The sequence below is a fragment of the Nicotiana attenuata genome, unplaced genomic scaffold (assembly GCF_001879085.1).
Source record: "Nicotiana attenuata strain UT unplaced genomic scaffold, NIATTr2, whole genome shotgun sequence".
NCBI lineage: Eukaryota > Viridiplantae > Streptophyta > Magnoliopsida > Solanales > Solanaceae > Nicotiana > Nicotiana attenuata.
In genome coordinates, this window is record NW_017670251.1 from 1,127,314 (window position 1) to 1,271,492 (window position 144,179).

General features: G+C 39.7%; 2 protein-coding genes across 6 annotated transcripts; both read left to right on the plus strand.

The window, feature by feature from the left end:
- Positions 1–32,012: 32,012 nt before the first annotated feature.
- LOC109236697 (cyclin-T1-3-like) lies at positions 32,013–37,839 on the plus strand. Of its 2 annotated transcripts, XR_002069533.1 has the most exons (8): positions 32,013–32,288; positions 33,013–33,646; positions 33,830–33,911; positions 34,023–34,157; positions 34,269–34,444; positions 34,766–36,563; positions 36,839–36,984; positions 37,528–37,839. XR_002069533.1 is itself a non-coding variant. In XM_019402901.1 (7 exons), exons 2-7 carry the CDS (start codon positions 33,018–33,020, stop codon positions 37,557–37,559), a joined length of 1,200 nt encoding a protein of 399 aa, XP_019258446.1. In that variant the 5' UTR covers positions 32,018–32,288; positions 33,013–33,017; the 3' UTR covers positions 37,560–37,839. The 2 variants fall into 2 exon arrangements, 1 of the variants encoding a protein (XP_019258446.1); XM_019402901.1 differs by lacking the exon at positions 34,766–36,563 and having other exon boundaries at positions 32,018–32,288.
- A 34,642-nt stretch (positions 37,840–72,481) lies between these two features.
- On the plus strand, positions 72,482–116,632 carry LOC109236698 (pectin acetylesterase 8-like). 4 transcript variants are annotated; one of them, XM_019402902.1, is made up of 12 exons: positions 72,482–72,822; positions 72,926–73,008; positions 73,380–73,506; positions 73,692–73,771; positions 76,162–76,248; positions 76,370–76,494; positions 76,578–76,638; positions 76,738–76,791; positions 76,885–76,962; positions 77,507–77,588; positions 96,394–96,533; positions 96,643–96,790. In XM_019402902.1, the coding sequence occupies exons 1-12, from the start codon at positions 72,657–72,659 to the stop codon at positions 96,769–96,771; spliced, it is 1,212 nt and encodes a 403-aa protein (XP_019258447.1). In that variant the 5' UTR covers positions 72,482–72,656; the 3' UTR covers positions 96,772–96,790. The 4 variants fall into 4 exon arrangements, with proteins under 4 accessions (XP_019258447.1, XP_019258448.1, XP_019258449.1 ...); XM_019402903.1 differs by lacking the exon at positions 96,643–96,790 and adding an exon at positions 116,318–116,632 and having other exon boundaries at positions 72,484–72,822; XM_019402904.1 differs by lacking the exons at positions 96,394–96,533; positions 96,643–96,790 and adding an exon at positions 78,403–80,027 and having other exon boundaries at positions 72,488–72,822.
- The last annotated feature ends 27,547 nt before the right edge of the window (positions 116,633–144,179 follow it).

The window sequence follows — 144,179 nt, forward strand, 5'->3', positions numbered from 1 at the left end:
TCTTTCCTTATCGTGCAGCATTGATTCGGCTTGAAGCATATCTCTTTGAGTTTCCTTCCACTCACTCATACGCGTATGTGACATTCAGTATCAGCGGTGCATCGATAGCTTGTGATTCTATTGTTGAGGTACGAGATGTGTTTTTTGTGTTCAGTGGTGTCCCTATGAGTGGGACTGGTGGTTCACTGAGTGTTTGGATGGCTATATGATGATTAGGATGTGATAGCGGGATTTGTTCAGATGGTTTGAATGTGACGGGAAAAGTTTGATTGAGGTGTAAAAAGGACTATTGGATGCTCGATTTCTAGGGATGTGTCATAAGTTCTTGAGTTGTGAAGGTTGTTGAGAGATTCGTTCGTGTTTTCCCATTTGTGGAGCGAAGAACATTTTCATGTCTTGTTGATGAGTTTGGACTTAGAAAAATTAAGTGATTGCATAGTAGTTGGGACTGTGAAAGGGTACAGAGAGATGTCAGTTTGAGGCTAAGCATGTGGGTTATCACCTGCGAGGTAATCTATATATGTGTGACCCTTATAATGGTTGTGTGGAGAGTTTCTTACTACTAGTGGGTTATGTGTGTTGCGATTTGTTTTCGATCGTTTGAGGGGGTTGAATTGACTATCACGAAGATGAATACGAGCTTAGTGGATGATTTGAGCTATTTTATGGTTGGTGTTGCTTGAGCTTGTGAAGAATTTAGTTGAATCTCTCCGCGGTATTATGGCAGTTGAGTAAGGATATTGTGAGTTATCGAACATTTTGATCTTTGGCTTTGAGCCAAGTGGGGGAGCCTGGTATCGACAATTTGATTGCATGGTTATGTGTTAAATATTACTTTTGGTCTGAGGCATACTTGTGGATAATTTCTAACTTACAGAGGTTGAGATCGAGGATGACTCGAGTAAGGGAATTTCTATATACAGGTTATATTACACTTTATAGGTGTATGGAAATCGTGGTATGATTTGAGTTGTTATTCATAAAGGATGTAGTGCGCATGGAGTAGGAACTTGCTCGGTCGCGTTATGGCAGGGTTACTTCTTGGGTGTTGTCATGCTAATGGGGTACATGTTGTTTGGCCCATTTTGTCGGTGCAGTTGAGATTTGAGCAGAGTGGGTAACTCTCGAGAAGGTTCTAATGGGTTCAAGATTTATATGTAGGAATTGAGAATTTTCCGAATTTGTATATGGCTAGAATCTGAGATTTGCATCGGATGGTGTCGGGACTAGCGGTATTTACATTTCAGTGTCATAAAGGTGAAAGGAAACAACTTAGATTCACAGAAGATCTTTGTAGAGTGGGTGTCTCGATTGTGGTACTTTTGGGGTGCTAAAAGGGAATACAGCGGCTTAAGGGCCTTAGGGCAGTGTGGTTTGATACTAGGATCTCTTGTGGTGAGATTTAGGTAAAGGTCGTGGTGTTTTGGCAAGGAGAAGTGTCAACTTGAGGGTAATTCGGAAGGAACTCGTAGAAATAGGATGGCTTGGTAGTAGGTTGGATCAGCACGGTAATGGATATGATCGATTCTTTGGATACTTATGATGTGGTGAGTCTCTACAGGTGTTTTGTGGCAATACTCTTGGGTTTGGTGACCTGCGTGGCTTGGTAGAGTTAGAGAGATTCAGTTATGATGGCTTGGGTTTATGTAAATGGGTTTCGAAGAGTTCTCGATGGTTTCTATCACGGTTTGAGATGGATATTTCCTACCGCCATGAGGAGCGTGTTGCGTATTTTGATTTACTCCTGGATAGGATCAAATGGAAGGTTTCTGATTGATCGAGTATGTGTTCCGCTGGTGACTCATAGTCAATTGTGAGATTCTCGTGCTTTTCATGTGATGGCACGATAGATGCGGTGTGTTATGTGGGATTGAGATTTACAGGTACAAGGTCACAGTTCAGTTTTGGAAGGGAAGGTCGTGAATTCTTGATAGCATGGATGGTTTCAGATGACTAGATGAAAGCTATTACTACTTGGCATTGCTTAAGAAGGGTGCACGTTTCAGAAGGCGCACTGAGTTGTGACTTACAGATGCTTCATTGGTATTGTGGTACTCGCCTATTTGATCGACTGCTGATATTCAAATTTTTGCTATGTGAGACGAGGGAATAATAGAAGTATTTCTCAAGGGATAATTTTACATGAGAGATGTGTTAGTCGTTTGAGAGGTGGAGTCAGGATCGACTATAGTGATTCATGTGTTCTTTAGATTTGGAGACTGGGAGTTCTTAGAAGCATATTGTTTCGAGGATGCGGATTGTGAAGACATGGCCAGAGTTAGAAAGATGGTGCTACATATTATGGTTAGGTCGTTGTGGACTTTTGGAGGGCTATTTGTCCATTTAGGGATGACCAGAGTTGATTTGAGGGCCCATTGGTAGGCCCAATGAGGATGTGTATTCTCTACCAGGTCGGATTTGTTGACTCCATACTGCTATTGTTAAGGGATGTGCCTTTCGGTTAGAATTGATTTTATTCGCATCTGATATGTTCTATGTGTTACTCTTCTATGCTACGAGGGGTTGTGATTCGTTGGTTATATGCACACAAGGTGCAGTTCCGTTTGGGCCTTATAGTGAAATTCGAGCGAGATGGTGATTGGGGTGTGGAATGGTTGATTGCGCCTTGGTTATGGTCTTTCTAGGTTGTAGTATATTGTGTTATTTGCTTCTCCATGGTTATGGTCATCCACTCCATGTACTTGATGTCAAATTGCGCGTGGTTGTTGATTTGAGCCTTGTGGCTTGAGGTATTTCATATATGGACCAGTGTTTGTATGGGGTCATGCATTGCAGCTAGGTTATGTTGGGATATGATCCTTTGTGTAAGATTCATGTGTCTTGGTTCTACTATCTATGATGGGTTCGTAGTATTGCATTGTGGTGGTACTTGTTGAGCTTGTGGGACGATTCTCTTATTTGAGTCATTTTCCATGATTAAGTACGTTTGAATTGTTGCTTATTAGTGCACGGATTGTACGGTTTGTGGCTTTAGGTTGTATTGGTGTGGCATGTCAATAGAATAGTTGTGTTTGATGAGATAAGGTCATTGGACCTAGATGGATACTATCGGATTTGATTACGGTATGTTTGGAAGAATAATGTCGGAAGTCGGCTAAGACTTTGGCTTTGGTTCTAGTTGGACGAGTGAGAGAGCTCCATGGCTTGTTGATCTGATGAGTGGTTATAAGTTTCTGTGTGTTTCTTTCATCATCGACAATGTACGAAGGTTTTGAAAAAGGTTTTACTTGATATGACATTTACTATCGGTATTGGGTTTGTTTTAAGCATTTACTGTGATCGGGAATTATTGATACGAGTATGCGATTTGTGTGGTATATCATTTGATTACATCTTGGGATATGGTTATGGCTTGATACAGCCTGTTCAGACTCATACAGAGTGTAGATGCGAGATTCGGGTCTTGTAAGGAATTTTGGATGTTTGGAATTGGGTTCTAAGGCTTACGAACTAAGATTAAAGTAATGATCTTCAGTTATGATGTGTTGTCAGGCTTACATGGATTGGGGTGACGTGGGATCACCCCCCGTATGTGCATGGAAAGGCTACACGGCGATTTGATGGCTTCAAAATGACTCTTGGCATGTTCGAGGACAAACGTATGTTTAAGTGGGGGGAATGTAACGACCTAGCTGGTCGTTTTGAGCATTTGCATTTTGTTAAGCTATTTGAAGTCTTGAGCAGCATCGAATGATGTATTATGATTTGTGTGAATCGTCAGTTTGGTTTTCAGGTTATTCGAAATTGATTGGAAGAATGATTCTCAACTAAGCAGCTTTAAGTTGGAAGAGTTGACAAAGTTTGACTTTCGAGTATTTGACCCAGGATCGCAGTTTTGATGGTTCCATTAGGTCCGTATAGAGATTTCGGACTCGGGCAAATGGCCGGATTTGCATTAAGATATTTCTAGAACGTTTCGGCACTAACTGGCGAAAGTTTAAAATTTGAAGGTTTGGAATATTCATAAGTTTGACCAAGAGTTGACATTAATGATGTCGAATTCAAATTGTGGTTCCGGGAATTGGAATAGCTTTGTTATGTGTATACGGTAGAAATCGATGGCCTGATTTCACGAGCATCACGGCGTCTCGAGGGCTTCCAGTGTTCGACTCCGAGAATCCTCGACAGTCGATTTCGAGATAGTACGACTTCAGGACGTTATGAGTAATGACCGGCCCCGGGACAATGTGAATCACCGGTCTCGGTGATTCAAGGTAGAGTTCCCAAGGCACGTGACTAGAGCTGACAAAGCCTAGTGTACTAGTTTGAAAGCGTATCTGGGCAGTAGGTGGCTATACCTGCCCCATATCTTTGTAATTAATGCTTTTGTACTATGTTCTCCCTCATATATAAAGGGGAAACCTTGTCATTTGTGGAGGATCGGTTGCTCCACACAGAAAATACATAAAAACATTCTCTCTGCTCTCTAACACATTCTCTTGATATTATTGGTTCCATTTATTATCTTCATTATTGTTCATCATTTATTGCTTATTATTGGCCATAAAGAGCCGCCATTGATTTGTTTCTAACTGTTATTACCCGTCGACTACCCTCGATAGCTCCCATCCAAGCTTCAGACTCGACCCCGAGGCCCTTGAATAGGCAAGCTCGAGACCCTAATCGACAGCGATTCGGCTTGATCAACTCCCCGATTGCTAACCTATCGGTTTGGTTATCATCCTTATTTCTAACTCTTATTTCGTTTCTAAATCTCACACATAGCATTAACCGCATAACAACTAGCATAAAAATAGATCAAATTTAATTGTTATTACCATTTTCACGGTAAACATTATGTCATTTTGGATTTGGGCGCAAAATTTGAGTCCATTCCGAGTTGAATTGATATGTTTCAGCATTAGTTTTGGAAGTTGAAAGATTCAAAGTTCATTATATTTGATTTGAGGTGCGATTCATCATTTCAATGTTGTTATGCATGATTCGAGGCCTCGAGTAGGTCCATGTTATGTTATAGGACTTGTTGGTATATTTGGACGGGGTCCCTAGGGGCTCGGGTGAGTTATGGACGTGGTTCGGATCATTTTTATCTCTTGTTACATTGCTGAAGATCTCTAGTGCTGGTGTAGCCGCATCTGCGGAGTCTTGGTTGCAGAAGCAACTTCACAGATGGAGGTTGTTCATCACAGAAGCAGGAAAAGGCTGGGTGAGGAAAGATCGCACAAGTGGAGCTTTGAGCGCATGTGTGGATGCGCAGGTGCAGTTGGCTGGAGCACAGAAGCAAGGTCTTGCGCAGGAGTGGATGATTGTTCGCACCTGCGATATCGCAGAAGCGGACATTTTGTCCACAAATGCAAGGGTCAAGTTTTCAGCTGGATTCGCATAAGCAGATGTATTGTCGTAGATGTATTGTCGCAGACGCGGCTCATTTGTTCGCAAAAGTGAAATGGCTGGTAGAAGCTTTAAATCAGGGGCTTAGACATTTTATTCATATTTGGAGCTATGGAGAGATTGAGACGATTTTTGAAGTGATTTTCACCACATAGATTGGGGTGCGTGTTCTCTGCTCGATTTTGATTGTATTTCATGAATCTATCCTCGTTTTTGGCATTTGTTTGATGATCTCCAAAGAGAAATTGGGGCTTTTTTGTCTAAACTTTCATAAAGTGTTTTCGAGTTTTGAGCATCGATTCAGAGTCAGATTTGAGTGAAACTAGTATGGTTGGACTCATAATTGAATGGGTTGCTGAGTTTTTTGAATTTGTCAGGTTCCGAGATACGATCCCGGGTTTGACTTTTTGGTTGACTTTGGGCTTTTGATTAAAGATTCGACCTTTATCGATTGGGTTTGTTTCCTTTGGCATTATTTGATGTTCTTGAGTTGCTTTTGGCTAGTTTCGAGTTGTTCGGAGGTCGGTACACGCGAGATGGAATTTTTGGAGTACCGTTTTGCTTGCTCGGTATTGGATTCAGCATGTTCGAGGTAAGTAACACTTCTAAATTTGGTGCTGGGGTATGAATCCCTGAATGTACTTGATATGTGTTTGGTGTTGAGGTGACGCACATGCTAGGTGATAGGCGTGTGGGCGCGCACCGTGTGAATTATGACTCGGTTAATTCTGTGGTAATATGTAGTTATCTAATCTTGTCTATATCCATGAAATTTCTACGTGATAGAGTAACTGGGTTGTGATCCATGTTAGAAACCATGTTTAGGCTATATGTTTATTCTGTTGAGCCCCGCTGAGGTCATTTGTGCTATTGTGTTATTTGCTTAAAAAATTGCAGTTACATACTCAGTCATAGTCATTCATTTGCATGTCATATCTCAGTCTTTGTTATCATTTGTTGTCATAACGTGTTATCATTGTTTGGGATAATTGGCATGAGATTTGTGAGCCCAAGAAACTGGAGAGATTGATGACTGAGTTGGGGCCTGTGGGCAGGATTGTGAGTGATATTTATGGGATCGGGTTGCACGCCGTAGCAGGACTTATTGATTCATGATGGGATCGGTTTGCACACCGGAGAAGGTATTATTGATTCATGATGGGATCGCGTTATACGTCGCAGCAGGTATTATTTATTCATGATGGGATCAGGCTGCGCGCAGCATCAGGTATTATTAGCACTTGGGTAGGATCCGCCCCTCTGGAGTCTGACATACCAGCAGTGACCGCATGTTTTATTGATTAATGAAGGGAGCAGGTGCGCGCCGCAGCAGGTACCGTATAGTGCTGAGTGACTGAATGGGCTGAGTGATTGAGTGTGATGAGTAGGAGCGCGAGACAATGAGATTGAGTACTCTGAGAGTATTAGTACATGAGTTCATCACTGTGTTACAACGCATTTGACATGCATACTTAACATAAAGGCATAGAGATGAATTTCCTCATACTACACGGATTTGTGACATTCATGACTTCACATGCACATTGACATGTAGGCATAGAGATGTACTTTTCTCATGCCATCAGAGAATTAAATATCTTATGTGTTGTTGAAAGTTTTAGTGAATAATAACAGTTTTTCTAATTTACTTATATTTTGGTGATTTCGGTGAAAGATATGGGTTTTACTGCTATACTTGAAAAGCATGCCTATTTTTCCGTAACTCTGAACAAGTTGAGCATCATATCCTTGAGTTATATCTTGTGCTACTTTATTACATTGTTATGAGTTGTTGTTGGCTATTGGTGTTGGACTTTGACCATTGTCCAAGCTCGTCACTGCTTTAAACCTAAGGTTAGGTTTGTTACTTATTGAGTACATGGGGTCGGTTGTACTCATACTACACTTCTGTACCTTGCGTGCAGATTTTGGATGTTGATGTTGTTGTGAATGGCAGGAGCTGGCATTGAAGACGTATTTGTGTTCCAGTCATAGCTGCCTCTTGTTCTTGGTAGCTTTAAAATTATTAATTTGTTCATCTATATTTCAAACAGATGATTTATTTATTCATAGCAGCTTTGTAAACTCTTAATCTTAGAAGCTCATGATTTGTACTACCAGTCCTTGGGAATTTTTTATATAAAAATTCAGTTATATTATCATCAATTCTCTTAATGAATATCATTAATATTGGATTGTTTCTAATTGGATTACCTAGCAGGTTCGGGTTAGGTGTCGTCACGACTAGTTGGATTTTCGGTCGTGACAGTATCTTACCTAAACTTAGTTAAGGCACTAGTTGCCTGAGTTATATGTGATTGTTATAGGCTATGGGTGTGCAAATGTGTGGGGATTAAGCCCATGTGCGAGCATATGGGTATTTATTCATGCTTGTTATATTGTTTAGGATATGATATGCCTTGAATTTATTGTTAAGCTTAAAGGTGTGATATGTCCCATATTCAAAACCTTATTGTGAGATATTTGATCCATATTTTAGATTACATAGAGGCTAATTCTCTGAATGAACTTGATAATTGTTATTCCGTGATGAAATTGTTGATATGAGCTATGATAGCACACTTTGCACGTGCCTACACTCTAGCATGTTATTTATGCCAATCCAGGAGCATGAAATCTTATATTCATTCATCATATACATGTATTCTTGTATAATTGCTTCTGTGTGTTGTGATTTGGACTAGATGCATGTGAACATGCTGGGCGGATTGTGTTGTTATGTTTGTGACCACGCCGGGTAGATTGTGTTGTTATGCCTGTGACCACGCCGGGCGCTTTTTGTCGTTATGCTTGTGACCATGCCGGGCGGATTGTATTGTTATGCATATGACCATGCTGTACGGACTATAATATTGAGCCTGTGACCTTGCCAGGCTGATAGCACGTTGAATTGGTTGTGCATGCATGTGGATATGGATCCGTCCCCCTAGTGGCACCCTCTCATGTGCCTTCTTGATGGTGTACACGCGGATTGTGAGAAACCGATGCATTTCTGGCTGATGTGAGCTTTAGGAGAGCTAGTGATTGGTTTTGGTTTGGTTACTGAGATTCTATTGTGAGCCTGAACCATGATGTGATTTCTATTTAGATCGAATTGCATGCCGCAACGGATTGGTTATTGCATTTCATCTTTACTTGCAATTTCCTTGATTGTTTATCTTATTTACTTGCATATCTTCATTATATGCTATACATTGCCTGAGCAGAACACTTTAAAAAGCATTTTGAGCACCAAGGTGGTTTTATTTGTGATTTTCGGATTTGATCATATATCTGTTCCATACTTTTGGGAAATTTATGAAGTTGTACAGGTGATTGGCGAGTATCATTTATAATTCTTGCTTCTATTACCTCGCCGAGGTTAGTTAGGATACTTATTGAGTATACCGGATAAGTTGTACTCATACTTTACTTCTTCACCTTGCATGCAGATCTTAGAGTTGATGATGCTCATTATGGCGGCAGCAGGCATTAATGACGTACCTGATTTTCGGATATAGCTACCACTTGTCCCTGGTAGTTTTAGACTAGTAATATGTTATGTATATTTCGAACACGCGTATTATTTATTTTATACCAACTTTATAAATCTAAGTCTTGGTTGCTCATGACTTGTACTACCAATCCTTGAGAGTTTGTATAGATGTCCAGTTATTCAACTCATTTACTCTTGTTATTCTCAGCTGAGTTGTGTTGAATGTTATTTGGCTTACCTATTGGGTTAAGTTAGGTGCCATCACGACTAGATGGATTTTGAGTCCTGACACGTTGGTATCAGAGCTCTAAGTTCAAAGGCTTTATGAGTCATGAGCAAGTGTCTAGTATATCTTGTGGATCGGTATGATGACGTCCATATCTATCTTCGAGAGGCTATAGGGCGTGTAGGAAAACTTCCCATCTTTCTTTTCTTATCGTGCATCATTGATTCAGCTTGAAGCATATCTCTTTGAATTTCTTCCACTAACTCGTACGTTATGTTGAGCACTCGGAATCAATTGTGCGATGTATGCTTTTGATGTCATGGATGAGGCGTGAGATGTGTCTTCTGTGTTTTGGTAATGGGCCAGTCTGGAGGACTTGAGGTCGTGGTTCAAACCGCTGCTCGAGCTCGGTGGTTTTGGTTGATTGAGTATGTGATTTTGGACTCATATGTCCGGTATTATCCAATGAGTGGAGTGGGATTTATGTTGCAGTTAGTTGTTAGATGGCTATATGATGAGTATGATGTGATTGTGGGATGTGTTCAGATGGCTTGGATGCGACGAGAAAGGTTGCTTGGGATGTGAAAAAGGACTATTGAGTGCTTGATTTATGTCTTGATATGTTGTACGGTCTCGAGTTATGTGCGTGTCGAGGGGTCTTTCATGTTGTTCCTTTGTGGAATGAGGTAGATTCTCATGTCTTGTTGACGAGTTTGGACTCGGGAAGATTAAGTGATTGCATAGTGGTTTTGGTCTTAGTAGGGCATAGAGAGATGCTAGTTTGAGGCTAAGCAGGTCGGTTATCACATGCTGGTTAATCTACGGATGTTTGATCTTTATGATGTTTCTGCGAAGCATTTCTTCCTACCAGTGGATTATTTTTGTTGCAACTTGAGTTTAGATCACTTGGGAAAGTTGGCTTGACTCTCACGAGGGTGTATGTGGGTGTAGAGGATGATTTGATGTATTTTATGGTTTGTGCTACATGAGATTGTGAAAGATTTAGTTGAATTATAGTGTGAGATCATGGCTATGGTGGATTAAAGAAGAATGATGGGGTTTGTTTACTGTTAAAATGGTAATTACAATTAAATTTGATTTTGTGGTTCTAAAAAAATGTGATCTATTTTTATGCTAGTTTTTTAGGCAATAGATGTTAGGTAAGAGATTAGAAAATGAGATAAGAGCTTGAGAACAAGGTGATAACCAAACCAATAGGCTGATAAGCGGGGCCTCGAGCTTGCTTATTCGGGGCCTCGAGGTCGAGCCTCATACTCTATCGTGGGCAGTCGATGGAGAGGCTAACAGTTATAATAGATTCAATGACGGCTCTTTATGGCCAATAATAAGCAATAAATGAAGAACAATAAATGGAACACAATGAATATAAGCAATAAATGGAAGAAATGAGTTCTAGAGAATATGTTAAGTTCGAGAGCAGAGAGAATGTTCATATATTGATATTGAGTAACAGATCCCACTACAAAGTGACAAGGATCTCCCTTATATAGGATAGGGAATCCCAATATAGTACATGTGCATTTATTACAAAGAGACATAGCTGGTACAACTATTTACTAGTCTGTTACAGGCTAGTACTTATCTTGCAAATATTGTCAGCTTTGGTAACGTGTCTTGGGAACTTCCCGCTTATCCATGGTAGCCACCGACTCGCGCCGCCCCGAGGTCGAGCAAAGGGGACCCCCGGGTCGAACTTAGAACTGTAACTCGAGGCCGCTGGAGGCAGGCCGTGGAATGTCATAACGGTCACAAAATCGGGTTCCCCGATTTTAGCCGTATACAGATAGCCCCCGCATTTCTCAGAGTGAAAAATGATAAGAAACGGTCTTGAATCCTTGCCTCTCCGATACTTCTATCACATCATCAGCTTACGCCTTGTCGAGCGATTGATGTGACAAGCACGGTGTCTAAAGGTCGCATCCATACAACCCTTAAACCTTCGCAAATAGTTCCAGAGTAAGAGTTTGCTTGAACTCGGGCGGCCTCGAAAACCTGCTTTGAACTTAAAATGAAGATGGCCATAAGGCGTTTATAGATGGCCCCTGAGCTAAAGTAACTGAGAGAGAGATTAAGTTGATCTGAAGGCGAAGACAGATCTGAGGCTTTATTAATAATTCTCGAGTGAGAAAGTGACTTGAAATCGGGTAGCCCTTGGGCTTAAGAATCGGGTGAATGGCCCGTACTTCAAATAATAGAGGTCCTCGAGATCAGGCACCATCTCGATGCTAGGTTTATGTGGCTTGCTCCTTAGAGCTCACAATTATATTGATAGAGAGCTTCGAGATTGGGCACCATCTCTAGGCTAGGTTGACACGGGGATCCTTGACCCCTCGAACATTGTAAGACAGCGTCATCCGTATGGCACGGTCATGAAGTGATCGGGACGGTCCCGCCGTATGCTTCCCCTTTCGGCTCAAAGCCTTCGCCTAAGTCTTCACCTGCCTTTTCTTGTTTTATCATAGCTATGGCTGCTTCATCCAAATCTGTTCATCAAGGAGAGGGGAGTTCCACCTCTGCTTCATGCCTGGTCGGTGGTACACTACTGGCGTCCGGTGAGCTGACCTCGGGGCGCTCTATCTTGAGGAGGGACCTTTCGTTAGGAAAGGCCTCCCAATGTTCAGGACCATCGGGAGCTCGCATCAAGGTTCATCTCATCAATAGGAGAAGAACACCTCGAGGCAAACAGGAGAGACTGCGGATAGGAAAAAAAGGTAGTACTGCAGGTACCTTCCCCGGATGAGAGCATCATATGTGGCTGATGTAGGGGGTTTTTTGAATGTGTACACGTGCCCCTTTATATTGGGCCCCCTTGATAGAGTCGTGCTCGAGTTTTGCAGAAGATATCGGGTTACCCTGGCATAGGTTCATCCGTTGTTCCGGAGGATAGTATTGATGAGGAGGTTCTTCGCGGAGGGATCCGGGCTTGAGTTCACCCTTAGCCATCTCATCAGATTGTGCCAGCTCTTTCATTACCGAGGCCTAATTACTTTACCATGTCGATCCACGAGGCCCTTTCTTGCCGAAGATGAAGAAGATGGAGACCGAGGATGGATAAATCGCTTTGTCCGAGTGCGGACTGTCAATATTTTCCCCGTGGAATTCCTGTTATTTCCTGAGAAATGGAAATTCGCACGTAAGTGGCACACTTGCATGCTTATTATTTTCGCTCATGGTGGAGGCGGGCTCCGTAAAGATGCTTTCCTTTTCTTTATTACAGCGATCCTATGGATTCCATATGAGGTCCCGGACCTGGCGGATTGGACATGGAAGATGGCAGCTCGCTCGACCTATGATGGGCGTAAGTGGCGAGACCTGTCGAAGGGTAGATGGGAAGCAAAACACCACGGTATGTGACGTGTGGTTTATTTTCTTAGAAAGGTACTTTCCTTTATGCGTATTAATCTCCATCACCGCGGGCATTGGAGAGGTTTCTGAGGTGAGACCGTGTTCTCTCGGAGAGGAAGAAGGGTCGTCGGCTTCGGGGCGGAGGAATGATAATGAACGGAAGGAATCCTCAAAGTACGAGGGCTCTCATTGCGAGGCAAGCCATGCCCGGAGGCTTAAAGAGATGTATCGGCTGAGCCTGCAGCATCCGAGGCTTCTAGCCTTGGAAAAAATGATTTCTTCTTTGCCGCCGTCTTCTTTTCCCGTCGAAGGTACTTTGTGGGATAAAGATTTCCTGCCGCCTTCTTCTTCTCCCGCCGAAGGTACTTCGTGGGGAATTCGAGGCCAGGGGCCGCCTAAATCAAGCGGGCTGTCAAGCGATCGTATTCCCATCGAGAGTGGTTCTATCGGGGCCGATGGGACCAGGCCAGTAGATGTGCGCTCAACTTTCGAGGAGGCTCAGCGGCTTATGTTCTATGGTGAGTTTTGGCCGGCTGTATTGGCCTTTCAGTTTTGCGCTTTCATTTTCTGATTGAGCTTCTTTTTCATAGGCCTTTGACAGGCTCAAGTCCGAGCTGCACTGCCGCGAATCCAGGTTGCGAAAAGCCTTGGAAGGGGAGAAATCCCTTGGGACTTTTTGCAATAAAAGGGCAAAGGAGTCGGTATACCTTTGGTACGAGGCGAGTCGAATCCTGGACTACGAAGGCTACCTCGAGAGACAGGTAACCTTTGTTTTGAGTAGATACATGTTTTCTTCTACTATCCCCGGAGACTAATAATTTGATATTTCAGTTGCAGAGACAGACGGAGGACCTGGAACGCCTTTGGGGGCCAAGTTGGTCAGGCCAAGCATGAGTGTAATGAGCTAAAGGCTCATATAGATGCCCAAGTTGCAGCCAAAAAATGCTTTTGGCCAGGGCTTCTACCTTCGAGGTGCAACTTCAGAATGCTTGTAAAAATAGCTTGGTCCAATCGAGCAGGATTGCAATGCTCGAGTCGGACCTTTTGGATATAAAGGCTTAGGTCCGTGGATGCCGGGGCTGAAGCTGAAGAGATTCAGGCTAGGGCCGATAAGAAAGTGATCGTCTATTTAAAAGACGTCGTCGAAGATCGGGCTGAGCTAAGAGGGACTCCCGATCGAGAGAGCAGAAGCAATGGGTATGCCCGGCGTAGATTTCGGGGGGACATCCTGGAAGAGATTCACGCTAGGGGCTTTGATCTCTCGAAAGAGATAGTTCAGGCTAAGGCGGATGAATACGATGCCAAATTCCTCGTATCTGATGCCGAAAGTAATGGAGAAGAGGTTGACGAGGCCGCAGTCCCCGAGGGGAAATTAGACTAGGTTTTTTCCTTTTTGATTCTTTGTACATTGTTCTTAGAGAACTTTGTAAATGTAGCCTTGCATTGTTTCATACGTGCGTGTATGTAAAGATACCTTTCGGTTCTCTCCTTCCATGAATTTTTGTTTGCTTTCGTATGTCTTTCATTTACACGTTGTTTGATGATTGGCCAAGTGGACAGGACTTCGAGTAATGACCCTCAGGTGTACAATTTGGCTCTGAGGCCCGTTAGGCTGGCCCGTAGGCTTTTGCGCATTTGGTCGACACGACCTCTGATCTAAGCTGGCAACAAGGGCTCTTACACATTTAGGTCGGTACAACCTTTAGCTTAAGCTGGCGACAGTGGCTCTTACGTGTTAGGTCGGTATGACCTTTAGTTTGAGCTGGCAACAGTGGCTCTTATGCTTTCGCCCTTAAGCATATTCAGTTAACTATTTTGTGTTCAATCTCTGAGTCGGGTTTCGACTCGAGCTCATTTGACCCTCAAGTTTTCGAATTTAAAGCTGGCCCTTAGGCTCTTACGCGTTGGGTCGTTACGACCTTTTAATGTAAGCTGGCGTCAGTGGCTCTTGCGCTTTAGGTCGGTACGACCTTTTATATGGGCTGGCGACAGTGGCTCTTACGCATTGGGTCGATGCCACCTCTAATATAGGATTTATTTTTCCCTCGTTAAGGAGTTTTGAAGTTGTGTTTGCCTGACTCTTCGACGGTTTGAGCACCTCAAAGCCTGTAGTTAGGAGCTGACATGGTTGAAGCTCTTTTCCCTATATCGAGAGTAGCCTGTTTAGCTGATTCTTTTCGAAGTATTTTCCAAGTAATTGAAGGCCTGTGATTTTGTAGCAACGTTCGGGTGTCCCCGAGTCACATTAGTTTGGCTGGTACAGCCTTATGACCATAGTCATTGTGTTTGGCCGGAGCCTTTCAGTTCCCGAGTAAAGTAGTTTCGGCATCTATATCGAGGGTATAACTTTTTAAGGGTTTTACAAGTTCGATATATAGCCTTAACTTTAAGATCGGGATTATGCCTTTTGTAAGGGCTTACAAATTTCTGCATGCCTTTGAGGTCTTACATTTTTGGTCACTTAGTACAAGTGTGGTTCATGCCTTGCTTGAGGTCTTACAGATATTGTCACTTGTTACAAGTGTGGTTCATGCCTTGCTTGAGGTCTTACAGATATTGTCACTTGGTACAAGTGTGGTTCATGCCTTGCTTGAGGTCTTACAGATATTGTCACTTGGTACAAGTATAGTTCATGCCTTGCTTGAGGTCTTACAGATATTGATGTTGCCTTTAAAAGGTCTTATATGGTTGATAATGCCTCGTGGAGGTCTTACATTTTCTAGTATTGCCACATGGAGGGCTTTCGGGCTCGAGGTCGCCCGCTTGGGGTCTTACGGCCTTGAGTTCTTGATAGTTTGATGGAGTGATAATTGACAACAGTCCCCAAGACGTCGGAATTTCTTTGGCTCTGGAGCCATTTTTTGTAAATTTGATGTTGCCTCATTGGGGGCTTACGAGTTTGAAGTTTCTGACCCGGAGGTCATATGGCCTCGAGTCTTTGGCATCAGTCCCCGAGTATTCGAAATGATGCCTTTTTGTAAGGTCTTATAAATGGTTACTTGGTACAAGTACGGTTCATGCCTGGCTTGAGGTCTTATAGCACTGGTAACACCTCGTGGAGGTCTTACATTTTCTTGATATTTCCACGTGGAGGGCCTTTGGGCTCGAGTTTGCTCGTATGGGGTCTTACAGCCTCAGGTTCTTGATACCTCGATGGGGTGACCGTCGGCGAAAATCCCCGAGATGTCGAGAGTTTTTGGCTCTAGAGCCGTTCTTTTAGACTTGACGTTGCCTCATTAAAGGCTTACGAATTTGAAGCTTTCGACCTGGGGGTCATATGGTTTCAAGTTTTGACACCAGTCCCCGAGTGTTCGGGACATTTTGGCTCTGAACCGTTTTTGTAAAAAATACAGAACTTCTTTGAAACGCCAAATGCTTTGATGGAGGGGAAAGTATTCTTTGAATACTTGGTACAAGTATACATATTTTTGCCGCTGAGAGTTTGATTGTTCTATGCAGACACGGCTCTTTCGACCGTTTGGCTCGATACATCATTTCCCTATATAGACCCTCTTTCGCTCATTTTGATTTCTCCGCGGAGATGATCTCCCGGGGGGATGCCCCTCAGTATTCGAGGTTTATTAAAGAGGAATCTCGAATACTTGTTGAGTTCTCCTTAGGTAGCATATACATTGTTGCCTTGTTAAAAAACCTTGTCGATCAAACCCTTCTTGGAATAAAATCCGATCGAAGGAAAAGAGTGCAACGTATGCTTTGGGACCTTAAGGTCTTCGATCCAGACAGCGGTTCGACTGTTATGTTCGGACATCTGCACAAAGGTTAGTGTAAGATGTAAGAAAGGAAGATGGTTATACCTTAGTGGCGATGGCGCTTCGAGCCTCGATATGCGTTTAGTGTTTGCTCCGAGAATGCGGCATGGTCCTTTGCTTGTTTTATTCGGGTGAAGCCGAGAATGGGTATCAAACTGTTTACCTCATTGTTTGCTTATCCTTTAGTTCCTCCAATGTTGGAGGCGTAGATGTTGGTGCCACATTGTGTACTGCGAACATCTCTCTCGCTGCATGCTCATGTTTCCTTCGATGACATGGAATTTGACATTTTGGGTTGTGCCGGCCACGTTGACCGGGAGGGTGATTTCCCCTTTCATTGTTTTACTCGCCATGTTGAATCCTTTGAGGACTCAAGAGGCGGGCACGATCTGGTCGAGTAGTCCGAGCTGCTTCACGACCCTTGACCTGATAATATTGGCCGAGCTACCTGGATCCACAAGTATACGTTCAATTTGAAATGTATTTTCAAGAAAGGAAATTACCAATGCGTTGTCATGAGGCTGACACAAGGTCCCGATGTCCTCTTCGCTATACGTGAGAGCGTCCTCGGGTATGTAACCTCCAGTTTGCTTTTCCCTGACGATGGATATTTTTATTCTCTTGATAGTGGGTTACTTTGGGATGATCATGACATGTTGCGGCTCATTTGTTTCATTCTTCCTGTTCGCCTCTTTTTCCTAGAACTGATTCTTGGCCCGATTGCTAAGGATCTTTCAGAGGTGTCCTTTGCTGAGTAACCGGGTTACTTCTTCTTGGAGTTGTCTGCAATCTTCGGTTCTATGACCGTGTGTTCCGTGAAAGTCGCATACTAAGTTGGGGTTCCTTTGCGAAATACCTGGTAGTCGAGGCCTTGGCCACCTGGTGTTTCTGATTTTACTGATGGCAGATAAGATGTCCAAAACGTCAACGTTGAAGTTGTATTCCGACAGGCGGGGTGCCTCCGTCGATCCTGCGTGCCTATTGAATTTGACTCTACTCACAAGTCCCCGAGGATTCTGACCTCGATCCATCCCTCGATCATTTCGGGGTATGCTACGCCTTGGGGCGTTTATTCTATCTTTGGTGTATGGTTGGTATCTTTTCTGGTTCAGTTTCGGCTCCTTTGCCAGGAGCCTGCTAGGATACACTAAGCCCGAGGGGGCTCCCAGTTGGTCATTCTTGATCCTGATTTTCGATTGACATCGGTTGTGAATGTCCGACCAGGTAACGGTGGGGTATTCAACCAGATTCTGTTTTAGCTGTTTCGAAGCCATCGAGCTTCGTTCATTTAGACCTTGAGTGAAGCCCTGCACTGCCCAGTCGTCGGAGACCGATGGTAGTTCCATTCGTTCCATTTGAAAGCGAGATACGAACTCTCGCAGCATCTCATTCTCCCTCTGCTTGATCTTGAAGACGTCAGATTTCCTTGTTGCTACTTTGATGGCACCAGCATGTGCCTTAATGAAAGAATCTGCCAGCATGGCAAATGAATCTATCGAGTTTGGGGCCAGGTTGTGATACCACATCATTGCCCCTTTAGAAAGTGTTTCTCCGAACTTCTTTAGTAGGACAGACTCGATCTCGTCGTCCTTTAGGTCGTTGCCTTTCACTGCACAAGTGTAAGCAGTAACGTGCTCATTATGGTCCGACGTTTCGTTGTGCTTCGGAAGGTTTGGCATTCTGAACTTCTTCAGAATGGGTTTCGGAGCCGCTTCCTGTGAGAACGGCTTCTGTACGAACTTTTTTGAATCCACACCTTTCAGGATCGAGGGTGTGCCCGGAATTTGGTCGACCCTAGAATTGTAGGTCTCGACCTTTTTGTCGTTGGCTTCTATCTTCTTCTCACCCGACTCGATCCTCTTTGTGAGGTCCTCGAGCATCTTTACAATGGCGGGATTGGCTGCCAACTCATTGTTGCTTGATCTCTCTGGTACCTGCTCGGCTAGGGGAGCCGTCCCCAGTGCTACTGTGCTGGGAGTTTTCTGGTGACTTTGCAGTTGAGTGATCGCCAGCTGTTGGGCCTGTAACATTTCAAAAATAACGTGAAGGCTAACCTTTCGTTCTTCCCTAGCTGCGGTTTTCTGAGCTTCTTGTTGGTCTCCTTGGCGCACGCTCCTGTTAGTGTGGGAGCTTATATCGATGTGTTGGGCATCGCATGAGACCGCGTCCACGGGAATTGGTTCTGGTGCATTCTCAAGGTTTTGTGGTGGTACACCAACACCTGGAACATCCACACCATTCTCTCCATGGTCCTCAAGATTGTTGTTTTCACGTGCATTTACTGAGTTAGACATTTTGACCTGAAATCAAAGATCTTGGACAAGAAAAGTGTGAAAGATAACTTGTGTTATGTAGCAAACTAGTAAGAAAATAATCACTATTATTTTTAGCCCCACGGTGGGCGCCAAACTGTTTACCGTGAAAATGGTAATTATAATTAAATTTGATTTTGTGGTTCTAAAAATACGTGATCTATTTTTATGCTAGTTGTTTAGGCAATAAATGTTAAGTAAGAGATTAGAAAATGAGATAAGAGCTTGAGAACAATGTGATAACCAAACCAATAGGCTGATAAGCGGGGCCTCGAGCTTGCTTATTCGGGGCCTCAAGGTCGAGCCTCATACCCTGTCGTGGGCAATCGATGGAGAGGCTAACAGTTATAATAGATTCAATAATGTCGCTTTATGGCCAATTATAAGCAATAAATGAAGAACAATAAATGGAACACAATGAATATAAGCAATAAATGGAAGAAATGAGTTCTAGAGAATATGTTAAGTTCGAGAGCAGAGAGAATGTTCTTGTATTGAATATTGAGTAACAGATCCCACTATAAAGTGACAAGGAACTCCCTTATATAGTATAGGGAATCCCAATATAGTACATGTGCATTTATTACAAAGAGACATAGCTGGTACAGCTATTTACTAGTCTGGTACAGGCTAGTACTTATCTTGCAGATATTGTCAGCTTTGGTAACGTGTCTTGGGAACTTCCCGCTTATCTATGGTAGCCGTCGACTCGCTTCGCCCCGGGGTCGAGCATAGGGGACCCCCAGGGTCGAACTTCGAACTGTACCTCGAGGCCTCTGGAGGCGGGCCATGGAATATCATAACGGTCACAAAATCGGGCTCTTCGATTTTAGCCGTATACATGGTTATCGAATGTGTTCTATGGCTTTGAGCCAAGTGGGGAAGGCCGCTCGACGCTCAGATTGTTTGGTAATCTGTTGTATTGGTTTTAGTCTGAGGCATAATTGAGGATCAATTATGACTTGTAGAGGTTGTCTTTGAGGATGGTTTGAGTAAGAAAAATTCTGGGTACATGATGTATTACGCTTTGCGGATATATAGAAATCTTGGGATGATTCGGGTGTGTTAATCAAGGGGGAGGTAGAGAGCATATAGTAGGGATTCACTCAGTTTCTTAGAGATGTGGGTTACATCTTAAGGTATTTGTATGCTAATAGAGCACAAGTCATTTAGCCGATTTTGATTATATATTAGAGACTTGAGCAAAGTGGATGACTTTGGAGAAAGTTCTAATGAGTCTACGATTCACCTGTGGTATTTGAGGAATTTCAAGAATTATAAAGGGTTAAAACATGGGATTTGCATTGGATGGTTACGGGACTCGCGGTATTTTAGTATCATTATTAGATTCTACATTTCGGTATCGGAGAAGTTAAGGAAAATAACTTCATATTCACATAAGGTCTCTTTTGAGTAGGTATCTTGTGAGGCATTTTTTTTGGGTACTTTCGAGGGAATATAGTGTCTTATGGGCTTTAGGACGATATGGTTTCATGCTAGGATCTCTTATACTAATCTTTGGGTAAGGATCGTAGTGTTCTGGCAAGAGAAGTGTTAACCTGAAGGTAATTCGGAAGAAACTCAGAGAAATAGGTCAGCTTGATAGTGGTTTAGATCGGCATGGTAAAGGAAATAATCGGTTATTTTAGTTCTCCTGGAGTGGTGTGCTTTTACCAGTGTTTTTTGGAAATACTATCGGGTTGAGCAACCTGTGTGACTTAATTGAGTTAAATGGATTTGACCCTAACGGCTTGGTCTTGTGCTAATGGGTTTTATAGAGTTCTCGATGATTTCTACCACGATTTAAGATGGATATTTTCTAACGGCATGGCGAGTATGTTGTGTATTGTGATTTTCTCTTGGATGGGATCAAGTGAAAGGTTTCTGGCTGATTGAGTATTTATCCTGCCAGTGACTCAGAGTTGGTAATGGGATTCTCGTGCTTTCATTTGATGGTATGTTAGAGGCGGTGCGTTATGTGGTATTGAGATTTACATGTGCAAGTTTGCGGTTAAATTTCGATTGGAAGATCATGAGTTTTAGACAGTATGGCAGTTTCAGATGTTTAGAAGAATGCTGGCACTATTTTGATATCACCTGAGAAGAGTATGTACTTCAGAAAGGCGCACTGTTTTTTGACTTGTAGATGCTTGATTGGTACTACGGTAATAGCCTAGTTGATCGATTGTTGATGTTCATATTTTTCTATGTGGAACGAAAGAATTATGGAAGTATTTCTCGTTGGGATGATTGTGCTTGAGAGATGTGTTATGCATTCGAGTGGTGGAGTAGGGATCAGATATGGTGGATTGATGTATCCTAGGGGTTTGGAGACTACGAGAGTTCTTAGAGGCATATTGTTCCTAGGTTGCAGACTGGGAAGGTATGGCTAAAGTTATACAACTAATTATATGTGTTATAGTTAGGTTACTATGTACTTTTGGAGGGTTATTTATCTATTTGTGAATGACCGAAGTTGATTTGGGTCCATAGGTAGGCCTAATAAGGATGTGTATTCTACACCGGGTTGGATTTGTTGACTCAACATTGCTATTGTCGAGGGATGTTTCATTCAGTTAGGGTTGAACTTGCTCGTGTCTTGATATGTGTTACTCTTCTAGGCTGCAATGGGTTGTGATCTGTTGGGTATTTGCACACATGATGCGTTTCGTTGGGGTTTTGGAAATTTGAAGTGAGATAGTTCTTGGGGTATTGAATAGTTCATTGCGCTTTGGTTTTGGTCTTTCCTATTTGTGGCTATTGCGCTGCCCACTTCTCCATGGTTATGGTCATGTACCTGGTGTGTTTGTTGTTGATTTGCGTATGGCTATTGATTTTGAGTAATAAGGTTTGAGGTATTTCATGTCGACCAGTGTTTGAATAGGTCATGCATCGTAGTGGAGTTATGATAGGAAATGATCCTTCGTGTTAAATTCGTGTGTCTTGGTTTTACTATGTGTGATTGGTTCACAACATTGTGCTTGTGGTGGTCTCTGTTGAGCTTGCAGGACGATTCTCACATTTGATTCTCTTTCAATTTTTTGGTACATTTGGGTTATTGCCTATTTGGTGCACAGATTGCACGGTATGTGGCTATAGATGGTATTGGCATGGCATGTCGATTGAGTAGCTTGTACTGGATGAGGTGAAGTTATTGGACCTGAAATGAATGCTATCAGATTTGATTAAGGTATGTTTGGAAGAATAATGTCATTAATCAGCTTAGAATTTGGTTATGGTTCTTGTCGGATAATAGGACTCAATGACTTGTTGATCTGATGGGTGATTATGAGATTCAGTGTGTTTCCTTCGTCATTGGTAGTGTGCGAAAGGTTTAGAACAAGGTTTTATTTGACATAAGGTCGTTACCGCTGTTGGGTTTGTTAATGGGTAACTATTATTGTCGGATGTTATTGCTATGAGTATCCGTGTTATGTGGTGTATCATGTGATTATACCTCGAGTTACTGTTATCGCTTGATACAACTTGTTCAGACTTGCGCAGCGGTCAGATGCGAGAATCGGGTCTTGTAATAGATTCTGGATGTTGGAGACTGTATTCTAAGGCTTATGGACCAAGAAAAGTAAGGGTCTTCCATTAAGTGGTGATGTCAGGCTTATATGGATTGGGGTGATGAGGGATTCACCCATGGTTATATGTATGGTGAGTTTATACAGTGTTTTGACGGCTTTGGAACGACTCTTGGCACGTTCAAGGACGAACGTATGTTTAAGTGGGGGAGAATGTAACGACCCAACCGGTCATTTTGAGCATTTGTACGCAATTTGGTGGCTTGAAGTCATGAGTGTCTTTTTATGATGTATTATGACTCGTGTGTATCGTCGATTTTGATTTTCGGGTGATCCGGAATTTATTTGAAAGAATAATTTTCATTTTAGAAGCTATAAAATGGAAGAGTTGACCAAGCTTGACTTTGGGACGTTTTTTGGATCGGAGTTTTGATGGTCCCATTAGGTCTGGATGGTGATTTAGACTTGAGCGTATGCCTGGAATTACATTTAGATATTTCTATAAGGTTTCGGCTTTATTTGGCGAAAGTTTGCAATTTTAAGGTTTGGAAGGTTCATAGGTTTGGCCGGGAGATGACTTCGATTATCGAGTTTGGATTGTTGTTTCAGGAGTAGGAATAAGTTGGTTGCGCCATTTGAAAATTGTGTGCAAAAATTGAGATAATTCCGAGTTGTTTTGACGTGTTCGGCGTATGTTTGGAATTTTAAAATTCGAAATAGTTCATTAAGCATTATTTGAGGTGTGATTCGTGGTTTTAATGTATGATTTGAGGCCTCGAGTAGGCTCGTGTTATGTTTTGGAACTTCTTGGTAATTCGGAGAGGGATCCGTGGGGCTCAGGTTAGTTCCGTATGGGTTTTGGACCATTTTGGACCATATTGGATGTTGACGGTTTCTACTAATTTCTGGTGTTTTATTTGTTCTTCGCGATCGCGAATGTGAAGCAACGCATAGCGATTATCGGAGTTGGGTAAATTTCTTCATCGCATTCGCGACTGGAAGACCCCATTAGCGTAGCTTTAGGAATTGGTCTTCTTCGTGTTCGCGCCTGCCTCTATGCGTTCGCATAGTGTTATCATATTTTGAGTTAGGCAGCTTGGATTTAGGCAATTTTGGAGATGATTTTCAACACATGGATTGGGGTAAATATTTTTACTCGATTTTGATAATATTCCATGATTCCATCTTTGATTTTGGCATTTGATTGGTGATTCTAAAAGAGAAATTGAGTGTTTTGTCTAAACTTTCCTAAAGTGAACATTTGAGATTTGAGTGAAACTAGTATGGTTGGACTCGTATTTGAATGGGTTGTCAGAATTTATGAGTTTTGTCAGGTCCCGAGGTGCAAGCCCGGTTGACTTTTTGGTTGACTTTGAGTATTTGATTAAAGATTCGACCTTTATCATTAGGGTTTGTTTCCTTTGGCGTTATTTGATGACTTTGAGTTGCCTTTGGCTAGTTTCGAGCCGGTTGGAGGTTGATTCGTGCGGGATGGAGTTTCGAGTGTATTGTTTGGCTTGCTTGAGATAAGTATCTTACCTAAACTTCATTGAGGCACTAGTTTCCTGAGTTATTTGTGATAGCTACGTGTTGTGGATGCACATACCTGTGGGGACTGAGACCATGTGCGAGCACCGGGGTATTTATTCATGCTTGGGGTATTGCATAAGCTATGATATGCCTTAAATTGGTTGTAAAGATCAAAGTTGTGATGCTTCCCCTATTTGAAACCTTGTTGTGAACTATTTGATCCATATCTGAGATTATATAGAGGCTATTTCCCTGAATGAACTTAATAATTGCTATTTCCGTGATAAAATTGTCTATTTGAGCTATGATAGCACACTTTGCACATGCTTACCTCTAGAATGTCATTTATACCAATTCAGGAGCATGAAATATGATATTCATTCATCATATACATATATTCTTGTATAATTGCTTCTGTGTTATGTGATTTGGACTTGATGCCTATGACCACGCCGGGCGGATTGTGTACTTATGTATGTTACCATGCTGGGCGGATTGTATTGTTATACATGTGACCACGCTGGGGGTATAGTATTGTTATGCCTGTGACCATGCCGGGCAGATTTTGTTGTATGCTTGTGACCACATCAGGCAGATTGTGTTGTTATGCATGTGAGCACTCCGGGAGGATAGTGTTGTTAAGCATGTGACCACGCCGGGCGAATTGTGTTGTTATGCCTGTGACTATGCCGGGCAGATTGTATTGTTATGTTTGTGGCCATGCCAGGCGGATTATGTTGTTATGCCTGTGACCATGCTGGGCTGATTGTCTTGGTATGCCTGTGACCACGCCGAGTAGATTGTGTTGTTATGCATGTGACCACACCGGGCGAATTGTATTGTTATGCATGTGACCACGCCGGGCGGATTATGATATTGAGCATATGACCATGCCGGGCTAATAGCACATTGGATTGGCCGTGCATACATGTAAATATGGATCCATCCCCCTAGGGTCACCCTTACATGAGCCTTCTTGATCGTGTACACGCCGATTGTGAGAAAACGATGGGTTTCTGGTTGATGTGAGCTCTAGGAGAGCGGGTTATTGGCTTTGCTTCGGTTATTGAGATTCTGATGTGGGCCTGAAAGCCTTGATGTCATTTCTATTTGGATCGAGTTGTGCGCCGCAGTGGATTGTTAATTGGATATTGCATTTCATCTTTACTTGCAATTTCCTTGACTGTTTATCTGATTTACTACATCTCTTTCTTATATGCTAGACTATTGCCTGAGTAGAACACGTTAAAAAGAATTGTGAGCAACAAGGTGGTTTTATGTGTGTTTTCCTGATTTGATCATATATTTCTTCTATACTTGTAAGAAATTTATGAACTTGTACATGTGATTGGCGAGTATTATATATAATTCTTGCTTCTATTACCTCGCAGAGGTTAGTTAGGATGCTTATTGAGTACATAGGGTTGGTTGTACTTATACTACACTTCTGCACCTTGCATGCAGATCTTGGAGCTGATGCTGCTGATTATGGCGGGAGTCGGCATTGAAGACATACCTGATTTCCATATATAGCTACCACTTGTCCTTGGTAGCTTTATATTGGTAATTCGTTATGTATATTCCAAACATATATTGTATTTATTTTATACCAGCTTTGTCTATTTAAGTCTTAATGGCTCATTACTTGTACTACCAACCCTTGAGAGCTTGTATAGAAGTGTTAGTTATTTTACTCATTTACTCTTGTTATTCTCAGCTGAGTTGTGTTGAATGTTATTTGGCTTACATAGCGGGTTGGGTTAGGTGACATCACGACTGGATGGATTTTGGGTCGTGACACCTCTCCAATGAACCTTCACTTATGCTAATTCTTTGACCTTAACTTTCGAACCTGCCGGTCCTAAATTTCCACCGACTCCTAATCATAAGACAAATCCCCATCCAGTTGCATCGTGCTAGAGTCCAAAACAAATGACAGGTCACCATAATACTTTCAGAGCATAAAAACCTGAAACACTGGGTGAACTCCCGATAGACTATAGGTGGCAAGGCAAGTCTGTAGGCCACCTCTCTAACTCTCTCAAGCACCTCAAAAGGACTAATACACCTAGGGCTCAAATTGCCCTCCTTCCCGAACCTCAACACATCTTTCATGGGCGAAACTCTGAGTAGAACCTTCTCGCCCACCATAATATGCAACATTATGAGCCCTCCTATTAGCATAACTCTTCTGCCTGGACTACGTTGTACAAAGCCGCTCCTGAATCAACTTCACCTTCTCCAAAGCATCACAGACAAAATCACTGCCCAACAACCTAGCCTCCCCAGTTTCAAAGCAACCAACCAGCGAACGATATTGCCTCCCATATAAGGCCTCATAAGGAGCCATCTGGATACTCGACCGAAAGTTATTTTTGTAGGAGAACTTTTCTAACGGAAGAAATTGATCCCATGAACCCCCAAAATCAATGACATAAGCACGTAACATGTCCTCCAAAATCTGAATAGTGCGCTCGGGTTGTCCGTCTGCCTTAGGATGAAATGTTGTACTCAACTCGACCGATGTGCCATCTCTTGATGCATTGCTCTCCATAAATGCGATGTGAACTAAGTGCCTCGATCTAAGATAATAGATACTGGCACACAATGAAGGCGAACAATCTCCCGAATATAGATCCGAGCCAGCTGCTCTAAAGAATAGGTAGTCATAACTAGAATGAAGTGTACAAACTTGGTCAGTCTGTCTACAATGGACCACACTACGTCGAATCTCCACATTGTTCGTGGAAGTCCAGCTACAAAATCCATAGTGATACACTCCCACTTTCACTCCAAAATATCAAGCCTCTGAAGAAAACCACTGGGTCTTTGATGCTCGTAGTTCACATGCAGACAGTTCAAACATCGAGCCTTCAAGTATGAAATCATCCGTTGAGCCTTCAAGTATGAAATCACTCTACTGGGAACATCATCTAGGGAGCCTCTCCACTCCAACCTTGGAAAACTCGGCATAGCCAACATCACAATCTTAGCGTGACAATCAAGAATAGCATGACATGGTGACAACCAATCCATGCCAAAAATAACATCAAAATCGATATTCCGGTAGATCCCCATACATGTTTACTTTTGGAATTACGGGACTGCACCTGGTAGATTCCCCTGTACTGGATATTTACTTTGGGACTACAGAACGATATTCCGGTAGATTCCCCTGCATGTTTACTTTTGGAACTACGGGACTGCACCCGGTAGATTTTCCTGTACTGAATATTTACTTTGGGACTACGGATCGGTATTCTGGTAGATTTCCCTGCACATTTACGTTTAGAACTTCGGGACGACATCCTGGTATATCCCCCTGTTGCTATCACTGTGCTCTGAGATGTTGTTTCCATTGATCCTATCCCGGTGTAAACATTATATGTGTTGTCTGTTATATTCCTTATACTTGCTAACTGGTATGAACCATGTTAGGGCACTTGCACAAGCATACACGTGGCTAAGATTATTGGATAGGAGGCTCTTTGAGATTTCTGAGTATAGACGTACATCCTTGTTATTTGCCTTCCATGTGAGAATGACTCTTTTGGGGCACGTGAGTTGTCAGTATGATTAGGAGGTGTGTCGAGGGCACAGGATGCCAAGTGTTAGGGGTCAGGTATGGAGACCCGTATTGTATGATTATTTTGAAATGTCACAGGGTGACTTAAATTCGATCAATATTTGTTGAAAAGATTATATTCGAAAAGCATTATTTGAAAAGAACTCCTTTGAAAAGAACAATTATTTGAAGGAAGTACATTTCAAACCATTTTTATCACTTGAAGGGTTCGACTATTGGATTGATGCTTACTGGTTAAGACTTAAGGTAAAAACTATCGGGGTTGTTGAGTTATAACTTGTCTTTACTGTATATTGTGATTTCGGATTTGGGTTGTATTCTCGCTTACCCTTCCGTGTTTTTTTCCTTATGGTGTTCCGCTGAGTACTTGTTGTTTCCTTTCCTTATTGCATCTATTATATTGTTAGCCGCATCGCGTAGTCTCTATATAAATATCATGTTCTGTTTATTAGACCAGTAGGTGTCTGGACTGTTCCTCGTCACTACTCCGCCGAGGTTAGTCTTGATACTTACTGGGCACTGCCGTGGTGTGCTCATACTACACTTCTACACATTTTTGTTATGCAGCTCCAGGTATTGTTCGCAAGTAGCTGTGCGAATTCTTGTCGAGGAGACTCAAGGTAGCCCTGCTACTGCGTTCGCAGGCTTCGGAGTCACCTTCCTATTTTATATTTACATTGTTGTACTTATTTCCATACAATTGTGTTTAGAAGTTGTAGCGAAACTCTGTAGAGCTTATGACTTGTACTACTGGGTTTTGAGAAGATGTTCATTGTATAAAGGATTCTTTTCGGAAGAATTTTAGATGTTATCATTTATTGTCGTTATTCCGCAATTATTAGGCTTACCTAGTCCTTAAGACTAGGTGCCATTACGAAACCCAACGGAGGGGAACTTGGGTCATGACAGAACATATGGGAGACCAATTGGATTCCCAATATAGGAAATCTTAGAAATACAGTAGAAGACCCCCTTTTGAATACTGATTATTCCATAAAAATAAAGGACATCTTTGATGGAAAAAATGGAACTTTAATGAAATTTCTCTTAACATCCCTAATGACATTAAGGAGAACATCTCTAAGGTAAGAATTTGTCTAAAGGGACCAACTAGTGACATTCCAATATGGTCTCTAACTACAAAAGGAATATTTATGACCAAAACTTGCTACAATCTGATGGAACCTCCAATGGATACCAAATAGATTTCAAATGGATTTGGAATTTAACCTGTCCTAATAAAATCAAATTCTTTTTATGGCAATGTCTCCATAATAGGATACCATGTAGAAAATACCTGGCAGGAATTGGTTTAAACATTGATCCAAATTGCCCTGTATGCAAATGCAAAGAAGAGGAATCCATAACCCATATTTTCTTTAACTGCAAAGTCACTAAACCGTTTTGGGACAGTATTGGGTGGCAAAATTTCTATAGAGCTCAAGATGAACACTGGCTTCTTCAATTAAAAGCTTTTGACTACCCACTAAAGAACAAATTTAAAAATTGGATTTCTTTCTTTCCATTTTTCATTTGGTACATTTGGATTAATAGAAATAACAACAATCAAAACAATACTGAAAATCCTATAAATGGTGACCGTATTATTCAAAGGGCTACTTAGTTTAAACTTCTCAGTAAAAAAAGTATTAACTCTCCTCAAAAAAACCCCATTAAAGTTAGATGGCACAAACCCCAAAAGGATGATTTAAACTAAATATAGATGCTAGTTTCAATAGTAATAACCAAAAATGTGGCCTAGGAGGTGTATTCAGGAATGCCAATGGAAATTGGGTAGTTGGTTTTGCAAAATCAACTCATGTTAGCGGATCATTACAAGCAAAAATCAAGGCACTCCTTGAGGAACTCAAAACAGCACAAGCATGGGGAATGTTCCCTCTTGAAATAGAGACAGACTCAATGGAGGTAATCCAGTCTATCCAACAAGGCAACATATTATATGATGACATTGTTAATAAATGCAGGTTGTTAATGCACCAGCAGAAGGAGATAACCCTCCAGCACGCATTCAGGCAAGGGAATAATATAGCCCATCAAATGCCAAAGAAGGCTGCTGATCTAACAAAGGGGAAAAGACATTTTGTTGAACCGCCATCTTATGTAAAATGTTTTGTGGAAAGTGAACTAGTAGAACACTATGTTTTTGTGAAGTTTCTATCTTATGATGTTTGCAATACCCTAGCAAGTTTAGGCAATCAAAGTGTCCTTAGTGACACAAAGTATGAAAGTCATGTACTAAACGCTACATAGTTTTTAATATATATATTTTTTGTTTGCTCAAAAAAAAAGGTCATATTTGTCACCTCATTGTTGTGATGTTGTTTCTTCTTTACTAATGACGTTATAACACCATTCATCCTTATGTGGCTAGACAATGTCAAAGCATTCTACAAGCAAACTTTCAAGCATTTAATTTGTTTTTACCATATTTTTTGTTTGATATTTAAAGGAAGAAGCAAAGTTTGGGATCTACGGCAAGGAAGGGTTTGTCTACTAAAGTAAGTAACTTGTTCATGTAATGTTTTCATCTTTTTTTACCTTTTTCTTTATTTGGTGTATAATTTTTGGACTGTATATGTAAAACTTTCTAGGTCTATTTTAATTCGGGTCACTCAAAAATATTGTAGCAATTATGGTACTATAATTATTCATTGAGTGTTACCTGGTATAATTATATATTTTTTTTAAATTTGGTTCTCAATTTCTATGTATGTATTCGTACTGACATTTCAGAATAAAAGCTTAGCGGGTGATATTTCATGTATGGCTATGTGAGTAAGATTTTGCTCTCGATTATTAGTCAAAATTAAATTTTTAATGGAAGTTAGATTCTAGAGGAATATCTTGCTTTATACGGGGCTAAATATTTGAATGTAGTAGGAGCTTCTCTAACAAAAACCAACAAAGAAAGAACAAAAATGAGTTTTAAAAAAATGCATCATTTCATGTCAGAAAATGAACGATATGTGTGCAATTTCTTTCTAAAATAAAATTCATGGTTAAATAATTTCTGAAATATATTTTCTAACATGAATAACTATATACTATAGTATAAAAAGGATATTTTATGTTTTCTGCAAGAGCTATGATAATGACAAAGTAAACCGAGATGATATGATAAAACATATACCAACATTAAATGTTTGTATATCATCAAATAAAACTAATGTAATTATACATAAAATAATTAGTGTTCTAGTGGTAACTTCTCGTAAAATTTAGTTTATAATTCTGTTTCCAACAAAAGCTACTATTTAAAATATACTTGTGATCACAATTATTTCCATACATATTTTGTGAAAATTGATATGGAATACACGTGCAACGCACGTGTCCATAGACTAGTATATAGATAGATATACTGACACACACGCACACTTATGCTCTAGAAATTATGAGAAGATTTAAAAAAAAAAAAAATATAGTTATTATCATTATCGTTAGATTTTGAATTTTTAGGGGCTTAAACTAAGACTAACAGATTTGTCTATCCTACAATATGTAGCAAAGCAACAAATGTCCAAAAGCGGAGATATATACAACATCAACAAGATATTTTAATCATAAACATACACGAAAATTGTTACCTTTAAATAAAAATTTAAACCTTAAGATTTATATTGATTATGTCCTTTAGATGTCTACGTTAATCTTATTTCTAAATAAAAATAGAACCTTGCATTTTAATGGTAGAAACCAGCAAAGTAAAGCCATGTGAGTTGAAACATAGGGGATTAGATTTGCTTATTTAATGTGTTGATACGAGTTTTAAGAAAATCTCTTATATATATGACACATGGTACATTAATTTGGGATTCACAATGAATACAAGATTGAAAAATGTGCTAGCGGATTTAAAATTTATCTTGGTTATAATTTGAATTCACTCAATTGTTTTTAATCAAGAGAACTAATATATTTGGTGAAAATATATGAACATAATGCTAATTGTCCTTTTTAATCAAATATATTATTTTTCGACCTTAAGTTTGGGCCCTGGCTCAGCATGGACTTACTGAGACTTATTTCTTGCTAAACCATAACGTAAAAGGATAAGCTAAGTTCTACAAATAAGACAGCTACATAGAAAAGGAAAAAAAAAAAGTAAAGAAGAATAACTTCATGCTGACTTTCAAACTCCTTTAGTTCAAATTCAAAATGCTCAGGTTGTTTTCAAGTGATTCTTTTTTTTTTCTTACGTAAGGAGACCAAAAAGATTAAAAAAAGGAAATACACACATATCTACAAAAAGTTTTATGTTGTGTCTCACGCAACTGTCATGCATATATCTTACAAATTTGTTGACCTATATATTGTACTTTTGAGTTCACAAAATTCGGATTCATAAAATTGTGAGACAAAAAAGAGACCTCACACAACTAGAGTCAGTTATGTGAAGCATAAAATATTTTTTTTTTTAAATCTATATTCTGAAAGACTCACATTTATATAATTATTACCACAATCGTAATCTTATTGTTTATCGCCGAAGGAAAAAGGAAAGAAGAGCGCAGACCAATTAAGTTAGGTTAGATATTTTTACTTTAAAGATTAGAAGTGAATCAGAACAGGAGTGCAGAAAAGATTTTACCTAACTACTTAGGTATTTATTTAAAGATCAGAAGAAATCAAAGTGGAAGCGCTAGAGAAGATTTTACCTAATAATTCTTTTAATTTTCTTTCTTAAATAGAATGACAAATATCTGTAAAATCAAAATAAAATGATCAACTGCAACTGCAAGCTTGTAGCTAAAATTCAACTAACAAAACCTAACTAGGAAACAGGAAATAATACTTTTACGGCTCATCAAAAATATATATGGACCAAAAAAGTGATGAAAGACAAAAAAGAGTAGTTCAAGATAACACAAATCCACATTAACCGCTTTCCTTTCCGAATAAATAACCCATATATTCTCTCCTCTCTCGTTTTTCATATTCACCAAATCTCCAAACCCTAATCTGAAGCAATCACCGATACCCTTTTCAATTTATTATCTCAAATTTGCTTCTGAAATTCGCCGTTTCTTCCAGTCGGATACGGAGTGTTTCCATCTCTCTTTCGTTGCTATATTCCGGTAATTTTCTTTTTCTTCTTCTTAAAAATATTTCATATCCTATTTTTTTTACGATTTTTGAGGATCTATGTGATCCGTAGCTTTGATGAGGGTTTTTTCTTGCAAAATTGGTGCTTCTTTTAATATTTTTGGTACGTGCGTGAAAATTATTGGTATTACTCAGAGTATTCAGGATTACTTGCTTGGATTAGTTGGTGGATGGTAATATTTGTTTCTTTATATTTTGATGTAGAGTGAAGTGTTATTTTTTCCCTCAAAATAAATACAGATGATGGATCGTTGTCTATTGGGTCGATTTTGAAAATAAAAAAATTCATCGATGCCATGTTTTTCAGTGTTATGAATGTTAAATTTGATGCAAATCTATTGTAGTTCTATTCGAGCCTGGTTTCAGATAGGATGTAAAGATTCAGTAATCGTCCTTTGCAGGCTGATGGACATAGTTTCGGATCAGTTAATGGATTTTGGACTTAGTTTTTTGTTCTGTTTGGTTGTCCTTAAAAGCTATGTAAATTTTAGCATGAAATTTTGTCTTCAAATATTTTTTATGCATTAGGCTTTTAGAGAATAGAGCTTCATGTTAGTTCATTGAGTGTACGAGATTGAATGTCTGTTTATATGTTAAGGGAGATTGATGCAATACCATGTTGTAGTGTTTCTGGAGCTATTCATTTCATTTTGCTGAGTTTTAATTTGTACTGATCTTTATTTTTTAATTGAACAGGGATTATGGCTCTTGCGCAGACTTACTATTCACAAGGTGGCCCTTTTCGTGGAGACTCTAGGTCGTTTTATGGTAGGAACCAGATTAGTGGAACACATTCCTCTGCTAACAACCATTATGATACTGTTGTTAGTCATCTTTTTAGCTCCAATGGTTCCCATGACTTGAGTAGAAATTTTAGCGAGTATAGCTATGGCTATGATAATTTCGTAAAGCCTGAGGCTGAACCTTCTTTGAAGAGGAGGAAGTGTTCAGCTTCTGGTTGGGAAAGCAATGGCAGGTACTCCCAAGCAATCGATGCATGTAAAGATGCTCCTTCAAAGCAGCCAAGCACATGCTATAATGTTCCATTGAGGAATTCCAGAGCGTATGATGATGCATATTCAGCCTGTAACAACAATTCAGCCATTACTACTAGTACTTCCAGACCTCGTTCTGATGCAAGCGTACCCACGAGCTCTAAGCGCGACCGCTCATGGCTTGAGGATACTGAAACTGATAATATCTTTATGTCTAGGGAGCAAATAGATAAGTGCTCCCCATCCAGGAAAGATGGTATTGATGCAATGCATGAAGCACATTTGCGATACTCGTATTGTGCTTTCCTCCAGAACCTCGGAATTCGCCTGGACCTGTAAGCTCCTTTTGGGATTTAATAAATTGTATCTTACTCATTTTTGCACTTTAGCTCAAACAGCCTCTGAAGCTTTTGGGGCTTGCCACTCCTAGTTTTTTCAGGAGGATTGCCTGCATAGGTTGCTTGATCTTACGAATTTGTTATCTGATGGAACTAATAATTATTTGTACCTTCTTGCAGGCCACAGACCACTATTGGAACTGCCATGGTTCTATGTCACCGCTTCTTTGTGAGGCGATCACACGCATGTCATGACAGATTTGTGAGTTCGTTGTTTTATGTACTAAATTTGCTATATTTTTGCTGCTCTAATTTTTCCGCTTCATCATGTCCTATGCCTGGCTAATTATTAGTATTTTAATGCTATTTGCAGTTGGTTGCTACTGCTGCTCTCTTTCTTGCGGCGAAGTCAGAAGAGACTGCACGGCCTCTCAACAATGTTTTGAGGGCCTCATGTGAAATTTTCCACAAGCAGGATCTTGCAGTTTTATCATATTTACTACCTGTGGTTAGCACTTCTGCTTTGTCTTTGTGCATCATTTATCATCGTAATATCCTTCGATTGAAAAATTGTGAATTTTCTTAACATACTTCTAATGCATATGGTGCTTTATGGCAGGACTGGTTTGAGCAGTACCGTGAACGTGTTATTGAAGCTGAGCAGATGATACTGACCACTTTAAATTTTGAACTGAACGTGCAACATCCATATGAACCTCTTACATCCACCCTTGAAAAATTAGGGCTTTCTGAAACAGTATTGGTGAATCTAGCACTGCATCTTGTCAGTGAAGGGTAAGTTGATCAATCTCCATTATGATTGATAATGTGGTTCTGAAATCACAGTTGATTTTTGTTGGAACGTTTTGTTTTATTTTGGCATTATAGTTTCTTTGCTAGAGGTTGTAGATTCCCCTAATAATACTAAATTGTTGATCAACAGGGATTCAAAGTTTCATGGTTATCTGGATGATAAGATTTCGTCTTACTTCTGACTCCTTTTAGATTTACTACTGCTTGTAACTTGTGTAAATATGGTTTTTGCTCTCCCTTGACTGCTCTAGCTACCCATTCTGCCTTGTGATATTGATCTTTTGGATTGCCATATAATTGCAGGGTCTATAGAAGGATTAGCTTGCTCGTCTGTATGATATTTGCTGGCGGTTGATATGCTGTGCATCAAATGTTTTGTTTTACCGTCTGAAGTTAAAACTAGCCATTTCTTGTGGATGCTTTTCCATGCTGACATCTTAATAGTATGGCCATTGACCATAGAAGAATGTCAAAGATGCTCGAGAAGTTTGCCATGATACTTTATGTTTTTCATGCTCAAATGGAACAACTCCATATGGAGTCCTCATGCACTTTGTCTCTTCATGTAGCCTATTCCTCAGGTGTCCATGTAGGATACCAATTATTCGGACAGAGAATTCTATAATGGTTGGTAGTGTGTTCTTGACTGCCTAGTGGTGGGGTATGGGTAGTCCGGTTTTTGGAACTGGTGAATACAGATTTTACAAGTTCTCAACTTCTCATCTTGTTGGAGCAAAGAATTATTCCTAAAATATGATATAAAACAGATTAACATCTTGAAGGATTAGTAACCTTTGTGGTAGGACAGGTCTGCGTAGACTATCGTTTTCTGTGTGATAAGTTGGAAAGATTATCAGGCCTATGTAATTAGTGGTTCTTGTACCATTCTTGTTTATACCTCGATGGCGTTGTAATTGTCCTACCTCTATTACTAAAGGATCCATGATTTGGGGATTGTGGTTTTTGGTTCCCGGACTCCATTTGGAGCTCTCTCTCTCTCTCTAGAATAACCATAACGTTCCTACTTTTCTTCTCACCATCTTGATCTTCTCTCTTTCGCTACAGACACATACTGAATCCGGTTTTTCTAGTTATGCTGCTTGTTATTCACATGTGCATTCCATAGGCACACTTGTAGCAGAATAAGTTACTACCTATATATTACTTTTAGAAGTTTGAGGACCACAGTGGCTTGAAATCTTTTTTATGCTTATCAACTTTGTACTACAAAATTTGTTCACTTTATAAAGTCAAATTTGAAGAGCTCTTTCGAAACTAGTAATTTCAGAGAGAACATACACACACACACAATATATATATATATATATATATATATATATATATATATATATATACACATACATAGAAGAGGCGTAATTTCTGAAAGTTATAGGATGACTTCTCTCTTTTTTTATCGATACTCTTTTGGAACTCATTATGAATTAAACGGCTGTAACATTCAAGTGTTACTTCAAATGAGGAAACTTCATTTCTTGTGCCCTCTTTTTTCTCCTTTTGGCTCGCTAAGTGGATTGGGCAGCATACTTTCGGAGATTGTGGGATGCCTGACTGACAGAGAACGTAGTTGGGGAAAATGCCTACATATTGTTGGATAATGTAGTTGTAGAGGGCACTGATTTTCCAAATGTTAGTGTCTTCTCAACATCTAACAGAGGTTAGCTAATTTTTGGCTGTCCTGTTTAGGTTTTTAGCAATAACTTTCTGGCAGAAAGGGTGACGCCTGTTTATTGTGTCATTCTGTTAGCTCCTTCATGGTAGATATGAGCAAATAAGTTTCTGCTCAAATATACTACAGTATGAGTGAAACTTAGAGTGAGGATCAGAGCTGGCAAGTCCACAAGTTCTATTCTCTTTCCTCTGGGTATGGTAGTGAAAAAGAGTGCAACAGTTGTTGCTTGTGTCTGTCTTGTTTTGGTATATGAGGTACATATATTTTTGGGGTTATACTGCAGCAGCGGAGCTGGAAGTAGGAGTTGATGCTATCTAGATGGGTACAACATGTTTATTATATATTTCATTCTCTCAACATTGTGCAGAAGATTCTTGGATTTTTCCAACTCGGTTGCTGCTTGCGTAGTTGGTAAGAGAAAGTTGCCTCGGCTTGCTCTTTTGGCTTTTCCACATGACTCAACAATTGTTTAATGAATCTTTTAAATGTGTTAGACTTGTATTTTGTTCACTGTTTGGCCAATGTACTTTTTGAAAATTTATGGATCTCATGCTGTTCTGCAAATGTAGCTTACAAAGGACATGCATTGCTGCGGATGGTTTGTTTGCCTATCTATATAGTTTTTGGGGAAGTAAATTTTGTGTAGCATTAGTCATCTCCTATTCTTAGTAGATTTCCTTTTGCAGGCTCCGAAGTTCACTCTGGCTTCAGTTCAAGCCTTACCAGATAGCTGCCGGGGCTGCATATCTAGCATCAAAATTTCTGAACATGGATTTGGCTTCACATCATTCTGTCTGGAAAGAGTTTCAAACACCCCCGAATGTGCTTAGAGGTACACATTTATATCCCCAACATAAAGTAATAGCTGATTATTGGCTGCAGTACTTTGGCAAAAGATTTGATCCTGATTTATTGAGAGCGAGTTTCCTTTTCCGCATCATAGTAAGAACTATTTGGATTGTAGTTTCTCCAATTCTGACTTTAATATAGACATTTTTTAATTGAGGGGTGGTGGATTTTAAACTAAGCTCAAGTTCATGATGATCAGACCAGAGAAGCACCAGGCTCTGATCCATATGGCTTGCACTATTTTGTCCCTCCATCTTTACTGTATAGGTGATATGATTCAATTGAAACTGAACTATCATGTCTAACTAAATAAGGAATTGGGCCAGATTTAATTTCTCTACTTGTGGCTCCTCAAACAGAAAACTAGGTTTGACTTTAGATAATTGCCAATCTTTTTGTATTATTGGCAATTGGTTTTCAATCCCCCGAGTCCCATATTTTAGGAATTTGCATTGTACTTACTGAATTTCACTTTAAATGTTGCGCTTGTTTGTGCAATTCACCTTATACATGCTTTTTGCTGCAGATGTTGCACAACAGTTGATGGAGCTCTTTTAGGAGACATGAGATACGGCAGTTAACATCAGCAAAACATAAAAAGTCAATATCAACAATTTTTTGGCTCTTCACTTGGTAGATGTATTTGTAGATTCTACCATCGTGCATAGGCTTAAAGATCAGTGTATAGATTTCACTGTGGAATTTCTTAGTTTGAAATTATCTGTGGAGTGCTTGTCGTCTATACCTTATAGTAAAGAACTTCATTCTCCGTGTAAATTGTTTTTTTTCTCACTGCAAAAGTGTCCATTAATTATTGAGATCGTTCTCTTTTACCTCAGCCTTTTATGCTTATTCCTAGTTCATAACAAAGAGAACAATTATTATAGATGTATTACGAGCCTGACAAGGGGTAGCATTTGCTTGAGTTTTTGCAAAACCTTTTTTTTAAGGTTTCCATGTTAGTTTGGTGGAAATCTTTTCCGGAACGTGCAATTAATTCGAAAAGCACTTCAGAGCAGCAATTAGTGTTTGATCAAGCTTTTAAAAAACTGCTTCTAAGTGTATTTTTCTTAAAAATGTTTTTCAAGAAAGTTCTTTTGGAGAAAAGCTACTTTTTTTTGTTTTTCCAAAACTGCTTTTGTATTTCCTCAAAAGCACATTTTTTTCTTTCCAAAAGGTTGGCCAAACACTTAAACTTCGAAATAGAATATTTTTTTTAAAAAAAGTGCTTCTAGGATTGAAGAAGTTTGGCCAAACAGACTATTTATAACCATCTTTGGACCGAGTAGCTCTAAAATGCATATTTTACGCATATGTTTCCACTAATCCCTATATTTTGCGAATGCAATGTCCTTTTGATTGTAAAAACTATCATCAGATGGCATAAGCTTTGGGTAATTAGTCAAAAAATACTTCTGAGCAGCGATTAGTGTATGATCAAGCTTTTAAAAATTGCTTCTAAGTGCATTTGCTTGAGTTCTTGCAAAACCTTTTTTTTAAGGTTTCCATGTTAGTTTGGTGGAAATCTTTTCCAGAACGTGCAATTTTTTCAAGTTTTCCAAAAGCCCAAACACAGACGTCATTAAAGTGCTTCAGATTTGATTGAAAATTTATTTGCATACGTTGGCTGGTAGGGAACTCTATGCTAATGACTGAAAAGATTAGAAACAGTATCTCAGGCCTAGACTTCTGGTTAATGCATTCATCAGTAAAGCAGAAATAGAATAGATTTCTTATTGTTTTTGCAGAGGTTTAAAAGGGAGGGGCAGCGTCAAATTAAACTGAAGATATTTTTTAGTCATCTTGCTATCCATTCTCCCAAATGTCATTGGGGACTAGTCTGTTGATGAACTTAATGATAAATTAAAGTTCATTCTGATCGGCTTTTGGAAAGGAAAAAGAAGAAATGAGAGCTGTATTAGTAATTTCATGGAATTGTTGTTCCCACTTTGGGTTTGTGGCATCATTCTGTTATTTGTATCATTTGACCCTAATTATTTATGTAACTGTGCCATCTCTTAATGTAATTCTTATTATGAGTCTGCCCCTCCAAAGGCAAGAGATGATGTTCGTTTCCTATTATTTTCCCTTTTCTTTTATCTATAGATGATAGCAATGCTTTCTAAGTGCTAGAAATTGACTACATCTACACACGAGAGATATTAAATATTTTTTATTCACTAACAAAAAAAAAACTCGTATGGAAACAGAATTTGTAACTGAAAAACCAAAAACAAAAAATTGGAGGTGCTTGGCAAGCGAGGAATGAAGTGACCACAAGACATTTTTCATGTCAATGGCACTACCTACAAACTTGCCAGGGGGATAAATCAACATTGAGATACACACAGCAGGCATCGGTGTTTGTTTTTTTAGAGGGGGAAACACCGGACAAACCACCCCTATCACAAATCTTCTGGCTACAGAAGTGGTTTAGGGTTTAACAATATTTATGTGCAATCTCAACCCCACACCCCCGAGTTAGACTCATCGCCTATCCAAGCGCCATTTAAAAGGGAAAGCTAACTACTGATGTTCGGTGTGGGACTATGTAATCGGTGGACCCTCCTTTCTATGGGCAGCTGTGCTTCAGAAAGGAAAGAGAGCATTTAATGGGACCTAAGGTCTTAGGTGGTTCGGGATTCCAAAAATACGAAACTTTTCTCTCCAAAAGCATAGAGTTATTTCTCCTCTCTCAAAACTAACAGCTACCTAACAAGTGACAAGGCAAAATCTGATCAGCCTTTTGGGACTTCTCAGTAAAAGGGAATGGCTGTTAGCACTTTCAATAGAGCTTTAAGTCAAATAAAAACCACTCTCAATTTACATATTGTAATGTTTAATTGAATACAGTAATATGATTTAACTGTTGTACACTCAGAAGATCAGTGGTGGAGCGACATGTACTCAAAAGGTGTTACCAACTACATCCTTTCGTTGAAAAATTATATGCTCTATATCTATATATATACTAGCTTTAGTGTACATGCGTTCCGCGTGTTTTTACATCTTTTAATAAAAAATGTATAAAATTTAGAATAAGAATGAATTATGTATAATAATAATAATTGACATCGAGATAATATTAATAGAATTTCCCATAATATCTAGCATTGAATGTATATTTCTACTGATATATTTACTTCTCATAATTGTATAAATATTTACCACTAATAAATGTATTCTAATATAATTTAAATGATTAATTGTATTTAAGCAAAAAAGAAAAAGTAGACAAACCTAACGTGTACTTTGTGCATATGGAGAAGTTTACCATAAATTGATATAATTCCATTATTCTTTTATTAATTGAAAAGATCATAAAATTTAGAAAATGTTAAGGACTTCTTACCTAATTCAAATAAGTTTTGATTTAGTAACAAATACTGGCTTGATTTTAAGGTTCTAAATATTACGAAAGCATTTTAAATTACAATTTTATCCAATGTAAAACTGATATTTTAAAGGGTAAAAAAGGCGAACGATATTTCGCTAAGAATCTTCGTGCTTTTAATATATACTAATGTCTATACTCGCGCGTTGCACGAAAATTAAGTCAAACCTGTAATCGCATATGTTTTTAAATAATAACATTTGCCAGAGTAATAAAATGGATCTTTTCAAAATTATATTTAAAGTCAGACCAAAGGATCACCATTAAAATAGTTACATGTAATTTTTAGCTACATTACCTTTATTTATTAAAAGATACAAAAATGTTATTGACCTAAAATAGGAAGATTTGAAAGCTATGATAGTTCAACAAAAAAGATAATAATTCAAAGTTGGATAAAATTGTATGTGCTATTTAACATTTTATTCAATGTTGAGGACGTCGACTTCAGCTAAAATTTATTATTTGACAATAATTGTGTAATTAGAATTGTGAAGTTATACACTAAACTTTTCCCTAGGCCAACGTGAGTCGTTGTAAATTCCCGTGAAATTTTGTAATTAGTTCGGGTTAATTTCGGACTTAATGATATAATTTAATTAAACTCCAGTTACATTAAATTATTGGAGTGGAACAAGTTGTTGGGATGCTCGGGAATAATTATTTAATTTATGGTTGAGTGCTGGATTTATGGAAATTTAAATGGACCATTAGGAGCACTTGGGATATATTAAGCTTCAAAGGAATGAATATTAGATAATATGAATGGAAATGAGTGAAAATAAAACAAAGAAATCAAGCTTGCAACAAAGGAGGGTTAAAAATGAATTGGAAAATTATGGGATGTCATGAAATAAGGGGACAAAGGAATACAAAGTCCAAGACTAGTAAATTGGCAACCAAAGAATAAAGTTTATATGTCTTGATTTTGAAGCTGCCAAAATTTGAGGCAGTGAACTTGTCCCATAGCGCCAAAGCTGGCGTCCTCACAAGTTGAAGGATCTGGGACGCACACGACGAAGCATGCCACGCATCCCATGCGACATCCGGATTCTAAAGCCTTTTTAAAGGCAATTACGGGGGAGGATTGCCTTTTTATTTTGGGCATTCTTTTTGAAGACTTAGTAAGAGAAAGGAGTCTCATACCATTAATGCATCTTCAAGGTGAGAATTAAATGTATTTTCTTGGTAGATTTGGTTCATTTATTACATCTCTTAACCCTCCAACATCATGAGATTCATAGATTTTTGAAGCAAATCTCAAGCACACTTCAAGAACTCAAATCTTGAAAATTCTAGGGTTTGACAAAGAGGTAATCTCTTCACTCCAAACTTATGTATTATACTCCATGGACGTAGTAGAGTATATTTATGAAGATAAAATTGTATTTAAACATCTATTTATGAAACCCTAGAAGAGTTGGTTGGTAGGGATGATAAATAGTGTTGAGTCTTGTTTGAATAGTGTTATTTTGAGCTTCTAGTAGAACGACTAGATCCTGTGATATGTTTAATAAAGGATTTGGAGTTAAAATTCAAGGGTTGACCTTCAAATGATGAAATGAGGATTTTTGCTAAACTTAGGAAATTGGATTAAAGTGTTAAACACTTAGTTGGCTTAGTTGGTATTGTTGTGACGCGTTATTGAATTATGTGAGTTCGTATATGTAGATTGTGATTCGTTGGCATTGTTGGACCATTTGGGGTGAGGTTGGAAGCAATTTGAGGTACGTTGAAACTTATTACCCTCGGAGCTTTTCTTCAGACTCATATCGAAACTCGATTAAATTGGATTTTCCAAAGGTGAGTCCTAGCTTGTGGGGACGAGGGAGATGGGATTGTACCATTTCTTGCATCATAAAAGATTTAAGTGCTATGAATATTATTTTCTTGAAATTTTATTCAAATTTTAAAACTAAATAAATGAGGAATAGCACTTGTAGTATTTTTTCTGAAATGAAAAATACATGAGTTGTGAAATATCTTGGATTTAACTATTCTCAAATAGTCGTTTTGGCTGTGAATATCATCATTGATAAATGTAAAGATTTTGGGAGTTACTTAAGTTCACCAAGATTGACCTTGGACACTTTTCCTCATTAGGTCATGAAACTACACGTGCCGGTGTAGGCGTAGAACCTACCTTACAGTTGGGAACTACGGCAGAGTACTTCCCACTTGGGGGTATATTGTGCTACTTTATTAGCACGGCCGAGTCGATTCGTGCGGCACAACGATGAGACGACCTGAGCAAGTAGGGTATATGATACTTGCCGCTAGGTACATAACCTAGTTGACTTTCTTCCGTGTCGGTGATGGTATAATGCTCCCGGTAAATGAAAAATCTAACATGATTTGCAAAGATTACTGCTAAACGAAGACTTTGACATATGTTTTTACCATATTATTATATTTTATTTTCTAAATCATTAATTGATATGAAGACTTCTTTCTTATATCAATTGTTATTGCATATCTTATATCTTCTCAAGTCTTGTCCTATATTTTTGTTGGGGAACGGTTCATGATTCGTACTAAGCATGTGGAGCTTAGGCCATTCGGCCATATTTCCATTTCTGTTTTCAGGGACTGGACCTGAGCAGCTTAGACCGCGTGGATAGGACAACTCTACATTTTCTGTTGACACTTTTGGTGAGACTCCACCCTCGCACCCGTGGAGGACTTCATTATATTATTATTCTTTTGAGCCACCGGGTTATGCCTTGGTTGGCTATGTCATTCTGTGTACAGAGATTCCATAGACAATAGTAGTATTCATTTTTGGGTTGTAATCCTATGATTACTCGTATGGCATGCATGAACGAAACTTTCTTTTATCTTTGTGAAGTTTTCTTTCGAAGTAAAATATTTGCTTAAAGATATTTTTCATCTTTTGGGCTATATCTTAAAATGATTGTAATTGAAGAGGCTTTCACATCCCCTATTAGGCATATAGATGAGTATTAATTTATGGGATGGTTCACTCAGGTCAAGTAAAGTGCCGAGTGCCGGTCACATGGTTTTAGGGCGTGACAGTCGTGGCAATAAATCATCTTGAAAAGGGATAATACTTGATAGATCTTTTACTAAAATTAGAATCCTAAAACCAACACTAAACATTCTACTACGCCAACGTCCTCTCAATTTTCGAGATCCAAGATTAGTTCCCTGGTTGGTTAATGCCTATATCTCTTCGTATTATCGCTGAATCCTCTTTTTACTTTCATCTAATAGGTAAAGGGCTTGCTTATAAAAATTTACTCTACAAAATTTATGAACTTTATGAGATATAATGCACCTAATAAATTTGACATACTTTTGTAATGGTTCTGAACTTTAGTTTTTCTATGAATTTATAGCTCGTGTTGTTTGCTTAGAAGAAGATAAAAGTTTGAAGTTGATTTTTGATCGTAGGCCTGAACAAAATAAATACCAAAAATTTGACCTAGCATTGGGATTCAAGGGGAACTGAAAGTTTGAACACCTATTGATATTCACGAAGTAAATAATTTGTACGGGGTGAAAAAGTTATTTTTCTCAATTTTCAAAGATACTTATATATGAAGTACAGTTGTAAGCGGGAAGGTGGATGATAAATATTATACTCAAAACAATTGAAAGATTCAAAGAAGTTAGAATATGTAATAGAAGAGTAACTTGTACGAGAATTTCGAGAATGTATTTTTAGCATACATTTGTCAAGTTTATCATAATCAAGTATCTGGATCTAGCTAGTCATAGATAATACAACATGTTAATGTTAGGGGCGTTTCTAGCCTTCTAATACTGGGTTCATGAATCCATGCATAATAATCTACTAAAATTATAACAAATAGTATATACAAACCCATAATTTTAAAAAATACAATAAGTCAATGGTAAAAATTTTAAAAGCTACACCCATAGAGTTTGAATATTATGTATCCGCCTCTGGTTAATTAATGCCGTACAATAACGATAAGATAAACCTATAACCTGATCAAATATCTAGTTAATAGCAAAACAAAATATAAAGAAGGAATTTCTAATAATCCATATCAACCAAAGTCCAAAGAGACCGAAAAACTCGTCAATTCATATGCATAACATGTTAGTGTGGACAAAGAGATTTTATTACAATTATAAAAATATGTCGTATAATGATAAAATTGTTATTGTTACTAAATACTAATCATACCTTTTGAAAACTTTTCCGAGCTTTATAACCTTCTTTCTACTGCAATACCACAACTTATGTCTAATATTTCCCTAAAAATTTATGATAAATAATGTGAAATAATAGCTTCTTTTATAGAAAAATTTGGCTTATTCTTTTTGTACATGAATTCATGCATTAAATGTAAATCCTATACAAACTAAAATCTAAAGAGTATTAGATATCTCCGACGTGTCGGCAGGCCAGCTATTTTGCAACTTTAGAGTGATATTTGACTCCTATCACAGTTTGAACTGAACCAACTTTGTAGGAGTTTTTGATCGGCACTGTATCGCAATTGGAACTAAACTTGTACATCAAATCGAAATTGATAATATTTTGAATATTACAGTTACATCCACCTTTAGCTTACTTCATAAAACAAATGTTTTAGTTATTTAAGGGTATAAAAGACGATTAATATTTTAGGGATATTTTTATCGTTCAATATTTTGCGTGAGATATTCGTGTTTTATAATATACTAGTCTCTATAAACGTGCGTTGCACGTTAATATAAATTGCACGCAGATATTCAGTCTGATTAATAATTGCACATAGATATTCAGCCAATAATTAATATTTCGCCTTGAAGATTTATATTTTTATAATAATAATAATTATTATTATTAATATAATTGCATGTAGATATGTGTCAAATTATGCGAAATGCATATTGACAGTAATAAACTTGCAATTGCATAGATATTCTAAATTGTTATTAAATATATATGAGATTAATAACATGTTTCCTAAAATAAAAGAAAGAATATATTATATAAGTAAAACTAATTCATTGATAAAGTTTTGACACAATTAAAATTATGCAATTAAAATTGTAAAGATACTGGGGGCTCATTTGGTACGACGGATAAGGAATAATTAATCCCCAGATTAAATTTGAGATGAGTACTTTATTCCATGTTTGGTTGGGATATAATCACGGTAAAACTAATTATTTCGGGATTCAAAGTTTTATTAATTAGTGGGCATTTGGACATAAGAATTCTGAAATTGAGGAAAAAAGTGAAAAAGAATTCGAGTGAAAATAGTATTTGAAAATTAGAGTTGTGTTTGAAAATAAATTTTGTGATATGTTTTTGAATTTTGTGAGTGATTTGAAGTGAATTTTGGAAAATAGCTTTTTCGAATTTTTTAAATTTTCGAAAAAAATAAATTCATCTTCAAGTGAAATTTGAAATTGTTATGGTCCAATACTAATTTCGAAAAAAGTGAAAGTTTTTTAGAAAAAAGTGAATTTTTTTTATTGCCAAACAACCCCTTAATCTTGGGATAACTTATTTTCCAACCAAACGATCCCTAAGAAACAATAGTTTTAATATCTTTTTTATGCGATAGTATATTTTAATTCAAGTATATAGAAGTCATATAATAACATTTCGTACACAAAATCTGTTTGAGTTGGACAAACATTGTCCATATTATTTGAAGTATCAATAGACCAGCGAAGATCTTCAACTATTTGGCTCTTCATTTTTCATCCCTTGTTGGTATTATTTTGGTATGAAAATCAAAACTTTTAAGGTGAATCAAATTGGGTTTATATGTAGACTGTAGTATTACTTTTTCCATAATCTAAAATATGTTATAGAATTTAGAGAGTGAGTCAAAAGCACATACTTGAAATTTAGAAATTCCATAGAACATTATTCTACAAATTATAAATATGATATTATGATTAGAATAACAGGATGATTAAATTCGCCTCGGTACAAATCTCATGTGAGCTTGGGCGTAGAATTATTAAGTTGATTAGAACTTTTTGACCATAATCATTTACATAAAATAAAGAGGAAAAGTATATATAAAGTTTATGGATAATCCAAATAAAATGAACAGAAAATTTTTAAAAATACGTAACGACCTTGTCCTATAAAATTTCTTAATCAGGGAGAGATATTCATTTTTGTTTAGTTTTTTTTAGCAAATAACATAAAAATAAACAGATAAAAGAATAACATATTATATATTTTGAAACCTAAAAATATAGTATTAAAAAAATCAAAAAAAAGTTCACACAGTACAAATCTCACGTAAGCTTTAATAATTCTCTCCGGAAAACCTCTAAGTTAAGAAAATAATTGTTATTTTTTTTCTAAAAAACTAAAAGTGAAAAACAGCACTCTTAATTAAGAGAATACTATTTTCTTTTTTTTTAATTCTTCAAAAAGAATATATAGATGAATGTCACATTATATTCATTTATTATTTTATTTGTTGTGCGAGAAATTAATTTGAAAAATAATAATGGTTGGACAACAAGGTTAAAATTACGTAGATATGTTGGCGACTTTACCTTAAATATTACAGCTATGGTTGCTTCGAGTAAAAAAAATAATGTGTAATAGATAAGTTGGCAATCTTACATTGAAATTTTTCAGCGACTTTATTTCAATTGTTGTTCCGAGTTAAAATTAATGTTTAGACGATTCTTTAGAAGTAATTCTTTTTGGACAATGACAACTCACCGCCAACATGCATAACTAAGAGGATAAATCCTAACTCTCTTTGGACAAAAATAACTACTCTTTCTACATTAGATAACTGATATTTGAATAATTTACTACTCACCGTAAGTCTATATGTCCTTCACCTATAAACCGCCAATATAACCAAATAATATAGATTCACAAACCTTTTTTTTTTTTACTGTATTCTAAAACCAGACATATTTATTAGTAAATTGATTTAGCAAAAAGTTTTGAGAGTTTTAGAATTAGTAATAGGATCCTAAAAGTAAAAGAATTATATGGCTAACATCTAGGATTCCAGTGCCAAGTATGTCCTAAAACTAATAGAATTACATTGTTAACGGCGTCTAGAATTTCAATTATGACCTTTACTATGAGTTATTATATTTAATATTATAAGGTTGTTTTTGTAAACCAATATTGTATTCGTGCTTTTATAATAATATGGATAGATATAGATATAAATATAGATAGATAGATAAATAGATAGATAGATAGATAGACTACGTTCGTGCGATGCACGAATATCTTATGTCAAATATTATGAAACGCTTACAAAAATAATAAACTTTCAATTGCATAATATTCTAAAACTAANAATTTTAAACTATTTATTTCCATTTTGTTATTTGGTTATCACAACGTCATTATGATTTGGTTTGCATTACATATATAAAACTTTTATTTTAAGCAACTCATTATCTAACTTTAGCAATTACTTATGGTATGTGTCTGTAATATTTGACACAAGATATTCGTGCAACGCACGAGTATAGAGACTAGTATATATATATATATATATATATATATATATATATATATATATATATATATATATATATATATATATATATATATTAAAATGACATTCCTTGACTTGTTCATGAGTTTACTTCTCTATATTTTGATTTCCCTTTACGAAAATTCTGGCTCTCTCATTGTCAAAGATATATAACATGCTGTGTAACTTTTTATTGGTCGAAGTCTGTAACTGGGTACATGCAGGTAATTATTTTTTAATCCCACACGTGGTCCTGTAAAAATCCCTAGATTCAATGTATAGAAGCTTTTGGGTACGTAAATCACTACGTTACGTCTCTTGACATTTATATTTCAACCAAATTGCCGTAGCTTTCAGCAAACCTGTTTACCTAGAAAAATACAAGTAACAATTAAATTTGATTTGTGATTTAAAGATACACGATTTAATTCAACACCGATTAATAATTAAGAAATATGAAGTAAAAATGAAAGAGAAAGGTGAATCAAACCAATGTTGTTCAACAACAATGACCTCGAGCTAGGCTTGGTACAGTAAGAACAAGTATAAAAGCAAAGTAAGAACAAAAGAGATAAAGGACAATGCTGATGAACAGTAGGCAAAAAGGGAGAGAGTATATTCTTTTCTCAGTAAAAAGATGATGTTACAAATGATTGTGGTTCCCTTTTTATAATAGAGGAACCCTAAATAAGGAATATTTCTATTTACAGTAGGGAATATTCTTGTTACAGCTGTCTAACCGCCTAGTACGGAATTGTACAATCTTATTCCGAAATTTGCGCCATGATCTCAAGGACGTGCCATGAATCTAGCTCGCTCCGGTGCAAATCCATAACGGTACTATTTTGAGGTCGAGCACGCTTGGCCTCGGTATTCCTCGAACTCCTGCCTCCGGGCATTAAATTCTGTCTTCGAGCTCGAACATGGTCCACCGGTTTCGAACTTGACCACTCCCGGACTCGAGCCTAGGGCGGAGCCTCGATCTTCTTCATTGGGGGCATATGATTTTGACCGTAACAGATAGTCCCCGCGTTTCTTAGAATAAGATGATAAGAAAAGATTTGCACCTCGACTACCCCGAGCTTCCCATAATGATGTCACGCCCATGACATAGGCTTGAAATGACCAGAAATGTCTTGTCGGCGCTCTTCCCCAAAACATCTAATGCATGTCAGTGTTGGTCGTCCACTTGCGCCGTCAATTTGTCGCCACCTTTCTATAAATAGGAGGTTATTCTATTGGACAAAGAACTGTGCTTTTTTCATCTTTATCTCCTTTTGATCTTTTTCCTTCTTTGCTTCCTTCTTTTAATCGTCCATTTTCATGGTTCGAACCTGCGAACACAAGTTCATATGGCAGCAACTTTACCAGTTATGCCAAGGTTCCCTTTTTCAAAGCTTCGATTCGAAACGACGTGAGAAGGGCGCCGAATCCTTCTCGCATCAGAAAATATGCGAACTTTACACTGCTGCTCATCTCTCTTAACTTCAACCTGTTGTAGCACTTCATTCCTTTTGCTCTTCATGGAATGAGGTGTCACCATCGTCTACTAACTTTTGCATCCCACCCCGGAACAATGTCACAAGGATGAACATTCTTGGATCGTTGTTCGTGTATCTTGCAACCCTTTTGATTTTTCTTGTGATAGAAGGTGAAGCTATATCTTCGGGTCTTCCCTTCTGGTCTTTTTCTTTTGTTGCTCTTTTTTTTAACGGATTATGGCTCAAAATTTCAACGAACGCTTGATCCTCGTTGCTGGAAATATAGTTTCATTCATCGAGGGTTTTCTGCCCTAAATCTCTTCGGGCGTACAGACATTTTCAAATATCAAAATGGGATCCTCGGGGAGAAGGTTCCCGAAGATGACACTCTCGAGGACGCGGCCTTAAAAGTAGATTAGGTTCTTGGCTTTTTTTCTTGCTTTTTTGTTCCTGTGTGAATACCCTTCGTGGATGTTGTAGTTTTGTAACCGTCTCTTGTAAATATAAAAGGATCTCTTTGTCTCGTTTTTGGCTCGTGTTGAATTTCATTCCATCTTTATCTGAAGAAATTTGATTGCATAACTTTGGTGATTGGCCCGAACACCGGACTCAGGACATAATAAACCCTTAGGTTTTTAATCAACCGATATAGTATCCTTAAGGCTCTTGTTAATCCTTGAGCTGAGCTTAAATTGATTCGATGCGAACTCGGAACATCGGGATTCCTGAGTCCGAGTTAAGTGAGAGCAAGGTCTCGAATATGAAATAAAGTTAGCCCTTAGGCTCCGTAGACGATCATTGAGTGAGGACTTCCTTCGAACTCGGGTGGCCCTTGGGCTTAGTAGTCAAGCAAGTACTTACTCGGATCTTGAGATAAAGTTAGCCCTTAGGCTTTTTTGTAGTCCCCGAGTGAAAAATCTCTCAAACTCGGGTAGCCCTTGGGCTTAGTAATCGAGTGAACACTTTGCTCGAACTCGAAATAGACTGATAAAAAATAAACTGATCTTCGACGCCTCGATTCTGATGCAATTCTCGTGATGTCAACGGTTGAAGTGACTGAAAAGGTTGCTTTTAGTGCGGTTTCCAAAGTCATTGATTGGGGGCGACTGACGGTCGGCTTTTTGGCTTCCTTAGTACGCTTGAATGACCTCTATAAATAGGTAAACTTCACAATCTTGCAAACTTTATTCTCATATTGTTCTCAAAGTCTCGTTAGCTCTTTCAGTTTCTCCGAATTCTTTCTTCTCTTCTATCAGTCCTTATTCCACCATCAACACTCTCCATTTTGAATTTTCGCATTATAATGGCTAAGACCTCTAAATCGGTTCCCCAGAAAGAAAAGGCTTCTTCATCTTCTCGATCGACCAAGAGCAAACCGGTAATGCCCCTTGTATTGAGGAGTGCATTCCTCCGCCATGCGAAATAACATCCGATTTCAAGATCGAGAAACCCGTATCGACACCAGGCCGATGCGAGCCCATGTATCGATATGTCAGCTTGATAACCAAGGACGAGCTTGCACAAGTTAAGGAGGATTGCAAGTGGAATAACAAAGAAATAGTGATCCCTTCACCCGAGGAGGATATCACTACATATAAAGCGGGGTACCTAAGCGTGTATACCTACCCATTCACGCTGGGCCCTGGAATCCTGACTCGGGGTCCCATAGATCTAGTTATTCTCGACTTTTGCCAATGGTATCGAGTGACGCTTGGCCAAATCTATCCTTCGTTCTGGCGAATTGTTCATTTGATCAGGTTCTTTTCGAGTCAGGTCGAGGGGATGCCTTTCGCCCTCAACCATCTGATCAGACTATACAGTCCTCGACTTTATCGCGGTGTCTTGATAAAACTGCAACGTCGATCCTTGAAATCTCTCTTTTCTAGTATCGATGAGGATAAAGACCGAGGGTGGATGAGCTAGTTTGTCCGAGTCAAGACCTCCGACCTAATTCCTGCTGAATGGATGTCGTTCCTCGAGGAGTGGAACATGAAACGTAAGTACATAATAGGTTTATACCCCGCTTCCTTTTCCTTTTCTTGGTTTTATCTTTCCCCTCGGTTTAACTCCTTTCTGATGGAGTAGCTACTGCTTAGTTTCCTGGCGGGGTCCCGGACCTCGAAGGCTGGGTCCAAAAACTAGCTTCCACTTCCTCTTATTCGGAGCGTTGCTGGCGAGATTTAGCAAAAGGCTGATGGGAGGCCAAAAATCATGGTGAGTTCTTCCGTTTGTTTACTTGTACTTTCTTAGTGGAATACTTACTTCAATTTTGTGCAGGTCTTGGAGATGTTGTTGCTATGCGGCCGGCCCCGGGCGGTGAGGAGGAGACCCTGAAACCTTCTAAAGAAACGAAAAGGAAAAGGGAGCCACCTGCAAATTCCTTGAAGACCAAGAAAAGTGTTGCTCGAAGGTCCAAGGTCGATACAGTGTCCTTATCTCCAAAAACGGCCCAACGCCTTCGGGATCTGGAAGAAGAAGAAGATGACGACTACCTTCTAGTAGCCCGTAAAAGAGGAAACATCGGTGCTTCGAAGTCCGTCGAGCCGGTGACAGTTGATGTGGTTCACTCCAGAGTCGAAGAGATCTCTGAGGGGAGTTCAAACAAAGTCCCCGAGCCATCTGGCAGTAAGAAGGCACCTCGCTTAGGAGGCTATTTGGGGGGCGAAGCTGAGAGGCCCGATCCATACCCCCTCCGAATGAGAGAGAATGCCCCGAGCGGGTCACTTGAGGTAATCAATTTGGATGACTCACCGCTTGGTCCCGAGTTCTCTGAGGGGCAATTTCGAGATGCTCAAAATATAAAATCTTCTGAAGTGGGGGCGAGCCACGAAGGGCATGACATCCTCCGAGAATGCCTCGCAGGGATTGAAGATGGCCACGACCCGGATGCCTCTTTTATTTTTGACGAGGCTCGCTGACTCTTCAAACAAGTGAGTTTTCTGTCCCTTAGAGTTACGCCTGTACTTTGCTTTTGAATGCTCTAACTTTTTCCCTTTTTTATGAAGGCTGTGGTGCTCCATAAAAGGGCATTTTCCAAGTCTCGAGCTGATCTTACTCGATGTGAGGCTGAGCTTAAGAAGATCTCAGAAGAGATGGACAATCTTAAAACCCTCTATGCCAAGAAGGAGGAGGAGATCAACGATTTTCGAGCCGAGTTGGCAAAGGCTTGTCAGCAACAAATCGTGCTTACCGAGGAGGTAATATTCCCTCCTAAGTTTTGTCATGGGACAACTTTCTCAATCTTCTGACAATTTTATTTTATAGTTTCAATGAAAAGGCGAACTGGTGGAGCAGCTTCGGGAGGCTCTCGAAGATGTGGCCCCTGAAGATGTGACCCCGAAATAGTTTTAGGTTTGCTTATTTTGATTAAGTATCCTTTGTGTTAATATTCCTTGTAATCATCCTGTGGAAATACAAGAGGAATTTTTTATCCGATTTTTGGCTTGTGCTGGATTTCATTTTGTCTTCGTTTGAATGATTGGTCCAAGAATTGGTTTGGGTTCGGAATATAATAAACCCTTAGATCTTTATCGATAAATACAATAATCTTCGAGTTAAGTTTAGATCGATCCGATGTAAGCTCGGGGTATCGTGACTCTTGAGTCCGGATCGAAATGAGAGCAGAGTCTCGAGCTATAAGTTCTTGGCCCTTAAGCCTTTTGAAGTTGGCCCTTGGGCTCTTATATATCGACCCTTAGGCTCTTTAAGTTGGCCCTTAGGATCTTTAAGTTGGGCTGATTCGGCCTCTAGAATGGCTATATAATTTTTTCCTCATTTTAGCTAAAAGACTTAGTAAAATTTAGTTGTGCCTAGCATGTGTTTTTATACCCGTTGGGTTTTTTGAAGGTTCGACGTGTCGGGACCTTGTTTGTGTACTGATAATAGAACACCTCTTGAGGTTTTATCGAGAGCTTACATTATCGAAGCTTTTAAATTATTCGAGGGCTGGATTTATCGAAGCCCGTTATATTTTGCTTTTGCCGAGGGTAGCCTGATTTAACCGGTTTTTACAAAGTGTTTGAAGGCCTTTTATTAATAGCGGAAGTCGGACGTCTCCGCGCCGCATTGCCTAGGCCGTAACCTTTTTATTTGACCGTAGTCTTTAATATGGTCGTAGCCTTTAGGAATGTCGCTTGGACTCGTTACCCGATAACTTTATGAATTTGTTCGGAAAGTTAGTTCCCGAGTATATTGGCCTTGGCCTTTGTTTCGAGGGGATGCCTCTTTGAGATTTTATGAGTCCGAGTTCTTGGTGGCTCGGGTATATTGGTTGTTGATGACAGTCCCCGAGTATTCGGGGGTGCTTTTATGCTTTGGCTCTCGAGCCGTTTCCCGTAGGGTCATAAGTGTAGAGCTCATACAATAGTAGACTTCTTTGAGACGCAAAGTGTTTTTGATATAAACTGAATGCTTCTTCAAGTAATTCTATACATGCGTACATGTACTGCCATCGAGGCTCGACTATTCTATACGTACACGGTTCATCTGACCGTTTGACCCCTTACAACATTTTCCTATCGAAGCCATCCTAGGTGTGAAGTGTTTTCCTTGAAAATACAATCTTCGAGGGTGATGCCCCCCAATATTCGAGGTTTATTGAAAAGAAGCCTTGGATACTGTCGAGTTCTCCTTAGGTAGCACATGATTGTTGCCTCGTTAAAAACTTTGCTGGTAAAACCCATTTGGGACAAAACTCGAGCTAAGGGAAAAAGAGTGCAACGTATGCTTTGAAACCTAAAGCCTTCGAGAGCTTCCATCATGCCGAGTTTGTAAGATCCTCTACCAATAACTCCGGGGACTTGCTGTTTTCCACGATCGTGATATCTTCGAAAGCCTTGATCTTGTCGGGGATGATTTCGATACCTCGATTTGACATCAGGAAGCTGAGGAATTTATCTGAGCCAACTTCGAAGGCGCATTTCCCTAGGTTAAGCTTCGTGTCGCATTGCCTTGAAACCTTGAATGTTTCCTATAAATGAATAAAAAATGGTCCTCTGCGCCCGGGGACTTAACCAGTCATATCATCAATATAGGCTTTCATTGCCTTACCTGTTTATCCTTTGGACATCCTGCCAACTGGATGTTCGTACGTGGCTTCTCGGACAGATGCCTCCTTGTTTGCTTCATCGGTTTGAAACTGGGATCGGTGCTCAACCGATGCGTGGCGGCTTCCGGTGGAATCCTTGTTATGTCTAAATGGGACCAAGCAAAAGCAATCCATATTATCAATAAGAAACTAAATGAGTTTTTTCCTAAGTTCGGGGATTAACCCCGTTCCCAGGTGTACCTCTCTCCGGGATGGTTGACTTGGTAGCATTGGACTCCTCGGGAATGATGAAGGTTCGAGGAGTAAGGGGGTCCTTTTCTTCGCCTTCGATTACCTGTTGTTCCGATTCTGTCGAGGCTGGGAGCGGTGATTGCTACTCAGCCGCCTGCTTGCCTTTAGAGCTCGATTTCTCCGAGGCCAAAGGTTCTGGTATCGGCACCACTTCCTCGATTGTAAACATCTCTTTTGCAGCATGCTGCTCCCCGTGGACTGTTTTAAGTCCTTCCTCTGTCGAGAATTTCATCATCTGGTGGAGAGTCGAAGGCACTGCCATCATGTTGTGTATCTATGGTCTCTCGAGGAGTGTGTTATACCTCATGTCACCTTCGATGACATGAAACCTGGTGTCTTGTATGGTCCCGGCTACTTTTACTGGCAAGATAATCTCTCCCTTTGTTGTTTCGCTTGCCATGTTAAAGCCATTTCAGCACCCGGGATGCGGGTACAATCTGATCTTGAAGTTCGAGTTGTTCCACGACCCTCGATCTGATTATGTTTGTCGAGCTACCTGGATCCGCTAAAATACGTTTAACTTGAATTTTATTTAAAAGAATAGAGATTACCAGGGCGTCGTTGTGAGGTTGGGATATGTTTTCTGCTTCCTCGTCACAGAATAATAGGACATCCTCGGGCACATAGCTCCGAGTCCGCTTTTCTCTTGTGATCGATACTTTGGTGCGCTTGAGTATAGGATGTTTGGGGACGTCGACTCCTCCAATGATCATGTGGATTACATGTTGTGGTTCTTCTTGCTCGTGTTTCCTTGCATCTCTCTCCCTGAAGTGGTTCTTGGCATGATCACATAGAAATTCTCGAAGGTGGCCCTCGTTGAACAATCGAGCCACCTCTTCCCTTAGCTTCTGGCAATTTTCTGTTCTTTGACTGTGGGTGCCATGATACTTGCACATCAAGTTCGGGTTTCTTTGAGAAGGATCAGTTTGTATGGGCCTCGGCCACTTGGTGTCTTTGATTTTTCCAATAGCCGACACGATCCCTGATGCATCCACGCTAAAGTTGTAATCTAATAATCGGGGAGCCTCCGTGTGGTCAGAATGTTTATCGAACCCTCTCTTACTCATGAGTCCCCGAGAACTTTGCCCTCGATCGTTTCTCCGATTGCTCCGAGGAATGTTACGGCTTGGGCCGCTATTCCTTCGGTCGGCATATGGCTGATACCTTTCCCTGTTTGATCTCGAATCTCTATTCGTGTCCCTCGGGGGCTTGGCCACGAACCTATTATGATGAACTGAGCCCGAGGAGGCTCCTAATTGGTCGTCCTCAACCCTGATTTTTGAGTGATAACGGTTGTGCACATCTAACCATGTCACATCGGGATACTCGATCTAGTTCTGCTTTAGTTGTCGAGAAGCAATTGAGCTTCGTTCGTTCAAACCCTGCATTAAGGCCTGTACCGCCCAGTCGTTGGATACCGGTGGTAGTTCTATTCTTTCCATCTGAAACCTGGACACGAACTCCCTTAACATCTTGTTGCTCCTTTGTTTTATTTTGAAGACATCTGATTTTCTCGTGGCCACCTTTGTGGCTCCGGTGTGAGCTTTAACGAAAGCGTCCGCTAATATAGCAAATGAATCAATTGAGTTAGTAGCTAAATTGTGATACCAAATCATAGCTCCTTTTGATAGTGTTTCCCCAAAACTTTTCAACAACACTAACTCGATTTCATCATCATTCAAGTCATTTCCTTTGATCCCACAAGTATATGAAGTAATATGTTCGTTAGGGTCGGTTGTTCCGTCATATTTGGGTGTATCGGGCATGCGGAATTTCTTAGGAATGGGCATCGGGGCTGCGCTCTGAGGGAATGGTTTTTGTATGAACTTTTTGGCATCTAGACCTTTCAAGACTGGAGGTTCCCCCGGTATCTGGTCTACACGGGAGTTATAAGTCTCCACCTTCTTGTCGTTATCATCAATTTTCTTTTCTCAGGACTCGACCCTCTTAGTGAGTTCTTCGAGCATTTTTATAATGGTGGGGTCAGTCCCCGAGCTGTCTCCATTCGGTCCTTCCGGCGTTGGCTCGGCACGTCGATCGTTTTCATGTTCAGCTACACCCGGGGTCTTATTCTGACTTTGAAGTTGAGCGATGGCGATTTGCTGAGCCTGCAACATCTCAAATATCACTTGGAGGCTAACTCCTCCCTCTCCTGCTCCTAGAGTTCCTTGGTCCCCCGGTCGAGCATCCCTGCGTACACTCCCTTCGGGGCCCGTGCCTAGGTTGGTGTTTATAGCAATATGAGAACCAATATCAACCGGTTCCATGTTTGGCACTTCCCCAGGGTTTGCCGGTGGCACACCGACCCCTACATTGTTGTTCTACCAAGACCTTCGTTGTCATGAACGGGTGCGTTTTGTGAGCTAGGCATGCTTCAGCCTCAAAATCAAAGATTCTTGACAAGAAAAAGTGTAAAAATAACGTGTGTAATAAGAATCGATAAAGAAATAATCACTATTATCTTTAGCCCCATGGTGGGCGCCAAACTGTTTACCTCGAAAAATACGAGTAACAATTAAATTTGATTTGTGATTTTAAAGATACGTGATCTAATTCAATACAGATTATTAATCAAGAAATATGAAGTTAAAATGAAAGAGAAAGGTGAATCAAATCAATGTTGTTCAACAACAGTGACCTCGAGCACAGGGACCTCGAGGTAGGCTTGGTACAGTAAGAACAAGTATAAAGCAAGTAAGAACAAAAGAGCTCAAGGACAATGCTGATGAACAGTAGGCGAAAAGGGAGAGAGTATATTCTTTTCTCAGTAAAAAGATGATGTTACAAATGATTGGGGTTCCCTTTTTATAATAGAGGACCCTAAATAAGGAATATTTCTATTTACAGTAGGGAATATTCTTGTTGCAGTTGTCTAACCGTCTAGTACGGAATTGTACGATCTTATTCCGAAATTTGCGCCATGATCTGAGGGACGTGGCATGAATCTAGTCGCTCTGGTACAAATCCATAACAGTACTATTTCGAGGTCGAGCACACTTGGCCTCGGTACTCCTGCCTCCGGGCATTACATTCTGTTTCGAGCTCGAACCTGGTCCACCGGTTTCGAACTTGATCACTCCCGGACTCGGGCCTAGGGCGGAACCTCAAGCTTCTTCATCGGGGCATATGATTTTGACCGTATACAAAACCAAATATCATTAAATCTGTTAGTAGACCCAACGTAAACACTTGTAGGTGTGATTATATTATTTTTTACTATTACTTCACTTTATTTGGATTTCATGCCAAAACAACTAAAGTACCTTACCTACTTTTCCATTTTCAGATGAAATATTGATTATAGCAGATGAAAATCTGTTTTGCTTTGATGATCATATAATATCATCTTTTTCTAACAAGAAAATATCACAACTATCCACAAGTGGTAACTTCAATTATGCTTCATACTTACGACCTTATATAGATACATAGTTATCGACAACAAAGAAATTATGACTCGTATAAAGTAAATTCAGTTATATGCAAATTGCAAATTTGCAATGAAGAAAAAATGTGGATAGAATTTTCCATACATTCTGGGAGCCAAGAATGGCTTTCATATGTAGGCACTATTTTTCATAATTATCTTTTATGAGACGAGGAACTGGAAAGACAACAGACCATTACTCGTGATGACTCTGATATTACATGTCGGGAAAATAATATCTCACCTAGGAATAATATCCAAGATAAATAATAATAACACAAGAGAGTAATACCGATACCGAATCTTTTAACGGGGTAAAATACAATACCCGAGCGGAACAATATAATACTACTAAAATATTACAACTTGGTAGTATTAAGAGACTGCTACAACTTTAAAATAAATAATTCTCTTTATTTTAAACACCACGCTTGGTATTGCTCCCACTCTTTATTTATCTTATATACTACAATCTGGAAATTACTCTTTCTACACTTTGTTGCCCAGTCTATGATTTTTGGTGCACTTAAAATGAAGAACATATGCTTCTATTTATAGCAAGCCTCACTGTCCAAACGACTAATCAAATTTGGTCTTACAAAATCAAATTTGCCTTTTTCAGAATCAGATTTGGCTTTTGCAATCATTGCCACTCTTTCCTCAGGCCAATTACATTTTTTCTTTTTCTTTTTTTTTCTTTTATTTTACTAGGTAGGTCCTACTGGAAATGGATCTATGCTTTCTTGTTAGGGTGCTTCTTAGTTTTGAATGCTTTATAGATGGATTGTCCATTGGTGCATTTCCAATAGTATTGACCTTCCAAACAGATCTATAGTTTGAGCATCCTTCCCTTTCTAATCGGGAAAGGCCTAAAAATGTCACTCAACTTTCAGAAATGGCTTATCCATGCCATCCGTTAAAAAATTGTTATTTCCATGCCACTGCCGTTAAAGAAATGGCCTATCCATGCCATTATTGACTAACAGCTCAATTTTTATTTGGCCTATCCATGCCACTGCCGTTAGTCAATAATGGCATGGATGGGCCATTTCTTTAACGGCAGTGGCATGAAATGAGCATATTTTAACGGATGGCATGGATAGACCATTTCTAAAAGTTGACTGGCATTTTTAGGCCTTTTCCGTTTCTAATAGGATTGATATATGAAGAGAAGGAAGAAACCTCACTTAGCTGTGATATAAGATTCATATTTACGTTTCAGGCAAGAATCCATCCCCAATCTGGGATAGATTGGTATTCAGCAAAATAAAAACAAGGCTAGGGGGAAGAATCCATTATATGGTTTCAGGAGCTTCACCATTTTCTCCTGATGTGGTGGACTCTTTGCAGGTGTGAGTTGAATATTCTTAATTGCATGAAATTTCGTCTATTATGATCTACTTTTAAACATAACTGAGATCAGATATTCTTCTCGTGTGAAATGAGTTCAATAGTTTTATTAGACACTTTATTGTTTCGAGTATTTATTTCACTGTATTTACTCTCTCTTTAGTTTATGCTTTATCTTACTATAATTTCTCACCATTCATTTACTTAATAAAAAAAATCAACTTCTTTTAAATTATTACAAAGGAACAAGTACATGCTTAGTTCACTGTTGGCTTGCCTAGCGACGACGTTGGACGCCATCACAGCCTATAGGGGAAATTGGGTCGTGACAGAACTGGTGCACCGCAAGAGGACACACTAGGCCAAACGAATCCCTTATCAAGTATCTCCTGATGCTGTTCTTTCAAATCCTTTTACTCTGCCGGTTCCATACAATACGGAGGAATAGAGATGGGCTGAGTGCCCGGCACCAAGTCAATACCAAAATCAATATCCCTGTTGGGTAGCATGCCCGGTAAGTCTGCAGGAAACACATCTGGAAAGTCTCTCACTACCGAAACGAACTCAATAGTAGGAGTATCAGCTCCAACATCCCTGACAAAGGCCAAATATGCCAAACATCCCTTCCCAACCATCCGCTAGGCCTTCAAATATAAAATCACTCTACTAGCAACATAGTCAGAGAACCTCTCCACTCAACCCTAGGCAATGCATCGCCAACATCACGGTCTTAGCGTGAAAATCCACAATAGTGTGACATGGTGACAACCAATCCATGCTTAAAATCACATCAAAATCAACCATATTAACAATAAAAGATCAAATCTCATCTCCAATCGCCTAATAGTCACCACACACGATCAATTTATACGGTCCACAATAATAGAATCACCCACCAGCGTAGATACATGAACAGGTATAACTAAAGAATCGCGTGGCATATCCAAATAATGAGCATAGTATGATGATACATATGAATAAGTGCAACCAAGGTCAAATAATATGGAAGCATCTCTATGGCACACTAAAACATTACTTGTGATCATGGCATCGGAGGCAACTATCTCTGGTCTGAAATGCGTAGCAACATGCCGGACCACCACCTCCCCCTCTAGGGCGGCCTCGAATTGATTGGGACCCACCCGAGCTGTTTGTGAGAATGGTGTAGCTGATGGTGCTGAGATCTCTGCTATGGAACCCTACTCAATAATCTAGGGCAATCTCTCTTGAGATGACTCAAGTCTATGCACTCGTTGCAACCCCTCTTGACAGGCTGCTGACCCTAATAACCTGAAGAACTACCTATGGAAACTTGGGAAGATAAAGTATAGCAAAAACTCTGTGTTGGTAACGCACTGAATGATGACTGATCCGAATGAGCACTGTATGAACCATGGCCATCTGATGCACTATGATGAACTGGACGATCCATCTGAGCGGGCCTATATAGATTACCCTTGCTGTGATGGGACTGCCTTTAGATGAGGCACTACTGAAACAAGCTGAACTACGAGGTCTCTTGGCCTCCATTTCCTTTTGCTCCTGACTATGAACTAGCTCTAAACGTCTAGCAATATCAACCACCTTGTCAAACCTCGTACCAGTAGCAATCTCCCGAGTCATAGTGAAACGCAATCCATAGTTTAGGCCATTGATGAACCTCCTAATCCTCTCCCTCTCAGTGGGACCCAACCATACTGCATGACAAGCCAACTCTGAAAATCTCATCTCATACTGGGTCAGTGACATACCCTCCTAGCGTAGCTGCTCAATCTGCCTATGCAGCTCCTCTCTTGAGTCTGTGGAACAAACTTCTCTAAAAAGAGAACTGAGAACTCATACCACGTAAGGGGTGCAACATCGACTAGCCCGCTTAACTCATAGGCCTCCCACAATTTGTAGGCTGCCCATGTTTGCTGAAAAGTAGTAAATAAAACTTCACTAGTCTCCAAAATACCTGCTGCGCGAAGAATCTGCTGGCACCTATCTATAAAATACTAAGCATCCTCTAACTCGGCCCCGCTGAACTCTGGAGGCTTGAGCATCCCAAACCGTTCTAGCTTCTTCTGTTCCTCATCACTCATAGGTGGGCCAACATGGGTCCGAGCAATTGCAACTGGTTGGGCTGTTAGTACCCCTGGTGTCTGGAGTCCCTGAGTTACCTGCTCTGGAGTACGAATAGCGGGAGTTTGAGTGTAACGACCCAATTGGTCATTTTGAGCATTTACATTCCATTCAGCTAATTGATGTCATGGGTAGCTCCATACGATATAATATGACTTGTGTGAATCGTCGGTTTTTGCTTTCAGGTGATTCGAAATTAGTTTGGAAGAATGAGTTTCATGTTTGAAGCTTTAAGTTGGAAGGTTTTGATCAAGTTTGACTTTTGTGTATTTGACTTTGGATCGGCATTTTGATGATTCTTTTAGGTCTGGATAATGATTTTGTACTTGGGCTATGCCCGTATTTGCATTTGGATGTTTTTAGAAGGTTTCGGCGTTTGGCAAAAGTTAGAAATTTGGAGGTTTGGGATATTCATCAGTTTGACCGAGAGTTAACTTTGATAATATCGGGTTTCCATTGTGCTTCCAGGGATTGAAATAGCTTCATTATGTTCTTTGGGACTTGTTTGCAAAATTTGAGGATATTCCATTTTGATATGGTTCGGCACGAGTTTTGAAAGTTGAAAGTTCAAAAGTTCATCAAGTTTGATTTGAGCCGCAATTCGTCGTTTCAATGATTTTATATGTGATTTGAGTCCTTGAGTAGGTCTGTGTTATATTTTGGAACATGTGGTTATGTTCGGACGGGGTCCCGAAAGGCTCGGGTGAGTTTCAGACCATTTTCTCTTCATGTATAGTTGTTGGTAGCTGCTAGTACTGATGTTGTGCACCTGCGGTTGGTTTTACGCAGGTGCGGTTGTCGCAAAAGCGAGGTCATTGATGCACCTACAAAAAAGGCTAGTCTAGGGAGACCATCTATGATGGGATGTCTGAAGTGCACCTACGTACGCGCAGAAATGGGATCATTTGCGCAGGAGCGGAAAGGCTGCATGGTTGTGTTTTCCGGAGAAGCGAGGAAGCCTCGCACCTACGTTGTCGCAGAAGCGGAACTTGGACCCCAGGTGCGAGAGGTCGGGCATTGTGCGATTTTCGTAAAAGCAGATGAGGTGTCACAAAAGCGACTCCGCAGAAGCGGCTAGTATTTCGCAAATGCGAAAATGCTGGGCATAAGTTATATAATTCGAGGGTTTGTTCATATTTGAGTTGGGGACCTCGTATTTGGGCTATTTTGGAGAGGATTTTTACCACATGGATTGAGCCAAGTATTTTCTACTCAATTTTGATTATATTTCGTGATTCCATCTTCGATTTTCGTAATTAATTGGTGATTTTGAAAGAGAATTTGGGGGTTTTTATCTAAACTTCCCAAAAGTGAATTATTGAGTTTTGAACATCCATTTAGAGTCGAAATTGAGTAAATTAGTATGGTTTGACTCGTATTCGAATGGGTTGTCAGAATTTGTGAGTTTTGTCGGGTTTTGAGGTGCGGGCTCGGGTTTGACTTTTTGGTTGACTTTGAGTATTTGAGTAAAGAGTCAACCTTTATCATTTGGGGTTGTTCCTTGGGCATTTGATATTTTTGAGTTGCTTTTGGATAGTTTCGGGCCGTTCAGAGGTTGATACACGCGAGATGGCATTTCTAGAGTGTCGTTTGGCTTGCTCGGTATTTGTCTTGGCTTATTGGAGGTAAGTATCATATATAAATTCGGTTGAAGCACTAGTTGCCTAAATTATTTATGATAGCTATGCGCTATGAGTGCGCATATGTGTGAGGTTGAGCCCATGTGCGAGCACCGGGGTGTTTATCCATGCTCGGGGTAGTGCTTAGGCCATGATATGCCTAGAGTTGACTGTTAAGCTTTAAGATATAATGTTTCTCATATTTTTTCATTGTTGCGAACTATTTGAGCCATGTTAGAGATTAGAAGAGGCTAATTCCTTGAATGAACTTGGTAATTGCTATTTCTGTGATAAAATTACCGATTTGAGCTATGATAGCGCACTTTGCACATACCTACACATTAGCATGTTATCATACCAGTCCAGAAGTATGAAATATGATAATTATTCATCATGTACATGTGTTCTTGTACACTTGCTTCAGTGTGGTATGATTTGGACTGGATGTCTGTGACCACGCCGGGTGGATTGTGTTGTTATGCTCGTGACCATGCCCGGCGGATTTTATTGTTATGCCTATGACCATGCCGGGCGGATTGTGTTGATATGATTGTGATCATGCCGAGTGGATTATGATATTGAGCTTGTGACCATGCCAAGCTGGTAGCATGTTGAATCGGCCGTCCTTGCATGTGGATAAGGATCCATCCCCCCAGGGTCGCCCTCTCATGTTTCTCTCTTGATGGTGTACACACGGATTGTGAGAAACTGATAGGTTTTTGGTTGAGTTGAGCTCCATAGAGCTGGTTACTGTTACTGGATCGGGTTGCACACCACAACAGGCCTTATTGGCTTATGGTTATTGGATCGGGTTGCGTGGTGCAACAGACTGTTATTTGGTTATTGCATTTCACACTTATTTGCAATTTTCTTGACTGTTGCATATCTTCTTTATACGCTGGATTGTTGACTGAGTAAAACATTTTAAAACAAAGAATTTTTAGCATCAAAGCAGTTATACCTGAGATTTTCCTGATTTGATCATATAATTGTTCTATACATGTTAAAATTATGAATTGTACAGGCGTTGGTGAGTATCATTTATAGTTCTTGCTTCTTGTACCTCACCGAGGTTAGTTAGGATAATCATTGTGTACATGGGGTCAGTTGTAGTCATACTACACTTCTGCAGCTTGCGTGCAGATCTTGGTGTTGATGCTGCTATGTATGGCGAGGGCTGGCATTGAAGATGTACTTCCGTTCCACTTATGGCTATCACTTGTCCTTGGAAGCTTTAGATTTGAATTCTGTTCATGTACATTTCAAACATAAGTTGTATTTTTTTCATTTCAATTTTGCAAATCTAAGTCTTAATGGCTCATGACTTGTACTATCAGTCCTTGAAAAGTTGTATAAAAATTTAGTTATTTCATTTTTGACTCTTAACATTATCACTATATTGTGTTTTAGTATTATTTGTCTTACCTAGAGGGTTGGGTTAGGTGCCATCATGACCGATTGAATTTCAGGTTGTGACAAGCACCTCCTCCGGCCTGAGAAGTTGTTGGTGCAGCAGGAACCAAAACCGCCCGAGCAAGGCTCGTGCATACAGTCAAAATATTGGCCAAAGCCTCCTGAAAGACTGGAATCACAATGGGCACAACTGGTGCCTGAGCTGGTCCAACCGGCTCCCCAATATCTGGTACCTGCTCCTCTACAAGAGCAACTGGTGGCTCCACATGTACTGCTCCAACTGAAGCACGAGCCGCACCTCGGCCTCTACCGCGGCCCCAGCCTCTCACAGCCCTAGCTGGTGGTACTAGTGGACGTCCCCCTAATCTAATAGCTTGTAAAACAACAGAAGTTTAGTTTCCGAAATCAACAAATCTGAACGACAAGAATACAAGAAAGTGAAGTTTCCTAACGGTTTAATAGCCTTTCGAAGATAAGTACAGACGTCTCTGCACTGATCTGCAAGACTCTACTAAACTTGCTCATAACTCGTGAACCTAGTAACCTAGCACTCTGATACGAACTTATAACGACCCAAAATCCCAACCCGTCGTGATGGTTCCTAACACACTTACTAGGTAAGCCGACCGTCATATAAGAGCTAAATATTTGAATGAAACATGTTTAATAAACTCAATAATGGAAAATCTCATAAATATCTGATAAAAATAACTAAAACTCTACTACACCGATTCCAACACCTGGTGTCAATGAGAACATGAGCACTACAACATCTCAACATTAAACAAACGCTTGTAAACCTGTCTGAATAGTAGAACAGTACTGAAGAAACTAAAAGGAAGGATAATTAAGGTCTGCATGCGTCATAGCAACTACATCAAAGTCTCCGAGCAGGTATTAGCACCAAAGTAGCAATCACCACGTCCATATGTACCTGGATCTGCAAACGAAATGCAAAGTGTTGTATGAGTATAACCGACCCAATGTACTCAATAAGTATCATAGCTAACCTCAACAAGGTAAAAGAAGCATGAATTATAAATGACGCTAGCTATCCCCTGTACAGTTTCACCTTCTTACCAAATACAGAACAATAACGAAATCAAGTCATAAAGCACATAAAGAAGCATCTCTGCGTGTATGTGTACAATTTCTCAAGTACTCTGATCAGTCAATGTTTGGCATATATGATATGAAATTAAATCAGGTAAATAATCGCCGAAATTGTAAGTAAAGATGAAATGCAAAATCCAAACAAACATTGGCTAGATTTCCTTAACCTTTCCAATTCCATACCAAACCACTGATAAGTTTTCTTTAATATCCACGTGTACACCATCAAGAGAGAAACATGAGAGGGTGACCCTAGGGGGATTGATCCATATCCACCCGCAAGCACGGCCAATTCAACATGATACCATCTAGGCGTGGTCACAGGCATAACAACATAATCCGCCTGGCGTGGTCACGGACACCCAGTCCAATCATGTCACACAGGAGAAAATAAATAAGGATACATGTATGTGATGAATGGATAACAAATCTCATGCTCCTGGATTGGTATAAATGACATGCTAAAGTGTAGGCATGTGCAAAATGTGACATCATAGCTCAAATCGGCAATTACACCACAAAAATAGCAATTACCAAGTTTATTTAGGGAATTAGCCTTTTCGTAATCTCAAACATGGCCCAAATAGCTCACAACAATGTTACAAATATGAGAAACATTATAGCTTAAATCTTAGCAATCAATTCTAGGCATAACATAGCCTAAGCACTACCTCGAGCATGGATAAATACCTCGGTGCTTGCACATGGGCTCAAACCCCACACGTATGCGCACCCATAGCACGTAGCTATCACAAATAATTTAAAAAACTAGTGCCTCAACAAAGTTTAGATAAAATACTTACCTCAAGCAAATCAAATCACTCCGCTAACAAGCCTTCCCACGCTTATCAACCTGAGGAGCCATAGGAAGTGATTGCAAAAGATAAAGCTACGGTCTTTAACTCAAATAAAAAAGTCAACCCCGGGCTCGCAGCTCGTAACCCGACAAACTTTACAAATTCCGAACACCCATTCAATGATGAGTCCAACCATACCAAAATCATCCAATTCCAACCACAAATCGCCCTTCAAATCCTCAAATTTCACTCTCCAATAGCATAGTCCAAAAATCCCCAAATTCTAACTTAGATTCATGAGAAATAGGCGAAATAATCAATGGGTATTTAATATTTATGAAAAAGAAGTGATTAAAAGTCACTTAGATCTTTAATCAAGGTGAAAACCTCCCAAAAATCGCCCTAGTCCGCACTCCAAAATTCCCGAAATGAAAGAAAGACACAGAATTCAAATCACTGCCCAGCAATATCGCTTCTGCAGGCTCAATTACGCACATGCAGTTCCATTTTTGCGAAAAAAATGTCTCGCTTCTGCGAAGACAACTTAAACACCGACCTGCCGGTTCTTCGGCCCAAAATCTCGCTTTTGCGGGAGCCATCCGCATATGCAGTTTATGCCCTTCACGTCCACCCTCCGCTTTTGCGAAACAACCATCGTAGAAGAGACTTTGCTTCTGCGAAAATCCCCAAGCTAGGACCCTTCCGCACCTGCGACACTCCAGCTACACCTGCGGTGTCGCATATGTGGTCACGCCCACCGCAGATGTGGTTACACCAGCAACCCAAATTCTGCAGCAATGCTTAACGTCCAACTTTTGATCCGTTTACCATCCTTAATTCACCTGAGACCCTAGGGACCTCAACCAAACATACCAACAAGTCCTAAAATATGATAAGAACTTAATCGAAGCCTCAAATCACATCAAACAATATCAAAATTCTGAATCGCACCCCAATTCGAGCCAATTGAAACTAATGAATTTCTAACTTCTAAAACCAATGCCAAAACCTATCAAGCCAACTCCGATTGACCTTAAATTCTGCACACAAGTAAAAAATGACACAAGGGACCTATCCCAACTTTCGAAACCAAAATCTGAGCTCGGTAACAACAAAGTCAACTCTCGGTCAAGCTTCTCAACCTTCCAAACCTTCAACTTTCCAACATTTGGCAATACAAGCCAAAACGACCTACGGGCCTCCAAATCCAAATCCAGACATACACCTAAGTCCAAAATCGCCATATGAAGCTATTAGAAAAATCAAAACTCCATTCCAGAGTTGTTTACACAAAAGTCAATATCTGGTCAATTCTTTCAACTTAAGTTTCCAAACTTGGGACTAAGTATCCAAATTCATTCTAAAATATTTTCGAGACCAAACCAACCACCCCGACAAGTTACATGACCACATATGAACATAGAATTAGCAATAAATGGGGAAACATTAATAAAATACATAAAACGATCGGCTGGGTCGTCACAATTGTAGATCATGACAGTTGTTGCTCCAAAACGCACACGCAAGTATACGTGGTCGACAAGTAATAAAGAGTGAGTAGAGTATCGTTCCCATGAGGACTTGTGACTAACTATCAACTAATAAAATTTATCTATTCAAGCGATTCCTAATGTGTTATCATTAAACTAAAGCTAATCTAGAGACAAGTCGACAATCTTAGAGACAAATTCAATGGGAGAAAATTTTCCAGAGTGATGGATTAGCAAACAATCCCGTTGAGTCTTCCACTTTAATTTATTAATTAATTTATCTGGTTTATTGATTTACAGGGTTAGTATTACTCACACTATTCTTTCAATGTGCTACTCGCACATTCAAGCTAACCTAATGTCACAACCCAAAATCGCATGTGTTGTGATGGCGCCTATCGTGATACTAGGCAAGCCGACAACTCACAATTAGAGGAATCTTTAATCCAAAACATACTGAAATAGGTTTAAGTAAATCAAATCTCATAATAACTGGATGAAAACACCGCAAGTCATTACAGAATTTCCTAAAATTTCGGGTGTCACTGAGTACATGAGCATCTATACAATAACATGGTCTGACTGCTAAGCACATGTCTAGGAAAGTAGAACAATGTAAATAAACTTAAAGAAAAAGGAGGAGAGTAAGGGTCTGCAGACGCTAAGGCAGCTGCCTCGATAATCTCTGAACTGATAAAGCTCCAAAATCAACAACCACCATGCCCAAAAATACCTGGATCTACACAAGAAGTGTAGAGTGTAGTTTAAGTACAACCGACCAATGTACTCAATAAGTAACAAGACTAACCTTTGGGCTGAAAGCAGTGACAAGATCAACCAATACAGTCCAAATACAGAGTTTAACAGCATAGAAATGGTAGGAAATATGACAATAATATCTCAGAGAAAACTCAAAATCTGTTGGTACACAATACAAGAATATAGACATGCTTCTAGGTTTTACAGTTAAGCTCAATACAGATAAAAGATGCGAAGTATGACTTATATGAGGAGTATTACATCTCTATAACTACATGCTAATGTGCATATCACATGTGTTGGAACACAATGTAAACCTCACGTACTCACACTATCAGAGTACTCAATCTGACTATCTCAATTCTCTCTCATCACACTCAGTGACTCGACACTGTACGGTACCTGCACTCACTGCTGGTATGTCAGACTCCGGAGGGGTGGATGCTGCACAAGCGCTAAAAATAAGCCAATATGGCCTGCTGCGGCATGCAACCCGATTCCATAATAATAAAGCCTAAAAGGCTTGCTGCGACATGCAGATCGATTCATATATAAGCCATAAGGCCTGCTGCTGCGTGCAACGCGATCTACGAATCTCATTCACAACACGCCTCTCAGCCCCAACTCAGTCATCAGTCTCTCATACCAATTAGGCAAAACAATGATACATAACAAAACAATAAATAGTGATAGAGACTGAGATATGATACACAATGATGGATGTAACCGAGTACAAAATAGCCATCTAAGCAAATAATTCAACAACAAAAATGACTACAGTGGGTATCAATAGGTTAAGCATGTAGCATAACATGATTTCTAACGTGAATTAGCAGTGCAATTACTCTAACACATAGAGATCACATGAATAACTACAAGGTTTGATGACTACACAATACCACGGAATCGATCAGATCACTATTACTACGGCGTACGCTCACAAGGCGGTCACCTAGCATATGTGTCACCTCAACACTAACCACATAACACGTAATTCAAGGATTCATTCCGTCAGATCCAAGTTTAGAAGTATTACATACGTCAAACCGTGCAAATCTCTACTCCAATAAGCCCTTGCCTCGCCAATTGACTTTGGAACGCCTCGAATCTAGCCACAAACCACTCGATACAATCAAATCGATCTATATGAATCAATTCCATATGAAAAAGCTAAGTTCTTTAACAAAAGTCAAAAGTCAACTAAAAAAGTCAACCCTAGGCCCACATCTCGGAATCCAACAAAATTTACAAAATCCAAACATCCATTCAACGATGAGTTCAATCATACTAAAATTATTTAAATTCAAACTCAAATCGCCTTTCAAATCTCCAAAATTTGGCCAAAGAAGTTTCACCATTTCCCCCCAAATATTCCAACTCCAATCACTAATTAAATGACAAAAATGATGATGGATTTATGAATACAACTAAAAACGAGTTAGAATCACTTTCCCCAATCAAATCCCTGAAAATCCCTTCAAGAATCGCCCAAATCCGAGGTCTCTAGCTCAAATTATGAAAAATGGGTCCAAACCCTCATTTTTGAAATTTGTCTCTACTGCCCAGTTATTAGCTTTCGCGATCGCGGAGCAACAATCGTGATCGCGTAGAACAGCTCTGCCTAGCTCACAAAATCCTCTTTCGCGATTGCGTGAACCGAGTCATTAACGCGGAGAACCACCTTCCCAAGCTTATGCAATCGCGAACCACCACTCGCGAACGTGAAGAACACCGCGTGACTCCCCAGTTGCCTCACTTCCTTGTACGCGAACACAATCTATGTATGCGAACGCGAAGCACAATCTTCTTAACTTCCGTGATCACGCCCCTCACTTTGCAAACGCAAAGAGGAAAAATCCAACAGCCCTCAAAGACCCTTCGCGATCGCGGACCTATACTCGTGATCGCATAGAAGGAAACCAGAACATAGAACATTAGCAGACTTCTACAATCTTCAAAGTCCAATTCCAATCCATTAACCATTCGAAATCCACCCAAGGCCTCCGGGACCTCAACTGAACTTACCAACAAGTCCTAAAACACGATACGAACTTAGTCGAGGCCTCAAATCATATCAAACAACATCAAAAACACGAATCGCACCCCAATTCAAGCCTAATGAACTTATGAACTTCTAACTTCTACATTCGATGCCGAAACCTATCAAACCAACTCCGAATGACGTAAAATTTTGCACAAAGGGTCATAAATGACACAACGGGCCAATTCCAACTTTCGGAACAAAAATTTGAGCCCGGTAACAACAAAGTCAAATCTCGGTCAAACTTCTCAACTCTCCAAACTTCCATTTTTTTAACTTTCGCCAATTCAAGCCAAAAATCAACTACGGACCTCCAAATCGGTATACGGACACACTCTTAAGTCCAAGATCATCCTACGGAGCTATCAGAACCGTCAAAACTCCATTCCGGAGCCATTTACGCATAAGTCAATATCCGGTCAACTCTTTCAACTCAGGCTTCTAACCTTGGGACTAAGTGTCCCAACTCATTCCAAAATATCCCTGGAGCTAAACCCACCACCCCGGCAAGTTGCATAACATCAAACGAGTACTGTATAAGAAATAAATGAGGAAACGGGGCTACAACACTCAAGATAACCGGCCGGGTCGTTACTCCTAATGCCTATATTCCATGGAATTAGGATTAACATGAATGCATTAATAATTCTCATATTTTAATCAAGCAGGGGCGATTAGGTATATCCCTATCCTAACTAGAGATACATTCCCAATGCACAAATTCAAGATCTACCTCTACTCAATCTTATTTGCAATCTAGAATTCTCTCTTCCGAGTTCAATCCTAGATTCTTATATAATATTTAATTGGTGATCAAGCATTCAAATAATTAAGCGTAAGATTGAATAAATAAATCAATATTATAAAATAATAAGAATAATTCATGTTTCAAACTACATCGTTCATGTAGCACGCACACAACTTTGGAACTAATAAACTATTAGATTAAAGAAAGAGAAGAGAAGAAAACTAGTTGGATGCCTCCTTCAAGCGTGGTCTCCGTTCCTTTACGTGAATTCTCCTTCAAAGTGTGTTCGATTTCCTCCAAATTAGGTTTAGGACTCATTTTGTACGATTTGGAATCGTATAGGACCGAAATAACCTTATCCCTAACCTTGTCCCTATTCAAGATCGTATAGGACCGAAATGCCGCAATGCGGGTCGGGGACAGTGCCTAGGGCTGAAACTAGAAACGTTTGCTGCCTAACTTTGCGTTCATCTTGTTGCAGGCCTTTTTATCTGAATTGTATATTTTTCTTTTTTTTATTGTCTTCCACTTGGGGGACAAACACCAAAGGGTGTCCCCGTTTTCTCCTTTTTTTTTTTTGCATTTTATTTAAGTTTTCTCCAAATCTCTTCATCTTCATAATGCTTTATTCCTACACAGTTATAATAATATAATTAAGATAAAATAATATAATTAATACTTAAAAGATATAAAAAGTATTAGAATGTGAGACAATAATAGTTAAATATATTTATTTTTTGCCGAACATCAAGTGTGCAAATGTTCAAGTTATGAATAACACCCGCCAAAAAAAAAGTCAAGTTGTGTCAGCACATGCTCTTTCCACATGATTTATCCATGCTGCACGGCACACTCCTCGCTCCCACGTTCTCTCTTCTATGCATGTGACCAAAAATGAATAAACAAAAAAACTTATCACTCAATATATTCACATTTAGTTTCACACTTACACAGCCATTTCAAGACTCGCGGATATTTGCAAGCAAAGAAGCTCCAGTCACAAGTCCTTCACCGGAGAAGCTAGCGCTTCAGTAAAAATACATTCTTATTAATATTGATTCTCATCCTTAGTCGTTGTGTTTCCACAAGATATTGATGGCAACAAGATCTGTTCAACTTGTCTGCTTACTTATTTTCTCTACCGCCATCATCAAAACTGCATCTGCAAAAATAAATGAATCATTTAAACAAGAGAAAGGCATAGATCATGCATACTTCGTCGATAGATCAATTGTTCAGAATGCTTTGTCAAAAGGAGCAGGTTAATTACACTACTTATTATATGCAGAAATTAATAACTTAAATTAGATAAATAAATGTATGTAGTAGCGTAAAGAAGTTATATTAATCCTTTTCACTTTCAGTGTGCTTGGACGGATCACCTCCAGCATACCATCTTGACCGAGGATTTGGACATGGAGTCAGAAACTGGATTATTCTACTCTCAGTAAGTTCAACATAACACAAGTTTGATTCTATCGTTTTATATAGACACAAGGCTGTTATTTTGTTTCCCAGAAATTACTTATAACGTTGATAATGCAAATAATTTATACTATCAGGATAATTTAACATGTCATAATAGGTTGTTTGCTTTTTTTTTTTCAGGTTACTAAATACACACTTGCTATGAGCAGTTAACTTAAGTTGTCTTTTAGGACCTAGTAATACAAATATTCTCTTATATATTACCAGTATATAAGAAGTTAAACTTTTCTTCTTCACAATATTGAGAAAAGTTTTGATCTCTAATTATTATGAAGACATAATGATTTTTGAATCTTTTTAAATATTCGAAATTTTTTACTTTGTTTATAGGGAGGAGCATGGTGCAGAAACATCACAGACTGCCTGAACCGCTCCAAGACTGATTTGGGTTCTTCAAAACTTATGACGCCGTTTATATTTCTAGGCATTTTCAGCAAGAGCAAAAGTGAAAATCCAGGTTCTATTGAATTAGGATACCCAACATATCGTTTTGAATTATAAATAAAAAATTATTTCTTGAAAACAACTTGATGAAATGAAAACAATATAAAGTTTGACTGACAAAGTTGGCTTATTAGATGTTGCTGCAAATTACTCTGTCCAACTTTTTTATCATACGGTTATTTATTGTACAACATGCAGATTTTTACAATTGGAACAAAGTCTTTGTAAGATACTGTGATGGTGGAGGGTTCACTGGAGATATCGAAAGCATTGATCCCGTATGTTCTCTTTTAAGTTTCTGTTTTAAAATCTAGCTATGTTCATCTATATTAAAAGTGGAAAGCCATAATTAAGTTAAACTTTAAATTATTGAAATAACCTTCTTATCACCCATATATCCTACTCCATCTGTTTCAATTTAAATGACACACTTTCCTTATTAGTCCGTTTAAAAAAGAATGATACATTTCTATATTTAGAAATAATTTGACTTTTAATTTTTTTTATTTTACTCACTTTACCCTTAATAAGAAGCTTTTATAGCCACAAAAATTCCTCTTTTACTGAGTATGTTGTGTTTTCTCCGGGTCGGGGATGAATTATCAGCATTGGTTGAAGTACACTATAACGAGAAATCTATTACAGATTTCCTTTTTGGTGTCACTAATCAACCTTACTCTCTCTATTACATTACTCTATTTATTTTTTATTGTTTTCATATTTCATCATCAAATTTTGTATAAGATAAGTTGATTGAAGAAGTTTTATTTAATTAATAAAATTTCCTCTCTTTTTTTGTTTTGTTTGTCCACCACTTAGTATATTATACGTAAAAAGGGGGGTGAGGGTAAGGTAAAGGGTTTCTGATACATCTGGAAAAATCGAAACCAAGACTAGGAATTTTTAACAAACAGGGTCAAGAATCATTACTTTTTCGTTTCGACACAAGAAATATTTGTATGTGAAGAAGTCATCATGCTTAAAAGTTCGTTCAATATAAATTGTTTTTGCCATCGAATTCATCACAAGGCTAAGACATGGGTTTGGATTACTAAGAAAGGGGAAGAAATGGACAAGTATAATATGCACAGGTAGTTTAAAACAGAGGAAGTAATACATGGCTATACTAATTATACTATATTATTAGTATAGTTAAACTGACTCATCTAAATTAAAACGCCCAGAATATTGTTTTTAAAAAGAGAAAAATAGACCAGTCCTCTTCTTTCTATCAGGCTTAGGTCCAGAAATGCCAGTTGACGGTCCAAATAGTGCTTATTTATTTTATGCTATCCTTACTTAATAGTCTCAGTCTGTTGGGCGGTGTCTGCTCCAAATCACTCCCGAATCTTTCCGAAGTCAAACCAATCTGTCTCGCAAGTCACAAAACAATAGATACACATACGGAAAATATCAAATAGGGAAACGGGGTTCAAATACACAAAATGATCGATTGGATCGTTACATCTTTGTATTGATTGTGCAAGGTATGGTTCTTGAGCTTGCGTTTCAAGGTGTCAAAACACATTTCACTATGCTTCAGGTATTTATACTTCAGTTACAAAGAATCTTTTTTAGGTTCAAACACGAAAATTAAAAATCTAACGCCTACCCCAATGAATACAGACATCTTTGTTATAGTATTAGGTTTTAGCAAGTTGCATGTACTTGCACCTATAGGAGAAACGTTGCCGAGTGTTTAAGAAGAATTATTAATGAGTTCAGATGGCTGACAGAGAGAAAATTAAGAGCGAAACTATGGTAACTCGTAATTAGAGCCAAATTTTCAAACGCACTCTATGTGAGTGATTACATTTTCTTTAATTTCACATCGAGTTTCTTAAAGAAAAAAAAATACACTTTTCTCATTCTTTTAATCCAATTTTAAATTGTTGGGTTATAGGGTTTTAAATATTTTAATTTATGTGTATCTTTTTATGATTCAATTGCTACGTTACTTGTTAAATTTTGGCATTCCTTTTGTTTTAATACTATTTATATAAGTGATAATTTAGATATTTAATGAATGTGTTTACTTTCTCTTCTTCCATGAATTATTCCTCCATAATGTTGGCGTATTTCGACTTAAATTGTTAACGTGGTTTGATAACCTTTATGAATCGATCATCTTATGTCGGACTAGAATGAAAACGAAATTGATTTTGAATAGTAGGCTTGTATTTGGAACATGTAGAAGAACTGTCACGACAAAATAAATGTGTGAAATGTATTACTACTTCTACAGTTTGAATTTGTGTCACTTTTATAAGTAAAATATTTTCTCAATGTGTGACGTTGCTTAGTAATTCTAATTTATTAAAGTACTGATATAGCATTAGACGCAATTGAAGCGCGCATTTTAGTGTAGAAAGGCACATTAATGGGAAAATAAAACTTAGAATATGTGATGATCAAAATAAAGCCAAAATAACAACTGAATAGACAAAAAAATATTAAGAAATTACAAATAGGTAAATTATTAAATCTTTCTTTTAGTGTTAGTGCATGGGCTATTGATTGTTTGTCGTATACTATATGATTCGGAATACACGTGCAGTACATGTGCCGAGAAACTAATTTACACATAAATATGAATATTGAGTTTGAGACATTTCTTTATTGGTGAACACAACATGGAACTCTACTGATCACTTCCTGCATTGTTTAGGCTACCAATCTTCATTTCAGAGGTGCAAGGATATTTGATGCAGTAATTGAGGATTTGTTAGCAAAAGGATTAAAGGATGCAAAGAATGTATGTAAATCTAAATTATAACTGAAATTTTATTTTCAGTATATTAGGTTTCATATTGAAATTATGCAATATTATTTAGTAGTCGATTGATCTCACATACTAAGAGAGATTAATAATGCAGGCCATTCTTTCTGGTGGTTCTGCTAATGGATATCCAGCAGTGTTATACTGTGATCGCTTCCACAATTTATTGCATAAAGCTCATAGAGTGAAATGTTTGGTTGATGCTGGTTACTTTATCCATGTGTAAGATATATAATGATTTTAAATTTCCTATATAGAAAATGATTGTAAATGCTATCTAACTTTGAGGATCTTATTTTTAATAGGAAAAATCCACGTCTAGCAAATGTGTTTGAGTCACTCTTTAGAGATGTGGTTACCTTACATGTATATTAATCCTATCTCTTCTTTTTTATTTTTTTACCAGTATATATCTGTTGATTTAGGGTTAGATCTGATATCTAAACCTATTTACTTGAGTTGCAGGGATCTATCAAAGTGTTACCAAAATCATGCACTTCAAAAATGAAACCAGAATTGGTACGTCCTGCTACCTAGCTTGATTCAATTGTTATTTATGTGTCCTTTTTTGCCCTTGGAATATTTATACAAATTACCATTAATACACTGCAGTGTTTCTTCCCAGAAAACATACAACAAGATATCAAGACGCCTTTTTTTACCGTGATGTCAGCATTTGATAGTTATCAGGTAGTTAGACAGTTATGCATTTGTTTCCAGATAGTAGTTACTTTTTCCTCCACCATGTTTGATTTTGAAGGTCACTGGAATGATTTGAAAATGTGCACATACTAGGTGTAAGTTTAATCTTTAATTAAGCTGTTCTCGAATTACTCATAGGCCACCTAATTTAATAGAATAGTAAGTTAGTTAAACTAGTTTGGATTTACTTTATATGCTAATATATTTTTACTTTTGGAAAAATTGACCAAACACAATTTATTTATTAGATACAGAAAGAAATACTTCTCAAAAATTGATCAAATCCAACCGCTTCTATAGAAAATTACTTAGGTGAAATACTATTTCTACTTCTCAAAATAAATTGTTTTTAGAAGTTTGACCAAATATGCTCTCAGTGTATTTAAGCTGTAGTTTTTCCAGAAGATTTATCTCACTTGTAGTAGGTGACTAAGGCTTCTTTTAAAGTATCAATGGATATTAAACTCAACTATTTAGTTATGTGCTAGCCTTCCTTTTTCCATTTAAAGTTTCTAAATGAAATGTTTTTCAGGTGGACAATATTATAGGCTCAAATATAGGCGAATGCATTCGAGCCCGAAACTGCACTGAAAGTCAGAACAATGACTTCAAAGGTCTGTACATATATACCTGGGTAAAATAGTTAGTATAATTCTAGTTCTTTTGTTATTCAACGGACCTGCAGGGTCGAAGTTTCACTACTATACTGAAACGGAAATATTCGTTTTATGAGTTAGTGAATATGACAACCATTTTTCAATGGAAATTTTCATAAAACAACGGAAATTTAAATAGGAAGGGTAACAGCATTCTTCACGTTTAATTTTATCAAGTAGAAATATATAAAGGAAGATGCAATTGAAACATATATACAATGAAAATCATAATTTATTTAAGAAAAAAGACACAAGTTGCCTCCTAAACTTGTCTCAAAAAGCCATTTACGTATTTTAACTTTAAGAGTGACCTATCTAAAAGTACAAGGGGATGAATTGTAATCCTTTTTGACTTCTGTATCCTTTTGTCAACTACTTTACCAATATAGTTGACTATGGTACTAATAGTATTAGTCTGACGCAGAATGATAAATTGCAAAAAAAAAAGAAAAAAAAAGGAATTCTACGACGATATTTATACTGGTTTGGATTCAATATGAATCCTACTCCAGCCCCCGGGGTTGCATGAGGGTTCTCTACGATGGCTCCTTATCAAACTTTGTTACAAGAGGGTTCTGTGACTTCTTCGCACTTCACTATCTTGCTCTCTCAGATTTTGATACAATCGCTTACCCCCCCCCCCCCCCTCCCCCCCTCTCTCTCTGCACACAATAAATCAATGAAATTTTGCTAAGAGTAGAACAAAGAGCTTGATATTGGTTAGATGAAAGTATATCTTGTCATGGAATACTTCATCTTTTTAAATACATAGATGGAGGCCGTTGGAGTTATAGATATTCAGCAGATAATTTCCTTAATCTACTGCTGATAGAGAGATGACAACCCAAGAGATTTGGTCTTTGAAAGATATTCCAAAAATAAAGTTGGAGCCTTCCAAGATGCTGCTTAATTTTCACATATATGCTTCCTTTCTGGATTGCTTTGAATTAGGTCATTCTTAGTAAAAAAATTAAAACTCCATCAATCACTTGATTTGTGCTGGCGAGATTTCTTATTGAATGATTGATTCTTCCTACCATGTAAAACGTTATCTTTTAGCTCTTGATTGATTCTTTGGATTCTTCTTTCCTTGTCAAGTCGCTATCTTCCAGCTTTTGATTGATTCCTCTTTCCTTATGATCCATTGTCTTACTTTTCCTCATGCGTCAGACATTCTTTTTTTCCCTTTTCTTTTTGCACAAGTATATTGTCCTTCATCAATGCGATCCTGCAATTTTACAAGTGATGTCATCATTAAAACAAGGCTAACAATCTCCCTCTTTTTCATGATAACAATTTGAACATTAATTAAGGATGATCAACTTATGATACTTCCCTGATAGGAGCGTGTGGATCTTCTCCCCTTGAGTATGTGCTCCACCTGAATTGATGTTCCTCCTGATATAATTCTTCACCCTCTTTTGCATCAACAAAAATAAAAGTACAGAAGAGATAATAACATATGCATATAAGTAGCCGGCTTAACCATGGAAGCAGTCAACTTAAGTAATTATCTAAGACCAGAAAAAACATAAGTCTACGCAGCATGTAGTTGACTAGCCTACTGAGTGTTCAGAACATCCACAAAACATACCAAAAAATATATATTGTTAAAACAACCATAGAAAATCAACAAAGGAATTAAGTAAGGTGTTGCAGATGACATCTTTCAGCCTGATGAAGTTTGCTGTCATGGATGATTGAGATTCCATCAATCCAGTCATGCACTTCCCTGAATGCACCAACTGGCTCATGTGCCATTCATTCCAACTTGACTCGAATTTTTGAGGTATCAAATTTGGCTTCCTTTTATATTTCCCTGATGTCTTCCACCAATATCTAGTAGCAGCAAGAAGTTCCTTCACAATTTTAAATTTTTTATCTGTCCACCAATCTTGCGGACAGTTCAGGATCAAATGAGTGAGAGGATGAAGTTTTTGCCTTGGAGTGGGTTGTTATGGTCTTGCCTTCAGTCTGATGCTTTTTTACCTATATTCCTTCTGTAGATATGTACCCCATGTTAGCAAAGTCTATAGAGTTATAACACTTAGGCACAGGAAGGAACAGAAGGTTTGAGAGAGATTTTGATGTGTTTCCAATAGAAGGGTAATGATCATGTTGTATGGGAGAATAGTTGGGTCATCAATACTTTCGAGCATAAAGTAAATCACCCATGACAAGAGTTTGACCCTGTGTTTAGTGACTAAGAAGTAGGCTAGGAATATATCTCGCTAAGATAGAGTAGAAAAGGAAGCTCTTTTAGCAATAATAGTGGTAGCAACAATGTGAGCAGGAATTCTGGTTTCAAAATTGATATTGTTAGGCCTAGTTGATTTGGGAGAGGGTCAGTGGATGCTTCAGCAATGTATTTCTTTGCTTGTTCAATCGAAACTTCAAGATCATCTGGCCAAGATTTCTTAAACAGAGTCGCGTATCCGGAGCACTTGCAATTGCAGATGGAATCAAAACTAGAGAAATCAAGAATAATGTATTCACCAAGAACTAGGGATTCAATTGTACAAAAATTTTGGGGATCAAATATTGGTATAGAACATTCGAACAAAAGTTTAAAACCTTTGGGAGGGGCTTGAGCAAGAATGTTTTCCCAGCGTTAAAATTCGAAAAAGTCGTTTACCTTGCAATTGTTGCTTTCCATGTCTTCAAGATCGATGATTTTTCCATGTGCAATAGGTTGCTCCTTCAACTCAATGTGCATGTCTCAATTCAGGGTGTCCCATAAGTTAATGTCAGAATCATACGTGCCATCTAGGTCCAATTTAACCTTCTTTGGAGAGATGGACTCAAGGTCTTCCATTGGTCGTTTTCGCAGGGGCTTTGCTTTCTGGACTTCGAACATCGTCGGAGGGATAAACCCTAGAGGAGACAATTTCCTTAGACTGGAGAGAGTCAAGATCAAGAAGTTTGTGGTTTTGAGGCGTTGATTTTGCCTTATTCCGGGAGCTTTGGCAAATGGATGGGACAGAGTTCTTGGAATTTTTGGCCATGATTTTTGAGAATTTTATGTGAGACAAAAGAATAGTCTTAAGAGAAGTAAGAGTGGCAGAGGAAAATAAGAGTAATTATAGATACTAATAGGAGAGTTAAAGGATGGGTTAGAAGAGAGACTAATCGGCAGCGTCAATGAAAAGGAGCGTCTGAACAGACGTGTCTTGAAGAAATGAAAGGGTGAGAAAAGGAGGGGAAGTAATTAATGAAGTGCTGAGGCAAATTGTTTAAGTCAGGAAAGGGAATTTATGCAATCATAGAAATAATGCAATAGAATATATTATACCCAAAATAAGTGAGAAATTAATGAGGATTAGAAATAATGCCAAGAGCACTTCTTAATGTACCAAAACTTTCTTCAAGCAAGGGTTTGGCTAAAATATCTGCCAACTGATCCAACATTCCAATAAATAAAATTTTAATTCTCCTTTTATCACACGACCTCCAATAAAATGATGCTTAATATCTATATGTTTCGTCCAACAATGATGCAAAAGATTTTTCGATAAATAGATAGCACTAGAATTATCACAAAATATTTGATTTGGTTTAAGAAGAATATCATAGTCATTAAGTTGATGCGACATCCATAGTAGCTGGGCACAACATTGTACTATAGAATTATATGTTGTTTCCATTGTATATAAAGCTACAGAACGCTATTTTTTAACTATTCCAAGAAATTACAGATTTTCCAAGGAGTTGGCATGTTCCACTAGTGCTTTTTCTGCCATCCCAGTCACCTTCAAGATCTGCATCTAGGAAACCTTCCAATTTGAAATTGTTTGAACGGGGATACCTTAATTCACATGATGTGGTTCCAACAAGATAACGAGTAATTCTTTTGACTGCAATCTATGGCTGTCCAACGGGACGGGACGGGACGGGACTGGACGAAATTAACGGGACGGGACGGGACGACATTTAAGCGGGACGGTGGCGGGACGGGACGAAACGGGACGGGACAAACGGGACGAAACGGTCGTCCCATCCCGTCCCGCTAACAAACGGGATGGGACGGGATGGGACGGGACGGAATGGGACGGGACGGGACGGGTTCGTGGGCCTTAAGTGTATTTTTTTTTAATAAAAAAACGTCTAGTTTTTTGAAAATTACTATGTTTTTAAAGTTTACAACGGCTAGATTTTTGACTTATTTAATAAACTTAAATGTTACTATGTTAGTATGTTAAAACGAAAATTAGAAAACTAAGTAAAGAATTATAAAATATTAAAACAAAAGACTTGTAATGAAATATTCTAGTAAATATAAATTTATAATAGAGTTATAATTTATTTAATATAATTTTAAGGTATTAACTATTAAGTAACTAAGACAATTCATAAAAATAATTCATCGCTTAGAGCCTTTTATTTTATTAATAGAACTTTCAAATCTCAAATACAAATATAATTCTTTAATGGCTGGTGCATAAGTTGGATTTTTTTTATACTTACCAAATACAACAGAAATTCCACAAATATACCATAATATTTGTGTAATAGTAGGATAATATATACCAGAAAATTATTTTGTAGCATAATAAAATTTTTCTAAAAATTTAGTAAGCTCTCTGATCTCATCCCAATCAGAATCAACAATTTGATCAACAGGGTAAGCATTATGCATATTAAATACCTTTTGGATGGGCACCCGATAGTCATAAGCAATTGTAAGCATTTCATAAGTAGAATTCCACCTAGTACAAACATCTTTTGGAACTTTTCTAAATGGAAGGCCAGCACTAGCACATTGTTGAGCAAATTCACGAATTCTACTTTGTTTATGAGCACGAAAAATATAGCCACAAGCATGTTGTATTTTACTACAAGCATCAGAAAATAAATTAAGACCATCTTTTACAACCAAGTTAAAAATATGGCATGCACATCTAACATGAAAAATTATTGGATTAATTGGACAAAGTCTAGATTTTAAGCTATTTGCCGCGGTTGTGTTAGCAGACGCATTATCTAAGGTGATAGTTAGAACTTTATTAACAAGTCCATAAAAATCAAGTATTTGTAGAACAGTAGTTGCAATATATGCTCCAGTGTGTTTTGAATCAACAAATTTATAACCAATAATACGTTTTTGCAAGTTCCAGTGATGATCAACCCAATGACATGTAACAGTTAAATAATCACAACCATTAGGACTACGACCTATATCAGATGTGATAGACACTTTACAATCTAAGTGAAAAAATACACAACGAATATACTGAAGATATTCAGTTTGAAATTTAAAAACATCATTTCTAACCGTGGTCTTAGGAAAACTTTGAAAAGCAGGGTTATAAGTTTCTTGTATATAATGCACAAAAGCAGGGTGAGAAGGAAAAGTAAAAGGTAAGCCGCAGACAGCCACCATTTTTGCTAAGTTCTCACGATCTCTATCTTTGTTATATTTGCGTAAAACATGACCAGAAGCAGGGTCAAGTTGTTGTTGAATTTGATTAGAACCAGATCCACTAGGAGTTCCAGAACTGATGGTAGGATCTATAATTTTTCCGGCTTCTATGTTAGCTTGTATCCATAAATCTTTGTGAGCACTTCTTAAGTGTCTAGTTAAACCCCCCGTCCCATCACTTAGTGAGTGTGCAAATTGTTGCTTACATTTTTTACAGATAGCACGATGATTGACTTTATCATGTTTAAAAAATTTCCATACAAGTGATGTTTTGGGACGTTCAACCTTAGGCTTACCCCTTACAGGGGGTACATGGGGTAGGGGCTGTTTGGACCGTTGGCAACGGCTATTTTTGCCATTTAAGCCGTTGCCCAACGGCTAGTTTTTTAAAAAAAAAAAACTGGCGGGACGCGGGACGGGACGCGGGAAGGGACGGGACGAAACGGGACGAAACGGGACGGGACAAACGGGACGAAATGGCCGTCCTGTCCCATCCCGTGTCCCGTTTAACATTGGCCCATCCCATTTAACTTGAAGCGGGACGGGACGGGACGCGGGACGGGACGGGCCGTCCCGTCCCGTTGGACAGCCATACTGCAATCAAATGAGATTCTTTAGGAACTGATTGGAACCTAGCACATTTGCATATGCTAAACATGATATCCAGTCGACTAGCGGCTAAGTAGAGTAAAGAACGAATCATTCTACGATACTTGGTTTCGTCCACGGTTTTTCATCCTTTATCCTTATCCAAGGAGCATGATTGACTCATTGGTATTTCGATTGATTTTTCATTTCCATTCCAAACTTCTTGATGAGTTTCTTGGTATATTTTGTTTGGAATATGAATATACCTTCCTTTGATTGATGAATTTAAAGTCAAAATAAGAAAGCAAGTTCTCACGTCAAACTCATTTTGAATTTGCTTTGCATAAATTTTAAGAGGTCCTTGCATAAATCAGGGTTAGCGCTTCCAAAAATAATACTATCAACACAAATTTTAATAATAAGGTTACCAGATGAGGATCGCTTGATAAATATGGAAGTTGTCTATCTTACCTTTTGCAAAGCCACGATTCATTGGAAAAGAGCTTAGTCTCTCATACAGGCTTTAAGAGCTTAGTTAAGACCATATAATACTTTAGATAGTTTGAAAATATGACAAGGAAATTGTCAGTTTTCAAATGTTAGAGGTTGTTTAGCATAGACATCATCATTTATGAAACAATTTAGAAACTACTTTTAACATCAATTTGAAAAAAGTTTAAAAACTTTGAAAGCTACATAGGCCAGAAGAATGCGGATATACTCTAACCTAGGAACTGATGCGAATATTTCATCATAATCAATTCCCTATTGTTGTTAATATCCTTGAGCAACTAGGCGAGCCTTGTTTATGATCACCTCACTTGACTCTTTTTGAATTGGTCAAGTTTTTCCTGCATTTCTTGTACCCAACAATAATCCTTGAGGTTTTCATCAACCTTTTTGGGTTCCAATGGAGAGATTAGTGTAATGCTTCCTTTGTACTTTAGTGCACCTCTAGTTTTTATCCCTTCATTAGGATTTCCTATGATAAATTTTTGAGGATATTATTCTCCATTCACTTGGAAAGACTTTTGGTTATTTGGTAGTCAACTCCTTCCAGGTTTCCTTCTCTTGGGATGTCTGCATAGTAGTCGACTCCTACGATTCAATGTGACTACTTTGGTTATCAGATTTTCTATGTTCAGAGATTCCTTAGACGTCTAGGTTGGCTTCTTCAACACTTGCATCAATGCCTTTCTCGACCATGGGATTAGTATCATCAAATACTACACGAACTGATTCTTCAATACACGTGGTTTCTTTACTATAAACTCTAAAAGACCCGCTTGAAGTAGAGTAGCCGGAAATATACCTTCATCACTTCTTGGATTAAACTCGCCTAGATTATCCTAACCATTATTGTGAAAAAATTATTTGCAACCAAAGAGGTAAAAGTCGCAATTATTGGGCTTCTTACCTTTTTCACAACTCGTACGGAGACATTTTCAGGATTGGTCGGATGCGATATTTGTTTAAATATTACAAGCAGTACTTACCACTTTCGCCCAAAAATAATTTGGCAAATAGCGTTCAACGATCATTGTTCTAGCCATGTCTTGCAAGATGCGATTTTCCCGTCCAACCACTTTATTTTGATGTGGGGATCTTCGTGATGAGAAGTTATGTGTGAATCCCTCCTCATTGCAAAAGCCTTCGAACATCTTGCTTTCGAATTCTCCTCCATGATCACTCTGGATAGTTGAAATGTAGTATCCCCTTTCTCTTTGCACTTTCTTACGAAATATCTTACAATTTTTTAAAGAATCGTCTTTGTGAGAGAGAAATACTACCCATGTGAAATGTGAATAATCATCAATAGTAACAAAAATATATCACTCACCTCCAAGGCTAACAGTTCTAGTTGGACCAAATAAGTCCATATGCAAAACTTGCAGAGGTTTAGAAGTAGAAATTATGTCATTGGATTTGAAAGAGGACCTAGTTTGCTTACAAAGTTGACAAGCATCACAAACATAATTTTGTGAGAAGTTGATGTTTGGAACTTCTATAACCAAGTCATGCCTTGACAATTTTTCATTCAAGTGCATGCTGGCATGACCAAGCTTCTTATGTCATAACCAGGGATCATCAGTAATAGATGCTAAACAAAGATGGCTTTTAAGTTTTCAAAGCAGACAAGAATTTAAAATTTTCTGTACCTTTTTCCTATTAAAATTATTTTACCTGATTTGTCTCCTATAGCGCAACTCATTTTTTGGAATTTCACCTCATACCAGAGTCACATAGTTGACTGATGCTTAGAAAATTGTAGTTAAATCCATCTACTAGACATACTTTAGTAATGTCACATTTATTGGTGAATGGTAATGTTCCTATTCCTATGATCTTTTTTTTAATCATCTCCAAACCTAACGTTTTCATCATCTAGATCTGTGAGTTCATTGAATAGCTTCTTATCACATGTCATGTGACTGGAATATTCACTGTCGAGATACCATTTACCTTTACGACTTTTCTTGTGTTGGCCCTGTAAAACAAGATTATTACTTTCTCTTAGGTACCCAAGCTTGCTTGGGTCCTTCTCAGTTAAGTTCTGAAGTAGAAGAGTTGTTTTTGGGTCTCCAAACCTAACCCCTATTGGAGAATAAAAACCAGCATGAAAAGTACATATGTCCAGGTTTACCACAGTAATGGCAGGATGGAACATATTGTTAATGGGTGATAGATCTACGAGTAGAATGACTGTGCATAGATTTTTCACTCATAGGCCTTTTTCTAGTTGACTTAGGAGTCGACTTGTTAGACTTGACTAAGTTGTGACTGGTGAACTTACACAAGCCATTTAATTGCATTTGTTATTCATGAACTTGTTCTTAAAAGTCATCTCTTTCGAGTTCACAGACTTCAAATTTAAGTTCTCGGTCCTTTTTTTTTCTCGATTTAGTCTCTTTAATTCATTTATTTTTTTCAGACTCCTTCAGTGCCAAGATTAAAATGTCCGGGAGTTCATTGCATTTTTCGTAGTCATAGGATCTTACATCGCTTTCCTTTCCACGAGCCATGAAGTAGTTATTTGTTATGTCTTGAATATCATTTTCTGAAAGATTTTCATCGGTCCAGCAACCAGAAAACTTGTTTGCTTCATTTTCCAATATAGTCAAATTAGAGGTTTGCAACTTCTTCATGTTTTGTCCTCATCACCTCATCTTCAAAAGGATTTATTTTTATGAAACCCTCTAGTGGCTTTACTTTTTAGATAAGGACATTATGCTTGAATATGATCATATTTTACCATATTCGAAGAATATCCCATCATTCCTTTCTTGGTCATTAAATTGTCTATTTCTTCTAGGGTTGTTCCTTCCTCTTTTTGTGTTTCTGTATCTTCTCATTAGTACACTCATAATTTTGGATATCATGGCAATTGCTTCCTCTAGTGCTTCATCGTGACCTTCATTTTCAGATTTGTCATGACCCAAGATGTACCTAGTAGTGATGGCACCTAACCCAGTCTGCTAGGTAAGCCAAACAACAGTTAACACAAAACTAATGAAAATAATAAAAAAAACAATAAGTGAAATAACTAAACTTCTATACAATAACCCAAGAATAGATAGTACAAGTCATGAGCAACTAAGATTTAGAGTTATAAAGCTGGTGTGAAATTAGTTACAATATATGTTTAAAATGTACATAAATAGGCTAAGAGTATAAAACTACCAATGACAAGTGGTAGCTATATCCCAAAAGTAGGTACATCTTCAATGCCAGCTCCCGTCATCCACAACATCTCAGCTCCAAGCATCTGCACACAAGGTGCAGAAGTGTAGTATGATTACAACCGACCCCATGTACTCAATAAGTAACAAATCTAACATCGGACTGAAAGTAGTGACGAGCTCGGAAGAAGGTCAATGTCCAACACCAATGATCAATAACAACACATAATATAATGATGACATTAGATTAAAACAATTCAGGATGATATCTTGTTCAACTCATTCACAAATACAGAAAATTTGGCATGCTTTCCAAGTATAACAATCAAAGCCCAATCTTTCTCTAAAATCACAAAAACATGGTTTAACAAAGAAACTGTGATTTTCCAAACTTTTAACAACGTATAAGACACTTCATTACCATCTAGCATCAGGAAAAATACATCTATATGCCTATCTGTCAAATATACATGTCAAGTCAATAACATTACATGAAACCTTCAAGTATACTCACACTCAGCACACTTACGATGTTTGGCACAAATGTCTCTCATCATCCCACACACAACCACACTCAGCACTGTACAGGTGCCTGGCACAAATGCCCCTCACCAAAGCACATTTATATCACTATGCATGCGTTTACTGTAGTATCATATTTCGGAAGGGAGGATTCTTGCCCAAGCGCTAATCAATAATCAATATAACCATTGCGGCGTGCAATCCGATCCAAATATCAATCTGTTGTCGCGTGCAAGCCGATCCAAATATCAATTCGTTGTAGCATGCAACCCGATCCAAATATAAATCATAATACGCCTCTATTGTCCACATCAATCATCAATCGCTCAAGTCTTAATGACTCACGTCTCACAGAACTCAGTCCAAAAAATATCACATATAAAAGGCATCAACACATGTGATATGGCATATAAATAATGCACATACACTAAGATAAAACATGCGAATTAAAAATTATGACTGAGAGTATGACTAACACTCAAGTCTCAATTAACCACATCTCACGGTACTTAGTTCAATAGTGTTACACATATGAGGCATCAACAACATGTGAGAACTCATAATAAGAATACACTGTGACAGAGATATCATACACGGATATAGCATCATGTTTGAGAGTATATCTACAATTAAGGCAAACAGCTCAAAATAGCTAGAATATCCCTATCATGTCTCAAACAAATAAGCATGTAGCCTAGACATGATTTCTAACATAAATCAATGCTCCGATTACGCACACATACCCGTCACCTAGCACGTGTGTCACCCCAACACATCTCAAGTATAGTAGTCCACATGGATAATTACCCTCAAATGAAATTTAGATATGTCACTTACCTTGAAAAAGTCAAAACAATACTCTAGAAATGCCACCCCGCGCGAGTCGACCTCTGAACAGCTCGAATGTAGCCAAAAGCAACTTAAAAATATCAAATAATGCCATAGGAAACAAATTCAAACGATAAACGTCGAATCTTTAATCAAATACTCAATTTAAACAAAAATTTCAACCGAGCCCACACCTCAGAACCTGAAAAAAACTCACAAATTTTGATATTTCATTCGAATACGAGTCTAACCGTACTAGTTTCATCCAATTCTAACTTCAAATCGACCTCAAATTTCATAAATTTCATTCTCTTAAGTTTTTGGGATAAAACCTCCAAATCTCTAATTAAAAAATGGATTAATTAACAAATGAACTAGTATAATCATGTTAAAAATACAAAAGTTGAGGTTAGATACTGACCCCCATATAAAAACGAGAAGAACGCCGTAAAATCACCTAAAACAGAGCTCTAGAACTCAAGATATGCTTAAAATACTAAGTGAATGCAGTCAGATATCTTAATACACAGAGATTCCGTTTTTGCGCTCTAAAACTTGCACCTGCGGTCTGCCAACTGTCATTTCTGCACTTGCAGACCATTTTTTGCATATGGGGATCGCGGGTGCGGACCCTACTTCGCATCTGCGAATTACGATACCAATGATCCTCTCCGACACTAAAATTGGCATAACTCCATCATACGATGTTTGAATTCGACTATTCTTCTTGCTATGGTTCCGTAATTACCGTATGGATGTAATGCTTCAACTAAAACAGAATTTAGAGCTTATTTTCTTACTGTGGTACCATTTATGCTTGAAAAAACAACGTCGAAACATTAAATACGAGCGCAACAGAACCCAAACTTATTCAAACTCAACGAAATCCAACCAAAATTCCGAACAAGTCCAAGATTATCATAGAAGCATGTTGGAACTTTCAATTCATTAATCCAAGCTCGTTAAGTCCATTATTTGACCGTGGTCAACTCAAATTCTTAAACTTAACTAATATGAACTCAAGTGTCCGAATCACTCTTAGACGTTTCGAATCGCAACCAAACTTTGCACACAACTCCCAATTGATAAAATGAACCTATTCCAACTTCTGGGATAACAATCCGAACCCAATACCATGAAAGCTAACTCCCAGTAAAACTTATGAAATTTTTCAAACCTTCAAATTGCCAACTTTTGTCAATTAGATCAAAACTTTCTAGAAACATCCAAATGCAAATCCGGACATACGCCTAAGTCCAAAATCACCATCCGGACCTAACAGAACCATCAAAACTCTGATTCAAGGTCAAATACATAAAAGTCAAACTTAGTCAACTTCTTTCAACTTAAAGCTTCCAAACTGAAAATCATTCTTCGAAATCGAATCGCGAACCACTCGAAAACCAAAATCGATTGCATGCACAAGTCATAATACATCATATGAAGCTTCTCAAGACCTCAAACGACCAAACGAAATGATAATGCTCAAAACGACTGGTCAGATTGTTACATTCACCTCCACTGAAACATATGTTCGTCCTTGAACGTGCCAAGAGTCGTTCCAAAGCCATCAGATCACTGTATGAACTCACCATACACATACCCGCGGGTGATCCCACATCACCCCAAACAATATAAGATCGACAACACATCCTAACTGAAATTCCTTACTTCAATCTTAGTCCATAACCTTAGATCCCAATCTCCAGCATTTGGAATTCATTACAAGACTCGATTCTCGTACCTATACATTGTATAGGTCTGCACAAACTGTATAAAGCCATAACCATATCCCAAGATATAATCACATGATATACCACATAACTTAGATACCCATAGTAATACCTTCTGACCGCAATAGCTGCTCATTACTACACCTAGTACCAGCAACGTACCTCATATCACATAAAACCTTGTTCTAAACCTTCGTACACTGCCAAGGATGAAAGAAACATGTAAAAACTCATACTCATCCGTCAGATGAACAAGTTTTGGAGCTCTCTCGCCTGTCAAGAACCATAGTCAATTCTAAGCTGACTAGTAACCTTACTCTTCCAAACATACCTTAACCAAATATAGTGGCATAAATTCCAAGTCCAAAAATCTCATTTCACCTAATGCAAGCTACTCGACTGACAAGCCACACCAGTGACACCTATAGCCACATACAATGCAATATGTGTGCCCTCAAGCAACGACTCAAATATAATGAATAATGGAAGGAGAACGAAATGAGAGAATTGTTAGACAAGTACAACAGGTACTACCTCAACGACACTATACTATGAATCCATCCCACATGGGAGAAGCAAAACACATGAAATAAACACGAAGAATCTCAACCTAACATCACCTCGTTGTTGCACACAATCTGATCCATACTTAGTGATCCGCATAGAACACCCATCGAGCTATAATGCTTACAATTGACAACTAAATGTGTATCAACAGTAAACACACGAAGCATATGACCATAACCGTGAAGAAAAATATAGAACCACATAACACAAACAGGAAAAACACGACCAAGTGCAATAAGCAACTCGACATCTTAAGATCCACCTCGCTCAAACTTTGCCACAAGGCTCGAGCAACACCACATTATGTGTGTAAATATCAACTGCCTCACAACCTATCGTAGCATAAGAGAGTAACACATGAAGCACAGTAGGACATGAACAATATCAACTCTAGTTGATGATAAACCCCTAACAATAGTTGTGTTGAGTAAATAAACCTGATCCGATGTAGAATATAAATTCTAATTAGGCCTCCAAATGGGGCCCTAAACCAATTCAGATCCTCCCGAAATAGATAAATAGCCTTCCAAATATCCACAGTAACCTATCCATAACACGTACCATCAGCTATCTAACTTGGCCATATCTTCATAGTCCACAACCAAGGAATAGTCTACCTCTAAGAATTCTAGTCTCCAAATCCTAAGAATACAAAGATCTTCGTATCCGATCCTAACTCAAACACTCATTTGGCTGACATATCCCCCATACACAATTATCTCAAGAGAAACACTCCCATGAATCTTCCCCGCCACGTAGCAAAATCTGAATGTCAGCAGTGAACAACCAAGCGATTATGGTAATGCTAGTCAAGCATCCACAAGTAAAAACACAATGCGCCTTCTGAAATGCGAATTCTTCTTAGGTGATATCAAATAGTGCTAGCATTCCTCTAAACATCTGAAACCGTCCTTGTTTTCTAGAACTCATGGCCTTCCCTTTGAAAACGAATCGCAACCTTGTACATGCAATCTCAATCCCACACGGTGCACCGTATCTATTATGCCATCATAAGAAAAGTACGAGAATCCCATTATCAACTCTGAATCACAAGCATGATAGACACTCCATCAACCATAAACCTTCCACTTGATCCCGTGCAGGAGAAAAATCACAATACACAACAAACTCCCCATGCTAGTAGAAGACTTCTATCTCAAGTCATGGTCGAAACTATCGAAAACTCTTCGAGACCCATTTGCACAAAACCAAGCCATCGGAACTGAATCCCTCTAACTTCAACCAAGTCACGCAAATCGCCTAACCCAAGATTATTACCAGCAAACACATGTAAAGCTTGCTTCACCGAAAGAATCGATCACTTCCATTACTATGTTGATCCAAACCACTACTAAGCTTACCTATTTCTTTGAGTTCCTCTCGACTTGCCTTCAAGTTAACACTTCTCCTTGTCAGTACATTACGATCCTTAGCCCAAAGCTCACCCCAAGAGATCCTAACATGAAATTACGTCATCTTAAGACCCATAAACCACTATTTCCCTTTAAGACACCCAATAGTACCGCAACCGAGATACCTACTATAAATAGACCTTCTATGAGTTTGAAGCAGTTTCTTTAACCTCTCTTATGCTAAAATGTAGAATTAATAATGATAAAGAAATACCGCAAGTATCGACACCATGGAATGCAAATCTTAGAACTTAGCCACTTAAAAATCTTGGAAATCCTCAAATACCACTTATAAATCGTGAACTCATTAGAACCTTCTCGAGAGTCATCCACTCTGCTCAAGTCTTCAATGCATCGCCAATACGAGCCAAACGACTTGTGCTCCATCAACACATAAACACCTAAAGAAGTAACCTCACGTATAAGCAGCCGAGTAAATCCCTTCACCTTTCATACTATATCCACGACGAATAACAAACACGAATCATTCCAAGATACCCACATGCCCATGAAATATAATACCTCGTGCATCTAGCATTTCCCTCCCCCAACATTAACCTCGAAGTCAGCTCCCTTTAAGTCTTAACTAATCCATAAGTACGCCTCAATCCATAACTAATATAACACATGACCACACGATCTAATCATTGATAGCAGCCTCCCCCACCTCCCCCACTTTGCTTGAAGCCACAGAACACAATATCGATAACCCAAAATACCCTTACTCCATATCTACCATTATCTCACACTATAATTCAACTAAATCCTTCATGAGCTCATGTAGCCCTAATCACAAGATAACTCAAATAATTTGCTAAGCGCATGTCCAACATCGTGACAGTCATGCGAACTCCTTCAAGCAATCTAAACTCTAAGTGTAGCACATACACATCCCACTTGGTAGAAAGAAAAATCTTCACAAAAACACTGCCAGGATTGCACATCCGTAGACCACCCCGCAGGAGATAACCCACCTGTTTAGCCTCAAACTGGCACCTCTCGCTGACCCTATCATGGTCACAACAACTATGTAGTCACTTAATCCTCCCAAGTCTGAACTCATCAATAATACACAAGAATCTACTTCATTCCACAAATGAGTAACTGAAAGATCTCTAACAGACTCATAACTCAAGATTGTATAACACTTCAAGACAGAAATCGAGCATTCATAGTCCTTTCGCATTCTAAGTAAAATCTTCTCACACATCCAGACCACCTAAGCTTAGTCCTCAGTCACATAACACTTATTATATAGCTATGCAACCACTCACTGAGCCATCAATCCCACTCTTAAGGACATTACCAGACATATAACTCCAAAAGCACATGCGTACATAACAAACCACCGAACCCAGGCTGCAGACTGAACCTGGCCTCAAGTCCTCTAGACTTGCCTATCTCCTTAACACAGAGAACACATCTCGCACCACATCTATGAAATCACGAACCATCGATGCACAATTTATATTGGGTGCTCAACAAAACATACGAGTGGATGGAAAGAACCAAAGATATATGCTTCAAGCTGAATCAATACAGCATGATAAGGAAAGAAAGATAGGAAGCTTTTCCTAGATGTCTTGTAGCCTTTTGAAGATAAGTATGGACGTCATCATATTGATCCACAAGACTCTATTAGCCACTTGCTCATGACTTATAGAAACTATGAACCTAAAGATTTGATACCAACTTGTCACGACTCAAAATCCACCCAATCGTGATGGCACCTAACCCAGCCCGCTAGGTAAGCCAAACAATAGTCAACACAACACTAATGAAAGTAATAAGAAATCAATAAGTGAAATAATCAAATTTATATACAATAACCCAAGGATTGGTAGTGCAAGTCATGAACCACTAAGATTTGGATTTACAAAGCTGGTATGAAAGTAATTACAATATCTGTTTGAAATGTACACAAACAAAGTAAGAATATAAAACTACAAGGGATGGTTGGTAGCTATATCCCGAAAGCAGGAACATCTTCAATGCCAGCCCCATCATCCACAGCATCTCAGCTGCAAGCATCTTCATGCAAGATGCAGAAGTATAGTATGAGTACAACCGACCTATTAAAGTGACATGCTAAGGTGTATGCATGTGCAAAGTGTGCTACCAAAGCTTCAATTATGCGATTACGCCACAAAATAGCAATTAACATCTTTGAACATGAGATTTTCCTAAACATGATATCTAACGTAATTCAAGTAGCTCATAAAGGTTTACAAACACATGAAGCATGATATCATGAAGCTTAACACTCAATTCAAGGCATAACATAGCCTAACCACTACCCAGAGCATGGATAAAACTCGGTACATGCACACATGCCCATCCCCTACATGTGCGTCACCCTTGGCACGTAGCCATCATTAATAATTCAAGTAACTACTACCTCAAACCATGTTTAGGTAAGATGCTTACCTTAAACAAGCTGAATCAATACTCTATAAATGTCTTCCCACGCTTATCGACCTCTGAATGGCTCGAATCTAGCCATAACTAACACAAAAATATCAGATAATGCCATAGTAAACAACCCCAAACAATAAAAATTTGTTCTTTATATAAATACGCAAAGGCAAACAAAAAGTTAACCCAATACCGTATCTTGGAACCCGACCAAACGTACAAAAACCTCCAAATCCGGCCTCTAATTGACCCCCAAATCTCCAATTTTCACTCTCCAAAACCATAGCAAAAACCTCCAAATTTCACTTTCAAATCACATAATCTAGGTATATAATATCAAAATCAAGCCCTATTGCCTTGTATGAAAATCCTCTTCAAATATCGCCCCTCTCCAAGTCTATGGCTCAAAATATGAAATAATGAATCAAAATCCCGAAATTGCATCACTTATACCTCTGTCTAGTGGTACCCTTCGCGAACGCTACCACCGCCTCATGTTTGCGAAGTAAGAAAATCCAACTGCCCAAAATAACTCTTCACGTTCTTGGTCGACCCCTCGCAAACGCGATGTACACATTGCCTCCTCCTTCGCAAATGCCAACTTCCCCAACTCCCAGCTCTCTTCGCGAACGTGACCCGCAAGGCGCGAACGCGAAGAAGAAAAATTGCAGCTCAAATAACTCTTTGCGAATACGATAGCACTGTCGTGAACGTGATGAGGACCTGACACCAGTGAAATTTTCTGCAATATAAGAATGCTCTGGGTGGTCCAGAAACCCATCCGAGCCCCCTAAACCCTCTGGAACACTGTCCAATCGCACCAACGACTCCTAATACCTTCCGCAAACCTATCCAGAGGTTCGGAACATTGAAATTAATACCAAAACCACGAATCGATGATCAAAAGACAAGTTAAGCTTATCTTGAGTTCATTAACTTCTAAACTTCGAACCAAGCGTTAAATTCAAGCCTAACCAATCCGGATTAATCCCAAACTTTGCACACGTGTTTCAAAGGATAAAATAAACCTATTTCAACTTTCGGAAATAATATCCGAATTCGATGACATCAAATTCAACCCACAGTGAAACTTATGAACTTTCCAAGCCTTCAAATTGCTAATTTTTGATATTTATGGCCAAATCAACCTAGGATCCTTCAAATCCAAATCCCGACATACACCTAAGTCCAAAATCACCATATGAACGTATTGAAACCTTTAAAATATAAATCTGAGATCGTTTACATAAAAGTCAAACATTGGCCAACTCTTACCATTCAAGCTTCCAACCATGAAACTAAGTGTTCCAATTCACTCCAAAACCTTCCCGAAACTAAACCAACCATCCCCACAAGTCACATAACAACAAATACACAAACAGAAAGAATCAATAGGAGAACAGAGCTAAATATACAAAATGACCGTCCGAATGGTTACAATATTTTTATATAATTTATTTTCTTCATTTACACCGAATGGAAATATCAACACTTAAGGGGGAAGCACATTTTTCCTACTACACATATGAAACCCCTTTTCCTTCCACGAATCACGTATACGGAGTTATATTTCTAACACTTTTGGATTTGTTATTTCAGAATTGAGGTCGGAATTCTTAAGTGCTTTGCCCAAACCAAATGATCCTAAACAAAGAGGAGCTTTCATAGACTCTTTTAATCGTCATACCCAGCTTGAACTGTGGTGGAATAAAGTCAACGCCACTCCGATAAGTAATCTGGTAAGAGACTATTTATTATATATTCTTGGTAATGCGCTCTTTTTCCAATTCATCGTCTGTGTATCATTTAAGAAGTTATTTTAATGTCGAAAACTTTCCTCTTAATCAGCTTTCAGTTTATTTTACATGCCTCAAGCTTGAGTTTGGCGGCCTATTAAATCAGAAAAGAGAAAAAAGATACAAATTTTGTGTTTTCAGGCCTAACTGGGATTGGTGGGGAATCATAAAAATTCAGTAAAATAATAAAGTAGTATTAACATTTTTGTATATACAATGCAACCGATCCAAGTATACACATAATGATCTTCTAAACAACTGATGTTTTCGTATTGGTTGCTCAGTATGAATTCCAGCTCTTTTAATTTTAGCGTTTTGAATTTATATTCTTGCGTTTTGGTTGACTACACTAGTAAAATTATAAGGAGAAGCCTTCTTTTTTATTTTTCTGTTACATACAATTAGAGGCTGATCCAAGATTTAAAATATATGGGTTCAACTTTTAAGATTTTTAACATTGAACCCATTATGTTTATAAAGTTATGGGTTCAAATCTATTATATTTGCAATTTTGTTAAATTTTTACACATAAATTTCTACTCTGTATCGAAAGTTATGGGTTAAATTGAACCCGTAACTACCACTGTGCAGCCGCCCCTGCATACAATTCTTTCATTTTCTAATGTGTTTAGTGTTGTGGGTGAAAACTGTTATTAGACACTAATTCCAGTATCACACGATTTTAAGGATTGTGTTGCAGAAGATCGTAGGTTAACTAGGACACAATCACACAAAGTAAATAGAGAAAAAAAGAAATAGCACAAGGATTTAATTAGATTCGACTAAGACTAATCCTCGGGGCAGAAGCAGAGAGAGTTTTTTACTATGAATGAGAAGAAAAACACAATACAATCTATAGAATCCCCAACTACAACTCCTATAAATGGATTCCTAATAGTCTCAAACCTATAAGAGAAAGGTTTTTCCAATCAGACAAGGACAATAAGTTTCTCTTTCCCAAATCTATTAGAATAAAGGATTTCTCAAACCTATAGGGATTATGAATTTTCTAAAAATACAAGAAAATATTTTAAGCCACAACAAATCTTCTCATTGCCTTGAATTCTCTTCATCAACAGAAATAACGTCTCTCTCCCTTTCCCTCAGCCCTCGCAAGGGCTTTACCCATTGCCGCACACATCAATCAAGTCTAGGCAACACCTAAACTTGCTAAGAGATCCAATCTCTTTTATTGTAGCACAAATTCGTTGATTTGGTTATGTACTAGAAATAGCTTATGGATAGCAATTATACTCAAGTTCATTATCGGTCTCTGCAAGTGCCAAAGAAAATTCCACAAGATTTGTATATCCAAGAAGATTCCCATCAACTACAGTTAAAAACTTTTGTGGTTAGTTAATCACTCACTTCTCTCTGCTTGTTGCAATGCTATATGATTGTTGTTGTGCATGTGCATTAACATTATCAACTTGATCAATATTTTGCATTGCACCACTTCCCCGACTTTAGAACTACTGGGCTGAGCTAGTGGAGATTTAATTTCTAGTTCTATGCAATCACTGACACCACAGTTTGTTTCTTCTATTGCCTTCTCCTTCTAACTGTCCAGTGAGGCAGATCTATTGAATGTCACATCTGTACTGATAACTAACCCTAGATTCTTTTGATTTGTGCACCACAACCTATAGCCTTTCACTCCAGTTGCATGCCTTACAAATATATACTTCTTTGCCATCGACTGAAGCTTTCCATCCCTCACATGATCATAAGCAGGACAACCAAATATTCTCAAATTTGAATAATCGGCACGTGAAATGAACCATACCTCAAAAGGCATTTTCAACTAAATAGTTGGGATGGCAATCTGTTGACCAGATAACAAGAAATATTGATTATTTCAAACCAAAAAATCCTTGCTAACATATAACGTGAAAGCATATTTTGTGCCCTATCATAAAGTGTTATGTTCATAAGTTTTGTAACTCCATTCTGTTGTGGTATTACGACACAAGTGCGGTGTCTAACTGTGCCCTGTCTGCTGCAAAAACTATTGAACTCTGAATTGCAAAATTTCAACCCATTATCAGTCCGAAGATGGTTAGCTTTTTTTTCCGTCGGCCTCTTAACCATCGTCTTCCATTTAACAAATATTGGAAATGCTTCATCTTTTGTTTCAGAAAATACACATACAGACCATTCTTGAGTAATCGTCAATAAAGTCATAAAATATATGTCACCGACCTTTCCCATATAGCAATGTATCAACAAACCCCAGTTAGAGAGATCCTAATTTTTGCTGTGAATTCCATGGTACACATGGTCATAAGATTGGGGACGGCAGACATCTTCATGAAGAGGTAGACATGCTGCTGAAAAATGGTAATCTTAAAGAGTTCTTAAGTGATCGGGCTAAGAATAATTACGATAAAGGTCGTGATACAATAGAACCCGAAAAGTTAATAGGATCTCCTCATCTCACAATAAATATGATTTTTGGAGGAGTTGAGGTGAATGTGGTAACATTTCGGCTGCAAGAACGATGAAGATATTAGTCACTCATGGAAAGAGGATTCGTGAAGTACCACATGATGATGAAATTACTTTCAGTAAGGAAGATGCAGATGCCTAACATTACCATATAATGATGCTTTGGTAATATCTTTAAATATTTTAGATCTTAAAATTAAATGTGTGTTGGTTGATCTAGGTAGTTCGGCCGATATTATTCAACTAAGAGTCCTAAAACAAGCAAAGCTGACCGATAACATAGTTTCGATAATAAATCTTTTAGCTGGATTCAACTTAGGAAGTGTGATGACCTGGGAGAGATCGTGTTGCCTACATACGCTGAAGGGGTGCTGAAGTCTACAATAATTGAAGTTGTGGATAGTGATATGGTAACATGAGTCTCTGTATACTTTGATCGATGATATGAAAGTTGTTCCATCAACTTATCAGGAGTTGCTAAAGTTCCCAACACCAAATCGAATTAAGCAGATTAGAGGTGATCAGCCCACTGCACGGGAAATGAATGTAGTTACTTTGTCTAGTAATAAGGCGGTCGGAGTCAATATACAATAATTACAAGGACAAGAGTAAACTTCCAATTTAATCCCGGCGACAACGACGGTAGTGATTAGGAGACACTGGATATTTACTAGGTACCCAGATCTTTTCAAGAACCAGAAGAAACGGATGCAACAATGTCAACCACAAAAGAGATCGAACAAGTTACTTTGTTCATTGAGTTCCTGGCAAGAAAGATTTTCTTAGGAACGGGGCTGAGCCCCAAATTCACACATAAACTATTGAATTTCTTAATGCTAACTAATTGTTTTGCGTGGTCTCACTTAGATATAACAGATATCCCACTTGAATTGGAAGTTCAAGAGCTAAGGTTAGACCCCAATTCCTTCCGGTAAATATAAAAAACGACCAAATGCCGAGGTCAGAAACAAGTTTTCAAAGGGGGAGGTAACCAGATTACTTAATATAGATACAATATGTGAAGTTGAATATCCTGATTGGTTAGTTAATGCAGTGGTAGTACCAAAAAATAATAAAAAGTTTAGAATGTGTATTGATTTTAATGATTCGAATAAGTATTGCCCTAAAGACTTTTTTTTTGTTGCCAAATATTGATCAAATAATTGATACCACGGTTGGACATGAGTCGATGAGTTTTCTTGATATGTACTCCGTATAATCAAATAAGGATGCACCCGGAGGATCAAGAAAAGCGTCATTTATTACTAATTTTGGTACTTATTATTATAATATGATGCCTTTTAGGCTCAAAAATGCCGGAGCCGCCTGTCATAGGCTCGTGAATAAGATATTTGAACGTCAAATTGATAGAACTATAGAATTATATATATTGAGGATATTTTGGTTAAGTCTCTTAGTGCAGGGAACCGTTTGACTCATCTGCAAGAAATGTTTGACATCTTAAGGAAGTATAAGATGAAGCTTAACCCAGAGAAATCTGCTTTTGGAGTTGGGTCCGGAAAATTTCTTGGTTTCATAATGAGGAATTGAAGTAAATCTAGACAACATCAAATCCATAGAAGATATTGGTGATCAACTGAATACCATAAAAGAGGTGCAAAGGTTGATAGGAAGATTGGCAGCCCTCAGTAGGTTTATATGAAGATCCTCAGAAACATGTCACTGATTCTTTGCATTATTTAAAAAGAAGAATGACTTCTCATGGACACTAGAATGACAATAAGCATTGAAGAATCTGAAGAACTACTTGTACAATCCCCTTTAATATCAAAACCAAAGGATGTGGAGCAATTACTAGAAATGTTGCTGAAAAATGGTAATCTTAAAGAGTTCTTAAGTGATCGGACTAAGAATAATTACGATCGTGATACAATAGAACTGGCAAAGCTAATAGGATCTCCTCATCTCACAATAAATATGATTTTTGGAGAAATTGAGGTTAATGTGGTAACATTTTCTGCTGCAAGAACGATGAAGATATTAGTCACTCATGGAAAGAGGATTTGTGAAGTACCACATGATGATGAAGTTACTTTCAGTGAGGAAGATGCAGATGCCTAACATTACCATATAATGATGCTTTGGTATTATCTTTAAATATTTTAGATCTTAAAATGAAATGTGTGTTGGTTGATCTAGGTAGTTCGGCCGATACTATTCAACTAAGAGTCCTTAAACAAGCAAAGGTGACCGATAACATAGTTTCGGCAATGAAGCTTTTAGCTGGATTCAACTTAGCAAGTGTGACGACGTGGGGAGAGATCGTGGTGCCTATATACGTTGAAGGGGTGATGAAGTCTACATTAATTGAAGTTGTGGATAGTGATATGATAACATGATTCTCGGTAGACCATTGATCCATGATGTGAAAGTTGTTCTATCAACTTATCATGAGTTACTAAAGTTCCCAATACCGAAGGGAATTAAGCAGATTAGAGGTGATCAGCCCGCCGCATGGGAAATGAATGCAGTTACTTTGTCTAGTAATAAGGCGGTTGGAGTCAATATATAGTAATTACAAGGACTAGAGTAAACTTCCAATTTAATCCCGGCGACAATGACGGTAGTGATTAGGAGACACTGGATATTTACTAGGTACCCAGATCTTTTCATGTACCAAAAGAAACGGACGCAACAAAGTCAACCACAAAAGAGATCGAACAAGCCACTTTGTTCATTGAATTCCTGGCAAGAAAGGTTTACTTGGGAATGGGGCTGAGCCCCAAATTCAGACATAAATTATTGAATTTCTTTATGCTAACTAATTGTTTTGCGTGGTCTCACTTAGATATAACAGATATCCCACTTGAATTGGCAGTTCAACAGCTAAGGTTGTACCCCAATTCCTTCCGATAAATAGAAAAAACGACCAATTACCGAGGTCAGAAACAAGTTTTTAAAGGGGGAGGTAGCTAGATTACTTCATATAGATACAATATGTGAAGTTGAATATCCAGATTGGTTAGCTAATGCAGTGGTAGTACCAAAAAATAATAAAAAGTTTAGAATGTGTATTGATTTTAATGATTTGAATAAGTATTGCCCTAAAGACTTTTTTCCGTTGCCAAATATTGATCAAATAATTGATACCATGACTGGGCATGAGTCGATGAGTTTTCTTGATATGTACTCAAAGTATAATCAAATAAGGATGCACCCGAAGGATCAAGAAAAGCGTCATTTATTACTAATTTTGGTACTTATTGTTATAATATGATGCCTTTTAGGCTCAAAAATGCCGGAGCCGCCTGTCATAGGCTCGTGAATAAGATATTTGAACGTCAAATTGATAGAACTATAGAATTATATATATTGAGGATATGTTGGTTAAGTCTCTTCGTGCAGGGAACCATTTGACTCATCTGCAAGAAATGTTTGACATCTTAAGGAAGTATAATATAAAGCTTAACCCGGGGAAAACTGCTTTTGGAGTTGGGTCCGGAAAATTTCTTGGTTTCATAATGAGGAATTGAAGTAAATCCAGACAATATCAAATCCATAGAAGATATTCGTGATCAACTGAATACCGTAAAGGAGGTGCAAAGGTTGACAGGAAGATTTGCATCCCTCAGTAGGTTTATATCAAGATCCTCAGAAACGTGTGACTGGTTCTTTGCATTATTTAAAAAGAAAAATGACTTCTCATGGACACTAGAATGACAATAAGCATTGAAGAATTTGAAGAAATACTTGTACAATCCCCTTTAATATCAAAACCAAAGAATGGAGAGCAATTATTAGTGCATTCGGCGGTGTCAGAAGATGCGGTAAGTGTAGTTCTAGGCTGGGAAGATTAATGTACGCAATACCCTATTTACTACGTTAGTAAAATACTATCAAGGGCGGAAACTTGATACCTGCTTGGAAAAGTTAGCTCTAGCTCTCGTAGTTGCCTCTCGAAATCTAAAGCCCTACTTCCAGTGTCACCCTATAGCCGTTGTGACGACTTTTCCCCAAAGGAACGTCCTCCATAAACCTGAGTAATCGGGTCGATTGGGTAAATGGGTGATTGAAGTTAGTGAATTTGATGTAAACCACATATAGAAAGTAAATCACAAGTTTTAGTCGACTTTGTGGCTGACTTCAGTCTGGGGAAGTCTCCTTTAGCTACAAAAGAAGCAATTTTGGTGTCGGGAACTGTGTCTCGAGTCTGGACCTTTGTTTACAAACGGGGCACCCAACGTGAAAGGGTCTAGTCTTGGGATAGTGTTAATCACTCCTTCAGGAGAAATCTTAAGGCAGGCCATACGAGTCGTTCCTTTAACTAACAATAAAGTTGAGTATAAAGCTGTGGCGATAGGACTCGAATTAGCGCGGGGACTAGGCTCCGAGGTGATTCACGTGTAGTGTGACTCTCAGCTGGTGGTTAATCAAATATATGGAGTTTTTAATGCTAAAGCTTAATGTATGCAGCAGTACCTAAACAAAGTCCAAGTTTTAGTTTCCCGGTTCAGGGAGTGGTCGGTGATCCATATTCCAAGCGAGGACAATGTGGAGGCTAATGCACTAGCTAACTTAGTGTCTTCAAGAGAGATAAAGAGTGCTGATTCCAGTTCAATTGTACAGTAGTTGCAAACAGTTCTAGATGTGGATGGTTATTGCGAAGTTATTTCAACAAACCTGATATGGGATTGGAGAAATAACTTCATTAAATATCTAAGACATGGCAAATTTCTTGAGGATTCTAAAGCCTCCCCAGCACTTTGTGAAAAGGTTGCTCGGTATTGTCTTGTTGATGAACAACTATACCAGAGATCTTTTCAGGGTCCGTTGGCTCAATGCTTAGGACCAGCAGAAGATGATTATGTAATGAGAGAAGTTCATGAAGGAGTTTGTGAAAATCATTATGGAGCAAATTCTTTAGTGCTCAAGTTAATGAGACCCGGTTATTATTATCCCTGAATGGAGCAAGATGCAAAGATGTTTGTGCAAAAAATGTGATAAATGTCAACGTTATGCTCAGTTAATATACCAGTCGGCTGAACATTTGTATTTACTTGTGTCGCCATGGCCGTTAATGAAATGGAGGATGAATAGAGTTGGACCTTTGCCTCAGAGACTTGGACATGTAAAATTTATTTTGATTGTGACTGATTATTTTACTAAATGGGTTTAAGTACGTGCTTTCAAAAAGGTGTTGGAGAACGAGAGGTGATAGATTTTATTTTGGATCACATTATTTGTCGATTTAGAGTGCCAAAAGAAATTGCTTGTGCACAATTTTTTTTAGAGGGATTGAAAATAAAAGAACTAGTCATCACGTATTATCCGAATGGACAAGTAGAGTCAACAAACAAGGTGATAATTCAAAGCCTCAAAAATAAGTTATGGGATGCAAAAGGCAGGTGCCTTGAGGATTTACTGGGAGTACTATGGGCATACCGAACCACAACAAAATAAAGCAGTGGAGAAACATCTTTCTCCCATGTATATGGAGCAGAAGCTCCAAATTCGTGGGGATAGGTTAACCAACTATAAGGTTTTCCCGGACAAGCGAGCAAAGAAATGCTAAGCTATGTCGGTTAGGCTAGATTTGCTTGATGGGTATCGAGATTTGACCTATGTGAGGATGATTGCACATAAGAAAAGAATGCAAAAGGTATTATAATCGTAAGGAAATCTCTGTTATTTTAAATTCAGAGACTTGGTCTCCGAAAAGTGACTTATAATACCCAAGAAGTCAACGCTGGAAAATTGTGACCAAATTGGGATGGACCTTACCAGATTTCATCTGTAACCAAAAAATGCTCATTTTAGCTGGAAAATCAAGATGGATTTAAATTACCAAGTAACTGGAACATGAGTCACCTCAAAAGATACCAGTGTTAAAGATTAATGATTATACTGAAAGTACGTTCTATAATTATTTTTTCTTCGATTAGTTTTTGTCCCTAATGGGTGTTTTGGTAAGGTATTTAACGAGGCAGCAACGTAAAGCGTATTACGAATGCAAGTTGCTGATGACAACTGGAATACTTTGTATGTGAACACTCTGGGGGGGGGGGGGTCAGTAGCTATTGCTACTGGTCTCATATCGTGATCATAAACACTAAAAGTGTCAGTTCTAGCTTCAAAAAAGCAAGTGTAATATCTGGTAACGCAGCAATATCGGGGATTGCTGTAATCGGAGAACATGTTGACATGCTTTGAACTTAGAAGTTCAGTTGTTATGAATAACCTCAAGTCAGGACTGCGGACTGTACATCCAACCTTGTAGAAATAAGAAGGACAAATTAGCCACATGTATTGGCAGTTCGTTTATTTGGAATGATTTTCTTTCTTGACTAAATATACTTTCGAAAATAGAAGAAACAAATAAAAATTCTTTTATTTTTATCTCTTATTTTTCCAAGAGATGTGGTGTTCCCTTTACTTGATGTTGTTTAAATAATAAACATAAGTGCCGGAATAAATAGGAGACATCATCTTCAAGAGCACCGTAAATATAAGGGTCTTCACTTATAAAACCTTTCTAGTTAAAGATTAAAGATTGAAAGTATAAATACCAGATAATCAAGTTAATCAGAGGAAAAAATCCCCCAATTTTATTAGTAAAAAAGCATAGATAAAAAAATATGTTTTTCTAAATAAACATCTTGAGAGGTTAGTAAGAAAGTTATCTTTCATTGAAAAATTTAGGGCCAAAAAGCGAGTCCAAGATAGTTACACGAGTTATAGCTACAAGATTTTTTTTTTAAAAAAACAACTTTGTAAAATGTATCAATCTACTTTATTAGCAGAGGTTGAAGGTTGAGAAGCTCATCTGCATTTTTTGGACTTAAATGTTGCTCATTTTCGAGCTCAACGTATTCACCTCCGTCTTTAAATTTCGAGGATTCAGAGCAAGTGTTCGAAGAGCTTGATGCAGTGGGTCGGGCAGGAATGTTTTCGAAGGAGGTTGTTTCTATAGCAAGATCTTCAACAATGTAGTCGTCTATATTTGCAATGCCATTTTTATCATCGTCCAGAGTCTTGCTTCTCATACAGTAAACAACATGAGTTTTCTCGAGCAAGAAAGAATCTGCTTAAGCTCTTAATCTGGCTCGAAGTTCTTGGATTTTCGACTGCAACCGCTCATTGTCAACTTTTAAAATGTTGTAATCCCCTGACATGTTAGAATTAGTTTTGTTATGTTCACAATTTTGTTCTATGACCTTTCGGAGCCTTTCTTCCATTTTGGCCCTCTTATCTTCGGCTATAGTAGCTTCCTCGGTCTTGGAGCATAAGTTAGCTTCCAAGTTACTGATTCTTTCCAAGAAAGCAGACTTACACTCGGCAGCCAAAGTTACAGCATCCTGCAACTCTACCCATTTAATCTTCAGCTCAGCAAGCTCGACATATAGTTGAGTGGCTTCTTGATTATGAGCCATTTTTTCTTGCTCCATTTACTCCAATTTGGCCACGAGTTTGCCCAATTGAGCAAGTTTTGCCTCTAGGACCTAGAGGCGTTCAACAAGTTGATTCCGCTCAGTTTGAAGCGCTACCTTGTAAAGTATCATCCTTTTCAAACCCTCAGAAGCAAAAAAGGTTAGCATGTATGGTTAATTTTAATTAATCGACGATGGTAAAAAATAGGTGTGAAGAAGAAGAGGGCAAAAATAATGGTAACTGAGTAGAAAGATGCATGATGTTGTTGATTAAACATTCGGCAAAAAGAGCTTCCCTTTTCCTCCAATCTTTTTCCATAGCTAGAGGTTTCAAGTATTTGGCTACCCCAACCGGTTTGGAGAGTAAGTGGAATTCATCAAGAACAATAAAGATAATACTAAGTTTACCGTTAGGATTTCAAATGGAAGCTGGAGAGACATTTTCTCTGTTCCCTTGATCATGTGACCGGGGGTAACTTTCACCTTGATCTCGATCGACGGTGACCGGGGGAAGTACATCAGGCGATGGTGGAGCAGAAGTTGGGGCATCACCTGCAGCAGAACCCTTCTGGTCAGTGAGAACAACCAGATCCCGGAAAGGAGTGCCAGTCATTTCAGCCAATTTAGACTCTCGAAAGAGTTCCTCCACGTCCTCCGGTTGAACTGTTGATGTTCTTCTTCTTCTTCTTTGAATTGAAACTGTTTCAGTATCGTCCTTGATTTCTTCTTCATCGAGGACCACAATGTTCGGTCCTCCCTGAATCTCATCTATAACCGGGAGCTTCTTTTTAGCCTCAGTCTTAGGAAAATGCTTTCTTTTTGGTTTCTTCCCCTTGGTCCAGGGATTGATTGATGATGTGCCTTCGCCAGAAGAGAGAGATACATCACGAGCCCTTCTTCGGTCAAGGGCCTCTTAAAGTCATTGTTGGGCCTCCTTCGGATCGAGTAAAACCTCAACAACCGGACAAACAGATGACCCCTTTAGAATGAGTGAGGTTGCAGCATGAAAAGTTAGCAATCTATTACCGAAAATGAAGGAACAGGTCAACAAGAAATAAATGATGAAGATGTTCTTACTTTTATTTTGCATTTTTAATTTTTGTTTATTGAAATTTTCTTCCACAAGCGGAGCTCCGGCGTGGAAGTATCCAATTTTTTTTGAACTTATTGGGTTAGGTTCTCTACTACTGGAGAAACCCAGAGAGTGGCTAAAAGAAAAGGAAGAAAAGTTTAAGAAATAATGAGAACAATTTCAAAATAAAAAAGAAAGAGATATTTGAGAAGACTTACGTGTATAGTTCCAAGCTTCAAGAATGTGGGATGCTACCACGTTCGGCATCATCATCATCTACACTGGTGATGATAGTTTTGTGACCATGTTTGCTAAGTTTGATCACGCCTCCTCGAAAGATCTTGGGAGCATAGTGGCGGATCAAATGTGTAGGAGTAAGATTTTATCAAATGTGTAGGACTAAGATTTTCTTGTGTCTGAGAACACTGGTACCAAAGACAAGATACCATACGCCATATTGTCGGACCCACTCGAGCCAAACATACTTGATAATTCCCGTAGAATTCAAGAGTGATATGATCTATTTTCTTTCTAAGTTTGAGGGTAAAAAGGTATGTACAGACGAAAACATACCCTGGTTTGCTTAAAGTTACCTTATCCACTTCGAGTCGGGCCAAAACTTCAATATTATTCAAGTCACAACCCTCCTTTACAATGGGGATATTGGACGGGAAAATAGAAGAAGGATATTCACCAATCGCTCTATGTTTGTCGTTATCAGGGTTGGAGGAAGTATTTTGGACTTTGAGATCCTTTTTAAAAGACCATTTTAAAGGGATAATTGTATTTGTTGTGGGAGGTTCATCGTTAGAGTTCTTGGGTTGGCTATTCTTAGATGGTCTGTCACCAATGCAAGCCCCAATCTTGGTGGGTGAAGAAAGAGCTGAACTAATTTTGGTAGCAGAAGATGAGTTGCTAGAGAACGAAATAACAGAAGATATGGCGACTAAAAAAGTAAAATTTTATATTCAAACTCGAAAATTTTGCTGAGAAAATCGAATTGTAGAGAGTTTTAAGAGATTTGATGAAGAGGTGCGGAAAAAGTGAAAGATAAAATTTTGGGGGAGACGGGGGGGGGGGGGATCTTAAAGGTGGTTAACTATAAATCCATCATTACCAAGGTAATTGGCAAACCTGTTCATCAAATCTTGGAGGAACACGTGTTAAGCCTATTAAATGCGAAGAGACGTTCGTCATTTTAAAGGTCAGAAGTCATTTAAGAACTTTCCTGCCAAGAAAATAGGTATCTTCTTCCCGGTCACATCAAATTGTTTAACCGAAAAGTAGGGGAACTATCTGTATTAGGTAAAATTTATAGCTTATAGGTGTACATTTCTCTAACAGACACGTGGTAGTGACGACAGAGTGGAGATGATTTAGTATATAATTAATACCGGATACTAGCACATAACCGGTATTGTGTAAATTCCAAGGACGTACAGGTCGAGGAAGAGAATTTGAGAGTGAGTTACCGGTTGGAAAGAGCAGCATTAAAGGAGCAGCCGTTACAGAAGATCATAGAATTTATTTCCAATGTTATGCAACCATGAAAGAGGGAATTTTATTCATCTTTAAGCGGGTATGATTTGGGGATCTTGTATCCTCAAATTTAACTATAAATAACAACATTTGTACTCAATGTAGGGACACAAAATATTAGAACCAAAAAGGCTATCATTCTTTCTCTCATTTTCCTAAACTTTATAAGATTGTTATCAAGAGTTTTTAATTATTCTTAGTTCCGGTGGGATTAACCTAAAGTCCAGGTTTGTTCTTTCTTTAATTATCATTATTTTATTTCTTTTAATCTTTGTTATTTCATTAATCAGATCAATTTAATATTATGTCTATAAACCATATTTACAAATTTAATTGTACCTCTTTTACGATTAAACAAATTCAAGCCAGATTGCGATAAAAGTCGATATGCCATGGAAAAAAGAACTCTGCTTTTCCTTTACGGGTTCAAGTTAAAAGCTGACAATAAAGAAATTTCTAAAAGTAATTGATCAGTTGAATTTAATTGGATTGGTTTTGCGTACTAATGCGATGATTGGATATTAACTTTATACGAGTAGTCGCGTATTCGATACTTAGAATTCAAAAATGACAGTTAAGCTGCACAAATTAGTCACTCCTTCTAGGCTTGCTACCAGGTTTCGCCATGATTGGATCAAACTAAGGGATAGTTAGCAAGTTACTTAATTAGCTGACTAGTGCATTCTTTTTCCCGCAATTCATTGAAATTTTGTTGCTAATGGCTGGATCAATTGGCTGTCAAAGTTCATTTGGACTTCAGTCAGATTTGGTTAACTTTCCCATTTGGACTTCCGTCTTTGTTTAGCTCAAAAATTATATTCGTGTTCTATAAGCTTAAAAACAATCGAAAATATATAGGGGTAAATCGTAATCAAATATAATAAGCCCAAGAGATGATTATTGCTTCAAGAATGTTTGTAGATCTGTAAGTGTGTAGTGAAATAGACTTAGCTTAAGAGGGAAGCAATGGTGGGAAAATCAAGAAAGAGATAAGAGAGAGAGATAGAGAGAGAAATTGTATTATCCGAGAATCACCCCCTCTATTACAATGTGGAGGTCTCCTTATATAGTAGGAGACCTCCATCGAATAATCAAAAAGGTACAAAAGTTGGTGGCTTCTACTCAGTAAAAAGGTCAGGCACTAAACGACGTCACTTCCTCTTCACCAGCTTGGGCCGTGCCCTCACTCGGGTCGCCCTTATTATAAGGGACGTGTCCATTTGGCGTGATGGCGTTATGAACCAAATTTAACCCTACACAGTTAGTCCTTCCGTTCGTTGGAGACGTACTCGATGACCGTCTTCAATGGACGGACATGCACGATTTGCTTTTTACGGAAATTTGGCCGCGCCCATAGGTGCCTCTTTCGAAGAGCGTGAGCGTGGATAATATTTATTGGGCCGTTGACATGCGACCCCCTTTTTTAAGGTGACGTCACCAGTCACATGCGTCATCATTATTTTTGGGTTCCCGAGACTGTTCAGAACATGACGTGACGTTTTGGCTTCCCGCGCCAGTTTCAGAATTGTGCCTCTTCGATTCCCGTGTGCCTCATTCCCATAAATAGAGGAGTGGTTCAAAGAGATTCATCTTTCGAACCTTCGGAGAGTTTCCCTTTGTTTCTTCATCTTTCTTTCTTGCAAGAGTTGTATCGCTTTCAGAGAAATGCCATTTCTGAGGATCGTATCTCTCATTACTAACACTTCATTCTTATAAATCGTATCATGGGGGCATACTTTTGGCATTGATCGCATCGGCGAACATATTCCGCTGCGTCTTTCTTCATAGTGGGCCAATAATAGCCGGCTCGTATTATGCAGCGCACGAGGGCGCGGTTGCCCGTATGGGCACCGCAATGACCTTCATGTACCTCTTCGAGCACTGGCCGCGTTTGTTGCGGCCCTAGACACTTGGCCAGGGGTCCGCCAAACGTCCTTTTGTAAAGATCGTGGTTTATCAGGCAATACCGGGCGGCCTGTACGCGAAGCTTCTTGGCTTCTTTTCTGTCGAGTGGGAGTGTTCCATCCTGCAGATAGGATACAAATTGGTTGCGCCAGTCCCAAGTCAAATTTAAAGAGAGTACCTCAGTGTGATCAATGGCTGAATGGAGGAGGGTGACCACGCTTTCTTTGTTGAAATTTTTAGTGGCTGCGGCCAATTTTGCTAGGCCGTCTGCTTCAACGTTCTGTGCTCTCGGAACTTGTTCGAAGCGGCACTCGTCGAACTCGGTCATTAACCTGTGGATTTCTGACTGGTATTTTTGTAACCTCTGCTCCTTGATTTGGTAAGTCCCGGTGACCTGGTTCACCACGAGTTGAGAGTCGCAATGGAGAACGAGTCGTCGAGCTCGGTACTTGATGGCTAGTTTCAAACCTGCAATAACAGCCTCGTACTCGACTTTGTTGTTAGTCATCTCGGGGCATCGTATGGACTGGCGAATTGTTTCTCCCGTGGGGACCTCGAGAACGAGTCCCAGTCCCGATCCCGAGGCGTTAGCGGCGCCATCAGTGTAAAGAGTCCATAGGTCGGCGTTGGAGGGGGCACGGCGTGCCTCTACTTCCGCCTCTGGTAGTATCTCTGCGCTGAAGTCGGCTATGAAGTCGGCAAGTACTTGCGACTTGATGGCGTTTCTTGGATGATATGAGATATCGTGCTCACTGAGCTCTATGGCCCATCTGGCGAGTCTGCCTGATAACTCAGGCTTGTGTAGGATACTTCTTAAGGGGAAGGTCGTCACTACTTTTATGGGGTGGCATTGGAAATAGGGTCGGAGCTTCCGTGAAGCTACGACCAATGCCAAAGCTAATTTTTCAAGGTGTGGATACCGTGTTTCGGCGTCCACTAAGGTTTTGCTAATATAGTAAATATGATATTGCGTACCTTCATTTTCACGAACTAGGACTGCGATGACGGCGACCTCGGATACGACCAAATATACCAGTAGAGGCTCGCCTGGATTTGCTTTGGCCAGCAGTGGCGGCGTAGATAGGTACGCTTTCAATTTTCTTAAGGCCTCGACGCATTCCTCATTCCACTGTAACCCATTGTCCTTTCTCAGCACATTGAAAAACTTATGGCATCTGTCGGAGGATCGTGAGATGAACCTAGACAAGGCGGCTATTCGCCCCGTCAGCTTTTGCACCTGCTTTTTGCTGTTCAGTATCTCGGGTATTGTGTCTATCGCCTTGATCTGATCTGGATTGGCTTCGATACCTCGTTGTGATATGAGAAACCCTAAGAATTTTCTTGAGGCCACGTCGAAGGCGCATTTCTCGGGGTTCAGTTTCATCTCGTACCTTCTCAACATCTCGAAGGCTTCTTTTAGATGGTCGATGTGGTCCTCTTTTCTTGTCGACTTTACCAGCATGTCGTCGATATAGACTTCCATAGTCTTACCGAGCTGCTCTTTGAACATTTTGGTGACCAGTCTCTGGTACGTAGCCCCTGCATTCTTGAGCCCGAAGGGCATTACCTTGTAGCAGTAAGTCCCTTGGTGGGTGATGAAAGTTGTCTTCTCTTGGTCCTCCTCGGCCATCATGATTTGATTGTAGCCGGAGTAGGCGTCTAGGAAGCTCAGTAGTTCATGTCCTGCAGTGGCGTCGATCAGTTGGTCGATGTGGGGTAGTGGGAATGAATCCTTTGGGCATGCTTTGTTCAGATCAGTGAAATCCACACACATTCTCCACTTCCCGTTTTTCTTTTTGACCATGACAACATTGGCGACCCACTGGGGGTACTTTGATTCTCTGATGGAGCCGTTGGCCAGTAACTCGTCTACTTCCTTACTGACCGCTTCATTGATAGCGGCGTTGAATTTTCTCCTCATCTGTCGCACGGGCGGATGTAGTGGATCGACATTCAGCTTGTGGGTGGCGATGTCTCGCGGGATTCCCGGCATATCTGAATGGGAAAAGGCGAACAAATCTGCATGGTTAGTTAAGAATTCACGATACTTACTTGGGTTGGCGAGACCGTGCCCGATATAGGCTTTCTTCGTAAGATTGGTTTCGTCCAATTGGACTGGGTCGAGATCTTCGACCGTTGCTTTACAGGCCTCCACGACGTCGGGGTCTTTGATGGCGTCCGTTGTCGGGTTGACCTTAGTCCCCGACACGGCTAATTGCTATGCCTCCGCGCTCGCCCCCTTTAGCTGTTGGGTGTGGGCGCAGTCTTGGGCTATTTTGTAGCATTCTTGTGCGGTGCGTGGCTCGCCTCGAATACTGAATACTCCCCATGGGGTAGGGAATTTGATCACTTGGTAGAGGCTTGAAGGGACCGCTCGCATGGCGTGTATCCACGGGCGTCCTATGATGACGTTGTACGCCGTTTCTTGGTTCATCACGTGGAAAGTTGTTTCCAGCGTGACTCCTCCCGCTAAGACGGGCAGTGCTATTTCTCCGGACGTCCGTTCCACTGCATTGTTAAAACCGGTTAGTGTTATGCAGCGCGGTATTACCCTATCCTCGAGTCCCATTTGTACGAGGACCCTTGGGTGGATAATACAGGCGCCACTTCCGTCATCGATCATGACTCTTTTAACATCCGTATCAGCGATACGTAAAGTGATAACTAAAGCATCATAATGAGGGAAAGACAAACCGTCGGCATCAGACTTATCGAAGGTGATACTATCTTCGAAGTCGTCATACCGTTCATGGGCGATGGTCCGCTTTAGTCTGTGTGTGGTGGCGAACTTGACGTGATTGATCACTGACTCGTCGCCGCCTCCGACGATCATGTTTATCGTGCGCGCTGGGGAAGGTGGCTTCGGCGGCCCGTGGGGTTGTTCTCGTCCGCGTGCAAAGTTGATTTTCCCTTTGTCACTGAGTAACTCCCTCAGGTATCCCTGGTTCAGCATCCTGACCACCTCTTGCCGTAGGCCTATGCAGTCTTCGGTTTTGTGTCCCCGTTCCTGATGGAACTCACATAGGGCGTTTGATTTCCTTGTGGCAGGGTCTGATTTCATCTTCTGCGGCCACTGCACCTTGGTGCCCAGCTTCTCCAGTGCGTACACTATTTCTGAAGGAGATACACAAAAGTTATGGGCGGTTAATAAAGGGGGCGTACCTCTTTCGTTTCGGAGTGGGGCGACGTGTCGCTGTAGCGCGTCTGTATGCCTTGGTGGCGGATGGGAGGATCTGGTGTATGGCTGATGTCGATCTCTGTTGGAGCGGGGGAGTTGTTCTCGTCGTCCTTCGTTCCGTCGATCTCTCCTCGTTTCTGAGTGTATCGCTGTTAGCCGTTGGGTCGGCCCATTAAGATCATCCTCGTCCGCTCGTACCTCGGCGCAATAGGCGTTGTGGATTTCCTCCCATGTGGTAGGGGGATATTTCATAAGGCGGCTCAGCAGCTTCTTGGTTGCCCTCGAACCATCCCTGCTTAGCCCGTTCTGGAAAGCGGCGACTGCCATACCTTCCGATACGTTTGGTAGACTCATCCTTACCCTGTTAAACCTTGCCAGGAAGTCCCTGAGTCCCTCTCCTGTGGTTTGCCTGACGGCGAAGATGTCGTTGACCCTGGCCTCCGCTTTCTTCGCGCCTGCATGGGCTGTGACGAACTTATCCGCCATTTCCTCGAACGTTGATATTGCCTTAGCCGGTAGCTGAGAGTACCATGTTAAGGCCCCTCCTGTCAACGTCTCGCCAAACTTCTTCAGCAGTACCGACGGTACCTGTTCTTTCGATAGGTCGTTGCCCTTCACAGCGGTGACGTAGTGGATCAGATGATCCTCGGGATCTGTGGTTCCGTCATATACCCTCAAGTAGGGTGGCATCTTGAAGGTTTTTGGGGTGGAGTGAGGGGCAGCTTCTTCAGTGTATGGTTGTTCAATGAACCTTCCCACGTCGCGTTTTGGTTGCAACTTGGGAGCACCGGAGATCTTGTCGACCCTCTCCTGATGTTCCTTCATCTGATCGCGGAGTGCCTTGTTTTCATTTTCCATTTCTTCCATCTTCTTTAGGATGGCTGTTAGCGTGCCATCGTGGTCTGTGTCTCGACGGGTTCGTTATTCGCTAGTGCAACTTCCGGTTCACCCACGACAGCAGTGGTACCTACCGTTGGTGTACACCCGATGTTACTTTGTGGTGACCTCTCAACCAAGCCACTTAGAGTGCTTGTTAGCCATCTTTCCAGTAGCTTCTTGACCGCTGAGGGTGCTTCCGTAGCCGCAGATGTGGAAGCTCCTTTTTCGTGCAAGATCGTTAGATCTTCGGATGGGGAAGGTGAGATCTCTGCACCCGGTGTGATGTTAGGGGTTGCATTCAGGATGCCATCGTCACTGGCCTCGTTGAGAGGGCCAAGGAGATTGGTAGTGACACCCAATATAGCTTTCGATCTTGTGTTATTTTCGGCCATTTTCTGTTTTTGTGTGGTGTAGAGAGTGGTAGTTGGTTGATCTCTAGGTGGATACTATGGTTTTGATTCTCGAAATCCCCACAGACGGCGCCAAATTGTTTAGCTCAAAAATTATATTCGTGTTCTATAAGCTTAAAAACAATCGAAAATATATAGGGTAAATCGTAATCAAATATAATAAGCCCAAGAGATGATTATTGCTTCAAGAATGTTTGTAGATCTGTAAGTGTGTAGTGAAATAGACTTAGCTTAAGAGGGAAGCAATGGTGGGAAAATCAAGAAAGAGATAAGAGAGAGAGATAGAGAGAGAAATAGAGAGAGAAATTGTATTATCCGAGAATCACCCCCTCTATTACAATGTGGAGGTCTCCTTTATATAGTAGGAGACCTCCCTCGAAATAATCAAAAAGGTACAAAAGTTGGTGGCTTCTACTCAGTAAAAAGGTCAGGCACTAAACGACGTCACTTCCTCTTCACCAGCTTGGGCCGTGCCCTCACTCGGGTCGCCCTTATTATAAGGGACGTGTCCATTTGGCGTGATGGCGTTATGAACCAAATTTAACCCTATTAAGTCTTCATGTGACCCAAAACAATTGCCCATTTGATCAGCATCAGCTGATGTAAGTTTATAACTTCGAACTTTGTTGTAGACTTTTTTTTTCTTTTCTCGGGATAATCTATTTTCTTTTGTTATGTTTTTGATGTAAAAATAAAAATCCTCGATATTTATATGCACCCTCACTACTTTTTGCACTGAATGTTTACACAAACATTTTTTGTATTATTGGGTACTTCAAAAAATCGATTCAATGATGTATTTTGTTTATTGGTTTACTGTGAAAACTTTCGCAATTTTAGGAAAAGCAGAAAGGAAAAAGAAGCATTTCTTTTATTTTGTTAATTAAATGGAGTGTTTATATATGCAGACTACGATTGAGGTATTTGGTGATTGGTACTACGATCGGAAATACTCCTATGTGATCGATGATCATGACTTGCCACTCCCTGTTTATTTATACACCAACGGTACTCTCAAATCAAGAGGCTAATTTTGTTATTTATGTTTATTCCGAGGAGATTCTCAATGCGTATTCTTCAAATATTATTTATGTTATATTGTATTTCACTGTATGAAATTGTTGCCAATTTGTAAGAATTGTTGACGAGTGTATCACTTCAATCAGCAACTTTTAAACTCATACTGCTACCACAGTATAAATTAAGTTGGACCATTGAGTTCATTGTGCATTTCATAGGATACTATTTTTTAAGAGACTGTTGCCCAAAAAAAATAGATAGCTTCTATATCTAAAAACAATTTAACTGTAAACTTGATCTCATGTTACTCTTAAATGACATATTTCTATAGCCACAAAAATTACTAAGTACTTTTAAGATAATAAGTTCTAATTTTTTTTAAAACCTATATATCCAATCAAACACCACCACATTATCATATCATATTATACTAAAAGTATGAACACCTAAACTAAAATATAAAACGAAAATATCTTTTTATTGATGATGGACGGTTATACCCTTTAAAACTAAAGCTTCTTCTGCAAGCCACTTCTTTTACGTTATCAGCAATACATAAATGCAGGAGTTACAATTAATAACTATACAAACAAATTCATATTTAATGGAAATTGTATTTAGTGGTCATTCTTTATAGAAATACACAATAGTGAACGAAAATGACAAGTATCTCAACAACGGAAGCATTTAGATTAGATGAATACAATTATAAATTAGTGAATGCCACTGTCATGACCTAAAATACCAATCCGTCGTAATGGCATCCAATACACTTGCTAGGCAAGTCGAACATAACAATAAAGAATGAAAATAAATAAAATTTGTAGAAATAGCATAAGTCTAAAACCTCAACATAACAAAATACCGCTAACACATGATAAACTCCCCAGAAACAGATAAATACAGAGTCATGAGCTCTACAAAGGAATACAAGTCTGAAAACTAAATAACAATACTGTCTGAACTAAAACAACAATATATAAGAAAAGACAAGTCAAGACTGCGGGCGGAAATGCAGCTCTACCTCGTCTCTCGATACTCTGCTCAACAAACAACTCTACCAGTGATAGCTGGTACCAACACCTGGATCTGCACAATTAAGTGCATAGTGCAGTATGAATACAACCAACCCAATGTACTAACCCCGGCAAGGTAAAAGAAGCAAAAATTTTAAATGATACCTGCTATAACCTGTACAGTTTCATCAATTTAACAGGTACCGAACAATAATGTGATCGTGTATAAAGTGCAAAAGGAACTATCTGTGTGTATGTGTATAATTTTTTAAGTACATTGCTTAGTAAATGATACAACATATAAGGATAGTATGCAAATGAATCAGGTAAATAACCACAGAAATTGCAAGTAAAGATGAAATGCAAATCCAAACAAACACTGGCTAGATTTTCCTCAACCTTTCCATTTCCGTACCAAACCACTTATCAGTTTTCCTTAATATCCGCGTGTACACCATCAAGAGAGAAATATGAGAGGGTGACCCTAGGGGAATGGATAAAAATCTTCATGCAAGCACGGCCAATTCAACGTGCTACCAGCCCGACGTGGTCACATGCTCAATATCGTAATCAGCCTAGCGTGGTCACAGGCATAACAGTATAATCCGCACGGAGTGGTCACATGCATAACAACAAATCCACCTATCGTGGTCATAGGCATACCAATACGATCCGCCAGGCGTGTTCATAGGCACCCAGTTCAAACCATATCACACAAAAGCAAATATACAAGAATACATGTATATGATGAATGAATATCAAATTTCATGCTCCTGGACTGGTGTAATGACATGCTAAAGTGTAGGCATATGCAAAGTGTGCTATCATAGCTCAAACCGAAAATTTCATCACATAAATAATTATTATCAAAGTTCAATCAGGGATTTAGCCTCTGTGTAACCTCAAACATGGTTCAAAAAGTTCACAACAAGGCTACAAATATGAGAAATGTTATAGCTTAAAGCTTAACAGTCAATTCTAACCATATAAGTACTACCCGAGCATGAATGAATACATCGGTGCTCGCACATGGGCTCAAACCCCACACATATGTGCACCCATGACACGTATCAGAAATAATTCAGGAAACTAGTGCCTCAACCAAGTTTGGATAAGTACTTACCTTAAGCAAGCAAAATTACTCATCCAACAAGCCCTTCCCGCGTGTATCAACTTCCGGACGACCCGAATCCTGATCAAAATCGTGAAAATACTATCTAAAATCTCCCAAAATTGAGCCCTCTAACTTAAAATGTGATATAATAACTCAAACACTCAAAATGGGATTTACAACATTCTTCCCAGGCATTTGCCTTTCGCGATCGCGAAGCGCAAAATTTTAGCTGTCTAATTTTTCCTATGCGAACGCATCACCAGAGTTGCGAATGCGATAATCAAACCTCCAAAGCCATGATCGCAAACATGGCCACGCAATCACGATGAACAACCTCATGAAATCCTTAGGACCTCCCTTCCTCCTATGCAAACGCGTCTGCCCACTCGCGTTCGAGCTGAATAACCACCCCAAGGCTTCGCGAACGCGTCCTTCCTTTCGCGAACGTGAAGAGCAAAAACTCACCTGGAAACAACTACTCTACGCGGTCGCGACCAATACTTCGCGATCGCGAATAAGAACACCAGAAGCACAGAAATCAGCAGTCCAACATGATGGAAAAAGGTTTGAAACACACCCGAGACCCCTTTCAAACATACCAACAAGTCCTAAGATATAGTACTAACTCGCTCAAAGACTCAAATCACATCAAACAACATTAAACCATGAATCACACATCAATTCAAGGCTAATGAACTAATGAACTTATAACTTCTAAAACTAATGCCGAATCATATCAAACCAATTCTGAATGAGCTCTAATTTTGCACACAAGTAATAAATGATAAAACGAACTTGCTCCAACTCCCGAAAATGAAATTTGAAGCTGATATCGATAAAGTCAACTCTCGGTCAAACCTCTCAACCTTCCAAACCTTCAACTTTCCAACTTTTTCCTAAAAGCCTCAAACCAACCTACGAACCTCCAAATCAATTTTCAGACATATGACTAAGTCCAAAATCACCAAACACAGCTATCAGAATGATCAAAACTCCACTCCGAAGTCGTATGCACAAAAATCAAACTCCGGTAAACTCTTCCGACTTAAGCTTCCAACCTTGGAACCAAGTGTCCTAATTCACTTCGAATCATCCCCGGAACCAAACCAGCCACCCCGACAAGTCACATAACAACAAATAAGCATAGAAGAAGAAATAAATAGGGAACGAGGCTATAATAAACAAAATGACCCATTGGGTCGTTACATTTTCATCCTCTTAAACAAACGTTCATCCTCGAATGGGTCTAGAATCATACCCGTAGTCTCAAATAGGTGTGAATATGTGCTTTGCATCTCCCGATCATACTTCCAAGTACCCTCCTTGACTGGATGACCTCTCCAACGAACTTTCACTAATGCTTTATTCTTCGACCTCAACTTTCGAATATGCCGGTCCAAAATGGCCACTGGCTCTACATCATAAGTCAAATACCCATCCAGTTGTACCGTGCTGAAATCCAAAATATGTGACTGATCACCATAATACTTCCAAAGAATAGAAACATGAAACACTAGGTGAACACCAAATAGACTAGGTGGAAATGCAAGTTTGTGAGACACCTCCCCCACCCTCTCAAGCACCTCAAAAGAACCAATATACTAAGGGCTCAACTTGCCCTTCTTCCCGAACCTCATCAAGCCCTTCATGGGCAAAACTCTAAGAAACACCTTCTCACCTACCATATATGCAACATCATGAACCTTTCGATTGGCATAACTCTTTCGCCTTGATTGTGCTTATGAAGCCGATCCTGAATCAACTTGACCTTCTCCAAGGCATCCCGAACCAAATCAGTGCCCAGCAACCTAGCCTTCCCCGGCTCAATATATGAGAATGACACCGTCTCCCATATAAGGCCTCAAAAGGAGCTATTTGAATACTCGATTGGTAGCTGTCGTTGTAGGAAAATCTGCAAGCGGTAATAATTGATCCCATGAACTCCCGAATTCTATAACACATGCGTGTAACATATCCTCCAATATCTAAATGGTGAACTTGGACTGCCCGACCATCAAGGGATGGAATGCCATACTTAACTCAACCTGTGTGCCCAACTCTAATTGCATCGCTCTCCAAAACTGTCATGTGAACTGGTGCCTTGATCAGAGATAATAGACACCAGCACACCATGAAGACAAACAATCTCACAGATATTGATCTGAGCCAACTGCTATGAAGAATAGGTAGTCACAACCGGAATAAAGTGTGTAAACATAGTCAGTCTATCTATAATAACCCATAATGCATCGAATTTCTTCAAAGTCAGTGGGAGCCCGACAATGAAATCTATTGTAATATGCTCCCACTTCCACTTGGGACTCTCAAGTCTCTGAAGCAAATCACCCGGCCTCTGATGCTCGAACTTCACTTGCTGATAATTCAAGCATAGAGCCACATAGTTCCCTATATCTTTCTCCATTCTTCTTCACCAATAGTGTTGCCTCAAATCCTGATAAATCATAGTGGCACCCGAATGGATAGAGTACTATGAACTGTGGGCCCTCTAAAGAATCAACTCACGCAACCCATCCACATTGGGTAGACAACTCGACCCTGCATCTGCAACACCCCATATCTCCAATAGAAACCTCATTGGCACACCGTGCTGCACCGTGTCTTAAGGATAAGCAAATGGGGGTCGTCATACTGACACACTCTGATGCGCTCATACAAAGAAGATCGAGAAACCACGCAAGCAAGAACCCGGCTAGGCTCCGATACATCTAACCTCACGAACTGATTGGCCAAAGACTGAACATCCAATGCAAGCGGTCTCTCACCAACTGGAATATATGCAAGGCTACCCATGCTCTCAGCCTTTCTGCTTAAGGCATCAGCCACTATATTGGCCTTCCCGGGATGATATAAAATAGTGATATCATAGTCTCTTAACATAACTGACCACCTCTGTTACCTCAAGTTTAGATCCTTTGTCTTAAACAAGAACTGAAGACTCCGATGATCTATGAAAACCTCACAAGACATGCCATAGAGATAGTGCCTCCAAATCTTCATTGAGTGAACAATGGATGCCAACTCTAAATCATGAACGGGGTAGTTTTTCTCATGGGGCTTCAGCTGACGCGAAGCATAAGCAATCACCATATCCTCCTTCATCAGGAAACACCCGATGCCAATCCGCGAAGCATCACAATAAACTGTATATGAACTCGGTGTTGACGACAAAACTAGAACTGGAGTCGTGGTTAAGGCAGTCTTAAGCTTCTGAAAGCACTGCTCACACTCATCAGACCACCTGAATAGGGCACCTTTCAGGGTCAATCTATCCATAGGGTGCCTCTAAAAAATAGCGATAATAACCTGCCAAACCAAGAAAGCTCTGAATCTCAGTAGCTAAAGACGGTCTGGGCCAACACTGAGCTACCTCAATCTTCTTCGGATCTACCTTGATCCCCTTACTAGACACCATGTGGCCCAAGAACACCACGGAATCAAGCCAAAATTCACATTTATAAAATTTAGCATAAAGCTTCTTCCCTCTCAGGGTCTGGAGTACAATTCTCAGATGTTGCTCATGATCCTCCTGGCTGCACAAATACACAAATATATCATCAATGAATACTACGATGAAAGAAATCAAGATACGATTGGAACACATTGTTCATCAGGCGCATAAAGGCGGCTGGGGCATTGGTCAGCCCAAAAAACATCACAAGAAACTCATAGTACTCATAACGGGTACTAAAGCCGTCTTCAGAATTTCAGAATCCCGAGTCTTCACATGATGATACCCCAATCTCAAATCAATCTTCGAGAACTCTCTAGCACTCTGAAGCTGGTCAAATAAGTCGTAAATGTGCGGTAGTGGATACTTTTTCTTGATTGTAACTTTGTTCAACTACCTGTAGTCAATACACATCCGCATAGTACCATCCTTCCTCTTTACAAATAGAACCAGCGCATCCCAAGGCGACACACTGGGCCTAATAAAGCCCTTATCAAGAGACTCTTGAAATTATTCCTTTAACTCTTTCAGTTTCGCCAGTGCCATGCAATATGGTTGAATAGATATGGGATGGGTGCTCGACACCAAATCAATACGGAAATCAATGTCCCTGTCGGTGGCATGCCTGACAGGTCTATAGGAAACACTTGCAGGAATTCTCTCACCACCGGATTAGACTCAATGGTAGGAGTATCAGCACTAACATCCCTCACAATGACCAAATATGCCACAAATCCCTTCTCAACCATCCGTTGAGCCTTCAAATATGAAATCACTCTACCGGGAATATAATCTAGGGAACCTCAACCCTAGGCAACCCCAGCATCGCTAATGTCACAGTCTTAGCGTGATAATCTAGAATAATGTGACATGGTGACAACCAACCCATTCCTAAAAGTACGCCAAAATCAACTATGCTAAGCAGTAAGAGATCAAATCTCGTCTCTAATCCCCCGATGGCCACCACACACGAACGATACACACAGTCCACAACAATAGACTCACCCGCCAGTGTATATACATGAACAAGCATAACAAAAGAATCACGGGGCATATCCAAATAACGAGCAAAATATGATGACACAATATGAATAAGTGGAACCAAGATCAAATAATACAGAAGCATCTCTCCGGTTCACTAAAAAAATAATTGTGATCATGGTATCGGAAGCAACTGCCTCTGCCTGGCTGGAAATGTGTACCAACGCGCTTGACCAGTATCGAACGACCTCCCCCTCTAGGGCAGCCTCGACCTGATTGAGCCCTACCCCGAGCTGGCTGTGCGGGTGCTGTGACTGTTGGTGCTGAAGTCATAGACTGAAAGCTCTGCTATGGAACCCAACTCAATAGTCTTGGGCAATCTCTCTTGAGATGACACAAGTCTCCGCACTCATAACAACCCCTCCTGAATGACTGCCAACCCTGATAGCCCGAAGAACTGCTTGTGGAAACCTGAGCAGATGAGGCACGGTAAGAACTATGTGCCATCAATGCACTGAACAATGACCGAGTAGGGCGTTCACTGTAAGAACTATGGCTAATCGAAGAACCACGAGAAATATGGCGAGCTGTCTGAATGGGCCTAGAAGGACGGCCTTTGAGGCGCTGTTGAACACACCTGAACTACGAGGCCTCTTGGCCTCCTGCTCTTCACGCTCATGCATGCAAACCAGCTCTAAGTGTTTAGCAATCTCTAGCACCTGGTCAAACCTGGAATGAGTAGCAACCTCTCGAGCAATTCTACAACATAACCCATACTTGAGTCCATCAATGAATTGAATTTGTGATGAAGTACTGGGAGCGAACTGGTTCGCTTTTGCGATCAAAATGGTCACAATTGCGGAAAGTTCATGTTCGCATTTGCAAACAAAACCATCGCAATTGCGATGGCAGCAGAGGTGCGAATTATTTTCATTTGCGAGGACTTTTTCGCATTTTTGAGGTTCGCAATTGGGAAACAAAGGTTGCAATTGCGACATCTGGTGTTGGACAAAAGATGGGAAAACTGGGATTTAGCTCATTTCTTTCAAACTCTCTACCCTAAACATCCTAGAAGCGATTTTCCCAAGAGATTTTCTTCCTAAGTTATTTGGTAAGCAACTTTAATCTATTTCTTTTCAATTACCTACTACATTTCATATGTTTTCCACATTAAATCTAGGATTTTCATGGTAGAAACTGGGGATTTGGGTAGAATAAGGGATTTTTGTAAATTTGGGATTTAGACCTCGAATTGAGGTTGGATTTCGAAACTAATTACATAACCGAGCTCGGGGGTGAATGGATAATCGGTTTTTGGTCTTAATCTTGAGTTGTAACCAAGCGAGCCTGGGATTGACTTATGTTAACTTCTTGGAAAAAGTATAAAGATCTTAACTTTATGTATTGTAATTGATTTCCCTAGAATTATTTGATCTTATTGAGTCGATTTTGGTTAGAGGAATGACCCCGATTGAGCTTTGATTTGCTTGCAGAGCAAGGTAAGTGTTGGGTCTAACCTTGATTTGAGGGAATTAGAAATCCTTGAGCTACGTGTTATGTGAATTACATGTGTATCGGCGTATATGCGATGTGACGAGTGTATATACACCGCCAAAATACCTGTTTCCATGCTTTCCCGCATTTCATAAATTGTCTTATTCTATGTCTTAACTGCTACATGCTTTAATTGTTTCCTATGGCTTAACTTGGTGCTCGTCACTAATCTATCTCATATTAAAATGATCGTTTCTCCCATGCCTCAATGATTATTTGCTACTTGCCTTAATTGTCTTATTTGTACACTTTAACTGTCATATATTTGACTGTCTTGTTGATTTGTATTAATTGTAGCATTCCTCGATTTGTATGAGGTTCTATTATGAATTTGCTTTCATATTCTGTAATCGTAGCAATTCTTGTGATTTGTGTTGCTTAGTTGATTTCATTTATTGATTTTATTTATGGATTGGGTTGCACGCCGCAACAGGTAGAATAAGGGAGGATTGATATTGATATGGTGGGATCGAGTTACACGCCACAACGGATTTTATATGTGATATAGATACGGTAAAACAAGGGAGGATAATGATATTGATAGTGGTACGGTTGGATTGGGTTGCACGCCGCAATGGGTGAAATAAGGGAGGATTGTGTTTGTACAGTGGGATCGGGTTGTGCGCCACAACGGATTGTGTGTTTTGTATTCCTTATGACATTGTGTTAGATTTTAGTGTTTTTCGGCAGGTATCTGAGGACTGATGTTTCTGGTTTTACTTATTTCGAGGATTGAGTTTATTTTTATCGGTTAATGGCTTTACTATTCTTGTATTTCGTTCCTGTTATTATTATTATTATATTGCGTACAGGTTATTGAAAGTGACCCACATTAGCCTCGTCATTACTTCGTCGAGGTTAGGCTCAGCTCTTACAGAGTACATGGGGTATTGTACTCATAATACACTCTGCACTTTTTATGCAGATTTTGGAGTTGGTCCCAGTGGCGGTCAGTAGATTGCTCGAATCAGACATCTGACGGAGACTTGAGGTACATCTGTTCGAGGTTCGCAGTCCTGAAGTCCCCTTCTACCTTATCTTAGTTGTTTATTTCATTTCAGATAGTTGTACTTTTATTCAGACCATTATCTATATTATTCTAGTCGCTCATGCACTTGTGACGCCAGTTCTGGGATTGTATCTAGGTATTGCAGTTATTACGATTTTTCTCACTCTATTTCAGTTATTTCGATTTAATTGGTGTCAGTTAACTTGATTTATTAAAAATGGCTAAAAACTATTCTAACGTTGGCTTGTCTAGGAAGTGAAATATTAGGCGCCATCACGGTTCCGAGAGCGGGGATTCCGGGTCGTGACATGTTAGTTGTCGAGATATCATTCTTGTTGACCTATTCACTAATATTTTGTTATTGTTAGGACTCTTGTACACATTGTGGTTGAGCCATGGTGTAACGAACCGGCCGATTGTTTTGAGAGTTATATCCCTGATCCCCTATTAACTGCTTCACCCATATCTTTTTCTACTTATGTGACTCGCCGGGAGGTTTTGTTTTTGGTTTCGGAGTGTTTTAGGACACTTAGTCCCTCAAACAGAAGCTTAAGCCTTAGGATTTTGACTGTAGTCACAAATGTGTGAAGAAGGCTCCAGAATGGAGTTTTGTCGATTCCTTTAGTTTCGTTGAGTGATTTTGGACTTAGGGGCGTGTTCGGATTGTGTTTTGGAGGTCTGTAGCTAATTTAGGCTTCAAATGGCGAAAGTCGAATTTTTGGAGATTTTGACCGGTAGTGGACTTTTTTATATCGGGGTCGGAATTCGATTTTGGAAGTTGGAGTAGGTCTAAAATGATTAATATGACTTGTGTGCAAAATTTAGGATCAATCGGACGTGGTTTGATAGGTTTCGGCATCGGTTGTAGAAAATTGAAGTTTCAAGTTCTTTAAGTTTGGATTGGAGGGTGATTCGTATTTATAGCATTGTTTGATGTGGTTTGAGGGCTCGACTATGTTATTATGGTGTTTTAGTACTTGTTGGTGTTTTGGGTTGAGGTCCCTGGGGCCTCAGATTTATTTCGGATGCTTAACGGATTGAAATTTGGACTTAGGCAATTGCTGAGATTTGCTTGCTTCTGGTGTTTTTGTACCTGCGGTAGGGAGGCCGCAGGTGTGGGATCGCACACGCGAAAGGTCTAGTACAGAAGTGGAGTGGGATGGGAGCTCAGGGGTCGCAGGTGGGAGGTAATATTCTGCATCTGTGATGCTCGCAGATGCGTCTAAGGAGCGCAGGTGCGACGAGAGACCGCAGAAGCAGACCAGTTTCCGCAGGTGCGCACACGCAGGTGCGGCCACCTTATCGCAGATGCGGACCTTGATGAATTAAGATAAGTCCGCATCTGTGATGGTTTTTCCGCAAGTGCGGAACCGCAGATGCGGTGAACCCCTCGCAGAAGCGAAATCACTGTAGAAAAAGGGGCCAAGTCGAGGGTTTTATCCCATTTTCAATTTTAGGACTTTGAGAGCTCGGATTAAGGCGATAATTCAAGGAATTTTCCGAGATAAATTTGGGGTAATGATTCCTAGCTCGTATTTGGTTGTATTCCATTAATTATAATTGATTTCATCATCAAATTAAGGAATTTGGGGAAGAAGAGTGGAAGTTCTTCAGCTAAGTTTTTGAGATTTGATTGGGATTTTGATAATTTTGGTACGAGTGAACTCTTGAGTGAATGGGTGTTCATATTTTGTGGTTTTTACCCGGTTCCGAGACGTGGGCCCGAGGAGACTTTTTCCAATTTCTTGCTTTAACTTTGTTTTCATTAGCTATATTAGTTTCTTATAGTTATATTAATCATATGTAATTAAGTTTGGCTAGATTTGGGCCATTCGGAGTCGGATATTCGTGGAAAGAGCATTGTTACGGATTGATTTGAGCTTGGTTCGAGGTAAGTAGCTTGTCTAACCTTGTGTGGGGGATCTCCCCTTAGGATTTGGTACTATTTTGATATGTGAGTGCCGTGTACGTGAACTGACGAGTGCGTACACGGGCTATTTTTTGTAAAACTCTGTTTGTCACTAAGTAAAAACCTTTTTCACTTTATTTTAGCTACAATAGCATATGTAATTATCATGTTTAGTTTAGAATAGCATGTCTACGTGTCTTAGTTGCCTATCTGAACTCTGTGCAGCATGCTTAGTGAATTCCTTGCTTCATCCTTGACTTGTACTTAGTCTAAATTGTAGGATTTTGTGTTGTAGCTGTTATTTCTATTGTTTGAGCTGTGTATTTACTTTTGGGACTATAGAACGGTATTCCGCCCCTGCATATTTACTTTGGGACTACCAAACGGTATTCTGGGAGATCCCCCTGCATATTTACTTTGGGACTACGGAACGGTATTCCGAGAGATCCCCTTGCATATTTTTTTGGGACTATAGAACGGTATTCCAGGAGATCCCCCTGTCTCGCATATTTACTTTGGGACTACGGGACGGTATTCCGGGAGATCCCCCTATACATTTACGTTTGGGACAACGAGACGGTATCTCGGGAGATCCCGTGTTGTTATCTTTGTGTACTGAGCTGGTACCATTCAATGATTTCATTCTTGTTAAATTTCGGTCTTTATTTTACTGCGAAATTTCATTCTGTCTTGTTTTATTATATATATACCAGTAGGTCACTGACCTGACCTCGTCACTACTCAATCGAGGTTAGGCTTGGCACTTACTGGGTACCGTTGTGGTGTACTCATGCCCTTTCTTGCACATATTTTTTCGTGTGCAGATCCAGGTACCTCCTACCAGCCTCATTTTTAGTTGCACATGCGCTGCCATTCATGAGACTTCAAGGTACATCTGCCGCATCCGCAGACCTCGGAGTCCCCTTCTATCGTTTCAAATATTGCTTCCCTTTTAGTTATTCTAGTTCAGTTTTAAAGAATAGTTGACAAAGATCTTAGAAGCTTGTGACTCACAGTGTTCCATATTTTGGGAAAGTTGTGTAAAATTCGAGAGTGATTATTGTATATGACGAGCGGTATCTCAAGAGCTTATTTAAATTATCTGTTACTGTTAGTTGTTAACTTTCAAGTTTTTATTTTATTTCCGCAAATGTTAGGCTTACCTAGTCGTAGAGACTAGGTGTTGTCACGACAATTCATGGAGGGAGGAATTGGGTCGTGACAAGTTGGTATCAGAACTCTAGGTTCATTGGTGTTCTGGGTCACAAGCTGGTTTATTAGAGTCTCACGGTCGGTACGGAAACGTCTGTACTTATCTTCGGGAGGCTATGGAAATGTTAGGAAAATTTCACTTCTTTTGATTCCTTGTCGTGCGAAATTGTTGACCTCGAAATTCTAAACTTTGGTCTTCTATTCTCTCACAGACGGTGAGGACACGTGCAACCGGAGATGATCAGGCACCCGTGCCCCCTGCTAGAGCCTCCAGAGGCTGAGGACGCCCACGTAGTGCAGCCAGAGCACCCGAGCGAGCTGCTACAGAGGAGCCACCAGTAGCTCCACTCAGAGTGGAGGCACCTAAGATGCCTAGTACGACTACACCAGCTCTTCAAGAGACCCTTGAACAGTTCCAGAGCATGTTCGGTACTCTAGCTCAGGCATGGTCGATTCCCCTTGCTCCAGCCACATATCAGGCCAGGGGAGGAGCACTGACTCCCGCCGCCCGCACCCCAATGCAGCGGGTTCAGGTTGATTAGATTCCAGAGGTTAAACCGGTACAGCCTGTAGCCCCAGTTCAGCTTGAGGGTAGGGCAGCAGTTTCAGGGGAGGAGCAGTGTAGGCTCGAGAGGAACCAGAAGTACCACCCTCCTACCTTCAGTGGTTTGGCGATAGAGGATGCTCAGGGAGTTCTGGAGGAGTGCCACCGCATCCTCCGTACTATTGGCATAGCAGAGTCGAGTGGGGTTTCTTTTACTACATTTCAGCTTCGAGGAGCAGCCTATCAGTGGTGGCGTGCTTATGAGTTGGGCAGTTCGGCTGAGGCAGCTTCTCTTACATGGACTTAGTTCTCAGACATGTTTTAAGAGAGTATGTCCCTCAGAGCCTCAAGAACGCATGGCGCACGGAGTTTGAGCAGTTGTGCCAGGGTGCTATCACTGTTTCAGAGTACGCAATTCGTTTCGGTGACTTGGCTAGACATGCACCGGCCATGGTTTCTACAGTTCGAGAGAGGGTCCGTCGGTTTATTGAGGGGCTCCATCCCGGCATCAGGACTAGCATGGCCTGCGAATTAGAGATGGATATCTCGTACTAGCAGGTGGTGAGTATTTCTAGGAGAGTGGAGGGCATATTTGCTCGGGAGAGGGAGGAGAGAGAGGCCAAGAGCTCTCGAGAGTCTGGCCATTACTCTGGTACTCGTGCCCATTCCCCTATTATAGTTTGACATGGTAGGGGCTATGTGAGCTGCCCTGTTCATTCAGCTCTTCCAGCCTCCAGTGGTGTTCCGGCTACTTCCAAGCCTCAGGTGCCTTACTATGCACCTCCAATATCTAGTGTGCCTCCTGCATGGGGTACTTTTAGAGGCTAGTTTAGCAGACCTGGCCCAAGTCAGCCACAGTAGCCACACCCTCCCAGAGCTTTTTTTGAGTGTGGCGACACTCGCCATATGGTGAGGGATTGCCCCAGACCTAGGAGGGGTGAACCTCTATAGACTTCTCAGCCATAGTGTGCTCCACCGAGTCCTCAAGCCATGATTCTAGCACCAGCTACTACTCCACCTGCTCAGCCAGCTTGAGGTGGAGGTCGGGGAGGTACAGGTCGCCCGAGAGGGGGAGGCCAGGCCAGATACTATGCCTTTCCTGCTCGTACAGAGGCAGTTGTTTCCGATTCTGTCATTACAGGTATTCTTCCGGTCAGTCATAGAGATGCATCGGTTCTATTCGATCCGGGCTCCACTTATTCCTATGTGTCATCTTATTTTGCCCCGTATTTAGGCGTAGCCCATGATTCTATGAGTTCCCTTGTTCATGTGTCTACACACATAAGAGATTCTATTATTGTTGATCGTGTGTATCGATCGTGTTTGATTGTTATTAGCGATTTTGAGACCATAGCCAATTTATTATTGCTCAGTATGGTAGATTTTGATATTATCTTGGGCATGGATTGGTTGTCGCCCCATTATGCTATTCTTGATTGTCACGCCAAGACCGTGACGTTGGCTATGCCAGGTTTACCGCGATTAGAGTGGAGGGGTACCTTAGATTATATTCCCAACTGAGTTATTTCATTTCTTAAGCACAAAGAATGGTTGAGAAGGGGTGTGACACATATGTAGCTTTTGTGAGAGATGTCACTATTGATACCTCTACAGTAGAGTCAGTCCCAGTAGTGAGGGATTTCCCTGATGTCTTACCAGCTGATCCTTCAGGCATGCCGCCCGACAGAGATATCGAATTTGGTATTGATTTGTTGCCGGGCACTCAACCCATCTTTATTCCTCCATATCGTATGGCCCCTCCTGAGTTGAAGGAACAGTTATAGGAATTGCTTGACAAGGGCTTCATTCGGACCAGTGTGTCACCTTGGGGTGCTCCTATCTTGTTTGTGAAGAAAAAGGATGGTTCTATACAAATGTACATTGATTATTGCCAGTTGAACAAAGTTACAATGAAGAACTGGTATCATTTGCCTCGTATTGGTGACCTATTCGATCAGTTACAGGGTGCTAGAGTGTTTTCCAAGATTGACTTGCTTTTGAAGATTTGGGAGCCAGATATCCCGAAGAGTTTGTTCAAGACTCGGTATGGTCATTACGAGTTCCTTGTGATGTCATTTGGGCTAATCAACGCCCCAGCAGCATTTATGCATTTGATGCACATTGTGTTTCGGCCCTATCTTGATTCATTCATCATTGTTTTTATTGACGACATTATGTTATACTCCCGGAGTCTGGAGGATCATGAGCAGCACCTGAGGACTGTGCTTCAAACCTTGAGAGAAAAGAAATTATATGCAAAGTTCTCCAAATGTGAGTTCTGGTTAGATTCCGTGGCATTTTTGGGTCACGTAGTGTCGAGTGAAGGGATCAAGGTGGATCCGAAGAAGGTGGAAGCAGTGCAGAGTTGGCCCACACCCTTCCTCAGCTACAGAGATCCGGAGTTTTCTTGGTTAGGCGGGGTATTACCGTCGATTTGTTGAGGGATTCTCATCTATTGCAACACCTATGACCAGGCTAATCCAGAAGGGTGCTCCATTCAGGTGGACAGAGGAGTGTAAGGAGATCTTTTAAAATCTCAAGACAGCCTTGACTACAGCCCCAGTATTGGTATTGCCTAAGGTTCGAGGTCTTATACTATTTATTGTGATGCGTAACGGATTGGTCTAGGCGCAATGTTGATGCAGGTACGTAGGGTGATTGCCTACGCATCCAGACAGCTGAAGGTTCATGAAAAGAACTATCTTGTCCACAACCTCGAGTTAGCAGCTATTGTTCATGCCTTGAAGATTTGGAGGCACTATTTGTACGGTGTCCCTTGTGAGATCTACACAGATCACCGGAGTTTGCAGCATCTATTCAAGTAGAAGAATCTTAACTTGCGTCAGCGGAGGTGGTTAGAGCTGCTTAAGGATTATGATATCATTATTTTGTACCATCCCGAGAAGGCCAATATGGTTGACGATGCCTTGAGTCGCAGGGCGGAGAGCTTAGGGAGTTTAGTATATTTACTAGCAGCAAAGAGACCGTTCTCATTGGATGTTCAGGCCTTGGCCAATCAGTTTGTCAGAATGGATATTTTTGAGCCGAGTCGAGTTTTGGCTTGTATGGTCTCCCGATCTTCTTTTTACGATCGTATCAGGGAGCGTTAGTATGATGACCCCCATCTTCTTGTCCTTAAGGACACGGTTCAGCATGTTTATGCTAAGGAGGTCATTATCGGGGATGATGAGGCATTGAGGATGCAGGGCAGGCTGTGTGTGCCCAATGTAGACGGATTACGTGAGTTGATTCTTCAGGAGGCTCACAACTCGTGGTACTCCATTCATCTGGGTGCCACGAATTAGGACTTGAGGCAGCATTATTGGTTGTGTAGAATGAAGAATGACATAGTGGAATATATAGACCTGTGTCTAAATTGCCAGCAGGTGAAGTATGAGATTAGTGGTCGGGTGGATTACTTCAGAAATTAGAGATTTCGGAGTGGAAATGGGAGCGGATCACTATGGATTTCGTCGTTGGACTCCCACGGACTTAGCGGAAGTTTGATGTAGTTTGGGTGATTGTGGTAGGCTGACCAAGTCAGCTCATTTCATTCCTATGATGACTACTTATTCTTCCGAGCAGTTGGCTCGAGTTTATATCCGCAGAGATTGTCAGGCTTTATGGCGTGCCGGTATCTATCATCTCTGACCGGGGTACACAATTTATATCCCAGTTCTAGAAGGCTGTACACTAGGAATAGGGTATTCGGGTGGAGTTAAGCACAGAATTTCACCCTCAGACGGACGGACAGTTCGAGCGCACTATTCAGATTCTAGAGGATATGCTCCGTGCGTGCGTGATGGAGTTTGGAGGTTCTTGGGATCGGTTCTTGCCACTTGCGGAGTTTGCCTACAATAAGAGTTATCAGTCCAGCATTCAGATAGCACCGTATGAGGCTCTGTATGTTAGGCGATATCGGTCTCCAGTGGGTTGGTTCGAGCCGGGCGAGGCTAAATTATTGGGCACAGACTTGGTTCAAGATGCTTTGGAGAAGGTTAAGGTGATTCAGGATAGACTTCACACAGGCTAGTCCAGATAGAAGAGTTATGCAGATCGGAAGGTTTGCGACGTTGCATTTATGGTTAGAGAGCGGGTCTTGCTCCGTGTTTTTCCTATAAAGGGTGTTATGAGGTTCGGAAAGAAGGGCAAGATGAGCCTAAGGTTCATTGGTCCATTGGAGGTATTGTGGCGAGTTGGGGAGGTTGCTTATGAGCTTGCCTTACCTCCTAGTCTAGTAGGAGTTCATCCGGTATTCCATGTTTCTATGTTCCAGAAGTATCACGGTGACCCGTATCACATGGTGGATTCCAACTCAGTCCAGTTTGACAAGGATCTATCTTATGTTGAGGAACCAATGGCCATTTTGGACAGGCAGGTTCGAAAGTTGAGGTCAAGAACATTGCTTCTGTGAAGGTTCAGTAGAGGGTTCAACCGGTCGAGGAGGTGACTTGGGAGACCGAGCAGGATTTCGCAACCGTTATCCTCATCTTTTCACCACTTCATGTATGTCTCTATGCTCGTTCGAGGATGAACGATTGTTTTAAGAGGGGGAGGATGTAACGACCCGGCCTGTCGTATTGAGAGTTATAGCCCCGATCCCCGAATAACTGCTTCCCCCTATCTTTTTCTGCTTATGTGACTTGCCGGGCAGTTTTGTTTTTGGTTTAGGGGTGTTTCGGACACTTAGTCCCTCAAACGAAAGCGTAAGCCTTAGGATTTTGACCGTAGTCAGCAACTAACTGAAGACGACTCTGGAATGGAGTTTCATCGATTCCGTTAGTTCCGTTGGGTGATTTTGGATTTAGGGGCGTGTCCGAATTGTGTTTTGGAGGTCTGTAGCTAATTTAGGCTTGAAATGGCGAAAGTTAAATTTTTGGAGATTTCGATCGGTAGTGGACTTTTTGATATCGGGGTCGGAATCCGATTCCGGAAGTGGGAGTAGGTCTCTAATGTTGAATATGACTTGTGTGCAAAATTTGGGGTCAGTCGGACGTGGTTTGATAGGTTTCGGCATCTGTTGTAGAAATTTGAAGTTTCAAGTTTTTTAAGTTTGAATTGGAGGCTGATTCATGGTTTTTGCTTTCTTTGATGTGATTTGAGGTCTCTACTATGTTCGTATGGTGTTTTAGGACTTGTTGGTGTGTTTGGTTGAGGTCCTGGGCACCTTGGATTGATTTCGGATGCTTAACGGATTGATATTTGAACTTAGGCAATTGCTGAGATTTGCTGGCTCCTAGTGTTTTGCACTTGCGGTGGGGAGGCGGTAGGTGCGGGATCGCACATGCGGAAGGTCTAGCGCAGAAGCGGAGTGGGATGGGAGCTCAGGGGTTACAGGTGTGATGTAATATTCCGCATCTGCGATGCCCGCAGATGCACCTAAAGAGCGCAGGTGCGACGAGAGACCGCAGAAGCGGACCAATTTCCTCAGGTGCACACACGTAAATGCGGCCACCTTATCGCAGATGCGGGACCTTGAGGACTTACGCTAAGTCCGCACCTGCGATGGTTTTTCCGCAGGTGCAGAACCGCATAAGCGAAATCATTGGCAGAAAAAGGTCCAAGTCGAGAGTTTTACCCATTTTCAATTTTGGGACTTTGAGAGCTTGGATTAAGGCGATGATTCAAGGATTTTTCAGAGAGAACTTTAAGGTAATAATTCCTAACTCGTTTTTGGTTGTATTCTATTAATTTATAGTTGATTTCATCATCAAATTAAGGAATTTGGGTGAGAAATTTGGGGAAGAAGGGTGGAAGTTCTTTAACTAAGTTTTTGAGATTTGATTGGGATTTTGATATCGGATTTGGATAATTTTGGTACGATTGAACTCGTGAGTGAATGGTTATTCATATTTTGTGGTTTTTACCTGGTATCTAGACGTGGGCCCCGGGAGACTTCTTAGGGCGATTTTCCAATTTCTTGCTTTAACTTTGATTTCATTAGCTAGATTAGTTTCTTGTAGTTATATTTATGATATGTAATTGATTTTGGCTAGATTTTGGCCATTTGGAGTCGGATATTCGTGGAAAGAGCATTGTTACGGATTGATTTGAGCTTAGTTCGAGGTAAGTGGCTTGACTAACCTTGTGTGGGGGAACTCCCCTTAGGATTTGGTACTGTTTTGATATGTGAGCTCCATGTACGTGAAGTGATGAGTGCGTACACTGGCTATTTATTGTAAAACTCCATTTTTCACTAAGTAATAACATGTTTCACTTTATTTGAGCTACACTAGCATATGTATTTATCCTGTTTAGTTTAGAATAGCATGTCTACGTGTCTTAGTTGCCTATCTGAACTCTGTGCAGCATGCTTAGTGAATTCCCTGCTTCTTCCTTGACTTGTACATAGTCTAAATTGTAGGATTTCGTGTTGTAGAAGTTATTTCTATTGTTTGAGCTGTGTATTTACTTTTGGGACTACGGAACGGTATTCCGGGAGATCCCCCTACATATTTACTTTGGGACTACGGGACGGTATTCAGGAAGATCCCCCTGCATATTTATTTTGGGACTACGGAACGGTATTCCGAGAGATCCCCTAGCATATTTACTTTGGGACTGCGGTATGGTATTCCGGAAGATCCCTCTGTATATCTATTTTGGGACTACAGAACGGTATTCCGGGAGATCCCCCTGTCTCGCATATTTACTTTGGGACTACGGGATGGTATTCCGGGAGATCCCCCTATACATTTAAGTTTGGGACTACGAGGCGGTATCTCGGGAGATCCCATGTCGTTATTTTTGTGTACTGAGATGTTACCTTTCTATGATTTCATTCTTGTTAAATTTCAGTCTTTATTTTACTGCGATATCGCATTCTGTCTTGTTTTTATATATATACCAGTAGGGCCCTGACCTGACCTCGTCTCTACTCTACCGAAGTTAGGCTTGGCACTTATTGGGTACCATTGTACTGTACTCATCCCCTTTCCTGCACATATTTTTTCGTGTGCAGCTCCAGGTACCTCCTACCTGCCTCGTTTTTATTTGCACAGTCGCTGCCATTCGGCAGACTTCAATGTACATCTTCCACGTCCGCAAAGCTCGGAGTCCCCTTCTATCCTTTCAGATATTGCTTCCCTTTTATTAATTCTAGTACAGTTTTACAGAATCGTTGACAAAGATCTTAGAAGCTTGTGACTTTCGGTGTTCCTGAGTTTGGGAAAGTTATTTACATTTCGAGAGTGATTATTGTATATGCCCAGCCGCATCTCAAAAGCTTATTTAAATTATCTGTTACTGTTAGTTGTTAACTTTTAAGTTTTTATTTCATTTCTGCAAATGTTAGGCTTACCTAGTCGTAGAGACTAGGTGCCGTCACAACAATTCACGGAGGGAGGAATTGGGTCGTGACAAGTTGCTATCAGAGCTCTAGGTTCATAGGTGTCGTGAGTCACAAGCTGGTTTATTAGAGTCTCGCGGATCGGTACGGAGACGTCTGTACTTATCTTCGGGAGGCTATGGAACTGTTACGAAAATTTCACTTCTTTTGATTCCTTGTCGTGCGAAATTGTTGACTTCAAAATTCTAAACTTTTGTCTTCTATTCTCTCACAGATGGTGAGGACACGTGCAGCCGAAGATGATTAGGCACCCGTGCCCCCTACTAGAGCCGCCAGAGGCCGGGGTTGGAGTAGAGGCCAGGGCCGGGGTAGAGGCCGAGGATGCCCACGTAGTGCAGCCAGAGCACCCGAGCGAGCTACTATAGAGGAGCCACCAGTAGCTGCTATAAAGCGAGCTGCTATAGAGCACTCGAATTCTGAACCCTGAACCAGAAGTTCTGGGTTCTTATCCTCAGCAGAGTCTCTAGAGCTGTCACACCTCCTTTTTACCCAAAAGGGCATATAAGGGAGCTTTTCCAATTAAAGTGACAATCGAAACGGGATTATTTATCAGATTCAGAGTCGCCACTTGGGATAATTTATGGTGTCCGAAGTCCCCGATTTAAAATCCCGAATCGAGGAAGTTTGACTCTGTTTTACAGTCCGCGAAACACAGAAATCCGAGTAAGGAATTCTGTTAACCCGGGAGAAGGTGTTAGGCATTCCCGAGTTTCGTGGTTTTAACACGATCGCTTTAATCATACTTGGCTTAGTTATATTATCTAATTACTTATTTTAGAACATATGTGCATTTACGTCTTTTAATTAAGAAATTATCCTAAAACAGGTCACGCGTATGTGTACCCATTTGTTTGGCGCGTCAAAATCATGTCACGCGTACGTGTCCACAATTAATAACGCTTTATTAATATTTAGAAATTTTGGTCAAAGTTGCGCGAACGCCTACCCGATTTTATTTTTAGGATCGTAATTACGTCACGCGAACGTATACACAATCACGATGATAGTTTAAGTCGCGCCTAAAGCAAGCTACGAATATCCATTTTAGAAACCGTAATCATGTCACGCGAACGTGTACATAATCACGATAATAAATTCAAAACGCGCCTAAAGCATACTAACTTGTTTGTGAATACTATAAAATTATTTTTGGGCTAATAAAAGAGGGCAACTATATGATGTTAACGGGAGCATGAATTCAAAATAAACAGATCTACCTAAATAAGAGATTCAGAACACTAACGACCTATGTTTTACTTCAATCCCACGATCATCGATCATCCAGCATATTTGTTTGTTTAAGAAGTCAAACATCAGCAAACACTCGATACACTAATTGATGAAAGCAACGTCGTATGCACGAAATTAGGCCGACACAAATCAACCAGAATACCATATTAAAACACAAATCAACCAGAATTCCATATTAAAACACATACGTACGAACCATTAAGATAATTGAGAACCGAGTTTATTATTTGACCTCACAGAGAACAAATTTCCATTGTTAACAGATGAACTTCAAAATAAATCCTGACGCTAGCCGCTGACCGGATCAAAAATTACGCCGGCGAACTTGAACGAACCTCGGACGGCCCACGGCTGTTCTTCAAACTTGGAACCATCTCCCCGTTCGTTCTCCTCTGTTTAATGTGTGTGTGCTTGTGGGTGTTGTTGAAAATTTAGAGAAACTCCAGAGGTCTGGCTGGTGGTGAAGCTAGGAGAAGCGGCGACCTTCTTTATTTGAGGGAGATGAGAGGAAAACTTTTTTTGTGAATTGATGTTCTTCTCTGCTGAAGAGATGTCCAGCTGCTGTGTGTGTATTAGGTTCTGTGGAGTTTAAAGGGACGGGGAATTCAAGGGTAATGGCTGAAGATGGGGTGGTTGATTTCTGGCAGATCTCGACGAAAACGGGCGGCTCTTCAAAGTTCAGGGGTTGCTGATGGCTTAAGGCATGGAGGAGATCTGCCGTTGGAGCTTTTTCGGTTAGGGTGTGTGTTTTCTGGCGGATTTTAGTGGGAAAGGGCTAGGGTGCGACGGGTTGCAGCGGCTGAAGGTTGTTCGCAGGGGTGGTCTGTCGCTGGAAGGGTCTGTTTTTTGTGTATTGTATGCTCCCAGATGAAAAATGACTCCTCTCTTTTTTAGGTCTAGGGTTATTTTATTTTGTTAAGAAGAAGAGTCTAGAAGGGTCTCTAGAGTTCGCTTAATGGGTATTGGTATTGGGCTTGGATTTATGGGCTAAATTTAAATTGGGTCCTAAAATTGGGCTCTAAGACTCTTAAATTTGTGGTCCAATACCTTAGTTAACTCCCTTTAATATAAGATAAAAATACTACACAATGCAAAAACTAATTCTAATTAATTAAACTAAACTATACTAAAACATGAAACTATTTTTGTATTTTCAAGATTTAATAGAGATAAAAATAAGGTACTATTTTTGTATTTTTTTTAAAATTTTATGAAAGGTACATAAACTAAAAGTAACTAGATAAAATATTTTTGTAATTTTCATTTTTGCTATAAAATAAAATAAAACAGTTAAAACTAGTTGAAATAGCGATATTAGCCCTAAACTAAATATTTTACGCTAAAATGTGTAAAATCTTGGGGAGGGTCCAAAATTACATGTCTACAGCTCCAATTGGAGTGCAAGCACCTGAGGCGCCTACTATGACTAGACCAGCTCTTCAGGAGACCCTTGCACAGTTCCCGAGCATGTTCGGTATTCTAGCTCAGGCAGGGTTGATTCCCCTTGCTCCAGCCACATCTCAGGCTAAAGGAGGAGCATAGACTCCCGGCGCCCGCACCCCAAAGCAGCGGGTTCAGGTTGATCAGACTCTAAAGGTTTTACCGGTACAGTCTGTAGCCCAGTTCAGCCCGATGGTAGGGCAGCAGTTTCAGCATAGGAGCAGCGTAGGCTAGAGAGGTACCTGAGATACCACCCTCCAAACTTCAGTGGTTTGGCGACGGAGGATGCTCAGGGATTTCTGGAGGAGTGCCACCGTCTCCTCCCTACTATGGGCATAGCAGAGTCGAGTGGGGTTTCTTTCACGACATTTCAGCTTTGAGAAACAGCCTATCAGCGGTGGCATGCTTATGGGTTGGGCAGTCCGGCTGAGGCAGCTTCTCTTTCATGGACTAAGTTCTCAGACATGTTTTTGAGAGAGTATGTCCCTCAGAACCTCAGGGACGCATGGCGCACGGAGTTTGAGCAGTTGTACCAGGGTGCTATAATTGTTTCAGAGTACGTAGTTCATTTTAGTGACTTGGCTAGACATGCACCGGCTTTGGTTTCTACAGTTGGAGAGAGGGCCCGTCAGTTTATTTAGGGGCACCATCCTGACATCATGACTAGAATGGCCCGGGAGTTAGAGATGGATATCTCGAATCAGCAGGTGGTGAGTATTGCTCGGAGAGTGGAGAGCATGCTTGCTCGAGAGAGGGAAGAGAGAGAGGCCAAGAGGTCTAGAGAGTCTAGCCATTAATCTGGTGCTCGTGCCCCAGCTGTTGTTTGACATGGTAGGGGCTATATGAGTCGCCCCGTTCATTAATCTCTTCCATCCGCCAGTGGTGTTCCGGCTACTTCTAGGCCTCACGAGCCTTACTATGCACCTCCAGTATCTAGTGTGCCTCCTCTATGGGGTGCTTTTAAAGGCCAGTCCAGCAGACCTGGCCCGAGTCAACCATAGTAGCCACGCCCTCCCAGAGCTTGTTTTGAGTGTGGCGACACTCGCCATATGGTGAGGGATTGCCCCAGACTTAGGAGGGGTGCACCTCCACAGACATCTCATCCATAGCGTGCTCCACCGGGTCCTCAAGCCATGATTCCAGCACCAGCTACTGCTCCACCTGCTCATCCAGCTCAAGGTGGAGGTCGGGGAGGTAGAGGTTGCCCGAGAAGGGGAGGCCACGCCAGATACAATGCCCTTTCTGGTCGTACAGAGCTAGTTTCTTCCGATTCTATCATTTCATGTATTGTTCCGGTTTGTCATAGAGATGCATCGGTTCTATTCGATCCAGGATCCAGTTATTCCTATGCGTCATCTTATTTTTCCCCAATTTGGTCGTAGCCTGTGATTCTATGAGTTCCCCTATTCATGTGTCTACAGAAGTGGGAGATTCTATTATTGTTGACCGTGTGTATCAGTCGTGTTTGATTGTTATTAGTGGTTTTGAGACCAGAGCCGATTTGTTATTGCTCAGTATGGTAGATTTTGATATTATCTTGGGCATACACTGCTTGTCGCCCAATTATGCTATTCTTGATTGTCGCGCCAAGAGCGTGACGCTGGCTATGCCAAGTTTACCGCGATTAGAGTGGAGGGGTACCTTAGATTACACTCCTAGCAGAGTTATTTCATTTCTTAAAGCTCAATGAATGGTTGAGAAGGGGTGACATGCATATCTAGCTTATGCGAGAGATGCCAGTATTGATACCCCTACAGTTGAGTCAGTCCCAGTAGTGAGGGATTTCCCTGATGTCTTCCCAGCTGATCTTCAAGGCATGCCGCCCGACAGAGATATCGACTTTGGTATTGATTTGTTGTGGGGCACTCAGCCCATCTCTATTCCTCTATATCGTATGACCCCTCTTGAGTTGAAAGAGTTGAAAGAACAGTTATAGGAATTGCTTGATAAGGGCTTCATTCGGCCCAGTGTGTCACCTTGGGGTGCTCCTGTCTTGTTTGTGAAGAAAAAGGATGGTTCTATGCGAATGTGCATTGATTATCGCCAGTTGAACAAAGTTACAGTGAAGAACCGGTATCCTTTGCCTCGTATTGGTGACCTATTCGATCAGTTACATGGTGCCAGAGTGTTTTCGAAGATTGACTTGCATTCATACTATCATCAGTTGAAGATTCAGGGGCCACATATCTCGAAGACTGTGTTTAAGACTCGGTATGGTCATTACGAGTTCCTTGTGATGTCATTTTGGCTGACCAACGCCCCAGCAGCATTTATGCATTTGATGCACATCGTATTTCAGCCCTATCTAGACTTATTCGTCATTGTCTTTATTGAGGACATTCTGGTATACTCCCGAAGTCGGGAAGATCATGAGCAGCACCTGAGGACTGGCTTCAGACCTTGAGAGAAAAGAAATTATATGCAAAGTTCTCAAAATGTGAGTTCTGGTTAGATTCTGTGGCATTTTTGGGTCACGTAGTGTCATGTGAAGGGGTCAAGGTGGATCCGAAGAAGGTGGAAGTAGTGCAGAGTTGGCCCAGACCGTCCTCAGCTACAGAGATCCGGAGTTTTCTTTGTTTGGAGGGGTATTACCATTGATTTGTTGAGGGATTCTCATCTATTGCAGCACCTATGACCAGGCTGACCCAGAAGGGTGCTCCGTTCAGGAGGATAGAGGAGTGTGAGGAGAGCTTTCAAAAGCTCAAGACAGCCTTGACTAAAGCCCCAGTATTGGTATCGCCTATAGGTCCGGGGTTTTATATTGTTTATTGTGATGCGTCGCGGATTGGTCTCGGTGCAGTTTTGATGCAGGACCATAGGGTGATTTCCTACGCGTCCAGACAGCTGAAGGTGCATGAAAAGAACTATCTTGTCCACGACCTCGAGTTAGCTGGTTCTGGTTTTGTTTTTCGCGAACGCGAAGGGAGTCACGCATTCGCGAAGAAGGAAAATTGGGGGATGCCTCTTTGCGCTTCGCGAATGCGGAGGAGGATTCGCGAACGCGAAGGAGGGCTGGGGGTCAGGGGGACCTTACCCTACATGAACGCGGAAGGACAACCGCGAATGCGAAGGAGGAATTCCAACTGGGGGCAATTGGCCATCGCAAAAGCATGAGATTGAGCGCAAACGTGATGATGTGCATGGTCAGGCCTTCGCGAACGAGAACTTGGTCGCGCGAACGCGATGAAGGACAGGGCTTGGGCAGATTTTTTTAGGTCAGAATTTTTCTCATTTCACTCATTTATATCTTGGTTTGGGCGATTTTTGGAGAGCTTCAAGGGGAGATTTTCGTCATCTATTGCAAGGTAAGCAATTCCTGCATATTGTTAGCTAACTACATGGATTATACAATGATTTAAACATGAAAATTTATGGAAATTGTGAGATTTTGGTAGAAAAATCTAGAATTGATATTTTTGGATTTTAACAAAGAAATTGGACATGGAATTAGGAATGAATAATATATTTTAGTTCGTAGTGTTATGGGTAAAGTTTATCTTCGAAAAATTTCAGAATCCGGGCACGTGGGCATGGGGGTTGACTTTATTGACTTTTCGAGCTGAGTTGGGAATTGTTATAAATTGATTAATTATGGGTACTAAAGTATATTTTTATTGGTTTACACCTTATTTGACTAGTGTCGGATCTTTGGCCTTGAATTGAGGAGTTAAAGAGGCGTTGGAGCCAGTTATGGAACTTCCGAGCGAGGTAAGTCTCATGTCTAACCCTGTAAGGGGGAAACTATCCCCTAGGTAATGTATTGTTATGTGCTACTAGTTGTGGGTGCTACGTACGCACGAGGTGACGAGAGTCTGTACGTGCCTAAAGCATTTTTTTGCCCGGGTGGACTTAGGACATTACCATATAATATTTGAATTGTTTGAACTCATTCTGCTGTCTTAATTAATTAAAATTATAATTGAACTTGATTTATAAATTACATATATATTAAGCCGAGCCTTATCACCTTGAGTTGTTGGCAAGTTATTTGATAATCGGTAAAGGTTATACTCACTTTTTGTACATATATTATATCGCAAGCACGTGCCACGTAATTTGAAAATTCCTTTCCTTTCTTGTGTAGAGGGTCGAACGCCTCGGCAGGATAATATACCACACTCTTATGGGAGTAGGCCGTTCGCCTTGGCAGCATAATAGATGCATCTATGGTTCGTGCCGCTCGACCTCGGCAGTGTACACGTTATGATGGGATCGGGTCATTCGCCTCGGGAGTATCATATTCCTTCTAAGATGGGCCGTACTACCTCGACATAATTGTGCATTATATCGCTAGCACTCTGAATATTCACGAGATTTTCCTTCCACGGATGCCTTGCATTTATATGGCATTTCTTATTCATTTAATATTGCCACTGGATATTTTCCGAGATGTTGAGATAGGATACGAGATCTAGAAGTTTATATAGTTAAAAGAAATTTTGAAAGTTTATGCTGGTTACCGTTTCATCCTACTGTTACTGTTGTGTTGCATATATGTTTAGTATTTAGCATACTGCTTTATTGGACCTGTTGAGACCCAATTTTTCCCCATATATTTTTAGTACATATATATACTTTCAAAATAGTAGGTATGCAGTTATAAACATGCACAAGCATTTTTTTTTTATAATTTTTCTATAATTTTAAGAGCTCCAAAATCAATTTATTTCTTCTCTTCTATTTATAAAATATCCAATAATTATTATTTAAATTACTTTTGTCATGATTTAGTCATCTAAATTCTTTACTTATGCCAAAATAGTGTTTACACATTTTCAGTGCATTTTTCTGTAATTATATTTACATTTTTAGGCTAAATTGCATATCTTTGCAATAATAGCCCTACTAACGCATAATTACATTATTGATGCATAAAATGGTCTTTTCTATTTGTAAAATGTTA

Coding starts and splice junctions, on each gene's coding strand:
- LOC109236697 (XM_019402901.1), top strand. CDS start 33,018: ATGGCTCTTGCGCAGACTTACTATTCACAAGGTGGCCCTTTTCGTGGA. Junction 33,912..34,022: donor ACGCATGTCATGACAGATTT/GTGAGTTCGTTG, acceptor TGCTATTTGCAG/TTGGTTGCTACTGCTGCTCT. Junction 34,158..34,268: donor TATCATATTTACTACCTGTG/GTTAGCACTTCT, acceptor GCTTTATGGCAG/GACTGGTTTGAGCAGTACCG.
- LOC109236698 (XM_019402902.1), top strand. CDS start 72,657: ATGGCAACAAGATCTGTTCAACTTGTCTGCTTACTTATTTTCTCTACC. Junction 73,507..73,691: donor GAGCAAAAGTGAAAATCCAG/GTTCTATTGAAT, acceptor TACAACATGCAG/ATTTTTACAATTGGAACAAA. Junction 76,639..76,737: donor GAGATGTGGTTACCTTACAT/GTATATTAATCC, acceptor CTTGAGTTGCAG/GGATCTATCAAAGTGTTACC.